At 32.4% G+C, this 133756-nt stretch overlaps 7 protein-coding genes across 9 annotated transcripts; 4 read left to right on the top strand and 3 right to left on the bottom strand.

Moving 5' to 3' along the window:
* The first annotated feature begins 9283 nt into the window (after window positions 1–9283).
* On the top strand, window positions 9284–16076 carry LOC137923348 (alpha-tocopherol transfer protein-like). The gene is made up of 6 exons (XM_068766574.1): window positions 9284–9384; window positions 11748–11907; window positions 12942–13191; window positions 14186–14296; window positions 15326–15462; window positions 15863–16076. Exons 1-6 carry the CDS (start codon window positions 9294–9296, stop codon window positions 15966–15968), a joined length of 855 nt encoding a protein of 284 aa, XP_068622675.1. The 5' UTR covers window positions 9284–9293; the 3' UTR covers window positions 15969–16076.
* Window positions 16077–21629: 5553 nt separating this feature from the next.
* LOC137923333 (mitochondrial inner membrane protein OXA1L-like) lies at window positions 21630–23332 on the bottom strand. The gene has a single exon (XM_068766557.1). It carries the CDS (start codon window positions 23234–23236, stop codon window positions 22049–22051), a length of 1188 nt encoding a protein of 395 aa, XP_068622658.1. The 5' UTR covers window positions 23237–23332; the 3' UTR covers window positions 21630–22048.
* Window positions 23333–23704: 372 nt separating this feature from the next.
* LOC137923319 (U3 small nucleolar RNA-associated protein 15 homolog) lies at window positions 23705–25972 on the top strand. The gene is made up of 4 exons (XM_068766538.1): window positions 23705–23904; window positions 23980–24078; window positions 24481–24663; window positions 24761–25972. Exons 1-4 carry the CDS (start codon window positions 23803–23805, stop codon window positions 25949–25951), a joined length of 1575 nt encoding a protein of 524 aa, XP_068622639.1. The 5' UTR covers window positions 23705–23802; the 3' UTR covers window positions 25952–25972.
* Window positions 25973–27078: 1106 nt separating this feature from the next.
* On the top strand, window positions 27079–64405 carry Crag (DENN domain-containing protein Crag). Its single transcript, XM_068766702.1, has 35 exons — window positions 27079–27216; window positions 27310–27460; window positions 28774–28938; window positions 33764–34003; window positions 34692–34779; window positions 36626–36785; window positions 37668–37859; window positions 39080–39181; window positions 39651–39823; window positions 40094–40185; window positions 40259–40380; window positions 40783–40897; window positions 41117–41202; window positions 41719–41883; window positions 42251–42467; window positions 42990–43176; window positions 44226–44412; window positions 45173–45339; window positions 45865–45983; window positions 47124–47222; window positions 48703–48810; window positions 49300–49409; window positions 50578–50692; window positions 51652–51763; window positions 52853–53074; window positions 54058–54144; window positions 55314–55391; window positions 57531–57757; window positions 58861–58982; window positions 59524–59706; window positions 60904–60994; window positions 61272–61454; window positions 61752–61926; window positions 62363–62479; window positions 63462–64405. The coding sequence occupies exons 2-35, from the start codon at window positions 27334–27336 to the stop codon at window positions 63643–63645; spliced, it is 4917 nt and encodes a 1638-aa protein (XP_068622803.1). The 5' UTR covers window positions 27079–27216; window positions 27310–27333; the 3' UTR covers window positions 63646–64405.
* A 2239-nt stretch (window positions 64406–66644) lies between these two features.
* On the bottom strand, window positions 66645–68703 carry LOC137923442 (neugrin). The gene is made up of 3 exons (XM_068766700.1): window positions 68481–68703; window positions 68182–68400; window positions 66645–67404 (listed from the first exon to the last, which is right to left on the bottom strand). Exons 1-3 carry the CDS (start codon window positions 68682–68684, stop codon window positions 66733–66735), a joined length of 1095 nt encoding a protein of 364 aa, XP_068622801.1. The 5' UTR covers window positions 68685–68703; the 3' UTR covers window positions 66645–66732.
* A 2500-nt stretch (window positions 68704–71203) lies between these two features.
* LOC137923366 (alpha-tocopherol transfer protein-like) lies at window positions 71204–98376 on the top strand. 2 transcript variants are annotated; one of them, XM_068766592.1, is made up of 7 exons: window positions 71204–71311; window positions 84344–84435; window positions 87736–87895; window positions 90577–90832; window positions 93067–93177; window positions 96678–96814; window positions 97867–98376. In XM_068766592.1, the coding sequence occupies exons 2-7, from the start codon at window positions 84348–84350 to the stop codon at window positions 97994–97996; spliced, it is 882 nt and encodes a 293-aa protein (XP_068622693.1). In that variant the 5' UTR covers window positions 71204–71311; window positions 84344–84347; the 3' UTR covers window positions 97997–98376. The 2 variants fall into 2 exon arrangements, with proteins under 2 accessions (XP_068622693.1, XP_068622694.1); XM_068766593.1 differs by having other exon boundaries at window positions 71235–71252.
* Window positions 98377–100454: 2078 nt separating this feature from the next.
* On the bottom strand, window positions 100455–116593 carry LOC137923326 (alpha-tocopherol transfer protein-like). Of its 2 annotated transcripts, none has more exons than XM_068766546.1 (7): window positions 116437–116593; window positions 110177–110255; window positions 109717–109876; window positions 106939–107185; window positions 102778–102888; window positions 101589–101722; window positions 100455–100673 (listed from the first exon to the last, which is right to left on the bottom strand). In XM_068766546.1, exons 2-7 carry the CDS (start codon window positions 110253–110255, stop codon window positions 100562–100564), a joined length of 843 nt encoding a protein of 280 aa, XP_068622647.1. In that variant the 5' UTR covers window positions 116437–116593; the 3' UTR covers window positions 100455–100561. The 2 variants fall into 2 exon arrangements, with proteins under 2 accessions (XP_068622647.1, XP_068622648.1); XM_068766547.1 differs by lacking the exon at window positions 116437–116593 and adding an exon at window positions 114687–114758.
* Between the last annotated feature and the right edge of the window lie 17163 nt (window positions 116594–133756).

Genomic DNA, 133756 nt, shown 5'->3' with positions numbered 1-133756 from the left:
AAAAAATTGAAATCGATTAAAAACTTAAAATGTGTGTCTCAGGTTCAGGTCCTACAAGTTAATAAATACACAAATTTGATGTCAGAGTGTTGTATACAATGTAACCTTTGTTACAGTTCAAATTAAATGAAGAAGAAAATAAACTAACAACAAATATAGCGAATAAATATTGGAGTGTTATCCATATTCTTCGCGTATTAAATTTAACCAAATGTAGTTGCTTTTCAATGTAATTTCCGATAGTATTCATATTACTTTACGAGTAGATTTCGGGGTCGAACTCGAGGTCACGCTTCGATTATTTGTCAAAACTTTTACATGGTGATATGATTTGCATTGTGGACGCTGTGGCCTTAAAATTCTGGAGTTAAGACCTCGGACAGAGCAGCATAGGATGTTCACCTCTAAGGCGGACAGGCGACTTTGTTAAGGTCGCCAGAAGACACAGAGGAGGTCTCTGTCCTGCCGCGGACGTCTTACCGTTGAAGTGATAATGACGATAAAGCATTTGCATAACATATAATTCCGATAGTTCAGTAATTTTTGGACTTTTTATTGATCTAATATTAATTTGTTGACTGTATGACCATTTTAACTTTCATTTCTTAGTAATTAGAACTCTGCAACGAAATCCAAAATTTAGACATAGCTGAACCGACATCAGTCTTTTGTATTAATATGTATTGGTTTTGACTTCCCTACAAAATCGAATCAGGAATGAGAGGATCCGTAGACGAACGGAAGTATCCTAGATAGCCCAGTGAATTAGCAATTGTATCGGCAGTAGGCAGGCCATGTAGAGCGCAGAACATATGGCTGCTAGGACCTTAACATTCTGGACTGGAGACCACGTCCCGTAAAGCACAGTGTAAGGTGGAAATATATGAGTGAGGCCTAACGTTCAATGTTTGAAATGATGACATATTGTAACTTTCTGATATTAAAATAAAATATAATTTCTTCTGTAATTTTATGACGGTGAATAAAATGTTAAAAATAGTGGACTGCGTTTCTAAATACTACATGAAGCCACATTAAAATTTATAGACACGCAAAAGAGGGTTTATTAAGATTCTTGAAAATTGCATTAATAAAGTCTCATCAATAAAAAAATACCAAAGACTAAAAACTGTTTCATTTGTGCAAAATTCTAGAAAATAACAACAATGTAAAAACTGATGTGCCATGTGCACTTTGACGTATAATATACGAACTGAACATTATTTGTAGCAAAAGCAATAAATGTGTTGGGAGATATTAATACTTTTCAGGTAAGGAATATAGTTATTTATATTTATTTTAAATTATTTATTCTATTTATGTATTATAAAATACATGCATTTTACTAATTTCATCAATTTATACCTTTTAACCTTTACCGTCGGTAGTGCCGTCTCTTAAATTGATAAATATATTTCGTACGGAACAAACTGGACAATTTCATCCCGAATCTAAAATAGAAATATTTGGAAATATAATTTGCTACTCATAAATATAGATCGTTAAGTATTAATAGTAATATTTTGTGGAAATTATATAGTCATTGGAAATAAAGTCTTAAGTGTGTATATTTATAGTATATAGTAGTATTGACGATATAGTCAAGGTCAAGCGGAAAGTCGCTGGGAGCGGGCAGTGCAAGATCGGTCAACGTGGCGATTTTTAGGTAAACCTATGCCTTGAAGTGGGTGTCGATGAAATGACATAACGATGATCAATAATATAGTAACTAGAGAGTGTAAAAAAAGAATAAAGTAAAGATTAGACTTTTTGTTTTTTATTTATTTATTTATTCTAGCTTCCACAGTTGACAATTCATACATAACAGAATATACACATTTGTAGATACTCTAAGCCAATTACGAAGCATACATTATTATCAAATAAAATTACCATAGCACACTTAAAGGAAACGAAAACAAAATAGAGGATAAGATTTTATAAGTGTACGGAGTTTAATTAATGACTCCATACATATACAGTTTATAGTATATTGTATACAGCATACTTTATGTATTGCATAGTATATAATATATAGTACATATCGTTTATAAGTAAAAGTTGCTACTAAAACAAATTGATGTGTGTAATTAGTGTTGATTTATTTATTTTCTATTTTATTTTTTTCGCAGAAAGTAATTTTTATACTTAGCTTACAATATATAATGTATGTTTATAACATTTTAATATATTTGTTTTATTATTAAACTATTGCCCCGGTTTATCCAGTTTAATCGATCTTAATCAGAAACTGTTGGAAACTCTTGCGACGTAAATACGTTTCGAGTTTGTGAATGTCATACATTGTCAGTCCTTAAGTGATTCAGTCGTAAAGCGCAAATGTTCAATGGTGGACGTGTTATATAATCATTTATCCGTAATTTTGCGAAAAAAGCAAATGCACGTCTTAATTTATAAAGTCTAGACCTTTTAATTAACGCGCACTTTGCTCAATAAATAAAGGTGAGTGGATTTTCAATTCATTTTAAATTATAGAATAAAATTATTGCCAAAGAATAAAAAAGTTTATGGTGGAATTAAAACCTTGGGCTTGTATGTAAATTCTTGTGTATGATAAAAACCTAATCCAAGTACAAATGCATTAAACGTTTAATGGTTTATTAAAAAGGTAGTTTTTAGAATATCTTTTTTTTTATTTAATTATTTTAAGAATTTATTTTCAGGAGCTACGGGTATTTACGAATAATCTCCTATTAATATTATTTAATTTGTTCGCAATACTTATCTAATATTGTTAATAGTAAACAAAAAGGCATTTAAATCTATCATTTTCAATTATAGATTCTGAAAAACAAAAAATTTAATATTTCGTAACTGAAAGATAAAAATATAACATACCTTTGCTTTCTCATTTCGTGTTTATACGTATAAAAATTGATAACTGAATGCAATATTAATTAAAAATGTTTTGTTTTTAATAATAAGTTACTTACTGACCTTACATTATGTCCTCGACGCGTCGACTTTTAAATCAGTTCCTTTATGGTTATTGGGCCATATTTACTGAGTGCTTCAAAAATAAGCATTTAAAATTTGAAATGATTTCAGTTGCTGTAGATTTATAGTAAATAATAAATAGTTATTTTTTGTGTAAACGGTGGTGGTCATTATTGGTAATACTTTTTAGATATCCAATATTTTTGTTAAATAATAGAAGTTTAATGTTTTGATACTTTAAACTATAAAGTGTATTACTATATATTATTATAAATATACTATATACTTGTACCAATTATCTAATATATACAGGCATAGTATATTTTATATAGTTTATACATATATGAAGAGGTTTTAATAACATTGTGATCATATTCAATGATATTTAGTTTAACGTTTGCTCAGGCCAATGTCAGATTGCTATTGTAAGAGGAAATTAGTAATTGTCAAGGCACAATACAATAGTGTTCGCCAGAGAAGATATTCAACATAATATATCAACAGTCGGACAAAATATAATGTTGAACGAATTGGAAACTAATTCGTTTTTAAATAGATCTTTCTGATGACGTAAATATTTTTGAATTTGTTACGTTTTATTGCGATTTAAAATATTTCTTGGAATTACTTCGATCTTATGCACTTTTAAGTATGTGACATTGACAAGAACGAGTTAAATAATATCATGGTTGATAAAAATTTTTAAAAGTTTTGATTTGGAGACTGTTTATTTGAAATTCGAAGCCCATATTAATTCTATAAAATAAGTGAAATATAATTATTTTAAATGGTCACATTATAGGTTACTTTTAACTGGCATGTCATATTTAGCCAAGGTAGGAATCTTTTCTAAAACATTAATAGGAACATTATTTTGTTTAACTGTCAGTTAAGATAATTACAGTTATTGAAAAAAAACAAGTACATGCTAAAACGCTATTTAATAAGAAAATTTTAAAAATAGATAAACAGTCGTCATAGGATAAACAGACCTAAATTGAAAGATTATTATATTTACATCGAACAAATCGTCAAACTTGGTTAGTCTAACTTCGAGAATGAGATCATTCGCCGGATCCAACTGGGAACGGCAGCGTTCTGTAAGGTCCGCTACATTTTCTCGTCCAAATTCCGCTATGTCTGAAGACAATGGTATTTGACCAGAAATTGTCACCCAGACAGCAATGGAGGGGACCATGCTCGAACTTTTGCTGCGAGATCGTGTCAGCAATGAGGAGAACCGCAGAAGAACCAAGAGCACCGTCGTAGCTCAAATGATTGAACATCACTCAGGCAACCGAAGGCCATAGAACAAAATGGTTCACGAGTGGTGACTACGAACCGGTAGATGCAGCGTGGGTACCCCCTCCCCGCCCTAGATCGACGGACAAAATAGCTAAGATCGCGGGAAGCGCAAGATCGATCATCAGCTGAAAAGAAGAATATATGTTATGCAAAAAACACGTCCGCACCGTGCTAACAACGCATGTGATCTGACATATTTTCCCTATGTAAACGCATTTTTACCTCGTTACGATTAACCAAGTAGACAATATCTATATTTTCTGGTATTAACTCTGTTTTGCGAATACAGTAATATTAAACTTGATTTTGATCTAATGAAACAAACATTCTAATATTTTAAAGTATGTCATTTTAAATTAAATTCTCGCTTGTTTGATTTAGTGAAAAATTCTAGATTCATTAGTACTGGGTTCTATAGGCCTATAAGAGTCGCAACGGCTTTACAGCGCCTATTGAATATAACAGTTTTTAAAACAATGGTACCCCATACATCAACTGCAGGATTCGGTAGTAATATTTAATTTTGTCTTACGCGAATAATAAAAAATATATGTATTATCTCATACAGGCTATGTAGCCTCCCTTGATTATGATTTAGAATTTATTTAATATGAATAACCATAATTAAGATTAAAAATATTTTAACATTGGACACTGGCCATTCAGACGTGAAGATATACTGTAATCTGCCAACGTGTATACGGTGTTGCTTATGAATTTAACTATTGGATTAATTAGACGTTCGATAATGTGTTTTGAGTCGGCAAGCGTAAATTGCATTTTATGCAATTCTTCGATAACTGGATAATCCCTCTATTGTTTTCATAAACTCGACAATTATAATTAGCGTTCATATCATAAAATCTTTAATAGAAGGTTATGTCCAGTTGTGGACATGCTCTGGCTGTAATTTTGATTAGATATATCACCTCATCAACAAGCTTCGAGTCGTTGATACAAAAACAAAACTGACGTAACACAATGGTTTGCGAAACATAGAAATATTTTAAATACATAGTGTTTCTTTTTTAGTGGAATTATTTTAATTTTTACATTAATGTAAAAAAATGCGACGGCAAACGTAATGGTACTTATAAACCTATAATTGATCGATCAATTTCCTCATCGTTGAAGGTCATGATCCCTTGGACATGGAATATTCTTCATCTTCAGTATGCTGCGCCACCTGTTCTTTTCCTTGGCTTCCACGATGAGCTCTGTATGTCGATTGGAGTCCAATTCCACCCTTTTCACTATCACTTGTTTGAGATTTTGGGGGGTTGAAAGCCTCGTTTTGATATTAAGATCGTGCAAAATGGATTTGTTGGTGAAATGCAGTCCACGGAATTAGCAGCATCTTCGTCCAGTAGCACATTTCATAAGCATTAATACGATTTTGAGAGACGTATAGCAAGGAAATGTCCAGTTTTATTACAATGTTTCTCGTGATGTTCGTAACCGCTTAATTAACAACATTTTATCCAAAATACGATTCACACCTGCTTTCAAGGATAAATTCATATTTTATACACGAATAACTAAAACGCAACTACAAGTTTTGCCGTATCGCTAAAACATTTTTTTAATCATTCTGCGCATTTACATTTAGTTCTTTTGGAGGCTTTTTTTTTCATGTAATTTTTTGTTTTCTAGACTAGTTGCTTTATCGTTCGATCAAAAAGTCTTCTGAAGGGCAAATACATTTATTCATGATTGACGAAGAATAAAAGCGAATTGAACTGAGTAGAAAGACTGCTGGACTTAAATATATCATTGGACGATTAGGAAAACTGTTGTACACTTATATAAAGATTACATATTTATGTATCGAAAATATATATATTCGTCTAACTATCTGTCTCCCGCCCACTTCGCATAGCTTTTTAAAATGAAAAAAAAATATTGAGGTTAATTTTTATATCTATAACAGCTAATGGTTGCAGACACGCATATTTTTAATGACAATTTCTTTAACTCCTCCCTTGTTGCAGGAATTTCGTAATATGTATATACGTCGATTTTTTAGCGCGCCTTTACATAGCAAAAGAAATATTGCTACAAAATTTCAAGTCTCAGAGCCTAATGGTTCCAGAGATATCGTGATGAGTCGGTATATAGGTAGAAATCTCTTATAAATATATACAGATAGATACGAAGGACGTAATTCCTAAAACAATATGTAATTAGAAAGCTTAGAGGGGAGCTTTCGGGTATAGTTACTATAAAAAGCTCTAAACTAACATTCCCCAGGGCTTTTACATTTAAATCTTAAAATGTCAACAAACACCATTTGTCAAAGTTAAAAAAGGAAATGTCAATGTACTACAAAAAGATTCTAAATTTGAAAATACAAAATTGCTAAATGCGCAAATCGATAACATTGGCTTGAACTTCTAGCTAATCATCTCTATCTTTCGTGTATTATCAATTATCGATACTAAAGGAAACATTATCTGCTTATTGGTACCTGTTTATTACAACCTAACCTAACCTAATACAAATAAGCTAATGCTATAGCGTGTTAATAAATAAATAAAATTTGAATTGCGTTAAAGAAAATTGAAACAAAAATAATAATAAATTCTAAAAATTAGAATATACCAGGCGATTATGAATTGTCTTTCCGTGTACCATTGTTGATTTATTAACGTAAACCGGATTTTTTTTATTTAAATGCAAAATTAATGCGTGTCTTTAATTGTTACAAAATAATCGTCGTTTCTCACACACATATTGTATTTTAATTTCTGTAAAATAAAAAATATAATTAAGCTTAAAGGTAAGTGTTCTCTGCGACTTGTATATATTATTCAGCATTGTTAATCTTAGCAAACAACCTTCCCAATATATGTAATGAAAATACATGAGAAGTGAGTTACTTATAACTTTAACTTATATAAACAACGATAGTACGTTACTAACTCGCAAAACCACTTTAACATATGATAAAACTTTAAGTTAACACTGTGCACGGTAACGGAACTTTCAAAAATCATAGACAATCTAGATAGCAATGCAAACACAGGCTTGGACGACACTAGTCCTAAAGCCTTCAAATGTTTGAAACCACTAATTGTTGATAGATGATATTTTCTTGTCAGGCGATTTTATTTTTTTCGCATAAACAATTATTTAGTTAATAATAAAATCTTAATAAAATAGCAATACGGTTTCCCACCCAAATCGAGTACTCTTACAACTCTTATTGATGTAATTACTAAGATAAACACTGAAATTGATCATAACAACATGGTGCCGTGTGCCTTCATTGGCTTGAAAAAAAAACTTTTGACATAGTAAGTCACAAAAATCTTATAGAAAAACAAGTGTCATAAGAATATCTGAAACTGCTCTTGATGTTTACATCCTATTTGCATAATTAACGTCAAGTTATAAAATTTGATGTATTTACTAGTTCAACTCAAAATTTAAAGTATGGTATTACTCAAGTTTCTATTCTTTTGTTGGACCACTACTATTCTTAATTTACATAGATAATATAAGTAAAGTTGGATTCACCGGGCACCTTACATTATATGATGATGACATAACTCTTCTATTTATTTTGATAATCCCATTCAAGACACGATAAAGAATGCACAAAAGGAACTTAACTAGTTCAATGAATGATTTAACCACAATTTACTAACTGTCAATATCTTTATTATTTTTGCCGCAAAAAACATAAATATACCTAAATTTACCCCACTTACTACGACAATACAACATTCAAATCAAAATACCTCGTATTATGGCCCACGAACAGTTAACATGAAAAGTACACATCAATCATGTCAGAACGAAACTTGTGTCAATATTAGGGGCTTTACGGAAGACATGATAACTGTATTCCACAAAATCCGGCCTATTTTATAAAATACATTAATTAAATCGGAATGGACTGGAATATCTTGTTGCAATAAAGAGATCAGCTGTTGCTATTAATCTAAACTAACCTGCAAATAACTCAAAATAAAATTATTAAAGCATTATATTATAACTGCCATTATCGCACACCAACCACACAATTTTATAATAACAACCAAATACTATACTACATATATTACACTTTATTAATTAATTTACAAAACAAGTACAAACTTCAAAAATTTATTGTAGTTTGTGCCTGTTTGACATCAGAACAAAATACCGAAAGATTACTAATTTGTTTGAAGGAGTACAGTTGTACAATGTTGACAAGAATAACTACAAAAACAAGAAATGTAAAGATATCGTTATATTTAAAAAAAGAACTTAAAAAACATGTGTGTACGCTTTTTTATTTTAATGCTTTTTTACATTTAGTTTAAAGAATATCCACTCGCTTAGTTTTAAAATAGGTAATATGATGTAATATCATGTATTAAATGTATTGACTCATTTTATGTATCTATGCATCAGTTTTATGAGAATAAATTTTTTGACGCAAAATGAGCGCAGTGCCGCTTAGGTGCTGAAACCAGCCCGTAGATAGAAGACAAGAATAAATTCTCTTTTTTGTACTCAATATATTTCAAAAAACCGTATAATACTTAGTGCTCTGAATATTGCTTTACAACCGTACTCTTTTTTTTCCCCTTTAGCAAATCTCAAATCGCTATTAGATGTACTACAATACGTTCATATTGTTAAGTGCTCACAGTTTAAGTGAGTCTTGTTGTAATGCATTGAGTTAAACTAAGTTATAAAGGTTGAATAAACTAGGCAATTCAATATGCTTGACATAATTATTCGCAAAAATATATATTGTATAATATATTATAAATACTTCCTGTTGAATTAATCTATTTCATTTTCAAGGTCGAAAAACATGGTTCATGTTATTATTCGCTTTTTTAAATGGTTTATTAAACAATTTTTTTTTAATTATTTGTAAAGTAAACTATTTGCATTTTTTTGCATTAATAAATTATGGTTAACTTATTGTCGCGCCTTTTTATGTATAAACACGAATTTATTTTTTGTATATTGGTAAATTTATTGTAATAGTTTTAATATTCATTTATTTATTTGCAGAAAAAATTATAAAAATGGCAGATATCAAACCAGAGGACACTTCGAAGGTTATCGAACATATGAGGAATTGGATAAACTCTCAGCCACATTTGCCTAAAAACATAGGTAATGTATGACAACAATAGTTAATGTTTCTTTCAAAATCATTACCACCATATTAGTCGACTGACACCCACTGCAAAGGATAAGTCTTCCCCGAAGATCGCTGCGATGAATGGCGGAAAAATGAGCAAAACTCATTTGTAAGTTCAATGAACTGCTCACAATGCTGTATTAAAACTGTTTATTTTTATATAATATCATATCACATTAGAAGCCATTATTTCATTTCCAGCGATAACCTTATAAACATGGACACAATACTATCTCAACGGTACAGATTCATAGCTTTATCTACATAATTAACATATCCTCGTCTTATATTGTACTGCTAAGTTTGGTATACAACGTAACAGGGATCGGACGCCCAATCACTGAAAATCAATAGCTTGTATTCAAAACATTGTTATCTTTATTGGAGATCGATAACGTCGTGCCGCACATATATTTCAACATTCTATATACAAAATGTCCACGATATTGGAGCCTATTATGTAGGTATTCCATGAAAAATCGAAATACTTTTTTCGCCCACTAAAATAAAATGGTAGCCATTTTGTTTTTTTTTTAAGATCGAAGAATAAAGTGCTTGTTCTCCAGAAGACATACACGTAAAAAATATCGTATTTGATAATTTACTACACAAGCTATTTACGTAAGAAAATTAATAATAAAATTAACTACTATTTATTTTGGACAACACAGATTGAAATCCCTATGTAAAAGTAATTATATTGAAACATGAATTATTTGTGATTTTCATGTAATACAAAATGTAAGTAAATATAGAGAAAAACAATACGTATATATTTTTATAATATGTTTATAAGATAATTAGATATAGCAAAATCTATGCAGTTAAAGTACATTTTGTCTCACAATAAAAAGTTAGAACAAAGAGGTGTACTCAAACAAAACATTTTATATATATAGCTATGACTGACTGCTTGGAGTATGATCAATAAAACACTTATAATGAGATAGTGAAGAATTAGACGCGATTTCAAGAATTTTCAAGGATATTTCTATACCCACGTTGCACCAAAGTCGAGCATCTCATAATTCATTAGTCACTTCATTCCTGGGGACAGCAGATGCAGTAGTACAGCGAGGGCGATCCGAGGCCTTTTTTTTTACTCGTACCCCTAACTTTTTGGGATTAGGGACTTTATTGTTCCATAATTCTTTTATTTCAGTCTTTTCTTTATTTATCACTCTATTTCACGCGTCACAATATCTTTCATTCTTTACTTTTGTCCTTCACAATATCTTTCGTTTTGCTCTTTTATATCTTCTTTCTTTCCTCGCCTTTCTTCCATCATCTTCTTACTCTAAGGTCTCTTATCCCACCTTCTATCGTCGAATAGTCTATATGTCTATGTAGTATCTTACGTACTCACACGCGTATAGTGTCTACCTTTGTGCGAACGTCTCGAAATCGGATTAGTCTTATTTTGATAACTTCGTGGACCCTTTAGTTCCGCAAACTCAGTTCCGATGAAGCTGTAAAAATCTTCGGATTGGCAGCATCAACATCAATATGCAATATTATGATATATGGTTTTATTATTTACGTTGTAATGATTTTATTGTAGATATACGTATCTCGGAGTATTCATGTAATTCTTTAACAGATATCATTCCTTATGGATTTTAAATCATAAGCTATGCTGTTTTTCTTACAATATTTTCTTGTGATGTTTATGATCAATAGAATTATATATTTCTCAGTATTTAGCCATCTTCGTTAAACCACTGTTAATTTAATTTTAAAGAATATATTTAAAAGTGATTTTTATATTCAAATTTCAATTAATATCTTATACGCAACAGTTAAAATCATAAATACCTTATAGAACTAAGTTTATATTTTTACCAATAGCGTCTCATATTAAAAAATATCAAGGTAAGAATACCTGAAACGCCTATATCCGCAATAAAACAATAATAAGCATTACAGTGGCCTTTTAGCTAGAAGTTAAATTACAGGAGTGATAGCACGTATCGCATGTAATTACATGAAAAGTGTAAATGTTTTGTAAAACAGGCTATTATAAAGCTGTATAGAACAGAACTATTATAGGTGAGCTGAATGAATTATTGTAACGTGAATGTCTGTCTCAGAATGAATTATATAAAAAACCATTATTTTAACCACTTAGTCAACAAGTCTATGACTAGCTCTCAATACAAAGCATTATAATATAACAGTCATGCGCTTCATTTATGATAGTGAACCCCTCTACACTACTCCTATTTATTCACCGTCGTTGTTAATTTTACGCATGATTAAAATCGTGAGCTCCTATTTATCTATTACTAGAAAATATATGTAAATTGTTTTTATCAAATTTATAATTTATTTATAGAGGACTGGCTTCTGCTTCGTTTCGCGCACAGCTGTTATTACGACTTGGAGAAGGCGAAGGAAGCCGCTGATTTATTCTTTGTTCTAAGATCAGAGAATATTGCTTTGCTCACAGACAGAGACCCACGATCTCCGCATATGCAAAGAATTTTGAGTATAATGTGAGTACAAATAAATAATGTGCATTCTTTTGTAACGATTCATACTTGATTGATTTTGTGTGTAAAAGCTTTAAAAAGTTGAAGATGGAGTTCATTTGTCAGCAAAAGGCTTTAAAGGTTCTGCACATATTTACAATTACTCCTGTACAAAGGGACAGGCCAATAACTTATGATATAACAAATTCTGCAGGAATAAATAGTAAACCGCAATTAATTTTAATAGGTCTCAATCAGAATTTATAAAACACTTTTACTATATTATCATTATTTCATGTATTATTTCTAAAACTTATGGTTTTTGGAACATTCGACATACAATTGACTTTTTAAATTTGAATTGACATTTTAAAACTGATGACACAAATACTCAACAAATGCTCTTATTTAGTTAGTTAATACTCTTTATTGTAACCGCTAGAAGTATAAACATAAGTGCGTAATAGTACAGAAAAAAGTACAATGGGCGGTCTTATCACACGAGGTAATTTCTTACAGAATACCATAGTATTATTACATAGTATAAAGTATTATATAACTCATAAAAATTGGAATGAAATCCGTAAAGTAATTCTCAAGTTACGACATGGCCAAGGGACATATAAACTCATTTTTAGGTATACACTTATACACTAAAATGAAATGATCACTTATGATGTAGTGCACATTGTCTAGCGTATCTGTATAATTTACAGTCGTAATTTATGTAGCTTCCCAGTAAAAACAAATGTTAATCACTCAAGTTTAAAAATAAAATTATTTTGTTTTGTTACTTACAATATTTATCACAGTTTAACTTGGGTATATAGCATACCACAACTAGCGTGTTCTGTGTTATGAATATATTAAAAAAAAAACTTGAAAAATAATAATTTTTACTCTGTTTAGAATACCTTTATAATTTTATATTTATGTTTACATTTATTGTCATTATATCACATAAGTTTCCCCCATAGATTTCTTATATGACAGGTCAAAAGCCTACATTCAGCAAGCATAAAAACGTTTGCATTATCATTTAACACATGTATTTACAGAAATATCGGGTACATCAAGTTGCCAGAAAAGAAAAATGTTTGGGTTTATCAAATAAACGACCCCGGTTTGGAAGTCTACGACTATTTATTGGACGTGAAACTTTTTTATACATCCACCGACGCATGGTTGCTTAATAACGATTATTTGGAGGAATCTGACGTCGTCATATTGGACGTTAAGGATATATCACTGAAGTTCTTGACTAAATATAATGTATCTGTCGCAAGAAAACTAGCCAAATATCAAGAGGTGAAACATTTTTTTATTCATTTTACGTTACCAAGAAAATCTAGAAATTATTTTTCAGATCTATTATAGTACTTAATTAACCCTTATATTATTATGACTGCTTAGTATGTTCTAATCGTAAGTAGCCTGGAGGAAGGAAAACAACACTATACTATTGTGAAACGTGAAAAAGAAAACCATTCCTTCATGTTAGAGATTGTTTCAAAAAATACTATACTTTAAACATATAACTAAATGTATTACTTCATCAAAATATAAACATTTTTTGGAGAAAATTGTTAAATTGTAATGAATAATAAAAAAACATCTTTTTTCCACGTTTATTAAAAAATAACAAGAACCTGGTGAGAATTAAGCATACGAAACGTGGCGTCCGATAAGAGTTAATTTTAATATTGTTGCAATAAATTCAGTTGTTGGATGTCCACGGCTTGACATAGGCTTCCCCCATATTTGTCCAATAAGTTTGGAAGCGGCCTGCTTCTAACGATCTTGTAGGTAAACGTCCTACGATGTGCTTGCCGGTTCATGGTCTCCTTCAAGACCCCAGGCCCCAGTGACCATCTGTTCTACTCTGTGTCCTACCCGTTGTTACCTTAACCTGCCAATCCAGTAGGCTATTACTTTCATCTACCTAAAGATCTTTTCATTATTGTTCGATATTGTAGAGAGAACCTGAGTACAGACTTCTCCATGGCTCATTTAGCGACTTCAAGCTTGCTAATGAAGCTCGAAGTGAGACTCTATTTTTCAGTGCCGTAAGTCGTCACAAGCAACACACATGATGGTCGAACACTTACATTTTAAGGCAATAAGAGATATTAGATAAATGTAAATTAAATGAATAGAAAGTTTAATTTTTATATTAGTGATTTTTATGAAACACAATTTAATAATTCTTAGTTAACACAAATCGTTTGTTCGTTTTTATGTTTTTGAATGTAAAAACTTGATTCATAAATTTGATTAAAATCCGATTTTTTTTTATTTTTAGGAAGCAATACCTATAAGGTTGAAACAAGTTCACATCGTGAACGCGCCGCCTTTCATCGACAAAATCTATGGCCTTATTAAGCCGTTTTTAAAAAAGGAATTAACTGAAATGGTATGTAATAATTTAAACCGCAAATATTAAGTATTTTACCGACATATTTATGAGCAAATGTGGCGTACATTCGTCGTCAAAAAAAGCTGGCGCGATAACAGCCAGTGTGGCGGAAGTTTAATTTGCGTACGATATATTTATATACATATAGATATAGAAATATAATCTTTATAATATCTAGTTAAAAATTATGTGTATATATATATATATATATATATATATGTATATATATTTTGTGATACTTTATTTATTTTATTTATAGCATACAGTTTATACCTACGTAGGCTCTTCGTCCCACTTTACTGTTCTTTTTAACTTTATTTATTTCTTTGCACAAATAATGCAAGGCTTTAATCCCTTAATGGGCGAGGGACAATTGTGCACGAATGTTAATATTACGCTTTGATTAATAATTGCAATTTATTTCTAATAATAATTGTTCCACAAATGCTTATTTGCAATGTTTTCCGAAGCGCTTCAAAAGAGCAATACTCTACTATATGTCATGTGATTAAAGTTACGCTGCTAGCCGATATAGGCTTTGTGCAGCTTGATCTAAATCGAGCACGTGGAATAGCGGTCCACGATCTAAAAAATTAGCCCTTAATGATCGTATTCCACTTACAACAATGACGTTTGCACGCAAAGAGACTATATTCGTGTAGGAGAAAAGAGAAAACTACTCGGATGATACAGACTTCTCTAAAAATATTCTGATACTACTGTCTTGCGATAGAAACGTGCTCCTGTGATAGCGACATCTAGATGGGAAACACCGCTGCAGGCAAAATAGACTTTCAGCAGAAAGTGCATTTCTAAACAGTGCGTCTATACAAGTAGCCATCCGTGTTTTTGGCAGAAATATATTTCAGAAATTAAGACCACATATAAATATTTATTTTCTCGTTATTATTTTACAATCATTAGTTTTAGCCACTATAACAGTATAATTATAATACGACTTAAATAAGAATTTTGTTCAGAGAAATTTCTAGCACTATAAATAACGCATTCTTAAACACGTTACAGATACATTTCCATTCACCAAAGTCTCAGACTTTGTACAACTACTTAAGTAAAGATGAGCTACCAGCAGACTACGGAGGCACCTTTCCAAAAATGGAAGAACTTAACAAATCAGTTGTTGAAGTTATAATGAAGCATAGGTAAAAATAAGAACCTTTATTTTTATTATGTTCTGAAACCATTCTCGACCTTGCTATAATCTATTACGTCATCACACATTTTAAAAAGTCACTTTCACTTTAATGCACTGTTTAAAAGAGCAAGCTTGTGACAAGCAGTATAATAGTTTGTAATATTTAACCAAGTTTTTCCTATTTATGTGTTTATAAGCAAATGTATTCGAAGGAAAATTACTGTTTTCTTATTTCGCACTTACTGATTCAGCTAATTTAACTCGAAGTATCACTGGGAAGCCTCTGCTCGGGCCGTTGAATAATATTATTACGGGAATAATATGAAACCTGTACGCCAAATTTATTAATTTTTGCCAAAATATACATACCAAGTTATTTACATTAATTAAAACTTTTTTTCTTTCAGAGAACGTTTAGATGAAAATCTCTGGATAGCACTGGATAAAAAATCAAAAGTTAAAGACAAAGTTCAAGTTGAAACTGGCACATTCCGATCTCTTGCCATAGACTAAGGATCTACTATTAATATTTAGATTATTTAAATTAATTTAAAGAAATGGGTATTTTGTGATCAATTTATTAAATGTTAACAGAAATTAATTTTAAATACTCATCTGTTGTTTGTATTTTTAAACTACTGATGATAAACTAACATAATCGCCAAAAGAAGGTCCAGGAGTAGACAACTTTAAGAGTATTGAGGTTCTCTATCCTAACTGAAATATTTATTTATTTAAACAATTTATATTAATTTAAGATACAACGGAGAACTTAATGCCGAAGTCATTCTCTACTAGTAAACCGTTTGGGCGGTGCAGAGATAAATTAATAAAATCCAAATTGAGTACGAAAATAATCGCATGAAAACGCCTTATATAAATATAGTAATGACTATAACAGTGATTCTCAACCCATGTGCCGCGGCACTTTTGTGTGCCGCGAGATTTTAAAAATGTGCCGCGAAAAATTTAAAATATATATAACACATATACAAAAAAAAATATTCAACGTAAATATTTATATATTGAACCAGCTAATTATATTTAATTTACAAAACGCTTTTCTTAATCCCTAATTATGATAAAGTCATGTTTATGTATTAAAAATTGTCTCAAGTCTACCACACTTGTCTTTTTCCAAATGAGCATGTTGTTTGTGTGATATTTTAAATTTACATGATTTTCCATTGTAATACTAATCTACCCTTTGTAAAATTAGAAAAGTATTTGATTCGTATCCTTATTAATTTGTTGGCATGTAGTTTCGATAAAAAAATAGGAGGTATATTGACTTTGCAATGCACGTATTCTTTGATTTACAATATCTAAGACTTTTCAGATTTTATTCCATTCGATGAATATTTCTGTAATTAAAAAAGTTTGCTGTTTATATCTAAAAAAATCCCGAGGTTTGCTGCTAAATTGTTTCACGAATACAATGGCAGCAATTATTTAAATAAAATTCGATTTTATGCATTAAAAATTGTATTTGTGTGAAAGTTATATAACTTCATAAGGGTTATATTTTTCATTTTCATAAATTACAAATGGTTACAGAATTTGTATATTTATAAATTTAAATTTATATATTCTTCGATTTTTTTGACAGTATTTTTTTTGTTTTTTTCAGACCCCTTAAAAATGGACAAATGGATAAAGAAAAAAAAGAATAATGATGATGATGATGCAAGTAACAATAATGATGACATATACGACCAAAGTAATGAGTGTTCCTCTGTTTTAAGTGAAAATAGTTCTATTTTAAAAAAGTATATAATTCCTAGAAAACATAACGACAATTTTTTAAGATTTGGATTCACCTCATCGTTAGAAAATAACATAGTAGTCCCAGAATGTATTATATGCAATTTAAAATTATCAAATAGTGCTATGGTTCCTAGCAAACTTCTTCGTCACTTGGTTACCAATCATCCCTCTTTATCAACCAAAGATAAGAACTATTTTAAAACGTATCTTTCAACAAAAGTAAAACAAGGAAAAAATTTTAAAAAACAATTTTGTGTGTCCGAAAAAGCTCAGTTTGCTTCTTATGAAATCGCGGAATTGATCGCAGTAAAATTGAAGCCCCATAATTTAGCAGAAGAAATTATATTACCTGCTTGCCGTAAAATAGTCAAAACGATGATTGGTGAATCAGCCGATGTTGAAATTTCCAAAATACCCCTTTCTAATGACACTATACATCGCAGGATAAAAGATCTATCAGAAAATATCGAGCAGAATACTACAAAAAATCTTCAAAATTCCTTTTTTGCAATACAAATAGATGAAACCACCGACATCACAGGAAATTCTCAGTTAATTGCATTTGTTAGATTTATCTATGAAGATGATATTATAAATCAATTTTTATGTTGTCGGGAGCTGTCAAATTTTACAACCGGGAAAAATATTTTTGAAGTAATTAATTCATATCTAGAAAAAACAAATGTCTCTTGGAATTTTTGTATTGGAATTTGCACAGATGGTGCACCCTCAATGACCGGGCATATTAAAGGATTTGTATCTTATGTAAAAGAATTGAATCAAAATATAATAGTTACACATTGTTTTTTGCATAGAGAAGCTCTTATAACAAAGTTCCTGTCACCAGATTTAAAGATAGTTTTGGAGCAATGTGTTAAAATGGTAAATTACATAAAATCAAGACCATTGAAAAACAGATTATTCAAGGAACTATGTAAAGCAATGGAGTCCAAGTATGAATCTTTGCTACTCCATACTGAAGTAAGATGGCTATCCAGAGGAAAAGTCTTATCTCGGGTTTTAAAATTAAAAAAGGAAATGAAAGCTTTTTTTGAACAAAATAATAATATTGAATTTGTTGAAATATTAGAAGATTTAACATGGACAACGAAACTTGCTTATTTGTCAGATATTTTTGTCATTTTTAACAGTATTAATTCAAGTATGCAAGGTTCAAATGAAAATATTTTAAATTCAACTGATAAGTTGGTGGGGTTAAAAAGACAAATTTCTTTATGGAAAAAGAAAGCCCAAGAAGGTAATTTAGAAAAGTTCGAATCAGTTCCTAAAGACGGGTATAAAATTATTAAACAAATTGTTCTTGATCATTTGACAACATTAGAGGAGAGAATTGTTTATTATTTCCCGGAATTGGATATTAATAAGTTTGATTGGGTTCGTAACCCATTTCTAATTACGGACACTGCTGTATTTGAGTTAACTTTAAATGAAGAAGAAGAGCTTATTTTGCTTTCAACTAATCGAGATTTAATTTTAAAACATTCTGAAGAATCACTTAATACATTTTGGATAAAAATCAGATGCATCTATCCACTTTTATCTAGAAAAGCTTTAAATATTCTATTACAATTTTCCACATCTTATTTGTGCGAATTCGGATTTTCAGCATTAGCCAATATTAAAACTAAAAAAAGATCAAGGTTGTTAAATGTAGAAGACGATATGAGAGTAGCATTGTCATTTTTACGACCAAATATAAATGAAATTATCGAAAAACATCAAGCTCAAATTTCTCATTAAAGTAGTTTAGTTAATTAGCTTTTAATTTTATATCGTTAAGAAAACTGGCCATTTTGTTGTATTTTTAGATTATTTACATATAATACAATTTTTATGGTTCTTTTTATTCAGTTTGTCATGCCAACAAAAAAACTTCTGTTGGTTTTTTTTCTTTATGTGCCGCCAGATTTCAGAATAGTTAAAAATGTGCCGCAGGTGAAAAAAGGTTGAGAACCACTGGACTATAACATAACAATATTATATACATAAATATATATAAACATCTACATATACTATTAAATAAATATAATAATAGTGATGATTCCTTCGGCTTATCAAACAACAGCTTTCGAATTTTCGCTTTAAGTGCGCAACGATTCCTGTCATCCTAATATCAAGGAGAAACGCGTTGCTGAGAAGAATATATTGAAAAGCGAAGGAAGAGTGCTCGAAGAGGGAAATATTTTTTCGTGTATACTACGACCTGGAATTGTGATGGCAGGTGAAATGGGAGACACAGCTATTTACACATTTGCGAGAGTAACATCGTTTCCACAGTAGCGCAGTACATAAGGGGCTCGTTTGTCAACACGGTGTCCTATTGCACTTTAGGCATTACTCGAAGTACGTCGTCAACAAGACCATTGTTCTCTCTTAGCTTTTAAGTATGTCGACGGACTTTGAAATTGTGATAGCTACACCATTTTTGATTACTAACTAAACTAAATAACTAGATTAAAATTCCGAGATATACGTAACTGCTAATTGAAACTGATCAGTTTCATTTTAGCACGTTTTGTATCCGTTCTATACATGTGCTTTAATAATAAATTTCTAAAATGATAAAATTGCATGGTCTAATTAAATATATTTAATTACTCGAGGTGCTACAAGTTGAACAGTCGATGTTAAGGTCGCCGGAAGACGCAGAATTCTGGCCGCTTCCAAAAAGTGTTATAGAAAATCTACGGGGACTTCTATCTGATATATAAAATTCTCATGTCACGGTGCGCGTGATTAAACTCCTCCGAAACGGCTCGAACGATTTTCGTGAATCTTAGCGTGCATATCGGCCAGGGTGGAAAATCGGACATCTATTTTTCATCATTTTATGTTAACGGTGGTCCACTCGTAATTTTTTTTTTATTTTTTAGACAAAATTTTTTGTTTTAATTTTTATGATACAGCATACAAAAATACATACAACCTTAAATTTTTATCCCTCTACGATCAACCCTTATTTTTATCTGTTATTTAATGTTTCCTAGAAATAACATACATGGCAAACAACGTTTGCGGGATCAGCTAGTGTTTATATGAAATGATGATTATTATTATAAACAATGAATTGTCACAAAGTCTAACGTACCCTTTAGAATCATATGTATGTTTACCTTTTAATGTTTCCTAAAAATGTATCGAAGTGGCTTCAATGAATTAACTAAAGAAATTACTTACATTTTAATTAACCAAAATAAGGAGATTCGCAGAACTAAAGTCAACAAAGTACGAACTCAAGAAGCAACGAAGAGTGGGTATGCCCTTCACTAGGTGGACCGACGACTTAGTCAACATGGCGGGAAGTCGATGTACGCAGGCACCGCATGACCGGTCTTAGGGGCGGCTTTTGCTTTGTAGTGGGCGTCTTTCTGCTGACATAATGATGGTGATTGCTTTTGAAGCCCCTAAGGGGCACAAGCCGGTGCCCAGAAATATAACTTTAAATTAAAAACGTCACGCAAGACATCATGGAGGCGACTTCTGTTGATTATGGGTAACAAATAGATTAACAAAATGGGCGTTTTTTGGAAATTCTACCAGAATACAGACAAATGTAGTTCATCATCTCACTAACACGAGTAGGCATTAGTCTGACAAGCACATTTTAATTCTTGATTTTCTTAATAAAAGTGTTTTCAATAATGAATCAACCAATCAACAATAAATTAATGCCCTTAAGAATATCCAATATCTTATATCGATAAAGAATACTTTGAATTTTGCTTTTTCTTATAATTAGGATTGCCTTTAGGCAAATATCACATTATTTTAACTTTTACTTATATGCACACTAGACATATTCTTGTGATCATAAAAGGTATATGTTTATTCATTACCATTTTAGCCGTAAGACTGTCACTGCAGGACATATGCCTCCCGCTAAGATTTTCAATAGGGCAAGTAGAAAGCAGTTTGAATCCAGTGACTTCAATGACTTTATTTCTTTTTTAATATAAAGTGGTTAATAAAAATGGAATTAAGATTTTTTGTAGAGTGTCATATTACTCTTGTTACATATAAAGTTTTATGAATAGTAAATGCGGTTTTCCAATAAATTGAAAATAATAAACAACTTGTATATAATTTAGTGAATAAATTAAAATTGTTATGGCATAGCAAACCTTCATGATATTAAATATGATATTTAAATTTCACTGTTTTATTAACAAATTTAGTTTATTTTAGTCAACACTTATAATGTATCAATTTTTAAAACAAAAATCTGATTTGATGAAATAGAAAGTAAAGAATAATATAATCAATAATTCAACTATAGGTAATAATATAATAATATTTATAGGCTTCTTCAATAGAACTAGTTTTCCAATAGCCATGCAGGCTATTGGAAAACTAGTTCGTAGCATCTTCGTTCCATCCCTAACAAAGTTCTGTCCTCTTTGTGAACAGACATTCTACATTGCGTTGCTTTTTTGTTTTATTCATCCTAAATTAAAAAAATCTCCAGATGAGATATATTCACAAGACCTAACTGCCACAGTGTGACCAGTTGGATGCATACTTTCAAATGCAATCTAATTATGAGCCTTGCCATATCCTTTGACTAATCAAATCGCTTATGAGTCAATCATTCCAACAGACAATCATGATTCAATACATTTTGAATATGAGCACTCTGTACTACTAATTTTGAAAAATAATCAATTTTTTATAAGAGTTTTATCAACATTTTATATTGTAAAGCATTGTGTACATGTACATCTAAGGGTTTAAAAGATTAAATAAAATATTCTACAATTACATTTATTACATATAAAACAAAATAATTATTACACACTAGTATCTAACTACTTAGATTTATCTTGTACATTTGATAACTTTGTAGGATCATATTTATATGTTTTCTGTACAGGACCTTTACCTGCCCTTGTAAATATCATCTCATCAACCCTTTGCCTGTCAGCTAGATCTCTTGAAATTTTCATATTCGTCCAGGAATCCTTTGCTCCTTCAATAAAACCTTTTTTCTTAATTGGCAAATTTTCTTCTGTATGTTTAATTAGTCTTGGAATTTTGAAATAATCTCTTACACTTGGAATCTTTAAAACTCCAACTTGCAGCAATGATATAAAGTTACTTGAGCACCAGTACACAAGGATAGCTCCTGGGAAGTTTATTGTAAATGGTATCATAATTAGTGGTATAGCTCGTAAAAAGTATCTCATAAGTTGCATGTTTTGTGCCTGAAGCTTTCCACCATCTACTCCAAGTTCAATAGTCGCCCACATTGTTGCACTTGTTATCAGTGGCAGCAAAAAGAACTGATCAGGAACTGTTAAATCTGTGAACCACCATAAACCGCCATGCATCATGCTTTCAACTGGGCAATTTGCCATCCCTCTTAAACCCACAAAAAATGATATAAACAATGGAGCTTGAGCCAATGGCACCATGACATTCTTTAATGGATTTAAACCTTTTTGTTTCATGAAAGACATCATTTCTTGGGCATATTGTGCAGCTTCTAATTGATTTCCTATTTGACGAGCTTGTGTCATTTTCAATTGTAATACTTGGATTTCAGGCAAGTTATTGTTCATAATTGCTGTGTTCCTCTGTGACATTATAACCAAGGGAAACATAAGAACTCTCACAACAACAGTACCAATCAAAATAGCACCCCACCATGGTATATCCAAGGAAATATGAAGATATTCAAAACAATTTTGTACGATACCTACTGGTCCCCATCCACCTAACCCTAAGCTTGCGAATGATGGTTCACCGTTTACAGCTATAGATTGAACTGCTTCACTTATATCACCTAGAGTAGAATCTGGCACGGGCGGTGGTTCAGGTATATTATCAATTAATGGTATTGTTTTTTGTACATCACTACCTATAGTTGAAGCATATCTCAGAGATCCCGTTGATGAATAACAATACAAAATTTTTGCCTTTTTAACCTCAAACTTTTGGTTACGCAAAAAATATACACAGCTTCGGTGTGCATGTCGATTAAGTAACTTAAACATTTCGTAAATTATTAATTACTCAATATCGCGATCGTTCAATTAAAGTAGACTTATAATCGAATGAAATAAAATAGCTTTATACATCGAAAAACATTGCCGAATTCATGTCAGAATAAGCTATGACATATGACATTTAGGCTAAAGTTAATATGAAGGTAAACAGATCTAAAATAAAATCATATATCCTCATGAACCGTTTAAATTTCTTAAACACTTGATAAGTATATCTAATATAATAAAAAATTTGCTAAGCACAATTTTGTCTTATATATTTATTTAACTTGTAGCAATTCAATACTTATTTGCACCGATTTTTTTTTAAATTACGTTAATTTACATTACAATGTTATCTCTAAATGTAATAATACCAATTTTGAATTAAAAAAAAATTGCTAATTAAAGATTATTGAAGTTTTTTTTAAATAACACCGCTTTTATATCAACACGTGCTTCGTACCTGTCAAACTAATGTCAAGCAAACGTTGTTTGGCTACTTTGCTTTGCTTTGAATTTAAAAATAAGGAATGTAATTTTCTATAAGTTTTAATCTTTGTAATAAAATAAAGATGTCTCATATATCATATCCATTTAAAAAAACTAACAAATCTGTGTACCAAAAACCGGCGTCTGTGCTTAGCGAGGATAATATATATTGGAAAAAGTTAGGGGTAAGATAATATAGAATTTAACAGAAGAATTTAGGGTTTATAATATTACACTAACAAAAAATATATCTGTTTTAGCAACCTGTATTGGTTAAAGAATTTGGTGCTATAGATTACTTGGACTTCAGCCCTGTTGAACCTTATTATTTTGCAGCCACATGTTCCGTGAGAATCCAGGTAAACTATTCTTTCAGCCTCTACTAGCCATAAGTGAACAGTCAGGTATTTCTCAAATTAATATTTGATTAGAAACAACAGAATTTTAACCCAATAGTGTGAGATTCTTATATCCTTTGATCAATTGTAGACAGTTAGGTGTGAAAATTTTTATTAAATGTTTAGTAGGAAAAATGCCCTTAACAAAGTAGCATAATAATTCTTGAATTACAGATATTTTTTTTTTGTTCACTACATTTATATTGAAGTTGCCAACTATAGTTTATTTTTCTAAAGAATTCCTGAATGAATATGTTATTCTGTATTTCTATAAAATTACTTGAACATATTTTTCAATTTTACTTAGTGTTAAAATTTACTTAATAACTACATTTTAATTTGTAATAATAATTTATAATACAGATTTATGATCCAATCACAAAAATTGTGACCAAAAATATCTCAAAATTTTTGGAAGCTGCTTATGGTGGAAGTTTTAGAAATGATGGAAGATTGTTAGTGGCAGGAAGTGAAGAGGCAGCAGTCAAATTATTTGATATACAATCAAAAAATGTCCTTCGTGTATTCACTGGCCATACTGGACCTGTAAGTTATTCTTAATTTTTATTTAATAAATGATTAGATAGGACTTAATGTTTTTTAAATTTTGGCTATGATTATTAATATTGTTCTTTAATTACAGGTGCATAGAACTTTTTTTACAAAAGATCAAACAAAAATTATTAGTTTTTCAGATGATAAATCAGTATGTCTTTGGGACATTGCCACCGAACAAAAGCTTCAAACCTTTTCTGAACATACAGATTATATAAGGGCTGGTGCACCAAGTCCTGTATCACCTGACCTTATTCTTTCTGGTGGTTATGATCATGTAGTAAAACTATATGATTGTAGAACTAATGAACCTGCACTTACTGTTAATCATGGTAGTCCTGTGGAATCTATTATGTTTATACCATCTGGAGGACTGTTTATTAGTGCAGGAGGAACTGAAATAAAAGTTTGGGATATTTTCAATGGTGGGAAGCTGTTGGCAAATATATCACAGCACCATAAAACTGTAACAACTCTTAGGCTGTCTAGTAACAATAGTAGACTAATGTCTGCATCCCTTGACAGACATGTCAAAATATATGATATATCAACTTTCAAGGTGGTTCACAACATTGATTTCCCAAATGCAATACTCAGTATGGCTATTTCTGAGAATGACGATGTTTTAGCTGTTGGCATGATTGACGGAGTTATATCAATAAGGAAAAGAGGTCAACCTATAAGACATAATGAAGAAAGAAAAGAGTTGTATAAATTTGCTCCAGATCACGTAGATACTTCTACTTCTGTTGATAATGTTGTGTCCAAGCAAAAAATGGAGAAAGGACCAGAATTTGAAAAACATTTACGAAAAATGGAGTTTGATAAAGCTTTATCATCTGTACTTAAATCTTATGTTGCAGCAAAGCAACCTGAAAAAACTGTTTCTCTAATACAAGAACTGCTCCGTAGAAAAGTTCTGCATGTTGCTATTGATGGGTTATCTGAAAAAGATATTGGGGGACTGCTTAGATTTTTCAAAAAGAATCTTGGTGAAACTAGATTTTCAAGGACAGTGATTGATGCAGTTAATGTTTTCATTGATGTTTTTGAAAACCAAATAAAATTATTTTCTGAACAAAATTTATGGTTGTATAATTCACTGAAGGAAGAAATTTTACAAGAAATAGATGTTTGTAAAAGAGCTAGCGAACTGGAAGGTGCAATAGGTCTTCTATTGTCTGGAGCTCAAGTTAACATGACTAAAGATATGTTAGAAATAAATGATATCCTAGCACCATCATCTAAGGCACAAAAAGAAATTGTTATCGATATCTAAATAAATTTATATATTTTAAAAGTTAAACTTGTTTTTATTAATTTTTTGTCATATGTAATATCAATGTTACATTGGTAATAATTTAAGGCGGGATATTCAAGTGTTTATTTAACTAATCATTATTTCTATGAATATATGAATTAACATAATAATAAATTAACAATTTTTGGAGTCAATTCTTGTACATAAGAAAGTGTATTTTGTCGTTTCAACAAAAACACTTCAGTTGGATTAGAAAATAGATTAATAGTTTGGTTATAGTTATTTGTATATTATCAATATTTTATCTTGTAATTTAGTTTTACAGAACTAAGTTTTCAAAAAATTTGCAAATAATAATGTGAATCTTTGTCATGTGCATGTTTATTTTGCTAGAAATCAAAGAAGTTTAAGGAGTTTTACGAGAAAAAAAATTGTCTGTTTGAAATATTTCTATCCTGGCAATTAATCGGTTACTTTTTATAATTTAGCGGATTAATGGTTAAAACCAGGAGAATAAATAAATAAAACTTTCTGAGGATTGCCACATTCAAAATATTTATTGGAGGGATTCAAGAATTTCGTCTGTATTCAGTTATTTCAGAGCAAAATATAAAATAATAATAGACAAAACTTGCATTATGTTGTAATAATTCTGTTATTTATTTGAACAAATTCTGTTTTATAGCATTTTAATGATTAAAATTTATTTAAAAATATACATATATTTTTCATTATAAATATGCATTTATGAACAACAAACAAGCTTTAACACTTATATTGTTTAAATTTTTTGGCATGCAAAGATTAAATAATATAAAAAAATCGATTTATTAACAAATCTTTATCATCATGTGTTATGTATAGATCCGACCTGGTTTTATTTTGTTGAATTTAATAATCTATTTAAAATATTCTGACTCGTAAGAATTGTGCAGCAAAATATTGTTTACAATACCAACTGAAAATTGTTTAAAATATGTGCTTAATAACTTAATAATTATATTTAATAACATACTAGTAGTTATTTGTTTACTATGTCAATAAAAATTAGACATCGCTGTCATTAAAAGCCCAGTCTATATATGTATATTATTAATTTATAATCTGTAGTTATTGTAGGTTTTCAACCTTCATCCATTAAATACAATACATGTTTCATTAATTTTCTTAGTTTTGCGCAATGGAATTAACAAAAAATGTAAATTTTGTGTAACAAATGAGGATATACATTTATTGCAGATGATTTTAATGTTCACTTATAATGAACTGTAGTCGTAAAACAGGTTAGATTTTTTATTGTGATTTAAACACTCCGTTTATGTTACTACTTTCATTCTTTAAATATTTTGAAAGCTTATAATGTTCAACTTTAACAGATATTCGGAAATTAGTGCGTTACGATGGATGAACGCCGGGTAGCTGATTATTTTGTTGTTGCTGGTTTACCAGAGAAACCAGAATTGCTTGACGATTCAGATTCTGGTCATTTGAAAGGGTATAGCAGTAAAGCGCCCATTACAGATATTGGTATGTATTGCAATTTCCAGCTTTCCTTATTACCATGTTAATATAAATTCATATTTTGTTTCTTCCCTTCTTATTTTCTACCAATAGTCCCACTCATGGAATACAAGACTTTGTTCAGAGTGAATAATTGGTAGAATATTTACCATGTTGGCCTGTGTTACTTGCTGGACTACCTATATGGTATCCATCATATGGTTGTTATATAAATATGTGAGACAATTATCGAATGATAATAATGGTTTTGGGGAGAACTTGGAAACATCTTGAACAAATGTTGATACTTTTATAATTGAAAATATTTGCAGTGTATCATCAGTATATATGAATTGTTGTTCTATTTTTTAAAATTGGCAAGCTAATGATGCCTTTACATGACCAACAATGTCTTTTTGCAACTGATATTTAGTCTTATATATACAAAAAGTGGCAATGAATTGGATAATGATAAATTTTGCATTAAATTTAAAAATAATATTGTAACTTGGATAAGTTTCAAAAAGCAGCTATGTGGAAATGTAGTATTATTTACAATTGTTGACACCCACACAGCTGAAGGACTGCTTTATTACATTTGTCCTGTAAATGTAGTATAATCATTGTATGTTATTTGTAAATTACAAGATTTGATTTCTATTTATAGTTTCAACAAATAAGTAGAAATATTTTATGTTAGACATACTATGTCATTGATAAGTGTTTTTATATTGGCTTCTAATAGTCAGATCAATAAAGTTGCCTTTTTAATAGTATTGAGAAACACCAGAAAGATTCTGTTTCAATAATATTATAAGATACCTTTGTGGTAAGCATCATGTTACATTCTCAATCTTGCACATTAACTTATGGTTCATTCAATTTAATGTATAAAGTGAAATCATAAGGAGTTTACTGCTTTATTGTAAATAGTTTTTCAATTGTTCATCAATATGAGAAAAAAAAAACTAGTACTGCAAAAACACAGACTAATTTAAAACTTGTGATTATAAATTTTGCTATTGATATGGATTATCTTTAATGTTAGTAATTTTAATGATAAGATGATTGTATCTTAAAATATTTATTTATTCATGAATATATAATAAAAAATAAATAGTTTCAAGAATTCTATCATGTTTTGCAATTACATTAATTTTAGAGTTTAATATCTTTTTACACACTCAGAAAGCAATAATAATAAGTTCTGATTTTCGGTATTATAATATTTTTATGAAATGTTTTTGAAAATTTTTCATGTTCATTTATTTTCTAAGTGAATGGCTAAGATGAAAAAAATCTCCCACACATATAAATAAAATAAATTATGTTCTTTGTAGGTGTTATATTTCCTAGTCTCGGAGAAAAAGTACCAAATGGGTATGAATTAGTTGAAGAAACCCCAACAGGACTGCCAGCAAATTTAAATCATGGGTCTATGCGATCAATTGAATGCTTTCTTTGCTTGCGGAGAGGAAGGGATCGACCCCCCTTGGTTGACCTTGGTAAGTTTAAATATAATTGAATAAAAATAAAATAAAATGTACATATACGGTATACTTGTAACAAAATTTTGATAAAGACAGTGATCTATAAATTAACCCTCAGTCCATATTAGACATGGGCTAGGTAGCAGATAACTAGAGAAATTTGAAAATCATTGCCATTTTATAAAAAAAATGAATATTATAGATCTTGCAATGTTTATATTACCACCATGATAAAAAATCATCATTTAATTTTTATTATGTTTGTGTTACTTTCTTGGGTTGTTTAACAATTGACAAAAACTTCTGTTGCAAGGGCAATAGTTGTAAATGCAAAATAGTGCTTTTTGTCAAAACTGAAATTTATCACAGCATCCAACTTTACTGGTTTGCAGCAGCTTATAATTTTTAATTTAGACCAATTTGAAACCATTATATAGCCAATAACATGTGTGTGTGTGTGTGTTACAGAAATTATTGTACTGAAACTTCATTTTTTATTCTTTTAGTGTATAAAGTACATAGAATGATTACAAATAAGTGTACAAAATTGTAATCATATTTACTATTTGCCAGCATTAGGCTTTAAAGCATTTATACACATTTCAAATTACCCTGTATAGTGATTACTCTCAAATATGTTACTTTAATTTATTTCTATTAGTTTGCAACAGGCCAATAACTTCTGGCCGTACAAAGTCTACAGGGACAGATAGTAAATGATAATTAATTGCAAAATAAGTAATCTGAATTTTGAAAACACTTTATGCACATTACTTTATTTATTAGAAATAATTGATTTTGGACAGGGTGTACTATACATTATTTGACAACAAATGAGGTAAATGTTCATCACTTTCAATCTTTTAAACATATTTTCATTCATCCTGTCTATTATAATACTGACCAAAAAGTAAGGCATTTTTTATTGTATATAAATTTTCTTTTTATTCATCCAAATCAATTTCATCTTCTTAAAATTAATCCACGTCGGATAAAACAACCAACCAACAAACGAGCTAACACTTTCCGATCCTCGAAACAGTCAGTGTAGTCCTTTTCCGGTACAGCCTTCAAGATTTTCTATTAGATTTTTATCTTCTCAATCTTGTCAGCACAGCGTCCCTGCATTGGCCTTTTGAGTTATGCTGAATAGCAAGAAGTTGCACGGTGCCAAATCAGTTGCGAAACGATATCAGTCGAGTTTTTTTTTCCAAAAAATTAAGTGATTCTGGCACCAATCGAGATTATGCGCTTTTGAGACACAAAACAACCTCCAAAATGGTTTAGGTCGAGCGAAATGATATTCCAACTTTTGTAAAACAGACGCTAGGCAAATGTTACATACAGTCCTATCAACATAGGAAAAAAAATTACCTGCCTTTCTAATACCTGGGAGTTTTATATGATAATTTCAACTTACTTTTTGATCACAGTGCAGTTATATTTATTTTTTAGGTTTGTAAATGACAAAATAATAATCATTAAATGTTTATTATAATAGAACCAGTAACATGATTTATAACATGTTTAAACATCATTATGTCTTACATAACAGTTTATCTGCTACAACATATTATAGATTGTCATTAACTTAATTTGGCGTGAGCGCTGTCGCGACGCGATTTTAATATGCATTAGGGCACTGCACAAATGGTTTAGCGTCGCAATAGAGGATATACAGCATATATAATGTGCAATCTTATTATTGAAATACACTTATTGACCTGCATTTTGTAGGTATCATATTGTCATTTAGAATCACTACATAGAATAAATAAAGTACTGTATTAACAGCTTTATTATTTTTAATTTATAATCGGATTTTAATATAGGCTTAGTTTACATTTTAATATAGCATTAACATATTTTTTTGCCAAAATTTAAATACTCATATAAAAAATAATGACAGATCATGATGATAAATAAAACAAAAAGACACTCATGCTAAAATTTCGTATTGAAAATCTATGTAATAAAGTTAATTACATATACAGTAAATTATTAAATAAAGCAAGTGGCTGTATACTAATAATTTGTCAGAAATTTGAATTTGCAATATGTCTTGAGAAGAAAAAAATATTTGGCTATTGTGCGACTTGTAAATTATTTATGTACTACAAGTTACGTAAAAGTTACGCAAAAAGACGTCTAATCTGTAGATAAGAAAGATAATATTTTACCCTAGAATCACCTGCCACACCTCTTGGGTACGCTTTTTTATCTTTCCTTATATTAATACATCGTCACACTCGGTGCATCACCGTTTTTGGCGAAATTTTTTAGACTTATTTGATTTAGAAAGCAATGGGTTAAAGATGATATGAAAGGATAAGATCATTTGAAAATTAATCAAACAAACCGTAGCTCTTTAAAAACTTGGATCTTACTATTCCGTAGATGTATGGATAGTTTCGAGGTGGGGTACTAGAAAAAAATGTTTTGCATCTTTTGTACGACAAAAAAACGTCTTAATATTTAAGTAACACGGTTCTTCTTCAAGTTCTATTTTTTTACGAAGAGTCTTTACGTATTTTACATTGCTTGCGAAGACGGTGGTAGTTCGAGACGTTTATCAGACAAAATCTGAGTTAAAAGAACTCGAAGGAGGAGCCCATGCACAGACAAATCCGCAACAATCTAAACCAGTGGTTCTCAACTTGGGGTCATGCCCGAGAAGGAGGTACTCTGACTTTTAAGGAAAGCAATTGCAAATGAAATTTGCACTCGAGCAGCGAATGGGCGATTTAAACTGGTACGACGCTATGGTCTCATTATTTCCGATGTGCGATACGATACTTTTCTCGGAACCACCTTCGTGGACTGGGCTCCGTTATCATAGCGAATAAATCTTTCAGTTCACTTCAGTAAAACCAGTACTTGACAGTATATATAGCAATCGGAAGTTTTAGAACCCTAAAAATATGGAGGAAGATGATGAATGAGATTACATTGATTTCCGATGGATTACGGCGGGAAACGATGGAATCATATTATCTACGAAAATCGATAGATTTATAGAGAGCGACAGTGATGTTGAGGGTGAAGCTGTGGAAGGTGCAAGTGATTCAACATGAGAACTTTGCAACGACTACAACGAATGAAGGTTCAATAAATAAACGCTGCGACGACTTTTTAAATCGACCGGGTACTGTATCAGCGCTGCGTGAGTGCAAATGGTTAAATTAAAAATTATATATATTACATAGGACTGTATAACAATTTGAAGGTAGGGCATAGTACCAAAAAAATTGGGAAACATTAATCTAGACAGTAAAGTATATGTTGCCATCCGCATAGCAAACAATTGCAACCGATAGCGCAAGTTTCTTAATCGGATGTTGATCCATGGACTACCACGACTCTCAGAAATTAGAATTATAATACGAGAAGGAAGATGCGATTTTGTGGGCGCTATATAAGAAAGCTGTGTTTAAATAGAACACAGACATTTTAGCATATTTAACATAAAATTACACTATCTATATTCTAAAAATTTCATGTATGTATAAACAGCGTTAAAATAGAACAATGATATCAAGGTTTTTATGTGAAAAAACGATAAACCACAAGAGGTACAAAAGTCGAACACAAGTCAACCTTGAAGCAAACTATATTATTATTTTTATTACAGTCCTTGCTCAAAGAAGCCATATCAGTGATCAAAACGCATACTTTCTAAAAATACTTAATCTTATATAGGTTGATGCATTTTGCATGAATATGACAATCATTTTATAAAGATTAATGATGGTAAAATTTAGTAATTATTAAATTGGATTAGTATTTAGGAAAGCACCGCCATACTGTTATTGACACACATAATTTATTGTTAACACATTACTGACGGCATTAGCGTTTCAACAGCATTCGCACATTTGACCGGCTGCTCGGCCATAGATTCTCCCTGGCGCCGGCTAGGTTTTGGTTTAGCTTTCGCGCCGAAGTGTTTGTGCGGTTCGTATGTTCAAATAAAATTGTCTACTTTCTGTTATTACAGGATAATTAAATTTAATAAAGTACTTTTATTTTAATGATAATTGATGGATACCTGTCGGCAAGCGTTGGTGGCATAAAGTCGAATAATCGGCTACTTGTCTGTAATGTGTTAATAATACTTTTATTTTGTTTATCTTTGTTTATTTTCGAAGTCGCCAAGATTTTACCACAGATCCCTTAGGTGCACGCTCTATGCACTATGCACTAAACTGTGAAGATAAAACAAGGGTACTTGAAACGGGAGATTGTTTTGCTTAGCATTAAGTTTTTAATTGAAACGAAATTATGGGATGCTATTTTATTATACAAGTTGATTAGTCATAGGCGTAAAAACTCTAAACGCGGGAATGTATAGCTTATTTGCCGTCAATTAATGTGTATTGCACACCCAGTAGAAAAATCAGAAATAACAACGTGAATGTAATATAGTACTAAAACGTGTTTTCAAATTCGGATTACTATGTAATAAAAATTATTTTTACTTGTGTAATATTTTTCCCTGCAGACTTACTGTACTGCCAGAAGTTACTGGCCTGTCGCATTCCAACAGATTATTAACTTTTTCATTTTATTATTCACATAGGCTCATTTATTGTTAACACTCGTGTATGTCATGGGAAGGATGCCAGAAGAGTTCAATTTGATAGAAACAAGAATCAGATTGAACTTTCTTACACTGGTATCTTTCATCTTAAAGCTACGAGGGTGTGTTCTAGAGGAAGCTAATAGATTAATGTAACATATGTCAAAGTGATGACTTTACTGGAAATAGGTGTAAAATATTTTTTTTCCAATCAGTCTGTATATCAAATAGTTTGGATTCTTCAAGTAATGCGTTTTACAGGTGTAATGTACGATGGCAGAGAGCGGTTAATGGCGGACGCGGAGATGGTTATGGTGTCCGTCGGTGGTCGCGTGGCGAACGTCAATAATTCGAGTGCGAAGACGTTTATCACGTACCGTCGAGCGCACCCGTCGGCGCCGTGCAACGCTTTGGTGGTAGTTGATGTTTGCGTGGTGGTGGCCAGCCGCGGTGAAACTCCACCGCATGCCTTCTGTATGATCGACAAGAACTTGAACAAAGGTACTTTGCTTTAATTTCATTCTATTGTACAAGTAGGATGCATAGGACAAGTATTGAAAAAAAAAATTATCCACAGATTAAATACTTTTAACTAAATATTTTCAAAAAATTCACGATTTTCATTTTTACTAAGTTTCAAGAGTATGAATCAATTCAGTCCTTTCTATTAAACGGGTTTTACCAACGTGTGACAGCCCATGGAGTTTCCATCGAAGCGACCACGACTCTTGCTATCTTAAAAAAAAATTTCGGTTTCCAAATAATGTCTTAATGTCCTGATATAGATGCTCATAGAACAACACGAAGACACTTTTCAATTAATTTCGTATAATTTTTTTTCATAATTATTTCAGTCGTAGGACGCCCACCGTTGGGCATTAGCCTCTCCCACAGATTTCCAATAGGACTGGTAGGAAGTGGCCTACATCCAGCTTCCTCCAATGACCTTTACAAGTTTGTCTTTCCACCTTCTGGGTGGACGTACACTGAAGGAAATGCGACACTCTTATTTGACAATCTCTCAAAATTGCCTGGATATTTTCCATCGTTTGTAAAAACCATAGACATTAACTGAATAATCTATTCTATATTTATATGTTAAAGTCGGTAAACATACATCACAAGGTCAGCGAACAGTTTTACATTTTTATCTATGTATAATTAACAAGTAATTTGTTTCCAATCTCAGGTTTAATAGGCAGTGACGTTTTCCTTTGCTACAAGAAGTCAATGAACCGCCCGCCTCTAATATCATACAAGCCAGAAGTACTATTTAGGTAAGATTAATAAATATGTTCTAAAGAAAATATGTAGTGGGATTAGTAGTATTATGATGACGTTTTGCGTAATTTTTAATTACTTTTATTTCTAATTTTATGAAAGCCAAAAATAATTCAAGAAAATCAGAGTGAATACTGGTGGTATTAAGAATAATAGTGCTACCGAAATCCTTGTATCGAGCCGTAGGAAAGAAAAAAAATGTGGCAAGGTTGGTGCCGAGGAAAAATGCATGAGCGCGAGGGGTGCCGGCGGACTGACGGATAGGAAGTCTAAACTCTTCCCCGTCCTCCTGCGTGCATGCCTAAGACGGCAGCGGTTCCGGAAGCACTATATATTACTACGCAACATGACATGTGGTCACATTGAGAAATGTTATAAAACATTTCATTGGATGAATGACGATCTCATCTCCATACAATCCAGCAGTGACGTTCCTGCGTTAGGGGATTGAGATTTGTGATCGAAGGTCTTGAGTTTTATTCTCGAATTACAATCCTATATAATTCACACTTTGTGCATTAATAATATAGGATTGCCACTGCCTATATACAACTTTCCAAAAGATGGGCAGCAGCGGGCGATCGCTAACTCGCCTGCAAAGCGAGACGATAATGGTATGTCCCCTCATAGATTCTTTGGGGATGGCCTTGCACTGGTCGTCTATTAGCTGAAACGATGACGAATACAAGCTAAAGCTTTATTTAGATGCATCTGTCGTTTACATGGTGCGGACGGACACGTTCTCTTGATCTTAATTAGATCTAGAGTGTTTTGTGCAGATTCTTATGTTATCAGTCGGAAAACCTGGCAACAAAGAGATTGAGGCTCCGTTTAAAATAGGAATTACATAAAAATAACTTTCATACCTTAAAACCGCTATGTGTAAACGCATCTTTAATTTTCTTTACAATTGTTGACGCCCACTACAATCATCTGTCTCTTTCACTTATAAAAGACTGATTGAAAGTCATTTTAACTGTGTCCAACGAATATCCGTTATCTACGGAGTTTTTTTTTTTTTAAATTAGAGAACGATAATGTCCACGAAATACTGCTTCGCGGGCGGCGATAACACACAATAGTACCAATGTAGATTTTGCGATTTAATTATCTAATTAACATGTTCAAAAGGTTGAAATACTCTACACGCTTAAAAACGAGAATGTGTTTCAATGTTTGTTTTAAGTGACCTCATTTATGGTACGTAAACAATATAAAATTGAGTCAATTGATAGAACTCTCTCAGAGCGGAACCGGTAATTAACGTCCATTTGCAAGTGTGCCTTGTTCCATTTTAAACAGAAATATAGTGGCACTATACAATAGTCTTAGTTCAACAGCGTAATGTTCAACTTTTAAAACCAATTCATGTTCCTATTAGAAAGAGACATAATAATTTTTTTATTACATCCTTTCTCCAGCCCGCTTTGCGAAATTATAACGTTCATTAAAACCCCTTCAACCCCCTTGCGATTGGAATTTCGTATAATTCAATCTTAGTTGACTGTTACTCGGTAAAAGGAATATTCCTACAAAATTTTCTGTCTAAACATCTAACTGATATCATGATGAGTTGACTAGTTTATAAATAAGAAAGTCTATTTATTACAAACTGATTCTTCACAATTTTTTATTATTTTGACAACCATCCATTGACATGTGTCATAAAAGAGCGCTCAAAAATTAAAAAAGAAAGCAAAGGTTACATAATATTCAGTCTCATCCCATATATATTTTAAATTTCATATTACATGTGTGAGGTTCGTGACTTTATATGTAATAGGATTTAAATACGCTATCTCTTAGGCAATAGATATTATAGTGAATAATTTATACTTACAGGTACCCAACAGTGGACAGACGTAGTTTAGCCTTTCCCACATCCGTGCCGCTGTTCTGCTTGCCGATGGGCGCAACGCTGGAGTTGTGGCCGAACGACGCGGCCGCACCCAAGCCCGTCTTCTCTACCTTCGTACTAACCGTCGCTGACGCTACTGACAAGGTTAAATATTATTTTGATTCTTAACGTAAATTAATGATTTATTTTTTTTAACCAGTTATCATATGTTAAAGTCTTCTGAAGACGCTAGACGCCGGCCGCAATGTTTGGTAGAGACCTGTGTCCAGTTGTGGAAGTCATATGGTTGAAATCGTGATGATAATTTTGATTATTTTTGTAAATGCTTTAATAAAAGGAATTTGATTAAAGCATTTTACTCACTAGGCCGAGAAAATCTGGGGACAGTGCAATGTAAACCTAATAAGAACCAAAATAATTAATTTAATTATGTATTCTCTTTCTTTGCACAAGGTTTACAGGCCTTTATCACAGAGATCAGGTTGGCTACAATTACGTTTATTAAAAGTTGCCTTGTAGTGGGCGTCTGTCGGCGAGACACGATAAATCCATATGAAATCTATATAAAGTCGTGTTAGCTTACACCATACATATAACACAAGAGTGGCTGGACCAATTGTTTATTATATTTGTGTTTCTGAATTGGTCTTAGTCTGAAAAAGGATAACCAGGCTAAAATAATTTATATAAATCAGACTAAAATATGGTATTTTATCAAAAATAAAATTAATAATATTTAAAGACGCAAACATCAGTGATAATAGTGACATGTATAATAAAATGCAACTGACAGTTTAAATACTGTTTATGTGTATGATTTATTTTAAATAATCGAAAAATTGATCGGTAATGTTTTCGGTATATGCATGAGTTATTGTTATAATAACATATTACGACGATACTAGCTTAAATATGTTTGACTGTTAGGCGGAACAAAGTTCCCTGGTACCGTTAGTATTATATAAAGCAAACAATCAAACACAAAAACTAACAATCTTAAATTATTTATTGGGAAATATTTTTTAGGTTTATGGATCTGCGGTGACCTTCTACGAGCATTATCCACATGAGCTGCTATCTCCATGGCAGCAGGAACAGCTGGGCTGGCGCGAGGGCGTGTCCCACGCGACGCACTCCACGCACGTCATCAAGTGCATCTGCCTTCTATCGCGTTGGCCATTCAGCGATACCTTCGAGCGCTGGCTTCTTTATATCCTTGTATGTACTACAACTTATATAATTATCTTCCAAATTGGCCTATGATTGAGCACTTTAGAATAATAGGATCACTGCTCCTTGGGAAAGTACAGCGAGACGGAAGGAGGGGGGAGGTATCTAATTGTTAACGGAGTGGCTTTAAAAGCAGACTAATTTATAAGCCCATAACGGTATAGGAGTGTCTTCCCTATCTCGCTGGACTGATACACAAAGCGCGGTACAGCGGTTTTGGTAACTTTAACTGTATTTCCAGATAGAGTTAATGCTATAAAGTACATAATTTATCTAATCCACCTTAAAGGAGCCATTCATCTTGTCGTGTCATTTCTATTTCAAGCTAGGGATGCGTTTACATGTTGGAAAAATGTCAGTTAATGTGTTATTTGCGCGATGCGTATGTGTTCTCTTGCTTTCTATTTTAATTCCATGTAATAATCTAGATTGTAAATGTAATGTTGGATAAAGAAATAAATTTATAACATGAAAGCAGTATAATGAGTGGCTTTATCACTGGATCCATTTTTTATTGACAACCACAAGACATGGGAAACAAAGGACAAACAAATGGCGGGTAGTCGACATGTAAATTATACGAGAAATATGATAAATTTACAACATATAATCTCAAAAACAACAAAAATTTTAAATAAATAAAAAAAACATTGAATCAATTCGAAGAAATTCGCACATGTCTCTCTAATGCTAGCGCATGTTAATAATTAGTTTCAACTACAAATTATTACTAATTATATATTATTGAGACATAATAAAGTAACAAGATTAGTAGGACCTAGATACTCTTTGTAGATAATGGATAAAGATGGTTACCAAAAAATCTTATGTTGATTTAGGTAGCTCTCTCTTTTTTGAAATATTGATTTTTTTTATTTCAAAACAAATTGCTTTGAAATATTAAATTCATTTGTCAGAATGTCACTTGAAGTTGTATTGTTTAAATATTTGACACTAACGGTGAAGAAAAATCATCCTGAAAAAACATGTTTTTGGTTAAACTTCAAAAGTTTCTCACATCTTAGCTGTTTTGGGCTCATGTGCCGGCCGGCATTACGGCCATAATAGCAAACCTGTGTTCATAAAAAAGTATTATTATTTAGTTTATACTACTCTATAATCATATTTATGAATTATAAAATCTTACATTGAATTTTCTGTAAAATAATGTCTGTTGAATAGTGTTAATGTTTAATATCTCTTTCCAGGAAATGTCATGGAGGCAAGAACCTTTGAATATTCCAATCGAACGATATATAACGCACTTGTTGGAGGAAGTGCCGTTTCCCGAACCGCGTATTTTGTTACAGGTAATATAAGGAAATTGTTAAAACCACTTGTAGCTTAGCGATAAAGTGTAGCAATTTTACAAAACCGCCATGACACTAATCTCAGGTTGCTTTATCTCCTGCATAATTTTTAGTACAATAATAGGCTTTATTAATCATTTTTGCCTTAACATTTACAAGGTTTTTTTAAATTTTTAACGGGATTTTATTAAAGAAGCTCCATAAAAAAAGAGTTGTCTTAAAGAGGATGGATAAACTTTATGTACACGAAAACTTGTGTTAAACTTTGCGAAAACGAAAACTTATCTAAACATAATCTTGTGATCAAAAAGTAGGGTCAATATGTTTTTAGAATGTATATTCATTATTTACTGTTCCAAGTCAATTTCTAGCCAAAGAAAAAAATATCTGTCTCCTTAATTCCCGGAAGTTTTAAATGTCAATCGCACCTTACTTATTTATACATTAATTTTTTATAACATTTTGTTAGCTATCGGCAACGCACCCACACGAGCGTGTGGTGGTGACAAGACGCGATGAACAGCCGCTGGTGCGAAGCGGTGCGGGATTCAGGCAGTTGCTTCTCAACCTCGGCCCTGACAACTGCTTGCTTCTGCTCGCGCTCGCCATCACCGAGCAGAAAATACTCATACACTCGCTCAGGTACCACCAGCTCCATAGATAACATGTACATGCACTAGGTATAGACATAGTTAAGGTCGCGAGAAGCAGCTGGATGCGGCGTAAGGCCGGAAGTCAGTATCGACTGAAAGAAGAAAAAGATTTTATCGGTGATATAAAATAAAAAAAACAAAATGAAATTTTTACATTACGCGTTATAGGGTCATGTGAGCGCGTTATACGGGAATGCTATTTTTTAACTCTGAACTAATCTTGTAGTGTAGATTACTGTACAATATATCTCGTTTGCAGACCGGACACTTTGACTGCCGTTTCGGAAGCTGTTTCAAGTCTCCTGTTTCCATTCAAATGGCAGTGCCCATATATACCACTCTGCCCTTTAGGTAAAGTCAGTTATTTTTAATAGACATTTTTATTGTTTATATATGAACAATAATCGTGAAATATAATTTTCAGGTTTGGCGGAGGTGTTACATGCACCACTACCGTATCTTATTGGCGTGGATTCCAGGTTTTTTGATCTCTATGAACCGCCACCTGATGTGACGTGTGTAGATTTAGATACAAATAATATTACAGTGAGTATTTTTTTGTATTAAACTTTACAATATCAACTTTGTATCAATGGTATTGGCCAAATATTTGAATGCATGCCTAACATCTTTAGGCTGTTAGCTTAGTAGAGGAAGCACTGAGCGAATAGGCAAATAAGTCAGATAACTATATCTGTTTGTGCGCTGGTAGACTGAAATACTTTTCTTATCGTATCTAGAATTTATTAGACAAATAAAATTTTGGTTTATATGCATTTGATCAATTTCAAATGTAAACAGTTTGTTGTATTGTTTTTAATATTTAATAATAATGTAAGTATAGTGCTTGAATTAATTTTTATTTAATCTAACAGTTAAAAATAATTTTATCCGAGTTATTTTTTCATTTGACTTGTGACCCTAAGATCTTTCTCATACTTATTTTAGATATGCGAGTCTCAACGCCATATATCGTTGAAACTTCTTCCGAAACGGCAAGCGAGGGCACTGCGACACACGTTGGAACAGCTTTACCTTAATATTCGACCAGGTACGTTATTTTGTAATGTGTAGCAAAACAGTTCTATCCACATTTATAATTCGATTCTTACCTGAGAAATCTGCAAATGCTACTTGGGTAACAATGCAAGCCAGTTAAAAAAATAGTAGATTATAATGGCAGAGAGTTTTAATTATTATAGACTGTAAGAATTAATTGTCTAGAGGACTATCTAATTTTTGGTTTTTTATAGGTAATTGAAATTTTGTTTTCTTTTTCAAGCGTCCCCAATTCAACGAATGAATAACAAATTTAATGGGGAACCAACTACGAGCTTAGACAGAGATTTTCAAAGGAGAAAAAAGGAGGTAATGATAAAATTGTAATACTAAAACTGTTTGTCTTGAAGTAATTATAATATTACTGAATTGTATAACATTACTGTAAAATCCGAGGAACCAAATTACTGAAAGTATATTTTTATTTTAGTTTCCCATACCAGATAAATTCTCCACAAGAGATTAAATTGTTTAATTAAAACTAGAATTGTTGCGTTTTGTAGGGTTACTTGAGAATAGCCTAATTTCTTAACTTTATTTTGTGCAAAAAAATATATTTTTAATTTTCCAAAATGTTACTATGTCCTTATTTTCCTGCTAGTTAAATACTATAATGACATCGAAACCGCTGTATGGTGCATTGTATATACAGTCTAGATGGGTGGATTGTCGGCAGTTTCATGCTTATGATATATTTTCGGCCCCCACCTCCGCGCACTTACCACTAAAGATACGGTATAGCGGTTTCTGTAGCAATATTGTAAAAGCCTTTTTATTTCTATCTACTAAAGTTTTCTCCATAAATGTGTACTGTGTTCTTTTCAGCAAGCATTGGAATTGAAAATACAAGAAGCCTTTCTACGCTTCATGGCTGTGACTCTGCAAGGTTACCGCAGCTATCTCATACCGATCACCAAGGCGCCCACGATTGGTACGACTGACCCTCATGCACTGTTTCACATGGACGCATTTCTGCGCTCTAGAGACAAGGTCAGTACTATAAAATATTTTTAACTTTACAAATATATATTTTCAAAGTATTAACACGAAGGTAGAATAATAATTTTACAAAAAAAAAAAACGGGAATAATTATGTTAAATAACTGATTGTGACTTTGTCTTAAAATATTATCTGCCTACATTAATATGTAAAGATAAAATTTTAATTTCTTACATTGGAAAGCAGAAAAAAACTTTCGTGGATCCCCGCTTATGAATTGTAAATCTCCATTTTTTTCCCGTGTGTTCCTGGGGCCACCTCGAACATTTTGGGAATTAAGGTCTTAGATAAATGTTTTTGCTTTGCAAGATTAAAGTAAACATTGTTATTTAACAGCCTTAATGTTTTTTTTCATAGACGCAGCAACGTTTTTTCGCGCTAATGATGCGCACGCAGATGTTCACGCGTTTCATCGAGGAGCGCTCGTTCGTCTGCGATGCGGATCAGGGGCTGACATTCTTCGACGAGTGCATCGAGCGCGTGGCGGCCAGCGACGAGCCGCTCCTCGGCGCCGACACCAGCAACGCCTCCGAGAGGACAGTGTTCGTGTTACCGCCGGACCCACCCGTCCCTGGTACCTATACATTACTTCTCTTTTCTGGTGTGCTTTTTCAAAAAAAAAAACACTGGCGTCATGATACCTTTAAAGTGGGTTCAAATAAGATGAAATATACCAAATCCTAAGCATCTTAAGAGTGTCATATTTCACTATAGTGCTTCGGTGCGCCATAAATGCTTTTTTTCTTGACCCCTCCCCTCGCCGCATCTTCCTAGGGCGCGGTACAGCGGTTTCGGTAGCACTACAAGTCGTACTGTACATAGTTAAGCGAGCGTTATCATTGTTAATATTTAAGTGAAATATAAAATAAATATACTAACGAACAAATAGGGCTATGTGTAGTGATATATTGTGCCAATGAGATATACCCTCGTTAAAGATAAAACATATGCGTAAATTACACATACATGTATGCAAGTGTGATGAGTCTGAATTTATAACCTCTTTTTTATGTGATCCTTGACGACAGATATCAATGAGGCTGTCGAAGGATTATTGAAAAGATGAAGATGTGATGACAATATGCGTTGTTTCCAGAACAAACATATAGTTATACAAATTTCGAGCTGGACGCGGAGCTGGTGGAAGTTAGTCGCAACTGTGGTCGCAGCGGTGGAGGGGCATTGCAGAGTCTGCCGGCCGCGGCGCTTGCATCTGCAGAGTCGCTCGCCGACGCCTCGCCTATGGCACGACGCACTAAGCAGGAGATAGCGGCCGCACAAAGGTACCTGTGTTACAAACTGTGGTACAAACAATACAAAAAAATCAGCGTTGTAGAACCTGATAGTGCTACAGAAATCGCTGTACCGCGCTTAAGGAATGCGCGCGGCGAGGCGCGGTGAGAATCAGCTGCTCCATTCCCTAGGTCTGTCTTCCTCGGTCCCCATCTCGCCGAGATTTCCTAAATTGCGGTAAAATTTTGGTAGTCACTATAAGACGTATATAGGCTGGCGTAGCCAAGGTTGCGGATCGGTTTTCGTGTCGATCTTTGGGGTAGCCCGTTGCCTTTCAGTGGACGTCTATCGGCACAAAAGAAGAATACTTATGACCTTACTTGAATAAGCACGCCATTCTGTCTAGGATTTTAAAACATAGAGACACTTCATTGGAATGAATAGAGTATATTAGTTACGAAGTATTTTTTCTTCCATCGACTTATGGTATGTTTTATTTTTTAAATTACGAACTATCAAACTACTTCCTACCAGTAACATGATCTATCTGTCGGATTATTGGCTAATACCATGATAGGCGGTAAGGTAACACATAGCTGAGTAAGGGTTCCCGTAGCAGGTAGTGCTCACACATGATTTATACTTTATTATAACTAAAATAGACAAAGGCATTCCTCGAGAGAGAAAATAGAAGGGAAATCCTATGTGCTGTCACAATTCTAGTTCAACATATGTAGGCTATATTCGATTACTGCTGGATGCTGTTAGCAGTTCTGGCTTTTACAGTGTCTTCGGGCTCGTATGTATTTTCTTGAACTAGAATCTCTTGAATCCTTTTATAGCTATCATAAGAGGGAAAGGGTGAATGAGGGAAAGAGAATCAATCATAATGTTTCTGTACTAATATTGCCTTACGTTAAATGAGATATAATGTAAAAGTTATTAAATTTCTATTATCAAACCCTGGGCAGCATAGTATATAAATAAGCGGTTTATATAACATAATTTTTTTGTTAACAATAGTTGCATCAAATAATTGTTGATTATTACTTTACATAATCATTCTTTATAGGACGGCTATATAAGAGTGAATTTTCAGACTGGCACGGAAAGCAAGCCTGTCGCCCGAAGCTTGGGCGAAGTGTCTACTAGGTGCTTGTTACTCGCTATACTTTCTGGCGCTGCCTTGTCGTCTGATGCTGTACCGGGGCAAAGAGCATGCAACACTGAGGGCTGCTTTTGAGCTATTGGAACGCGCCACGAAGCTAAGAGTGCCTTTAGATGAGGTAATAAATTTTTTACAGACCTCTTGTAACTAAATTTTAAGCCTTGCAATGTGTAATGTTCACAGGAGATCAATCGGTAATAAAATTATAAAAAAAAAATCACTTAATTACATCTTACGAACATAATCACATACACTATATGAACTGCAGTCAACCATATATGGTGACCCTTCATAGTGATTTTCTAAATAACTGTACAAATATATAAGTAATTTTATTTCCTACTCTTTTAAATCTGTTTTGGGATACTTCTAATAAGTAAAATTAATTGATTGCATAAGTTTTAGTTTGTTTTGACTGTACTTTTTTATAAAGAAAAATATTTCAAAAATAACTTGAAAAAGTCACTCTCTAAAGATTTATTTTCAGATTGGTTTAGTTACTAAGTCTATTTAAAGAAGACATGGTTTTATTCGTTTTTTTTTGTAATAATTGTAGCAATATTCCACCAAATCAATACTCATATAATAATCAAATTTGGTTTTGTTTTGCGTTATAATGTTATTGTAATATAAGATAGAATATAGTTTTAACTAGCACCATATTCTTGATAAGTTTTTTGCTTGTTATTACGTCATATATGTCAACGACACTTCACAATACTTTACTTCCAATTAAAGCCTAGAGAGATGCTATCACTAAGTAAACCTCATACTCGTCCACCCGCTATAAATTAAATACTAGAGGGCAGAGACGCTGAAATTCATTGTTTATTCATGTATTAATCAAGAATAATAATAATTTATGTAACTATGTTCAGGTGTGCTACCGAGTAATGATGCAGCTCTGTGGCATCCATTCGCTGCCAGTTCTGGCTGTGCAGCTTCTGTTCCTCATGAAACGGGCCGGGCTGCAGCCAAACGCGCTCACTTATGGTTACTATAACCGTTGCGTGCTAGAGGCTGCGTGGCCCAAGGATATGCCTAGGTAACTAATTACAGGATTAAAAAAAGAAACTAAAAAAATCAAAATGCTTTATCCCTAGAAGTCAAATATCTATTTATTCTACTACCGCCTTCGAAAGGCAGATACGCGCCGAGAAACAGCAACATACTTTACATTTGTTCTTTTCAAAAAGGCAAAGATGGAGGAAGCAGAACCGTTTAGAAGATTTATGATAATACATTTTTTTAAACTTATTTTAAGTTTCGCAATCTTGTGGAAACGTACACTCAACCCCACAAAGAATTTCTGAACTCTGATGTTACTTCTAATGATTAATCTAATAAGTAGCAGTAACGTAGTCTCCAAGTATCTAACATATATCTTAATTGTTTGTTCAAAGTTATTTGAAAAGTAATAAATAAATACTTAAAATTTTAAACTGTTAAGTACCTACAAAGTTTTCCGTTTATTATTTATTGAGTACAAATGTCGCTTAAAACATGATTCCATAAAGTTTTTTTAATAAAGATTGCACTTTTCTTATAAGTTTAATCTCCATTTTCACAGTGGATCTCAGTTGCTGTGGAACAAGCTACGTATAGCAGTAGTGGGTGCCGCGTTGTTCCGTAAAGCGGGTGCGTTGAGGGCCAGTCGTTCCGCTGGCAATATGCAACACAACGTCCCAGGTTCTATTCCAAATTTAGTTATTTTTATTTATTTCTTGCATTGACGGTTACATGTAATATTTCTTACGAATTTAATTTCAATTATTGTTCTTGTATGTGTTTATGTTCATTTCAATTATCGTTCTTGTACATCTTGTATGCGTTCTTGTATAAGTGGAGTTCATTGTTTCATAGTTAATTACTTCTCTGGATTTAAAAATGGGTCTAAAATCGGTTATAAGTTAAAATAATATCTAATAAGCTTTTAAAATATCACAGAATTCTAGAATTATCTAGATCTTTTACTAATACTACATAGAAAGAATCCTTTACTATTTGACTTGTTCTATATGACAGCTTTAGTTGTTTACATAAAGATATTTTTTTTATTCAACATTGGAATTTTTTAGACGATTCCCATTGATCAATTTTTAAAATCTTTTTTATATTAGACTTTTCTCTGCTTTGCAATGGTTGTTATGGAGAAAAAGCAGAAAGAACTTCACAACAACACATATTTTACCATACCGATTAAAGCAATTACACTTTCTGTCAGATATAGCCTAAATGAAAATAAATGATCAAACGACATAATTGACAAGGATGCTTGTCATTTTAATGATCATTTATTGTATAATGTACCTTTTCCTTCAATTAACTTTTAAAGTGCGTTTTGAATTTTATTAAAAATCCGATTTCGTTTGTGAATGCACGATGAAAATTGACTACACCAAGATCAAGTGGTGTAGTCAATTTTCGTATTAAGGTCGTCCCCTATTTTTGGAATTTATTGACGTTATTATTAAGAAAAAATTTGTAGTATTCTTAGTTCAGTGAATGGTTCGACAGAATTTTTTTTTAGGCTTCGGGAACTTTCTAAATGTTATAAAAGTGCGAGTATCGCAACGATGAGGATACGATCGAAGTGACAGTAATATCTATACTCTGCTAAATGATACTGAAGTGAGTGATTTGGAAGAAATACAGCGGTCATTTTAGCGAATTGTTTGCACAATTACTTTCCAAAGGCATTCAGAGAGCGTTAATTAAATTTTTAGTTAAGCAAAAAATAATAAAAAACTACCTATGGTATTTTAGTACTCACTATTTGGCAAAATATTAGAAATGTTTCGATCACTCAAGATTATTGTATGTTTGCAGGAAGTAGTAATACTTTGCCACGTGTCCGGGTATCGGGTGAGCTGGAGGTACCGCCGCCCTTACACGAACACGCCCGCAGTCGCTCCAGTATAGACTCAGGTAACTCTCTAAATGACATTTCTTAAACATTACACCAGAAACTCTTTTATATCCATAATAATTAGATATCTATTTTCCGATTACAAAAATTTTCTTAACATGCACATAACACAAGTTACACTTTCAAGAGTACGTGACGGCTCTTTGCGAACTGGTTGAGTCATCTACATTCCTTTATCGGACTACTAGGCGCAGGCAATAGTTTCATCCATACGTTGTGGATATGCCCAAAAGAAAAACTAAACTACGAATTAAACGGTTTGACAGCTCGTTTTTGGTGAGAGTCGCCAAGATTTAGAACGACCTGCCTGGGTCTATTTTTCCTAAAAAGTTGAACTCTGGAGCCTTAAAGAGTAGAGTGAACAGGTTTCTATTGGATGGGCGTGTACCACCTTCGTCGTCATCTACACTTTCCATCAGGTGAGATGGAAGGCAAACGCCTATTCAATTACAACTATATTAAAAAAAACTACACACAATACACACTGTGAAGTTTGTTTTATTATATACATGTGGTAAAACAAAAAAAAATGAAAAGGATAAAAGAAAGTGTAAAGACGCTACATATACATTTTTACATTAAGATATTTCTTTTTTTATTTCTGCAAGATTAAGAAACATTATAAAAAAAGTTAGCACATGTGTTTTTACACACACTGTCAAAACTTGTTAGTCTACAGTCTTAAGAGATAAATAATTCAAACTTTTTTTGTTTTAATGTCTACCACGAATTATGTGTTTTCTATTCCGTATACTGTAAGACTGGTCAAATTATCATATTGTTTTTAATGCAATGCTTATCGTACTGTTTAGAATTTAGAGTACATAATATTTTTTGTTTTATTACGTTGTAACGCCCCTATTTTCAGGTTTTGATTCACGTCAAATATGTCTCGGGAAGAGTCAAACGTTTTAATTCACTGTGTAGTTTGATTACTGTGTTTTTACTATTTTCTTCGCAATTTTACATTTTTTTCCCAATATACTCTAACATGTTTTTGTGCGGTGTGTGTAAGTCATTGCAAAAAAGAAAACGCGAATAAATATTCCGAAAACTTTATGATAGGATATAACAAATAGATTTCGCAACACGTTAAGATATTTTTAAATTCTGACGATTGTTGGTTTGAGTGTTTATGAAGAAAAAATTGTAGAATTTGAGCCATTCTTGAGTTTTGCGTGTTACACGTTTCGTCGTTTCAGCCCACCAACGCCCATTGCAAGTGAGCAGCGGAAATCCTATATAATTAATGCGCAAAATGTGAATTATATACGATTGTATTCCGGAAATCGAACCCGCGACCTACAATCGCAAGTATCAGTCCTTAATTGCTGGGCTACCACTGCTCGATACTAGTGATGATACTGATGATATGATGATGATACGTTTCATGTTTTTTTGTTGTTTTTTCTTAATTAAAATAATTGTTATAGCATTTATAAGTAAAATTTAGAACTATACGTGTTTAATATTATTCAGCTGGCGGAGTTCTGGAAGCGTTGTGGAAACGCGCCAATATCGTGCGGGCAGCGCCAAGGAGGCCCCGAGCGCACGCCCTCTCAGCTGCTGCCGGCATACTAATATCAGGTAATTCCTTTATCCGAGACCAGAGGTGGCCAGACATTTTTTTTCATAGACTGCTTTCAAAATTTATCTGTTTCTGGTAGACCCCTGCATACATTTCTACCATTTTTCTAAATCTCGGCAACAAATGCAAATTAGAACTATCGATAAAAATTTTCTTTTCGGTGCCGACCGCAAAATGAATAGTTTTCGAAAAAAAAGGGAATTGACTGGTTAATTAATTACTTATAAGTCTCGACGCGTAGTAATTATGGATTATGAAAGTTTTATAAATAATAGCATTTTAATTTAAATTTTTACCTCCTTACCTCAATAGGTGAATTTTAGGCAACATTTTAGCTCCTCGCAGACGAATGAAGATAAACATAAAAATTTTACACAATGTAATGTTTTAAAAGTGTAGTTCAAAGGAATATGATTTTTTATAAATATTTTTTTCTAAATATGTTACAGTTTCAACTAAATATGTTAAAATTGTATTTCTGTCTGTAGGCTTGCCGTCTAATCAAGACTTAACCGAAGTGTCAAGGCCAAGAAGTAATTCATTAGGTAATGAGGACACAAATGCACCAGCACCGTTGTCTATTGCAGAGAAACGACAGGTAATGTTATTTTTAAATCCACCATGTCAGGACATATGTACACCAATACCAATTACATTCTATCAACAGTAGTTATGTATCCTTATTAATTAGTATTTATATGCACTATCTGTTGGTCCTTTACGAATTTAAATCGATGTCCATATTATGGTTAGTAAACAGTGATAAAATGCTTAATAAATACCTTTCCATTTAGGATTTTAAAACCGCGTTTTGCAATGAACAAGTATTGTTTTTTCCGTTGCTTTGTGATATATTTCTTGTTCATTACTTTTAGTGAAAATTGGGGCAAATAAAACTTGCAAAACTGAAGTAGTTATATAAAATATTCCCTTTTTGTCCAAACAACATTAGAGTGCAAACTGACCTCATAAGTAGGTGTTGTTGGTATCCTACTTATAATACCTCACAACCTTTACAGCTTGAAAGGATGTCGTTATAGGGAAGCTAAATACGACTAGTTTCTATCAAATTGGGTTCCTCCGGACTTGTTCTCATTATGTACATAAGTTATCACTAAATGATCTTAAGTGGATAATAATAATAATAATAATCATCATGTTATCCAATAGACGTTACAAGGTATAGACCTTCCCCAAAGATCGCCGCGACCGATTGTCGTCGGTCCACTTAGTCCACCGGGTCTTAATTCTTCTGCGGATCTCTTCTTTTGAATTCGATTTCGCAGCGAAACTCCGAGAATAGTTTTTTCCATTGCTCTTTGAACTTCGGCTCGGATCTTCAGATTTTATAAAGCCCACCTTAGTAAAACCGTCATAAAATCGAGAACCATGATCACCTTACAAGTGTTACATTACGATTTCGTCATTGAAATATTAATAATATAACACGGATTATTAAAACATATAAAATAGGAAGGAAGGAAGTGGTGGGGGGTTTATCCAGGTCGCGTCTACTGGTTCGTGGTCGCCATCTTACGGCCTCGAGGGCTGTCGGTTACACAAGCGATGTACCAAGGCATATCCCATGTTGACATAAGTGTTTGATATTTTTTTAAATTGCTCCAAATATCCTGGATTCATCTTTGCATTCATGATGATAATGATGATGATGATGATCATGGATTATTGGAAATGTAACAATTGATTATTTTTAACTTTTCGTACTGTGTATAACGAAATAATATAACGTGTTAATGTGTTCACAGACGATTCATGTGAGTCCCGAAAGTCCGTCGGACTTGCGCATATTAACTCGTTCGGAGAGTTTCGCCGGCGACGCGCAAATACTACAAAACTTGCAAAGGCTTTCTTTCTCTAGCAGTAAGTTTCGACGTTATAAATGTAATCTATCTCACATATATGTAAATTGATATGCAAACTTTATTTTAAATTATGGTACCACTTGTTTAAAGGTACTGAAGCTTCTGTACCGCATCTTAGGTATACGCGGTGGGATAAAGGCTACTAACGGCCGTTCCGTTCTTTTAGTTCTCCGTCAATGCTTTCGACAACGAGTTTCATGTTTTTTTCCTCGACCCCACTTCGCCGCGTTTTTCTAACGTGCAGTACAGTAGTTTCGGTAGTACTACAATATACTAGTAATAAAAAACAAATATACTAGTAATGTGTAAATGCTTTTGCAAATTTCTTTAGAAATACTGGTACACTACTATCATTCCATTGACTTGTATTACAAAAAATAAATACAAAAGTTTAAAACCATTGATTAAGCGCCGTGTTACCGTTAATAAAAGATATGCGCCTATGTGATTCTTCATTTAAATTGTATTTACATTATCTTAATTATCGTGGATAGTGAATATACTTGTATTTTTATTATTATGATGAGCTAAGAAGAGTGGTGAAGCAGTCTTATGGGCGGTTTTTCCCCTTTTTTTCTGTACTAGATTACCATTATTGTCTTATTAGAATTGACTACTTTAAATTTAACGAGTATTAGAGTGAAGAGGGCGGAGGGCAATTTAGTCCTCATTTACGTAACTCTACTCGAGCATTAACTCAGCAACCTCGGCTCCGGCCGTTATATCCCATGCAATGTTACCAGGTTAGAAATTATCTAATTTAGGTTATGCCCGAAAGGACTAATTATTGGTAGGTTATTATTCATATTCAGTTGATTGTCCTACTCGTTGACTTTATTATTAAAAAAGTGTGAAAAAGGCTGTAAAATTCTATTTATTATAGCACTTTATTTCTTTCCTAGTTCGCAAAATAAACAGCTTATGAGGCTTTCACAATTTAACACTATTATTTTTTAGGTTCATCAAATCCAAAATCAAGATGCTCGAGAACATTGAGCTTTCCCGAGGAACCGGAGAAGGAAGCGCTCGCTACTGCATTTATGGAGAAAGCAAAGTCATCTCCTCTCAAGTATGTTTCAAGTTTATACTCATTTTTATTTCGGTATCCATAGTTTAGAATGTGGGACTAGAATAATCACAATTATTTTTCAAAAAATCATTCTGTCTCTATTATAATTTTTGATAAAATGCTTTCCCCTTCCTGTTTTAAGGACGGGTAATATACCTTCCTATTTTCACCCTCTCTCTCTCATCGTTCACAATTTCTCTCTTCTTCTTTCATATTTTCTATCACTCTCCCAGTATTCATTCAAATTACATTCACGCATCGTCTCCCGTGCCTCGCTATATTTCTTGTTACACGGTTTTGCCTGTTATAAATATTAATGAATCGTCAAATGTGTTGTGAAGTGAAAATCTCGTGAACGGTTCCACTAATATGGCATGGAGCGAAAAGTTACGAGAAAAATAGAAAAACATTTTTCCTCACACGGAACCTCACCTCTTTACCATAAAAACTATACAGTAAATAAAAAACTACTCTTTGCTATCGAGAATTCGACATCAATCGAAATAAAAAAATTGGCGTCTTAATATTATCTTTAGTTAATCGCATAATTATTACCTTATTACCCTAAATTTCTTTATGAGGTTGAATCAGAAGTACGGAGATCTGTAAACGAACGAAAGTAACCGACATAGTGCTGAGAATTGGGAAGTTCAAGTAGCAGGAGGACACAAAACACGCAGAACAGATGGCCCCTGGGGGCCTAAAGGTTTTATGAGATGAGACCACGGATCAGCATGCGCGGCTTAGGAAGTTCAACATTGTCAAGGTCGACAGATGATGCTGGATGCAGGTCACTTCCAGTCAATTTTATTGGAAATCTAGGCCTATGTACAGCAGAGGACTTTCTTAGGGTGAAATGATGATGAATGTATGTTCTTTTATCAACTCGTAAGGGCATATTGTCTTTGTTATTAGAGCTCGCATTTGCGGTGCGAGAAATTACCGTTTTCATTAGTTGATAGGATTTATTTGTGGATTGTTTTGTAATTATCTTCTCGCATTTAGTAACACAGATCACTGGACTACCTATGCCAATGCCGCCAGGTTTATGCAAATAACAATTGATTTTACTGATGTGATTTCTTATAGGGTATCGCCGCGAACGCCAGTGCTAGCTGATGACCCGCTGGGCGCGTTATGTCAGGAGGAAGAGACTGCAGGGCAGGCTGCTACGGAGGCCCCACCGGGAGGAGCACCAAGCTCACCGCCTTCGCCTCCTCGGCGACGCCACGAGCTCAGCGCCAGTCCCAAACTTTTCCGCCGCCGTGCCGGATCTTTCGCTGACGAAGACGAACAGGACACGCAGCCCGGGTACACGCCTTTATGTACAGATCATCCTGTATTGTTTGTATATGATACCAGTACTTTGATATATAAAAGAAGAGCTTCTTACTACATTCATATCTTCATCATTTTACGTGTATGACATTCTGGAAACGGTCCACCCCAATAGACTTCAGATAATTCAGATAGGTTTTTTGTTCACCTTTTGGGTCGACGTATTGTAGAATTGTAGTTACTAACTCGTTGTCTACACTTCATCTTTATATTGCCATTGGAAATATGTTGAATAAAGAATAATTTATAATAGGTCCAGGAATAGTTAGAATGGAAATTTATGCGCTGTAAAGTCAAAGACTATTGTTCATTTTATACTTTTTACATTTATTTGTTTCTCTAAATTATTGTTCACACGTGGTTTAGTGATTACCATTATGGTGTCAAATGTATCAAATTATCAACCAATAGACGTGTTTATTATTTTTAGTACCACCTGATTAACAAAGGTCAAATAAATGGACGTTTATTACATTGAGATTTTACTTGGGATATTATGGAGGCGGTTTTAATTAAATATTAACAAATGAATTGCAAAGGGTTAAAGAACTATTTTCGTTTCCTGCACACAAGTGGTTATAATTTTTTTGTCTCACTCACACAGGCCCATTCGCAAAATTATTTTCAAGATTGCTTTCCATAACAAGCCTACCCTTCAAAAAACATAAATATCGTTAACGTTTATTTCATCTTGTTATTCATTCATATATATATTCATATAGTATAATCTAGAGTTTAAAAATTGATTACCGATTTATTTATAAAGCAAAAAAAAAAAAAAACAAAACAAAAATACACGTTCGGACGCTCACGTGCCGTTCTAAATTTGAATTGTATAAGTAAGAGCTAGCCCAAAATCCGAACCCGAATAACCTGTGCACCCGCTAACCGAATCCCGTATCGCTAGCGCAGGCTTGCGTATGAACAAGATAACCTCGATAGTTTCCTCTCGACAGGAAACTACACAGGAGTGAGACAGCGCCCGCAGGCACCGTGTCCTCAAGCCTGGTCAGCCTTGGGAACACACTCAAGATCAGCTTTGGGTAGGTTCCCACCTAATTTATTGTCGTTTGACAGTGGAAATATTTGCACATATTAGTGTAACAAAGTAAGTTACAAGTCGAATGTATTGTACCAGCGTCTCTCTGTCACTCTGGGTGAGTAACTTGTATATTCCTTTGCTTGTGCATATTATTTTTGTTCCAATATTCCGCTATGATGTTAGATCATAGGTTCCCAACCTTTTATGGATTACCCCTTTGCAAGAAAATATCCAATTTTACGCGATAGATTGAAAAGAAACCACGCACTTGTAAAGCCATATAACTCAAGTCATTATATTTTTACGGCTGAATACTTATGACAATGTAAAAAAAAATTGCTGCTTAATTATTATAGACGGCGAGATAAATTTTTTTTTAAATATATGTATTTCATAACGGGACCCTTCAGCGAATGGCGCAGTACCGCCCCTTTTGGGAGCCTATGCGATGGACATTGCATTTTGTTTTTACAATTCTTTGTTTGTAGCATTAATTATGCTAGTTTTAAATTGCACCTTATGTAATATATTTTAGTTGTTAAAAATAATCGATGTTTGGGTTTATTAAAACAACGATTTTTATTTGTTGGGACATAAATACGTTAAGATGCTTACTTTGCGGGTTTAAAAATAATTTAAAAACGTAATAAAAATCAAAGAATTTAATTTAATACTTTGCACAAATCGATCCGTACAAAATAAAAATAAAAATATTTGTACAAGTTTTTCCATATTTTAATATCAACCTCAATAGAGTATAGTTTTAATTAAGATTGCCATTTTAAAAGCATGTTTAGTTTAAATACATTATTAGCATTTATACTTTTTATTTTGCTTATTTAACTTGAAAAACTTATGGATCTATTCTCATATCAAATGTTATATTTTATTTAAAACCAGATTTTTTTTTACTTTTAATTATAATAATTAAAAGTGAAAATAAAATTCTGTTTTTGAATATAATGTGCAAGCAAAAAATATTAATCCCACAGACTAGAGAACTAACAGAATTTTTACTATCCTAGCCCTTTCTTGCATTTATCTGTGCATTCCAAGTCTTGACTTTACCCCTACGAGTATATTAAGCAAATTAGATCCATTTGTTTTCGACTCACATTTCATTTAACTACATCACAAGCCAAAGCATTGCTAGCCTATTTGTTTCCTTAGACGTTATTCGCCTGGCAGGCTGTCGTTGCGCAAGGAAAATATGAAACTCGGAAAGGCTATGATCGAGAGTTACTTCAGGTAAGATAGTTCATTCCATTCATTCGTTGTCTCGGGATTTTGCTGGTGGAGGTAATACTTACACTATTGTCTTTGTTTAGTACATTAGGTGCTGTTAATCCAGTATAGTATGATTTAAAAGTTCTTTCGAATTTGATATGAAAATTAGAGACAAATTTTTAGAAAGTTAGGATACATTTAACTACAGTACATAGGCGCCATATTGTTCGATAGCTTTTCTTCATAATAAACAAAGCCTTTCTAGTCCCACTATACACACAACATCACTTTTTGTAACTCAACTCGGATTTTGTTACGTCCAAAGAAATAGACATGTCTTTTCAAGTTTATTACTATAAGCTAAAAGTTTTTCCTCAACCTTAATATTTACGTATTATATTCAAACAGATTTAATATAGCATTCATTTACTCGCAAATGAAAGGGACAGATGTTGGACTTTTGTGCTGTAAAGATGCGGTTTACATGGCTAATTTAAAAGTTGATCGAGTGTCAATTAGGAATTAAAATTTTATTTACAAGAAGGTGGAACTCGAGAAAAACAACTATTTTATTATTGTCAATACAATTTTAACTAAAGACAAGTTAATATAGCACTCTGTCAACCGAGTGAAAAGAACAGATGATTGCAGTAGCCATCAATTAATAATAGTGAATAAATATAAGCTTTTACATATTATTACGTTTTTTTTTAAATCTTTCGTTTTGCTATTAGTTACTAGGTGTCTTTCTTACATTAATATTAAACTTGTAAATGATAATGTATTTTTAACAGCAGTTTTTTTTTTCTTTGAATGATAAATATTTTTCTACCAGTGTAAACGTATTTTAACCTCGTTTAGGCTAACCACTACTGTGTTTAATATACTGTGTAAAATCTATGCTAGTAAAGTACAGTTAAAAACGTCTAATTCATTTATCATAGTGGTGAACCTAATCCTATGCATGTTATCATATAGTTAATCAATCAAGCTTGAATTTTTTTTTGCTAATACTGCACATTTTATTAAGTAATAATAAACCATGCTTTTATGTTCAGTTGTAACACAGTCATGACGGCAACATTGGTGGGCCATCACACATTAGATACAATGCAAAGTGAATAAACGTAACAAGTAAAATTATCTATGGCAGAGGTAAGCAACATGCGGCCCGTTAAAAATGCTTATGAAGCCTGCCAAATATTTCTAAAATTAATTTTATTCTGTCGATAATTTCTCGTAAATATATTTTAATAAAATTAATTGTAATAACATGGTAGTATATAAACTGAAACAATTATTCAAAAATGATCATAGATCAAGAATAAGTGATGCACAATTAGAAAGCTGCGTAAATGTAGCTACCTCCTCTATTCCGGCTTATATTAATTATCTTATATCGAAAAAACAATGCCGAACTTCTCATTAAAATTTCAAGTAATTCCGTTTTTCTGTTCCTATCTTTTTTTTTTCACATTTTGAAATTACAATTTATACGTGATATCTCTACTTTTGTTACCTTTAAATTCTCCTATTTATTATTAATAAAGTTTTGCAAATTATTAATATGTGTTACTTTATGTGTGGCCCGCGAATATTATATTATTAAATTTGCCCGTTGATTAAAAATGTTGCTCACCCTTGATCTACGGTACTTCAATATATAGCATATATAGTTTTATTAATTGTACATAATTTATATTTGTTTTAAATTTGGTAAGTAAAGATGAAGCGTTCGTGGATGGATGTTGGCATCTACGTTATATTTTCGAGGATGTCAGGCGGGTGCGTTTGCCAGTCCATGATCTCCAATCCAGATCGTGGTACAGGGTCAAGAACTCGTTAACGTTTAAATCCCACACCCAAAGTAAAAACAAGCTGCTAGTGAAGCGGGGAGGGCTCTTGCCATCAGGTCTTATCTCGGAAATATAGTTGTAATAGATCGCTTCACGGTACTCTGACGCTCTTTGTGTTAAACGATTTTATTTAAACAACAGTCAGCTCATTACTGCGAGATATTTATTTCACGTTTAATACGACTTACGGTGAAGCAGCCTGAAGTATTGCATTACAATTTGTGAATATCTTGCTTTAACTCTATTGTGTATAAGACAAACAAAAGTAATTGTATTTAGTAATGCAAATCTCATAATATTCCAGTCCCACAAGTATAGCCGGTAAGAAATCTAACGAGCTCCTCCAGAGCGGCCTGAGCAGTCTCAAGTCAGCCGCAACCAGTATGGCGAAGAAGTTCGATGAGATGAAGGAAGTGATCTCAGCCAATTCTACGCCGGTGAAAGGCGCGTTCGGGAATGCCACCAGCGCTCTGACCAGCTTCATCACTGAAGAGGATTCCAACGACGGTTCGTCCGAAGTGAACCCTGATGGTAAATGAATTTAATCCTTTATGTTAAGTGTACGCATATATGTAGTTTCACAACATATCTTAGACCTTCTTCTTCTTAGTTTTAAGTACAAAATTAAAAGTGTATTATTAAAGACTTCTTATTCTAACATTGAAAAGTTTTTAGTTGATCGAAAGGTATGGAACTTGGTATGTTGATTCATCATGATATTTCAATGTATTGAAAAGTAAAAAATCAAACATTGAAAAATTTCTTTGTTGAAAGGTCAACCCTTGAGTTTCTTCTTTGCAGATCACCGTTACCAACAGATGGTAGGTTACTACGTGTAATGTTAAAATAATTGTTGATTCAAAAGTGCGTGTTAATGCCCACCCGAATAATGATATTTCGAATTAGTATCATTTTATTACAGAGTAGGAGTAATAAAGAATTAAGTAATAACATTCTGTTGACAATTTAGAATTACTGTTTTGTATTTGGTAGAAAATTCCAGTTTCGTCATATTCCAATTAGCTATTGGAATATGACAAAATCCTAATAGTCTAAATATTGTACCCTCGTCGCAGTATTTCTTCCAAGTCGCGGTAGTCACTTTTCGCTTCACAATTACTTTGTAAACTGTTTTTTGGACCGTGCTTAATGACTGATGTCGATTGAAACGATCTCGCACTTCAGGCCTCCTTGGTAAGCTGCCAGCAGCTCAATGAGCCATGGAGTGCTATGCTTCGGATTTCTCAACTACATATAAAGAATGTGAAGATCCGTAAGGGGGCTTCAAGATTCTGGAGTAGAGAAAACCGAAAGCCGAAAAAGTCGTCGGAAGACCCTGGATACAGACCGTTTTCAACTAGTTCTTGTGAAATGAATTCTGTGAGAATAATAGGAAATATGAAGGTTTAAAGAGAGCGAAAATAGTAAGCTAATACCTGTCCCAAAAATAAAAGGGGGGAACCGAGGTATAAATATATAAAAAAACTAGTCTTTGGCGGAATTTTAAGTGAGAGATCTATGTCCATTAGCATCAATGCTGATGATGGTAATGATGAAAAACTGGATTTGAACAATTGTCAACAATAGGTATTTATAAGTTGAATTTCATGTTAAAATTGTTTTATAATTATTAGAATGGTCGAGTGGTGGATTCCGGCGCGCGTCCAGTGAGGCTGAGCTTGCATGCAGCATGGAGCGTGGCTCCCTCGCCACGCTGCTGTCTCAGCTGCCCGACAACTTGTACCCGCAACATGCGGTTAGTGATCTGCATTACTCCAGTGTTACCGAAACCGCTGTACCCTTTTGGTATGCTCACGGTGAAACGGGGGGAGTATCGGCCTATCTGGTCTATTCCGCTCTTTTTATGGCACGTTATAGCAGTTTCGGTAACTAAAATCTTGACTACTAATTTTCAACTATATCTATAGTTTTAATATGGAAATGCCCCCAAAAAACAAGGGCAATAAAAATAGGAAAAAATTATAACAATATACATATCTAATATTAAACATCTCAATTATACCTTCACACCTTTTACCGATTAATTTTAATTTTTTGCCTTCATTCTGTCTTCTGCTCTTTGCGCTCTTATTCAATCTCTCCGTTATTTAAAAGAAGCTTCTATCACATATTCCCATTTTTAAATAGTTTTTTTACTACCTACTATTTAACAGAATTTTGATTACTTTATTCTTTTTTTATTCAGGTCTCATAGCATCGTAGATACATCTGCATTCAAAAAAATATTGTGTGCATTTAAATATTTGGCAATAATTGTGAATCAATAAATTTGACAGGAGAGCTCTGGCAACATGGAAGCGTCGGTCCGTGTTTACCTGACGTCGTGTTCGCAATGCCACCAATGTTTGGGCGCGCTGTACGACGAAGATATTATGGCGGGCTGGGCGGCTGATGATTCAAACCTAAACACACGCTGCACGGCGTGTGGACGACACACAGTGCCGCTACTTACGGCCCAGGTACCGTCACGCACACATATTTACAAACACTTCTTTCTCACATACCTATAATACTCTAACTTTGAATGTAATTACTTCTATATACCTATCTCGAAAATAAATTACACTATTTTTAATTATTGCACCATACAAATTAGACGTATGTATTTGTGCTAAACATAATTAATATATATTAGAAAAGGACCACATGCTCTTGTGCGGAAGTGGTGGAAATATTGGTCCTTTTCTTACTTATGATGGACTTCCGCAAGGTAACGCCTGATTCCATTAAATAATATAAAATAACAATTAAAATACATCAATTAAAAATAAACTGGTGTCAATATAGAACATACATATGTTTTATCATAGTAATTTTATTTTAACAAAGCAGTAGCTATAGATATAGTCTGCGTTAACAAATGTTCAGGTGGATCATTATTGTCCGCTAACCTACTTATTACCCCACAACCGATCAAATCTTCTGATTTTTTTATTTACAATTGATACAATCAGACTCATTGTTGCGTTTCAAAGGATACCTTTAACTAGTCTCCATGACACTTGACTTTCTGGTTAGAATCGATTTCTTTTGATTTTTAACGCGTATAAACTATAGAGTAGTGTTACTCAACCTTTTTTTGACACACGTAATGTATACATAAAATGTCGACACAAAATGTGAAAATTAATTTGTCTACTTATTATATTAACATATTGAAAAAAGGTATTATAAAAATATGTAAAATAAAACTATATATTTACAAGCTAATAACAACAATATTTTACATGAATAATACAGCTGTTTTATTCCGTGTGGAAAAAAAAAATCACCTTTTTTTTAAAATTTCGAGCCACTTTACGAATTGCAAGGTACACTAAAGTTAACGCTTTGGCTAAGAATTATTGAGGGGTTAAGTACTGGTTTATAATCGATGTAGTATTTCGCAAGTTTGATTCCTAACAAGAGCACATTGTCCTTGTATTTATACTTTATCTCATTTGGTATAAAGAAATCAGCATGTAATCAAGATCAGAAATTTTAAAGATTACATTATTTCAATATGCAATGAACAAGCATGATAAATGCCTCATGTACTTTGTGGGAATTGCAGTGTCTAAATATTATATTACCAAAAACAATTTGCTACAAATAATAAAAATTGCGATGTGGCAATTTAAAGACAAATATTTATTTAATTTTATTTTATTTCATAGATCATTCGAGAAGGGCAGAGTCAACCCGAAACAATTAGCGTGCCTTACTTAAATCCGTTGGTTCTGCGAAAGGAGTTTGAATCCATATTAGGTGAGCCGACTTTATATTTCCACTTATTTTTTAATATATTTATTTTTTGACTGCCGACTACAATAGTCAATAACACAATGTTATCATAATCGATTTGCTACTTCTTCATTCATTTTTTTATTTTGCGTGTTGATAATTTTCTTTAAAAATAACTATTTCATAAAAATACGCATAGTTTTGGATAAAGTCTAAACTTAAACTTTAATGAACCAACATATTAACAATAAAAAAATTCTTAGAATTTGTGTACTGAATATTTATAATTGTTACCAAACAGGTAGGGAAGGCGATTCTTGTTTGGCCGAACCAGAGTTTGTGGAGTCCCATCCTATTGTCTACTGGAATCTGGTTTGGTTCCTGGAGCGTGCCAACATCGACAACCATCTACCAGATCTGCTGTGTTCCAACTTCTCGACCATGTACCAGAGCAGCGACACTTTACACGACACCGATAATACTGGTAATTTTTTTTAGTATAAAGTGAAATTTATGTAGTGAATGATTTTCAACGTAATGATAATTTACATTACATATCGAATCAAAAATGAGGAGATCCAAAAAAAAAATCAAGTTCACTGACGTAGCTCGAAGAATTGCTCGTCTAAAATGGCAGAGTGTGGGGTACATCGCAGGTTCCTAAGTGGCGACCACAAGTCAGTAGTCCGACCCACGCCGTTATCGTGGCGATCTTTGGGGGAGGCCTATGTCTTGCAGTGAGTGTCTGGGAAGGCTGAAAAGAAGAAATGTAATTTTTTAGGTTGCATGGTGCGGTGCTGCTGGGAGGGTGCGCGTGGCACGGGCGGGGCAGGCGAATCGGTGGAGGCGGGGGCGCCTCTGCACGTGGTGTGGAAGGCAAGACGCGCTCAGCCGCCGCGCTCGCAGCAGCTTCGAGCGCTGCTTCTTACCGAGCATGATTCAAGAGCTGCACACACGTACGTACACTTCACAAAAACTTTTTATATTTATTCATTTAATTTAGTTATAAATACAGTGATAAAAAAGTTAAAATTTAAGATATATTAACTGCACTCTAATTACTGGTTCCATTCTTTAAAGAAATCCTCTAAACCTTTCTATATATTATAGTAAGGAACTATCATGCGAGAACTTTGAAATCTTTGACCACATTGATTTTTATCAAAATAAATTTCTTACGAAATATGACGTTAGTTCTAGAACTCTAAAGAACAAAGTAAAGGACTCTTCACTTACAAAGAGTCGATGTAAATAAATTAAAATATGTAAAATTTGTAATAATATTTTGCAATAATTATAATAAATTAAAAAAATATGGGATGTCAATAGTGTATTTACAAGATACCTTTAGGAACTAGCTGTGTTTATTATTTTACAATCTCCTGATTTCAGAGTTATTCTAGCGGTTTTGGATGGACTCTTGAGTAACGATCTGTCCGACGCCCTGAGGAAGCTCGCAGCGTGGCGGGAGACCTCTAGCGGCAACAAACGTTATCCGTCCTTTTATAGGTATTGTTTTATCTCTCTCTTTACTTTAGCAGATATCTACAAGTATATATAATACAAAGTAAAAACATAAACGGTCCTCATAGGTAAGCTAACAGCTAATTAAAAAGCCATGGAGAGAACTATGCTAGGGATTTCTTTATAAGATCGAATCAGGAATGAAAGGAAGAAAGGAAAGTGATCGACATACATAGCCCGGCGGATTGGCAAGCTGAAGTGGTAGTTGAACACGTAACAAGCAGACCAAATGGCTATTAGCACCTAGAGGTGGAGATTATGAGGTGGATCTTGTACAAGGTGTAAAGACCTTGTTAGGGTCAACGGTAATCGCGAGATACAGACCGTTTCCAACCGGTCCTATTGGAAATCTTGGAGAGAGGCTTATGTCTAGCTGTGGACGCCCTAACTATGATGCAGTGACAGCCTATAATATAGTAGGTCATGTGGTACCTTTGTCTTGGTAAAATTATGACATTACAGTATCTGTTGTATGACATTACAGTATCTATTATACATGTAACATGGAGCTCCCGAAGATTTTGTATTTCAAAAGCTTTAATAGCAATTTGTAAAACTTAATGTCAAGCATCATCTTACTTGTTCCATACCTTTTATAAAAATAACACCTTTTTTTAAACACTAAAAATAAAAATGTAAAAATGTGCCATTGTAACAAATTATGATAGATTAGTTGCAGGAGGAAAGAAGACAAATGTTAATAAAAAAGTATCTCAAAAACTTATTATCTGCAACCATAACTTCCCTGTCCCACACCAAACGGAACAAAAATAAAGAATAATGGATTTGTTATAACTAGCCTGACGCATAGATTACTTAGATTTATGAGAATATTACTAATTAGAATAAAGTTTTGTTTTGTGTACTATGTCACTTTTTTATTTATATTCACGACGGTAGACTAAACAAACTGTTACCTTTTTTATAGTTTATCGAGTGAATTTGATACATGCTGTGTGATTTCCAGGGATATTGTGTTTCTGTCAATGTGTGCCCTCGGCGAGCAGAACATTGACCTGGTGGCCTTGCAGCGTGAATACACGCGTGCGCTAGAACAGCTCGGCGGTGAGGCTCGTCCACAGGACTTGCCACCTTCGCCTACCGCTTTCTGCTGCCGACATTACTTCAAGCGCTTGTCACTCGCCAGATAAACCCACCTACCTGCGCGTACTATTTCTGTCCAATTCCCTTGAAAATAATTCGTTGACAACGAGGACGGACACGAAAACCTTTTTCTCGTGTTAATTCATAGAATAAAAGTACAATTAATTCACTTACTCTTTGAAACACCGGAATGAAATATCTACTATATGAAATACCTATTGTCCGATAGATAATGCGGAGTAACAGAAGTGGGTAGCTACTAAAATCTTGTTTTTTCGAGTAAAATTTGCAGTGGCCACATTCAGTTTGCTTATTAATGTAAAATTAAAACTACGTAATAACACCTGTCTCATGGATACATACAGCCTTAGTAAAAGTAATCAGTACTCCTATTATAATGCACCCTAACATTTGTCTTAAGTATGTTTTGGGGTGGCTAATATGTCAAGGCTGTACATGACTTATTGGTAGTTTATTATAGTCATGGGGAATGTTTATTATTTTAATTATAATTATCTAACAAATACCGTAATATTCACGAACAGATAAGTTTTTAATTACGAACTATTTTCCAGATATTAAAAAGGTGTTACGTCCTAGGTCTTAAAAATGTGTGTAAAAGCACTTGATAAACGTGTGATAGCTTTTGATTATTACAGTAATGCCTAAATGATGTAAATTTCTGAAACATTAGTATTTTATAATGAATTTGACTTATACAAATTGAATGTATCAAAAATAATTTAACTGTAGGTATTAGAAATATGACTAATAAACAAATGTTTAATAATTACAACACTAAATCTACTAATTTCTTTTTTTACCAAAGAATGGATAATGGTATAATTGAAAATACCTATTTGTTTTACATTTTTTCCAGATTCCCCCATTTGTATTGAATTTCAGCGTTTGGTCATTTTTTTAGATGTTTGTGTATGTAAACCTACATCCATAATCTTAATGTATCTATGATGATCATATTCGAGCCTTAATAATAAAACAATGATTTCGTTTTAAATCGATTCAAGTGTTTAAAATTTTCTCAATAAAATGTGGTAAGAATTTACATTAAATATTTATGGACAACTTTTGAATAAAAAATTAATATTTTAAGCAATTATCAACGTCATTTAAATTAGTGGTGCTTCTTTTAATTGGCTTGACATTTGGTTTTGTTGTATATATATATTTATTGAAATCTATGACACAATTTTTATTTTCTTTTACTTAAAAATTATTGACTATTCGACATTGTTGATGTATAATATAAATTTATTTGGTTCACTGTAAATAATTATGAAATCTAATGTGACATTCATGGTATATAAATTGAAGTGTGTGTGACAAAACCTGTAGAGTTGCTTATGAGTTAAACATGTATTTATCATGTCGCAATAACGAAATTATCAAGTTGTTTTAAAAAACCGTAATTGTTTTTATTGCACACTTTTTTCATTATATAATTTTTTTGCCTATTTTTACGGGTGCTTCTTCAGAATATTTCCTATTGGGAATCATTTAATTGTAAATAAAATTGTCTTCAAATCTTTCATAAACGACACTAAAATATTGTTAAATGTCTTAATGAATTCTTAATTTTGTACATTACAGTATTGCGAAAAAAATTTACATCAAAATTACATGTATACATATATTTATGAAGGGTACGATACGTAATGCAATTGTATAGTTCGATGTAGTTTTCTCAAATATTCAAATTGTTTGTAATGTTGTCTACTATTTAAGAAAGAATTTAACAGCAAGTCGGTAAAATGGCGGCCAAATAATGACGGTATTATTTGTATGATAAAATATTTAATCGATTTTTTAACATAACGTCTTCGATGTAAGTCGCTAATTAGTGTCCATATTGTATAAGTTTTATGAAATGTGGCCTAATATAGTATTTATAAGAGCTTCGCCATATAGAATTGCTATGTTTGTCAGTATAGATGTCTCTAAAGAGATTTCTGATGATGTGCTTAAAATATTCCGTGCAACAATTTCATAGTAATTTAGAACATTTTTAGAAAACTGATTCCATACACATTAATTTTTAAAAATTATCATTGCTTAATTGCAATATTGCCGTTTTTCGATTTATTTGAAGACTGGAAATTTGTGCATTTCACTCACAAACACTACACTTGTTAAATTTCTCAATTTAATACTCAAACATAAATGTGATTATAAAAACGTAGTATGTGTTCACATGAATACATATTCAAATTAACAATCCATTTTCACAATGTCTATGCCACAATAATTAGAAAAATATTTTAACGACCATTTAAAATATTTTTAATAAGAATAGTGGTATTTCATAATACACTCTATTTGCCTCTGAATTCGCCCCAAGACGATCATGGTATTTAGGAATTCTAGCAACATTGTGTTAGTGAATTTTGGAGCATTGTATGAGTAAAAGTACAAGCATAGGGGCTTGTTAATTTTTCTTTGAAATGTGTTGTTAATATTATATATTTTTAAAATCACGAATAGTACATCATTTAATATTGTTTCATTTTAAAATATTATTAAATAACTAAAATATTAAAATTTATGAGCATGTTTCAAAAAAATTCAAGTTTTTGGAATGCTTTTTGTGATGTCTTGGTGTTTACCTGATTTACAATGTATACAAATTACAGAACGAATCTATTATAGACAAGTTTTTCGTTTTGAATAATCCTTTTTTTTATTTCACTTATAAAGGAAACAATATAAATTAAGGTGTGATGCTTGAAAAGTCCAAAAATAATTAATATGGTTTTTCTATACTATTTGGTTTAGACGTTTTTAAATATGATTCTAAATCCTTGAACATACTTCTAGTTAAAAAAAGTGATTTTACCAGCCATATATATTTTTTAATATATTGAATAGTAGATGTTGTACTGTATATTTATAAGGAGACGAATAATTACCTAAATGGAAATGATGACCTAAATGTAAAGAAAACAAGTATGATAATTAAAACTGACACAATAATTATGAAGTGTACACATTTTAGCAATATGTTATTTGATTTTATTTAAGTTATTTTATGATAATGGACTAGTTATATTAAAGTGCATATAATTTTTATATAAAAGCAATAAGGCTTAAATAGTGATGTTTTATTTATTTCATAATTATTCAGATACACCTATGACTCTGTATAAAAATTTGCCATCATGATCATAATAACAATCTTTTAATTTGTATGTGGCACCTTTTTTATAAGCTTTTTTTGGAATTCTGATTCTTTCAGGATAACCCACTATCTCCATTGATTTACTCTTTTCTTGGTATTCTTCCAACTCTTCTTCTTTTGGGGTATAATTTGTCACTTCTACTGTTTTGTGATTAACAAATTCCTCTTTCTTCACAGTGTCTATTATTATTTGATCTGATGCTTCTACATTGTTACCACTTTCCAATCTTTTTCTTATCCTTGCTGTTAGGTCCTCCAATGTCATTCTTTGTGGATCCCTAACAATCTTTTTGTTATTTGAACTATCTGTGTGATCATGTTCACTTTTTTTGAAATTATTCGTACCATTTTCGACATTATCTTTATTAGAACACCTGTGTATTATTTGCTCGAATTCTCCCATTTTGTGAGATTGTGTTAAGTCGACTTTTATTGAGGTTTTATTAAGAGGAGGTATTTTACGTTCAGAAAATTTTAAAAAGTGTTGACGTAAGTCCTCTGGTATATTTAATGTTCCATCTTTAAGTTCTCTCCAATTTCTCATAGCAGAAGCATCATGGCGTGCAATACGTTCCTCAGTAGCAGGCTTCCATGGATACTTCAGTAGTTTCTGTAATTAAAAATATTTTTATTAATAAACAACAGATTAATAAAAATGTCTAATGTGCCAGATTAATAAAGATGTCTTTTGAATAAAATAACAAATTAGATCATGAATTCATAGCTATATGTTTAAGCTTAGCCTAATACAGATCGAAAATTTACGATTGAATGAAAATTAACCTAATTTGGAAACAACCATGTAAATGACAAAAATTAACCATCTTTTCCAATATAATTCTCATTTTATTAGCAGTTATTTCATATGCACCAATCTAATATAGAAATTCCGTTAAAGCCATGGTGATTAGTAGTACAAAAATACTATGACAAAAAGAAAAAAGTAGTAGTTGATACTTATTATAAAGTATTTCTGTAGATATGCATGACTGACACTTAACTTTTAAATAATTATTAATAATTTTGAATAAGCTACTGTTTATATTGAATTAACTACTAAATACATACTGTTTTAGAGGCGTATATAGTGAAAAAATCAAATATGACTATGACAAATATTTTGTAGGATCCATAATTATGTACTTTCTTAATTTGTAAAATTATTAACTATAGCAGAGTGCATTCAATTTTAATTTGTTTATTCTCCTTTACAATATATTCACTAATATCCAGGTAAAACTGTTAACACATTTTGGAGTGTGTACTTGGAAGTAGAGAATTAATTAGGCTTAGGTACTAAAAAGGCTTAGTTATTAAAAGCTCTTATTAAGTTATTAGATTGACCAGCAGTAATACATCCTACAATTTTAGGTTTAAAGTGTTATACCTTCGCAGTTTGAACAGTAACAGGAAAACTTTCTGCTATCCTTTCTAATGTCCATTCGTCTGGATGAGTTGTAACCAGGTGACGAATTTGTTCCTTTTCACTCCACGTTAAAAGGTTCGGCGTATTTTCTTTGAAATATTTTTCTTTTACAATTTTTTTAGGTAGGTCTAATTTTCCCATTAAAGTCTCGTTTAAATGTTGAGTATAGGCTTCACCGACCTGCAAAAATTATAAAAAATTAAAAACACTACATTTCATACAAAATGAATTAAAATAACGGTAAGTATTAGTAAACGAACATTATAGAATGTACTGCTAGATTCTTCCATGAATTCTTCTGCGTCTTCATCTTCGATCTTCACACCTTGTTGCCGAAACGCTTTGACTCTTTTATTTAACCCCGGGTTTGGGCCCGTAACATCTAATTGGCGCCTGTTCCTTAAATTTCGTATTAATATTTTTTCGGTAATGTTTATTACATGTCTTAATTTAATGCCAAACATTTTGAGCAATGTATTCAAACATAACCTATTACAATTGACAGATATTATTATCCAATCTATTGTGTTGACTACTAGATTTTGGGCCAACTACTAAAAAACATTAATATATTTTATTATATATATAAGTATTAAAATTTTTTGATGAAATGTTTAGTTGATAATTATTCTATAATCCATTCCTTAAATGAATTTCAAATAATTGATAATGTGTATTAATAAATAACACTTGATTTTAATACGTATAAATACTTTTTTGTCATCAGAGAAGGAACGGAAAATTATATGTATTTGTTTAAGAACCTGGGAACCTCAGACCTTCGTCATTTAATACAAGCTGCAAAATTTATCCACATGGATGCTCACAATGTAGGAAAAAATGATGAACCATTACAAAATTTGGGTTACCGTGGATTTGGCAGGTAAACTGTACCAAAAGTGTGTATAATACCGACTAAGTTCCTTAAATATTGAAGTGAGATTATTGGTGTGACCTTTAGAATTTTGTTAAAAACACTTGATTCATTCACACACTTAACATCGTGGCGACCCTTAATGTTTATGAAATTAATGTTCTATTTACCTTATAGTATAGATGCTGATTTTTTTAATAATATACGGGTAATAATTAGATGTTTTCTCATTGGCCTGGCATTTTTGACATTTTGAGCTCCTTGCCAGACAAGCATTTAGGGTTTTTTTTAAGTAATCGAGGAATATTTTTTGGTTTCACCACTTTTTAGGTAGTGAAACGCTGAAGGCATTTCGTCTAAAAAAGTATAAAGAGATAAACAACAAACTTATTACTTTTTCACTGAATTGACAAAGCGCCAAGTTCTTAGGCACCTTCGGCTGACGCTCCATAGAATGACTTTGCGTAAGGGCCTCTGGGAAGGCATCATGTCTCGGTTTGTCACTTGAAACACGTGCATTCCCATTTCAGAGTGTCCGAGAGGGCCTAACTTTTGATCGGGTGTTTTTACTGATTTCGGTTCGGTACGTTTGGTCAAGGATTTGTATTAACGAGACAGAGGACGTGGTGAAATTTGTGGTGTTTTACCGTTACTTTTAGTAATACTAAAGAAGTTGTTTGTTTATTTACACTTGAAGACGTACTATGTACTCTCTTTCTCTTTTCAATACATTTTTTATGTTGAAATAGTCAAGCCAAACATTTATTTTATTGCATACTTGCAATTGTTTTCTGTCAAAATCTATATATTTTTGACTAAGAACAATGTCGGTTTTAAAGTTTGGCTATGTTAAATCGGTCGAAGCCAAATAATTATTAAAAAGATTACGCGATAAAAAGCTATGAATCTTTTTATTAACGCGCTTTATAGTCTTTTTTATAAAAAGGCAGCAACGCGAACACTTTGTGATATGAAAGAGTACGTAAAACAAAGGTACAGTGGAATCATTAACTTGACGCCTTAACAATTTAAATAGCAATTGTTGCTGATTACAATCGTTGATCGATTATTAACTAAAACTTAGTATAAAATTTACTACAAAATACTTTGTTTTTTTACATTTACTTTGGTTTTTTTGATTAAATTTATTCGTAAAGTTGAAATATTCAACTGGTATGCTTGGCGCTATATGACAAAAAAACTGTTGCGGTGTGGATTATTGAAATCTAGTTTAAAATTAGTAATTTTTGTTAGAAAATTGAAAATGAACGGTTACGCGGCCTACTTCATGCATTAGCTTTTTAATTTCATTTAGAATAAAGGTTTATAGATAGGAAGAGAGGACTCCTCTTTTAAGATTCTCTATTTCTAAGCCTGTAAGAAAAAATACTGGGGCTATTGTGGTCTCTGAACTGATTAAGATTTCAAGTTACAAAGTATGTTTCGTTGTCTGTAGCATGTAATAAATATTATTTGCTACTCGTGCCGTGTCAAGATATGTACGGGTAATATGTTGCGGCTCGGAAATCAAATTTGTCAATTTCACATGTATAATATTCGGTAGTGATACGTCAAACAAATGCATGTTTACAAAAAACTTTGCTGTAAGAAATTCAAAATAAAAATAGAGGGTTATTTATTTGGTTGTCTTATTATTCAGGTTGTATTATTTAACTGAATAACTAATATAATAAGTTTGGAGAAAAAGTTCGTTCGCCTTTTGATTTGAAAATTCGCATCATAGTTGAAAGTTTATTTGCATTTAAAATTGTATAGATTTTCTTAATTCGATTTACTGTGACAGAAAGTAAAATAAGTGAAAAATATGTTGAAACATTTTTTTAATTATTAATATCTTTAAAATCATTTTTTTTTGTAATTAAAAGTAGCCAGATACAAACAGTATAGCCTAATTGGTTTTATTATATGTCTGTACATATTATTTGTGAAGGGACATTTCCCGACCTATGTTTTATCTATCGGTTGGCAACAAGTTATGTATATATGTAATAACAGGTGTTAAGTCTTGTCCCAAATTTAAGTAATGGTCTGAAATCCCGTTCGACTTCGCGATTGCATTGCGTTTACCGTGGACCCAGTCGCCACCAGTTTGCTGTGGTCACTCGATCTGCGTGCGCGCTTATTTCCAATCTTAGTGGTAAATTAACGTATGATATTTCCGAAACCTGTATTTACTGTTGATATATAACTTAAATCGTGAGTTTTTCTTTTTTCTGTGTAACTATTTTTTTAATTCTTTTGAATATCGCTTGTTATTAACAACTACATATCCAAGCGTTAGTTAATATTATTTAATAAGATTTTTTAATTATAATCCTGTGTAAAGGTGATGGTTACAGATGTAAAAGTTTTAAATGGGAGAATCAAAGTGAAAGTATCATACCTTTGTCAACAAGATTAAAAATTGATAATAATGATGCTTGCAAAAATTTATGGTAGATGTAACGAGTAATAATTATTAAATTTTAAATGCTGGGCATGACATATGAACGTCGTGATTTTAAAAATAATTATATATGCAAAGCCATACGTGGTTTCTTAAAGTGAGTTAACTATAAAACAAACTTTTGGATATCTAGTATTATGTTTTATGTACTACTCCGGGTGCATTAAAATAAACAGGATGAAAGGTTATAGATAGAAAAGCCTTAACAGGACGAATACTCATTAGTTGTTAGTTAAAGTGTAGTTACATCAAAAAAAAAATCAATGGCTTCAGAAAAATAAGGAGTACATAACGTAATAATAATATAGTAAAACAAACGTTTTAAAAGTTCCAGACTCTACATATTAAAATTATTTTTATTCTGTCTCTGCAGACTGTATTGTCTGAAGTTACTGGCCTGTCGCAATAGAAAAAAAATAAAGTCACATATTTCAGGGTGATCATTTATACAGCTTGATGGAAAATAGGTGTAAAAGCCATAAAGGTTTTTTGATAGACGAGTATAACTCACCCCTTTAAGGATTGTACACATATTATAAATTAATTTATATGGTTTACGCAAACATACAATGATTGATAAAATTATTTTATAGTGTGAAATTAATATAATACTTTTTTGTATAGAGTTAAATTATAGTAGTTAATATTAAATGTTATACTAACAAATAAAATCTAATATTAATAACATCATTGTTTGTCTATACGATGTATAGATGTGGTTGCATGTAGAGCATACAAATAATTAGACTTCTTTGCACATTGCCTTTGAAAACAATGCATCGATGTTTTATGTATGAGCCGAGAGTGACCAATATAAAGTACTCGTGCGATACCTGACAGTTCGTTAGTTTCGTAATGTGAGGGAGTGCTTACAACACTGCGTGTTATGTTCGCGTGTATCTAACGAAATATCCTTTCTTACACATGAGCATTAAATATAGTTGCGTCCACAATCTTATAAAGCAACTGTTTAATTATACAATTTAATATCCATTCTGACTCTAGACACGAAGTATACTTTTACTTTAAATAACTTTACTTTCTCTTTTATAAAATTTTGAAGAAATCTTACACTGTTGTCCCTGTCAGTCGCTAAATCTCTGTCAGCATTTAAAAAGATTGTAAAAGAGCACTTCATTGGCCTCTAAAATAGGATACCGTGTAACATTTGTTATTTATTCGTATTTATGTAATACCTTTTCCACGTAAATGTACATATGTGTGTGTATAGTAATGTATGTATTTGTATTTAAGTACACCCTAAACTGCCCTCTCCTTTATGTCTCTCATCTCTATTCGAAGGTTGTCTAGTAGAGATAGCCTCGAGAGATAACACCGCCTCTTATACCACTATATCAATTGTTTCTTTTTTTAGTTATTATCTGTGGTGTACAAAGTGTTAATAAATAAATATTTTGTTTTCATAAAGTTTATTTTGATTGAACAGTTATATTAGGAAAATTCAAAATAATTTATTTTGATAATGATGAGAAATTAAAAAGTTTGGGTAAGCACAGAAAAAAGAGAGTTGTTTGCCCGCCTGTTAAAATATACGGTCTGTTACATTTTTATGGTCATTTTGATAATATCCTATAAAATATAAGAATTAAATTATAGTAGCGTTTACTAATATTTATTCATTACAATCTAAAATAAAAAAAAGGTTTTTACCCAGCTACAATATAAACTAGAGAAACAATGGATATTTTACGTTATTGCCGTGCCAAATAGTCAATTTTTATTAATAGACATGATTATGTATTCATGATTATTAAACGTGGTTTTTATACATAAATTAAAAATGATATTATCTAAAGTAATTTTAAAAGAATAGATGATTCATCGCGAAGTAAATTATAATGCTATTTATATATATTTAAATGACTAATTAAACAACAAAATTACATTGGTTTAACGCGGATAATCCTGTTTGACTCTATGAATAATGAACGTACGAACGTTACGTTGATAAAACAGAATTTACTCTTTACTACTTGTAATTAGATGGCCACTTCATTATGTAAGAAACAGTTTTTTTTTTCACAATTAAGTAACGGTTTGTAAGAAAATATTTTAGTAATGATAAATATCTTCTAGTTAAAACAGGAAGTTTTCCTGAATATAATATAACTGTTGAGGTTATGATGTAATCCTTGATAATTTAATTTAATTATAAATTAATCAAGATTTTATTATAATTATTTTTTGATGTATGTTACACGCCCGGTAGATCATAGAGAGATTTTACATTCACATATTATGTAACATGTTTTCAGAAAATAAATGATTTCATTAGATTTGAATAACATGGCGTGTACATAACAGTGCGCCAGCACAAAATTTCGTTATGACGATCGACTTAGTTTTTTTCTTTAGCCCTGTAATAATGGCTCACTAGTTAAAACACCCTAAAACCCAAATTGTGTAGTGTTTACACTACTGCTTGGTGCAGACGTAGAAACTGCGGTTTCTGTTGCATGAAAAAATATATAAGGGTTACAAAAACTATACAAGTATGTAAACTGGTTTAAATACAATTGAAATATACAATGTAACGACTCAACTGATTGTTTTTCAGAGGGAGCACTTCACGTTTCGTTTTCACTTCGTACTTACCGTTACAAAATGCGAATACACGATTATTGAGCATAACTTTTTTTTGCCATCGCTTTGTGATTGCTTCTTACGCCTACGGGTTGTGTCGAGTGGCTCCCGTGGAAGCACTTAAGCTTATTTACTGTAGGTTAGGTCTAGTAAGCCTCTTGCCTAAGCTACGTGAAGATGTAAATTCAGACAGGCAAGTTTTTAAAACAAACATTTGTTCGTTTACTACTGAAAAGGACCATAAGTTATGTCATTAATCAATCATTTAAGTAAATCTGGTTAAAATCTACAACAGATGACTATTGCGATGCGTCGGAAAACATGTTTGGCGTTTATAAGATAGCTCGCTGATAAATCTTACCTACTATTATTATATTCATACATGCGATACTAATGTAGAAAGCCTACTCACAAGATGGATAGCGTCAGGTAGTGTCTTCAGGCTTCATCAAAAGGTCTGGATACAGTCCTATCCCAACCAGCCCTTTCAGTGATCTGCGGGGGAGGTTTATGTGCAGCAGTGGACGTCCAACGGATTATGATAATGATGAAGAAGCGATATACTAGAATAAACGTTTACTCTTATTAAGTATAGCGTAATTAGAATTGTGGTTTTGAAGACGTTTTTTCTAACGTAATAACTAGACTAAGGTTATGTATTATAAATTATATTGGTTCGTTAGGATTTGTAGTTTTATCGGGCTGGGAGACCGCCAAGTTCTTGGTGTTAACCGGACGCTATCTAACCAACGCAAAATTTTCTTTTTCACTGAACTTGTCGTCCTGGTGCAAACATTTTCTTGCCGGGAATTTATAGTATGGGTATTAAACGCTATATCTGCGTAAAAATTATTTATTTTTTACATATTATGATTTACTTTGAATTATTTACATGACCATTTATGTCCGTCATGATAGGAATGCAAGAAAAGCCCAATATGACAAAAACCGGAATCGAATTTATGCACCCTATAATGGTTCTTTTCAACACGAGCTACGAAAGTTTTTAAACCGTAACTAATAAACATTATCTTCTTAGTTATAGGAAATACTGTATTTAACGTGTCAGAATATTTTATAATACAATTGATAAATTCGTAATTTTAAGCTGGTTAACAAAAACTTGTAAGAGTACTGTTGTTTATCGTTTTATTTGAATAATGTTTTGGTCTGACGTTACCGCGCACATTTAGATATTAACTGCGTCTGTCAAAAAATCTGGAAAATTCCGTTCGTTATTTCAAGTCATCATACTTAACTTTTTGTTGGTTGTTAAGACCGGAGTTATTTCTGTCAGGGATTTAGCTTTTTTTATTATTCTATGAAGTCAGTGGTGTTAGTTACCTGCATTTAAAATAAGTATATTTTTACACACGTGTTAGCTAGTTTGCCTGTTAGTTAAGAACTTTGGCTTCCAAGAAGTTAAGAAGATGTTCATTATAAAAATTCATTTTTTCAAATTATAGCTCTTATAGCTATAAAATTTGACAGAGTATTTTCTACATGGGTTTTGTTAAGTGAGCAGGGAACAGTAAGAATTTATTTATTTATTAAGTTTTATATTAGATAACATTACAAGTATAATAACTTTAAGAATTTATTTATTTATTTATTCATTAACATTTATGTTACATAACATTACAAGTATAATAACTTGGCATGTCATGTTTTTAGTGCTGTCAGTTTTAATTTTATTTCTTTTACGTTAAGGTTTTGTTACTAATGTAAGGGTCGCTTAAAGCGATACAGGCTTCCTCTGTCTTAACCGAGAGTTATCTATCTCTGACTAACCTTGACCATGAATTTCCCTCAGCTTTCATGACGTCATTACTCCAACTTTTAGCCGGTCTACCTCTTGATCTTCTCTTGTAAAAAGCAGCCCAGTTTGTAGGAATTTGTAACCACCTATCTTCGTGTGCCCTTTGTGTGCGGCTTGCCCACTTTCACTTTCATTTTAGTGTATGATTAACAATATTGACTTTCGTTATTTTACGTATCAAAGTGCTGTTTACTTTTGTTTACACTTGTCTCATAGCTTGACATCTAAAAAGCCTCTTTCGGTACTTCTTTGACTAGACCTGATTTTATTCAAGTTTGTTCTTGTAGGCGCCCACATTTGATACGCGTATGTTAAGCCATAGAGCTCATATTCAATACTTGTGTTTTTAATTGAACTGGTAAGGCTTATTTAAACACTTCCTTCATTGACTTGTTCCATATAAATTTTATTCTTTCCTTAATTTCTTTATCCATACGAAATTCCAATGATATTTTATGTTCTAAATATATACATACTTTTACCCCATATTCAACAGTTCTATGTGCAATGTTTACGTTTGTTTCGTTTCCTCTACTCGTCATTAACTTTGTCTTTTCACTATTAATTAGCGCCACTAATTCACTTTGTTTACCTAAAGTCTCTCTCACGTATTTAAATTCTTTGGGATTTTCTGAAAGCATTACTATGTCAAGCTAAAATTACATAAATACAATTAAACCGACCATTGGTTTCCTTTAATAAAATCCGACAAGCTACCTACATCCTCCACGATACGGCGAAATAAATAATGCAACGTTTCGCGCTAAGGCAATTCTTGTGTTAAGTTTCATTAAGGCAGTCTAGGCTAAGTGTGAGGCTTTATACCATTTTAGTTCAGGTGAAATTGTAAATCGGTATATAGGTATATTTTATAAATTGGTATATATATAGTATCATTCGGTAAACTGCGTTGTCCAATAACAAAAACATGTCTTCAGCCTTATTTAAAAGTTACTAATTAAAGGCGTTGAGACGTATTATATAAATAACATATACTTAAAGCAAGCAGTAACATCATTTGTTTCACTTATTATTAAGTGATCGACCCGTTTGTCATCAAATTTCCGGTGGACTTTGGCGAAGATCTCATTTTCAAACTGAAAAGGTCACTTATAAAACAAGACGTGTTCTCTGGATATAGTCCTTCCCCACAGACATCCATCAGGACTGGATGGAAGCGGCTTGCCTCCAGCGTCTTCCGACGACCACAATGAGGTCGTCTTTTCTCATTGTGGGTGCATGTTCTATTACTGTATATTTAAATTCAAAGTTAAAGCAATTTCAAAACAATTAAAATATGTAGCCACGTGTTTTTGAATAGAAATACATAAATGTATTATTAACTAAACTGAACGTGCATAGGGCTCAGTTTTCATTGTTTCAATGATCCCTGGAAGGATTATACCTCCATAAAAAGATCACCGTTACATTAACGTTAACCGGAGATTAAGTCATTATTCTTTTTTTGGTTTTCCATTAGGAAAGTTGACGAAAATATCTACGGGACGCCAGCGTTACCGTTAAAATGAATTGCCTTCGACTATTATCTTATTTATGTGAAAGAAAATCAAAAAATCGACAAAATTTTTTAACTAGTTTCGTAACTTTATCATAGAATTTTCATTACGATTTATTTAAGTATTATTTCATTTCTTTAAGGATTTTATTATAAGATATTTCTAAGAGCTATTTTTAGTATCAATGTAAAATAATGTAAGTATCAGTACTATGAATTGATAGTTTCTCAAATACTCCGTGCTGTTAAGATTTTTTTTTAAATGTTAAATTTCTTTCGGTTTTCGTATTAATTTTTTTACCGAAACTAGTTTTGTTATGTTAAAAAATACCTTCTTATTTATTCACATTTAAATTAAGTTCACGAAAGTTCCTGTTTCTGTTTAACAAACCGGTATATTGTTATTATGTTTTTAAGTCAACTTCGCATGAAATGAAAATCTGAAACTGGATTTATATAAATATAATACGGTTTTACCACTCTCGAATGGAATAACTTTAAACAGCTTTTAATTATAAGTTCCAATTAGAACAGCACACTTGACCCATTTAATTTGAAGGAAAAATAAAAACTGGCGAGAAAAGAAGAGGATGTTTCTTCAATGGTTTCTAGATTTAATTAAATTCTATTTGTATTCAAAAAGAGCTCTCGGACGGCTCACGTAGGCGCGTAAGCAACTATGTTTACGTAATGAGTTTTGACCTTTCCATATAACGAGATGTGGCATAACTTATTGTTTCGTACTACGAACAGAAAGCTTATATTGTCAACTGACCATTTATGATCTGCTGTGAGGTATTATACTTCCGAATTATGTTTGACAAGATATTATTAAGTCAATAATATAGAGATACTACCACATAGATTTTTTCGAAGAAAACTACGCAGATAATCAAAGGTATTTAGTGTATATTGTAATATATACTAAACAATATACACAAACGACACTGTGATGTATGCGAGGCTAAGTCGGACTGACAAACGAGTGTACCCGGGTACAGTGTCGCTTTCTTTTTATTTTTTATTTTTCTTGTTATAAATCTTCTATTTGTCAATCCCAGGCATGTCCGAGTTCTATTTAATTATTACATTTTACTCTATGTAATCTTTAGATTTTAAATTACTATTTCTAGTTTAACAATGTAGCCAAATAAATTAGGTGAATAAAGTACTACCTAGTTAACGAAATTAACTAATTGTTTTCTAGTTTCCTCAAAGTAGTGGCAATGGAGAGTCCAGTTATTGATTTAACTTGGTCAAATCAGGGGAGTAGGTGATCGGCCACGTGGTCTTATACCGTCTACTTTCCCTACAATCATTAGTTTGTCGAAGTTATCTGCGGGTGATGTGATCAAAATGACTAAGGACTCGTTGGTAATGTATTGTCAAGAGCAAGATATTAGCCTTGAGCTTGTCGAAGAGGGACTTATTGGTGTGTCTGGGTGTTCATGCTATGAGAAAGATTTATCAATCAAGAGTCTGTCTAACTACGTACTAGCTAATTTTTGTAATAGCAATTAAACGAAAGCATAACTATGTTTAAACCCGTAGGTACAAAATTACAAGGCTTGCTAGACGTACAAAGTAGTCCGACGGAGGAACTGCAACTGCGAATATTGTTATGAGTGTGGTTTTTTATTATAAAATACCATGATCGTCTCGTCAAGCAATAAAAACTGGTCACACTTGAATAATGGCTTGATTAAAAATCAATGGTCACATTATTATGTCAGTGATGTCACCGAAATACGACGGAAAGCAAATGTACTATGCGGTTTAAGAGGCTTGGGCAGTAAAAATTGTGAAGCACGACACTTTACAAACAATACATTGAAAATACTGTCATATAACCGTGGACATATTGCTATGTTAAGTTCTTAACAAAATATTAACTGATGGGCTAGCAACTTTCATTTTCATGTTCACCATTTGTTTCTTGTTAACGAATTTCGATGATCTGTCAGTATTTACAGTTTTACAGATTAGTAGTGACTTTAAAGTCGTGGTAACAGTTGTTCAATGATCTTTGGAGAGGGCCACACTCGGTATTTATCTAACAGATCGAATCAGGAATGAAAAGATCAGAAGGTGAAGAAAAGTAACCGACATAGCTCTGCAGATTGTTTTTCTTTTTTTAAGGCCCCTGTTTTTGAGGGTGTCTCACACACCTAGCGTATGTTGGGAAAATGACTTTTACATTTTTAAATAAATTTTTCACGTGTCGTTTATGTTCATTCATTCTAAACATACTTTTTTACATCGCCTTTCATCCTCTCCTCAATTATCACAGTCTATGTCTATCCGTAACAATATATTACAGTCTATTTTTATTTTTTTAAAGTTTATTTAATTTATTTGTATTACAGAAGTGTTTTTATCCGAGTTTATAGTTCTTTGGTTTTTCTTAAATTCTTTTTATTTACATTATTAATTATTAAATATTGCCCAGCAGATTGGCAAGTTAAATTGGCAGGCCACATAGTGCGCGGAACGAAAAGCCGCCGGGGACTAAAGGTTCTGCAGTAGAACCCACAGGCGGGCAAACACAACGTAGGCCGTTCAGCTATAAGTTGGACGGATGGTGGACCAGGACCATAATAATCCATCATATCCATCCATGATCATCCAAAGTCTTTACTCACCATTACATCAAATATTTATTTGTAAATATTTATTATGTTTATTAATACGAATGGTTATTAATTATACATTATGACCAACATTTACGTATGATTGTGGAAAAAAGATATGTTTAAGATGCTTTGTATTTTGTTAATATTTTCATTAAGAGAATTATAAGAGAGTTAATTATAAATGTTAGATAGGTCATTCGATGACATTTATAGTTTTGTCAAATATAGTGTCATAAAATTAGTATCTCTTTGGTAAATAACTGAGCACAGTTTTAAAATACGAGTTTACAAAAAACATCTTAATTATCTTGTCATAAATTTAAGATGTCCATTAAATAAAAACTTGTAAGAAATACTTTTATCCAGCGAAGGATTTTTTAAGTGATAATAAACTTTAGAAATGAATTGTTCGACTACTGTATTAAGGTTATTATAAAAATGATCGCATAAAACTTGTCTGAGTCTGTTATGGGGTCTTCTCAGAGCAAAGCGCGTTTGAATCCCTCGTAGGTTTAAATAGAGGGATGTCATTAAAGGGGAAGTTCAATCTGAGTCTTATGTTTGTTATGTGTTAGTATGTATTCTTTGGAGCTGTCCAGGTGTTCTTCGCATGACGTACACATCTGATCACTGTAAATGATTCCATTTGGATAATAATATGAATAGTGTAACATACTTACCGTAATCCATTAAACAATGCGATGATCAAATAGGATTATTGCATGTTTGTTTATGTTGTACCGTAATAACATTTGACGGGACGTCCAAATATTGTCTATAGAAACATCACATCGACTTCGTCAAATATTTACAAACAAATAAACTGATGCTCATAAACCAGTCGTGTTTTAAACAATGCTTGTAATTAATATACCGTCCAAAATAAATATATCAATTGATCCGTGAACAATAGGCTACGTCAATTATTAACACATTTCCTTTTTAGATTTTATAACGAGAGTTCTGTGGAATTCAATATTCGTTTAAGTACACAGGTTGATCGGTTATATATTTTCAATTAGTATACGGTATAGTGTATATAAAAGCAATGGTTTCATAAATAATAAATAACGTTATGATAATATAGTAAGTAAAAGGTTTTTCAAAATTCGGATTACTACAGATTAAAATTAATTATTTTTCATTATCTATTCCTGTAGAATTTGTATTGCCAGAAGTCGTTGACAAGTCGCATTTCAATGAAAATAATAAATTAATCTAAAAAACCTATCACGCATCATCACCTATGGCGGCATCTATTGCGAACTCAGCGCTTGGGGCGTTCGGACGTGTCTCCCGACTTTCCCGCCTCCCGTAATGCTGACTTGCGATTAGATTCGCTGCCTTGCATCCCGGTGCAAGGAATTTCTGCGCACAGCGTTTGGAAGTGTGGAATTGTCCTTGGATTTTCCCCGCCGCCCTCTCTGCTGTTGCTGCCCGTCAAATCTTGTGCCCCTGCGCACGAATTCGCTACGCTCGGCGTTTGGAGTGTCGGATGTGTCTTCGGACTTTCCCACGTCCCGTAGTTGCCGACGTAGTGTCCGCCTTCTTGCACCTCAGTGCAAGAAAACCCTGCGATCAGCGTTTGGAGTGTCTGCGGACTTCCCCGCCTCCCTTAGTAGCTGACGCAGACTATTGTTTCTAACTGTTAGAGAACGTTTAATGTCGTCCCTGAGAAACCGGCAGTGAACGCACGACCGCAAACAGAACGCAGCCTGTGAACGGCCGCAGGCTGTGCTGTTCCTGTCGCTTCGGTCCGGACGGCATCCTCGTCGCAAAACTCCGCAAAGCCTCCGGACCCTCAAAGCGCTTTCTCTGCTTTGCGGAGCACTCGGCTCTTCTCACCGCCCTTAACGCGAAATTCAAATAATATCCGCTCCCTCGTCTCAACGGCAGGACACACGCCTCACATCGAGCCCCGGCGGTCTCGATACACATGTCATGCACTACTCACTCACACATGACACGTCGGCCGCGTCCACTTAATCCGCATTCAAGCGAGGGCGGTCCATAGAGGCCCGTGTCTCTCCCGACTGCCGAGTAGTCCTCGCTTCGTGCTACATACACTACACCCCACTTACTACACTATACACCTACACGGTTATAGTTCTCCGCGACGTGAGGACGTCTTCGTCGTAACTGGGATATGATCCCCAGTGTGGAATTTTTAATCCGTGGACCTCTGTTTCCACCGGCTCAATTTCGATGAAGATGCACAAAGCCTAAACCGGCTAGCAGCATAACTTCTAGTACATCAAATGCAAAACTAACCTATTTCAGGGTCATAACGTTATAAATGGGCGAGTGACCCACAAGTGTAAAAGCTATAAAGCCTTTGCTTGCTTTGACGCCAAAAGAGCAATATATTAACCCTTTTAAAGTTTTTACATATATAAGCAATCACCTTGAATTATTAGCTTTATAATTATTTTTGACTGACGTCTTAAAATATGTTACGCGCAAACCTAATTTAATTAAGCATCAAGTCTACTTGGGGTTAATGTTTATAATGTTTTGTTTAATTTTTAACAAGCAGTGATGTTCCATAATTCATAGGCCACTGTTTTTAATTAGTTTCTTAAGTGTTTTTGAATAATTACATAATTTATTTGATGCCTAAAACGTCTTTGGGTGTTAGTGTCATCAGAGAAGCATAATTTATTTACGTCCATCGATCTCACATCGATAAGGACATGTTTTTTTACGCCGACAATTTGTTAGAAATTCAAAATTTAAAAAAAACTGGGGACTGTTTATAAATAAATTATAAACATGTTTATTACTAGTTGTCTTCGCCCGCACTGCCTTTACAACAGTAACATTTAAACTGAATTATATACTGATTTGTAAACGGTTTAGGTATTTCCGCTAGAAGTTTCAAGTATAAAAGTTTATTTAGATCTCTGTGAAAATAAATATCTAAACAGATGAATCTAAAATGACATCTGACACTATTTAAGTTGTGACACATATGTACATACTGCTAATATACGTATTACCTATCGTGCGTGTAGTTGCATAAAATCCAATCTAAGTAATTTTTCACATGCAAAAAAATGTGTTAATTAGGTTTTATACCATTAAAGGTCTATACTTTAAAAAAGGCATTTTCTTAATAACATCAACTATACTAGCGAGTGAAATATTGTTTTTACCTATCCTCTATTCGGCAAAAGAAATATTTTTACGAATTCTTAAGTTTCTAAGGTTTTTGGTTCCAGAAATATCGTGATGATTCAGTACCTAGGTGGAAATCTCTTCAGCAATGTTGATTCATTGCAATTTGAACGCAAATGTACCGTTAATATAAGCATATTTAAGTACTCTTCACAATCTATAAACCATTAGAATTATCGAGGTTATTATGCACATCTGTCTCTCACCAATGATCATTGTGTGCACACGATTGTTTATATAGCTACCTTGATATTTATAGTTCTAAGAACCTGATAATGCAATTATCAGAACAATGATTGAAGAATGGAGACTGGTTTATATATTTATGTCGCGACGACAACGACTGATATTTATCACAGAACGGAAAATCACCAATGTAAGATTTAAAACCTGTTAAGAAAACATTATAATTTAAATTACTATATAATGTCGAATTATGCAATAAATATGGCGTTGTGTTAGCAAATAAGCATTACTTTTTTGTACATAGAAATTGCTCAGTTTGATAAGTTTTCCTATGGAAATATTTTTTCATGATTTTTTATCCGTTGCCTTTAAAACACTTTTGCTCATTGTTTTAGTTTTTTCTTTTGATTGCTGGTGCTTTTATAACATTTTGGTAAAATAAAAGGCAACGTCCGTGTGTAAAACGGGCAGCTTTTTACACACGGACGTTGCTTGGTACGGTTGGTACCGCAGGTTTTTTTGTTGATTTCATAAATATACTGGTTTTCTATTAATGGAAAAGTGGATCAGGGATTAAACAGTCCGTACAATTAAGGAATAAGTGGTAGTGTGGCCGAAAGGTTTTTGAGAGGCCACCTCGAGCCGGTAGACGGTAGGTGGATCAACGATATAGTGAAGTCGCTGGATGCCGGCAGTGCAGCGATCTTTTGGGAAGTCCTATGTTTTCAGAGGAAGTCTATCTGCTGATATAATTGTGAATCAGTAAAACGTAGAACTTCAAGTTACAAACACGTAAAAGCTTTTCTTGTAACAAAGAAAGTGACTAATAAATAACTTTACTTTTCAGAATCATGCCTGATCAAGAAGTGGAACATAACAAAGACCTCATTGCTATAAGGGACTGGTTGAATAAACAACCACATCTTCCTCACGATGTTGGTGAGTAAAATATTTATATATACTGAAAACAATCATAGATCATTTGTTGGTGAGTAAAATATTTATATATACTGAAAACAATCATAGATCATTTGAAAGTAATATAAAATTTTGTAATAAGAGGCTTTCGCATTTCTGCACGCAGGTATGCCAATAACATTACTTTCGTTTTGAAGCTTAAAGCTCCTGTAAATTTTATTTACTTCTTTTTCTATAAATATTTTAAATTGCATAAATCTAGAGAATTTCTGTAAAGCGTTTAATGTAAAATATTTACTCAAAATTCTTTTAAAACTTTCAAAGGCGTAGTTCTTCGTTATGAAACTTGTTTTTAATACTAACGAGTTAAACGGGCCAAATGGTGAAGTAAAATATTTAGAATATTTGATTTTGTGATAAATAAAAGAAAAAAATATGTTTAAGTTCCATCAACCGCATTATATAAACAATTATGTCACAAATAGGTTTTCGTATAGCTCACTGTGTAAGATATCGTGCTGGCACAGAGGGTGTTCGTGTGTAGATAAAGGTCAGACCCTAATTTTCTAATACGTTCGTTGTGCTTATTTAAGCCTTATCTAAAAAAAGCGGACATCGTCAATATTTAACAATAGAAAATCTAGTGCAGGTGTACAAACGAATTGGAACACGAAACTATTTAACACCTAAGAACTTCTTGTTCTTAGGTGTTAAATAGTTTTAGTTCTTTTCAAAGTTACACATGCACTTAAACTATAGCAGCATAATATAAATATAGGTTTGCAAGACGGGGGCTTCATACCCTCCAGCTTGCTTTATTATCATGGCTGACAGATCAACGTTAACCAAGAGACACATTCTAATCGAAGGGTTCAGGAAAATATAACAGAAAATTCATCATTATCAGCATCAGCTTTAGGACATCCTCTGCTGGACATAGTCCTCCCCCATAGACTTACAATGAGACCAGTTGAAATCCGCTTGCATCCAGCGTCTCCCTGCGACCTTAACAAGTCTGTCTAGTACATAGTTTCTGATTCAGTGCCGAAAGGCCTGGACAGGTGGTTAATTCATGTGAATTATTAATTAATTACGATTCACAAATGTTTAATGAAAACATCGAGAGATGTAATCTGTCCTTGAATTAGACAGTCTATAGATATATTATGGAATTTTAATTTAAAATTATGTACTGTTTTACGAACGGTATGCAGTTATTATGTATGCTTATGTATACATATATATTTATAAATAATAAATAATTTGCTCATCGAGCTATAGTTTAATTTGATATAGCAAAGCCATAGGATGCCCTTGCACTAGGTTAGTCTATGGGGCGTCAACCTATGCGATCTAAGAGTTCGGCGGCCTCTCAATTCGGTTTTATTTTGTGTGATGTAACGACCACACACATAGGTTCTAGGCTCCTGGTTTTAGAGTTTTGTATTAGCGCCTTCTGCGATTTGTACCATCAAGTTTAAGGAATTTTGTAAATGCCAACAAAGCAATCGCGTAGATCCAGACAGAAAAAAGAGCATATACTAAACTAAACTATATTACTCAACTTGTTAGTTTTTAAAAAAAGAAATTTTTACTTTTTACAATCACAGTTTTCGTTAATTTTAATTTCTGTTGCCGGATGATCAATAGATTATTCATTAATAATTGCTTCATTGAATATATAATAACATATTTACTGTAATACTTTATACATTGATGTATTTATATAAATAACTGCGAGCAAAGTCTATCTGTGCTCATGTTTCTGGGCTAGGTATTAAGGTCGTAGATTACAGCGAGTGGGTATCAAAAGAAGTTATTAGATTTTCTTCGACCCGATTGCATCTGTAATACATTTATTTTTGTTCCGGATATTGCAATTTGCGCAATATTCAAGCGCCTACGTGATCCTTCTGAAGTGTATGTTCATTGCATTTCCTGTGATAAAAAAATTATATTTGTTGCGTTGATCAAGTTCTTACTGAATAGCTTTGCTGCAAGTATTTTTTGAAAAAATAAAATGATCCAGTCTATGATTTCATACTTAAATAAGTCCGTAAAGAAAAAGATTTAAACAGCGTTTGATAAACTGATGTATTTTATTCTTGCAATAATAAATGAAATTAAAAGAGTCGCGAGTCAATAAAATATTTATCAATTCTTCCTTTAATGATTACGTCAAACAAATGAGGGAATAAACATCTATGTTTTACAAAAGAATATAAGTCGGTGGAGTAGAATAAAATATTGACAAATTTTTGGTGACAATTTTTTTTCGTAAATAATTCTGTAATTTTGAAATACATTAATGATACTTTGATAAGTTAAAGTAAAAGAATTTATTATTAATATATAATAATTGAGGACGTAATTAACTTACAATGCACGTTTAAAGTTTTTAAGTAGAGATATCACAATTTCGCAGATTTTTTAAGTACAAAATATACTACAATTTATAAATCGTTTTATTCAAACAATCATACTACAATTGCAATCTAGACTCTGAGGTATTTATAAAAAGTATGCGGTAATCGATGCACATCTTGTAACCTTTCATCAAGTGAATGAGGATAAACAGATTGCTTTAAAAACATGACGCAAATACGGATACGTAACCGCTTGTTATTATTGTCTGCAATATTCAAAAAATAAAAACTTACGTAAATTTGTACTCGTAATGTCTGAGAGAATTATTTATTATCATCATGTCGGCTTATAAAACTCTACTGTAAGGCAAATATTACCCAAAGATCGCCAAGATGACCGGTCTTGCCTGCATCCAGCGATTTCCCGAAACCTTGATTATGTTGTCGTTTCTCCCAGCGGCGAACCTACTCACGCATCTTTTATCTGGCTCGTGGTCGCAGTGGGTAACCTTTCGGCCGTTGATTGCACGAGCGATGTGCTTGGCCCGCTGCCATTTCAGACAAGCTATGTTGGGGACTTTGGTTCCTCTGCGGATTTGTTTATTTTCGTTTCGCAGGCAAGCTCCGTGAATTCTTATAAGGTATATCGTAATGAACCATGTCTAAGATCCATAAGTCCTTACAGACAACACACGCTGTTTAAAGACCCGAATCTTCAGACACTGCGGTATTTAAGAACTATTTATATTTCTGCTTTAGAAAAATATCAAATAAAAAAGAGAAGCCGTCTATTTGTTGACCTCTACAAAAATTATAAATTATTATTCTTTAAAAATACTTTTTTTTTGAAAGTTGACCCTTCTTATACCACTTTTTATAACATAACATTAACAACGACAGGGATTGGTAGAAACCCCTTCTGTCTTTTCATCGAGTTTTAATTTTTTTTTGGCAGAGGACGTTCTCCTGCGACGATTTTTTACGAGTTGCGGTTACAGTTTGGAGCGTGCGAAGCGGACTATAGATTTCTTCTTCACAATACGTTCTACGGGTCCTGAACTATTTTGCAAACGTGATCCCTGGTCGCCGGAAATCAGACGCGTCTTCGAAATAACGTGAGTTCAGTCAACTAAATCAAATATCTGTCATTGTTTAATCAAGCCATAATTAAATGTGATCAAAGTGAGATTCAGATAGAAAATTAATAAAAAGTGACATTACGAAAGAATTGATACTACTGAAATCACTTTGTCAAATTTAAAATATCTATTTTCAAAAAAACATTTACATGCACTTTTGAATCGTTAATTATTTTTAACATCATAAAATAATCAATGTAGTCATTCTGTGACATTATAACAAATTTTAATAATACATGTCTTGTTTTATAAATTTTCTGTAAAAATCTAAAGCATACATATTTTCTGAAATATAAGTTACTTTTCGTGATAAAGGACTATTTACGAGAGCTATCGTGTTGAATTTGAATCTTTTGTGGAGAGTCTTTTGTTTCAGGATATGCTCTTGAACAAAAGGCCTTTCTTACAACATTTTCTTTTCTTTTATAACACAAATTTAAACAATCTTATTACAAATTTAATAATAATATGGATTATAAATCAATCATTTATGTGTACACTTATGTAAATAGAGAATAAATAATATTAAATTATATAAAAATACTTTAATAATTAAAAAAAAGTTGAAATATTAGAACTCGTTAGTTAAAAAAGTTCTGTTCTTTGCTGTCAGTTTATTTTTATTATGAAATAGTAATTCGTGCTTTATATTAAAATAAAACCAATGTTTTCAAAGCGATGTTTAAAAGAATATATTCATCGATTTTAGCATTCGTTGCTAGAGTTTTCCAATATGGTTACATTAGCGTAAGCTCTCGGGCTCATTGACCTGTCTTTCCCAACACGATAATATTTGCAACGATAGCACGTTTCATAACTTCAACTTTATTTTGCACAAATTTTAATTAAAGAAATAAAATATTATCGATTAAAGCTATTATTTTCTGATATTCGTTTTAATTTTCTTCGCCCCAATTATTTATTTTTATTGATAGTAACATCAATTGCCTTACATGGACCGTGGAAAATTTCGAGTGACCCTTGATATTTTCACATACAATTATTTGCCATCGTGATTACAGTTCATTGCTTATGCAACAGTAAAATGTACTGTTACGAAATGTCTGTTGTTTTCGAAAGTGTACATACACTTTAAAGTTGAAACGAAACAGATAAAAAATGCCATTTAATTAAATTTTATCGTTTTTTTATGAACGGTATATTAATAAAAAATTAAATATAATTTACGTTTTTAATTAATACAAATGTTATTTAATGTTTCCCTATCAAATACTGATCTAGTTTTTATAATTTAATTTATTTTGTTTTGGAAACATTAATATAATTATAGATCTCGATTAAAATTTGTTTATTAATACATCCTTTACATAAAATGATTTACATGTATATTTATATCTAGAATAGTATTTATTATGTGACAATAGAGAATTATTTATTAATTACTTATGTAATATTGGTGCCTTAAATTCATGAGCTTATAGCGAAGTCTTTTTCCATTATATTATAACTTGAACAGGCCCATCTAACGTAATGGTCTCGGAAAGACCTATTTGGGAAAAAACAGCTGATATGTATTAAACTTTCGTTGAAAATAGTGCTATAAATCATATTATATAGAGAAAGTAAGTTGAGAAACTAATAGAAAAATTTTGAAAGTTTATAGATGAAAATTACGAGCTTTTTAGGCCATGATCAGATTTTTTTAGTTTATCATCACCATTTCAGGTGTAGGATATCTAATACTGAACAAAGACTGTCCCTATAGATTTCCAATGACCAGTTAGAAGCGACCTGTGTCCGACGTCTACGGACAACTCTGTCAAGGTCGTCTGTCCACTTTGTGTGTGGACGTCTAACCCTGCGTTGGGCCTAACGCTAGAATCCCAACGACCCAGCGACAATCTGTTTTTCGTGCTATGTGGTCTGCTCACTGCCATTTTAAATTGTCAATCTGTTGGGCTATGTCCATTACTTTCGTTCGTCTACAGATCTCCATATTTCTGATTCGCTCACGTAAAGAAATCCCGTGCAAAGCCCTTTCCATGGCATTAGGTGACTACGATATTGTTAATTATGCCAAGAGCGAGAGTTTTTGTATAAATAGTTAGGTACATAGATTATTTATTATGTCATGTAACAAGTCGTTTAAAATATTTGAAGAATAAAAAATCTATGAAGCACTATGTCGGAATGAGTTAACTTGAGATATAAGATAATAATGATTCCTAGTAATTTTATTAATAACAGACTTTAGAAAAGTTCCTTAAATGTTTGTGCACGTTATAAAAACAAATTTACGCCGCGTACAAGAGTCAAGAATGTTGTATTCTATTTTAGTTATTAAAAAATCTACAGCATTAAGTCATGTTTATGACTATTTTGGTCTTTACCTTATTAATTAATCCTAGTTTTCCGAAAGATGTCCACTGCTGGAAATAGACCTCCGCCATAGATTTCTAATAAAACCTGTTGGAAGCCACTTAGTTTTATCCTTAACAAAGTCGACTATTCATGTGCGCTTGTCAGTCCGTGGTCTCTACTCAAGAACTATAAGGAATGAAAACCCTTTGCTTTTGTTTTCAACTTTGTTTGATAACAAATGTTATGTAGTCAATTTACAATGGCTTGTGTGGTTTCTTTCTCGAAGATTATTTTGTATTAGTTTGTAATGGTTTATGATTTGTTTTTTATTTCAGCGACATGCTTCCTTTACCGAACAAGACGAAAGAGAACTATAAAGTTTTCATTTATCGGTTAAACAACCCCGAGTTAGATTTATTTAACTTTATCGATGCAGTGAAGACATTCTTTATGCTCGCTGACACGAGGCTGACGGAAGAAGATGACATACCGTCTGGGGAAATACCGATTTTTGATTCAGCTAACGTCAGTCTTAAGTTCATCAGTAAAGTCAATTTGTCTACGCTCAGGAAATACATGCTTTATACACAGGTTAGTTCACTGTAATAAAAGTTTTTACTAATTTCGTACAATTTCAATTTATATATCTGCAATAAAAACTGTAGGCAAAGAAATAAAATGTACAACCTACTTTATTTTAAAAGCTAATGTAAGTGAACAGGTTTTCACCTCAATTAGCGCAAGTCAACATAAACATTAGCTAACTTGGTTAAAAGGGAACATGATGCAAGCTTTGTATCTAAATAGATACCAGACAGTGAATGATTGTAGACGAAGAAAGAGTATTTTATTTCCACTTTTCTGTCAACACTTTTTTATATTGTAGAAACGACTTCATGTGGGAGAAGTATTAGTCGCCTTTGAAAGGGGCAAGTGATATTATTTCGGATTTGCGCCGACTTCAACTCTGTTCCTCTTTTATCGGCATATAAACTCGAGACTGTTTCACACATCCGCACCCACACCAGCGACGGCGCATCCTAATCCTTTCTTCTCTAAAAGCGGGACAGAACGCCCCTCACGCCCCTTATTTCTAGGTCTATCCCTCTAACACGAGTAACCTAGTCCCTTGCGTCCGTTGCTCGCGCCCCAAGAATCAAAAGAGCGAGTACTCACAATTATAGACCTTTATGTAGGTTTCTCTTAGTTTTACAGTAACCAGGCAACGGCCACTAAATCCCTTCCACTTATGAGTATAACATGTTATATCACGCCCACGATAACGGTGGGAGAAATATACTTTTCTATAAATTTTTTGGTGCATGAACATTTGCTGACATCGTCTTCTTTTTAGCCCATAGATGACCACTGAAAGTCATAGGCCTCATTTGAAAATAACTATCAAGGTATATACTATAATCGTCACGCTTGGAAGATGAGCTGGCATTCGCAGTGGTGTGTGTAATAAATTTACAAAGTGTGACTTACACAAGATTTTATTCTAGGAATTAAACCTGCGAGCTGTATCCCAAAGTTTCAACCTTGTGCCGCTGGGCTAAATGTATATTTCGTGTATGAAGCTATTACTGTAATCTACTGTAATCTACTGTTTCAACAAACTGCAGTAAAATCTACTACTGCAGCGAGCCTCAACCAATTTCCCTTATTAACTTTTACAGTATGCTTGGCATGATACGTTCACTCCAAATTCAACGTCAAGAGGAAAAATGTAAAATAAATACAATTACGAAACTTCGCTGCCGGTTCAAAGGCCACTTTAGAGAACTCGTTTGAACGGAACTCCGAATGGAGCGATTTTATATATATTTTTTATAACCGTAATAAATGTTTTACCTAATTTTACTGCCAGCTCTACCTTTAGCAAGTTAAGCTCACGTAATACCTATGTAGTCTAAAGAGGGTGGTACTTGTTTAATGTACTTAATTGAATTAGTAGGCTAGAATGATATTAGCTCATTGGCAAAACACCGTAACTCACGGCACACGCAGTGTGTTTTGAGGGTATACTTTTGATGGCTATGCTTTTTTATCATTATTGTCCTAGTGTTTTGGGGCCTCTCAAACTTCCCCTGTCAGCACGGACTGTTTTACTGGACTGTACGCAGAGACTATTTTCATAAAATACTTTTTTTTTTACAGATTTTATTATTTAAGTTATCATCTTATTTCTTCCTCGACGACATTTATTCATTCAATTTTTATTCTTCACAAATTCGTCATTCCTTTCCGTTTTTCATAATCTTTTAATTTTTTTCCTCACTTTCGTCGTCTTCCCACAGCATACTACAGTTTTATATTTTTTGTTTTGCTTTATTTTTATTTCTTCATTTGCTCTCTCCTTACATTTACATACTTAAGTCATTGAATTTTTACTTTACTATTTTCACACTACATTAATCACAGATTTGAGTATTTATCTTGACTAGTCTAATACACTTTTGTTATTTTTTGCCTACTTTTTCCACGACCCTTCTTTATTCATAAGTGATGCGAAGTTTTTTTCGCCCTTGCAAAAACGGCACGAAAGGGCTATGTTTGGGATTCTTCTGTGAGATCTTATCATGAATGAGACGAAAGTAACCGGTATATCCCAGAGGATTGGTAAGTTCAAGTGGTACTGGATAAGTCTCATAGCGCGCAGAACTGATGGACGCTGGAGCTACAAGGTTCTCGAGGGGATACCACAGAGTGCAAGCGCAACTAAGAACGTTCACCCATAAGGTTGATAGAAGACTTTGTTAAGGTCGTTGAAAGACGCTATGCTTCCAAAGGGTCGAATTTGAAATGCTTTTAATTGTTTATAGGAGGCGATTCCGATCAGGCTCAAGCAGGTGCACGTGATCAACGCTCCGTCCTATATTAGTAAGATATACGCTCTGTGCAAACCGTTCATAAAGTCAGAAGTCGCGAAATTGGTAAGCATGAGTCCATATAGTTAACTAAGCATAGTTTTGCAACACAATCTTATGCAATGATACTATATTACTATGTAATAAATTTAACATGTTTATTAAAATATAAAGGCATAATAGTCATGTACTTAGGTTAGCATTAGAAATAAAGTCACGCTTTGATATGTTTTTCTTTGGATTTCTTGACATTAGTATCTCTTTTGAGGGTAACTACGGTTCCAAAACTTTCTCATGTAATATCTCTGATTCATCACTTCGTTGCCCCCACCGAATAAAATGACAATCGCCGTTATCATTCTTATGGGATTTATTATTAAATATTTGCAAAATACGTTTTCCTATAGACCTTCTCAGTTTTTTATTCCATATGTTTCTGTCCAAAAATAGCGGAGATAGGCAAAGTGATCTTCTTTTCTATTAACGAACAAGTTAAAGTACAAAGACGAATAAAAAGATTATACGATATCAGTAAAATCTTTACTCCTGTTCGGCATGCTAAGAATAGATACAATATGTTCTTATAAATATTTTTACTGATTTATGTAGCCGTTAGCTTTCGTCATATTATTTTGATTCAAATAACTGATGTCGGTTTCAGTAATGGACTGTAATATTTTGTTATATCAATATAAATAAAATTAAAATTAAACAGAATAACATGGAAAACATATTTTACAAAATATAACTTAATAATAAAATAAAATTAAAAATGAATAAAATAACAATATGATTTAATCTTAGTGACAGATACTTGAAATTTACCAAAATGAAATGATGAAAATCTTTTTAAAAAAAGTTTTGTATGTTTTTCAAATTTAATTTTTAGTAATATAGAAAACTTGAGTTATTTGCTATTAGCAAAGCGTTCTTTCAAACATAAATATTCAAAGATTGTTCGGTATGAAATTTGTTTTCAAACTATAGAAAGATTTATTGTAAGTGTATCAATTTTTGAGATATAACTAATATTTAGTTTTTTGTCTTACCTGAAAAGTTGTAATTTCGGACTTCGTATATCGTAACAAATGAAGTCTATTAAACAAAAAATTGTGAAACATTTCTTTTATGGCGTGAAATTTTTTTGTTATAATAAAACTTGTGAATTAATTATTCTACTGATTTGTTAACGATATTTTAAAACAACAATAACGAAAAGAAAAACCTGTTTTTAGTTTGTTGTGGCCATTCTAAGACTAGGGAACGTTCGGGAACCCAGGGATTCTTAGCTTTAATTTATAGGATGTAGTTAAAGGCGAACGCAATCTAATTCCAGTTTCGATCAAATTGGCATCTTCTGGCATTTATTTAATTAACACTTTTTTGTACACCATACATAATAAATAGAGGAAAAAAATAAATAAATCATACGGTACAAGTGGCTGTCTTATCGCTCGAGGCGGTCTCTACCAAACAACCTCTGGATGAAGATGAGAGACATGAAGAAGAGGGCAGTTTAGGGCCTGCGTACATACATATGCATATACATGAATACTTACTTAAACACACACACGCATATACATATATATATATATATATATATATATATATATATATATATGAATGTATGTTATATAATTTAATTAAGAGATGATACACAATATCCTATTTTAGAGGCGAAGGAAGTGCTCTTTCACCATTTTTTTAAATGCTGACAGCAACTGAGCGCGTTTCAATAAAATAATGACTGAATAAAAGAAATGTGAATGGTTTGTTATATCGAAGTGAAAGCTTGATAGTATTACAATAGTAATTAACATGAAAAATTAAAATTTATCGGACTACTAGACGCAGGCAAAGGTTTCATCCACGCGTTGTTGATATACCCAAAAGTCGAACTACACGATTTCACAGCTCGTTTTTGGTGAGAGTCGCCCAGATTTGGAACGACCTGCCTGGGTCTATTTTTCCTGATTCTCTGAGCCTTTAAGAGTAGAGTGAACAGGTTTCTTTAGTATGGGCTTGTACCACCTTCGTTTTCATCTACACTTCCCATCAGGTGAGATGGAAGACAAATGCCTATTCCATTACAAATTCAAAACTTTATGTAAGCTATTTTCGTTATATGCCCTTGAATGATACGACAAAGTCTTCAAGACACTGTAAGTAGAGGTTTGTTCTTTAATCTGTTATCATGGTTAACACAATATAATACTTTGATCTTCTTGCTACCGAAACCGTGGTACCGTACTTTAGATATAGGCACGGTGAGACGGGGAGAATATACGCTGCTCCGTTCAGATAGACAGCCATCAACACGCGCAGAGGTGCTTGTGTTCTTTTTTCCTCGCGTCCCACCTCACGCGCTTTCTTAAGAAGCGGTACTGCAGTTTCCTTAGCTCTATAGTTGAATCAATGATCATGGAGGTGATTGTATTATAGTTAAAAAAATATTATGAACTGAATAATGAGGTGTGTTTGGTTGCAAGGTTCAAGTTGTTGCAGAGTCTATAAATTACACAAATAACTGAAATGTTTATTTCCAATACATTCAATATAATATTTCATAATTAAAGCATTGTAATAAAAAATATATTTCTAGAACTATATTGCATTAAAAGATCAATGTTCTTTACAGTCAAATTCACTAGTAATAAGGTACTAATACATTACATCGTATTAGCAAATTTGCAAATGTAAATATTCTTTTGGCATAAAATATAACATTCTCGTAATCAACAAGTCTTCGCTCTAAGAAAAGAAAAATTATATTTCTCAATCGAAACAATATTCAATTAGCAAACATAATTTCTGTTTATCGTCCTATAAATAACCAATCCGGAGACGTTAAAACAACACAAAATTTCTAAGGTAACGCACGTGTACTATTAAATACCAATTTGTACTATTCGAAGGTTAGTTTTACCCGAAACTTACGTAAGTCTGTTTACAATGTCATTTATATATCTGACTGGGGACTTAATGACCATACATAGAATATAACCTAAAAATACTCCTAATGTAATTTTAAGTTTGCTACCATATATTGTATTTTAAAACTTTCGAAGCTTTTTATTAGTAATCTGTTATATTGGTTTTTCGTAATGTTATTTTAGTTTTAGTCTGTAAGCTTTCTTAATAAATAACTAAATAAAATTCTCTTTTACTATTGTACAAAAGTCAAGTATCAATTTCGTATATCTGTTATGATACTTGATTAAAAACTAATACATATCTTTCTGAAGGATTGCGGTACAGACTATGTATTATTTAATATCTGTAAGTAAATATATATGAATATAATAAAAGAAGTTAATAATTTATAGTTGATCGTTATATAACTACTGTAGATTATACAACCGTAAAATATTAAAGTAAGAGACAAAAGGTACAATGACTGATAATAAAAATTCAATAGAGTTCGCAGCAAATTTGTAATTACCACGGAGCGGTATCCCGCAAGAAGCAATTACAAGCATTTGTGCATCGCGTCTGGGTTTTCGGCAAAAAAAAAAATTCATTGCAGATTTGTTCAAAATCATTAAATATTGTTTTAAAATTATTAGGTAAAGTTCCACGAGCCGAACTCTACAACACTATACAAGGACGTGCCACAGGAGCTTTTGCCTGACGAGTATGGCGGCAAAGCCGGCACCGTGGACCAGATCAAACGATATTGGATAAAACGTATCGAGGCAAAAAGGTAAACAAGTAACGGATTAAAATTCGTAATTAAAAAAAACCGTGTGCCGTTCAAAGCTATACTGCTTACTATTATTTCTCAAAGAAACATAAGATATGAAATTCTGATCATACGTAACCGGAGATTTAGATGTTGGTGGGGGAAAGACAAGGCATACCTTGTCTTTCTCCCATTCTTATAATAAAGCCATGGCAACGGATTTGGGTGAAAAGCCGCATGTATGTCCTGACCTCGCGGTGGCAAGAAAGCTAATTCTGATCCCGTGGTTATGATAACGGGAGGAGCCTACTGCTCTACCCTAAGAAGTTGAAGCAATAGGCCACCGCTTTTGAAACTACGGTAGTACCTACTATGTGGTTTTTGCCTGTAAGAGTCCAGTATAATCTTTCCGCTGCTCCTGCAATTGAAGGATTTACACGCGACTAAAAAAAGGTCAATTGGCTTATTAGATATTTCTTACGATTTCAAAGTTTGCGTCTCGTAAGTATATTTAATAGAAATATCTCGAAGGTTGTATGCGCTTAGATAATTACTAATAAAATGGGTTCGATTTGTGATTTGTTATAATGTAAGCTGTTGGCTGTAAGGGTTTTAATGTTCTGGAGTTTAGGACCTTGTTAGAGTCGACGGAGGACGATTAGTTTAAGATAATTTTAAATGGTCTTATTGAAAATCTATGGTAGAGGCCTATGTCCAGATGTGAGCTGCTGTAATGATGATTATGATCTAAGAATAATGTAGATCATAGAGCGTTAAAAAGGGCTAATTACTTAGAGTATGTACTATAATAGGCGTTAGGATTTATTATAATGTAATATAAAATAACATTATTTATTATATTTGCTAACCCACTAAAATTGTATGTCGTTTTTCTTCATAGTTTCTTCACTAGGATCAAAAATAATGACAGCTTTTTTATATTATTTTAATTAAATTTGATGCTGATATAGTAGTTACCTTAAATGTTATTTACCTTATAAAAACTCAAATATTTTTGTCTCTTCTATTTAATGGCCATTGCTAAATTTCTACAAAGCTTATTATTGTTTCAGGGACTGGTTCCTAGCGAATGATAAGAACTGGGCTGTAGAAGAAGCCCTTAGGCCTTCGAATTGTCAAGACGATCGGACAAACCAAGTTCGGGATCTTCCAGGATCCTTCCGGTCTTTGGCTCTAGACTGAGAACACAAAATTTTTCCTATTTTTATTAAAAAAAATATTTTTTTCTTTTAATGTAGTACTTAAGATATTAAAGCGTGTACTCAGATACACATATATGTGTCAATTCGATTAATTATTGGGAAAAAAATAGTAATATCAATTTGTTTTACGATAATTGTGATTTTCTTGAGAAAAAAATATTTTATAATGATCGATATTATTTACTCTAACATAAATTGTACTACAGCGTGAAATTTTGAAATAAATCCTTTTTTAATATTGTTTTTAGCAACGACAGAATAATATAAACGTTTCAAATATTAATAGTAATATATTCGAGTCTATAACGAGGATAATAATATTATTGAAAAAAAAACTGTTACCATAGTTTTTAGGATACGTTGGATATAAATGTATACGTTTCTAGGTTTTTTTATATACCAATGATACTGAGAGTTGCTGTGTAATGATTTTTTAAAACTTTTGTAAAAAGTTATAAATTAAATTCTAAGAGTTCTGTCAACAAGAAAATTTTGTTGGAATATTTTATATCGCTTGAACAGTAATTCCAAATATCGTTATGCTTGTTTATTTGTATTACATGAATTAACAGTAATGTAATATACACAATATAAATGTGTTATTTATATACATACACACATATATATAACATTTCGTTATTGTATGCAATAAAATATAAAGATCACTTACGATTATTAATTTAGTTTTCACCAATTTTGTTAAAGCTTGTTCTTTGATATATCTACTTGTATTTAGAATATAACATATGATATTTTTTTAACCTGTTTCAATTTCCATTAGGCATAGAATATTGTAGTCACGTATATTTGCGGCTTAGTTATGTATTGTAAACATTTGTGTTCGACTTGGAGTGTCTCGTTTCTCTTGAAGTTATTGGGCCAAGGAAAAGTTCACTCTCATTTTGAAACACATACACAGATGAAGATGTAAAGTGTTAACGTAACTTTTTAATCCAATCAAATTCGTAATACGTTGCTATGTATAGAAGGTATAGATTTCCGTTCATAACTTCATATTATTGTTATACAACAATGATATAAAGTTATGAATTGAAATATGAAGTTATGAATAAAATTTATATGCAAAAAGGGGAATATCGGTAGTATTAATATCCACTGTCAAGGCTCGCGGCGCTTATGTTCTTTATTTCTCGGCCCCCCACCCTGCTTACCTAAGGCGCAGTACAGCAGTAGCAGTATAACTTTATCGTGATATCAGTACTATTGCAGGCGGAGACAGATGTGACGAAAGAACTCACGCAACGGATCTAAACATTCGTTACCCGGTGCCATCGTTAAATTCTTCGAGTAATGTGACCTGTTAAGACCTCTGACGATGTTTTATTAATGAATGCCTTAACTATACGAGCTGTAAATGGAGTTGGATTGGTCACATGTTATGAAGGCTTCGGACCATATACTTAAGCAAGTCATAGATTGGAACCCTCAATGTAGACGTGGTTCTAAATTAAAACCAGCGACACACAGTGTTTACTGCAGCATGATTCCTTAAAACGAAGCAATAAGAAATTCATTGAGTTCTCCCTCTGACCACAGGGAACGCAAGATCATAAGACAGTTTGTGTAACAATCGAGATAATGCCACTATTTTAACGTCCATTTAATATTGTGTACTTTTTAATAATGTAAATAAGAACAAAATGTATTGTTGAGTTACACGTAGATAATATTCTTTTCGACCACCATATAAAATTTAGTCATCATCAAATTTTGAATAATCCTGTACTGCTCCAACGCTCTCGAGTGTTGCAACATCACAATTTCGTGACCTTATGCGACGCAAATATGTTCTTTCCAAACTCGTTTAGTTACCTTGAATGTGACCCACAATTTCACTGGCGGGCTAGAATGGAGACGCGAAGAAGTTTACCGTTAGTTAAAACTGTACGATGTCGGTGTTGATTAGCACAATAACCTAGTTATATTTGGATTTGTTGAACACGATCTATGACGTCATCAAGAAAAATTTATGTCTGTAAGAGATGTTTAAAAATGTGTTTAAAATGGACTGATAAAAAAGCGTTAGTATTTTGGTTTTAAATAAAGCAAAATAGAATTTAATAGTAATATTTATTGCGCATTACATACACCTGAAATCGAGCTGCGTGATCGAAATGCGTTTATACATCTAACATTGTGTATATATATATCGTAACATCAATAATGTCAGATGTAATTTTGGATTCATGTATGTAGATACAAAACAAAATTTATGCTGAAAAATTTCAAGCGGAAATTGTCTATAAATTAGTATATTTAGTCAATTTGTATGGTATTGTTGTAATTAAAAGTTAGTTCCGCTTTACGAAAAAAAACGTAGCACCAAACAAACTAAAATTTATTATAGCTACATACTATCATAGATTAACTTAAATTATGACAGTGCTACCGAAACTTTTATACCCTATAATGCCGAGACGGAGAGAGAATCAGCCACTCCGTTCCGTCAGCCCGCCGTTAAGGCATGCGGCGGCGACGCAAGGTATAGCGGTGTCGGTAGCACTATATATAATACATACTTCTTTTAGTCTATACATAATGTTTTAAACGATCCGCTCATGGAGTTATCATAATTGCTAGACTTTGGTTTCTTTTTTAAATCTGCCTTCCACATGTCGTCGTTAAGAAGTAACGGTCTGTAACAAATACAAAAAACTATAGTTAAAATCGGTAAATCATGCAACATTTTAAAAAAATAATCTTAGAAATTTGTACTGAAAAATCTTGCTCTAGTGGGATTTATTGATTAGAAATTTGAAAAAATGATTTGAGAATAGATAGACATCATCGTCAATTTAGCTATAGGATATCTACTACTGGAATATAGACTTCCTCAATAGATTTTCAAAAGGCGACTGATTTCTGACGATAATTTAGGTCGTCTGTCCACTTTGTGGGTTGACGTTTTACGCTGCAGACAGTTAATATAAGTAATTGTTTAAATTGACACGCTCGATAGTGCATGCAAAATGAGCATTGTGTACAGTAATTATTGAAATGGCGGTCGACCAAAGACATGAAGGTCGTGGAAACTGCTGAACGCGGGCAGCGCAAGACCGGTTATCGTGGCTATTTATGAGGCAGGCCTATGCATTGCAGTGCATTTATTCGCTGATACGATGACGATGACTTTCGAAATTAATGCAAAATCGTACGAGTATTATGACAACTTACATATTTATGGTGAGAACACATTATAGATTTAATCTATGCAAATTTAAACTTTAGAAATGTTATACGGTCACAAAATATTAATATTTACACAGATTATACAATTATGAATAACACAAAATTAAAATAAATGACTAATAATAAAAATATTATTAGTCATTTATTTTAATTAATTTATTCAAGAATTAAAAACCTTTCTTCTATCAATAGATGTTGCTTATTGTTACAACATGATTCATTGTACAAATTTTTGGTTAATTTGATGTACAAGGGAATGAAAAAAGTGTGAAATTACTGGTTTTATGGAAAAATTTAAATTAAATAGAATTCGGTAACCTCCTTGCTCGTTACGCTACTCGTTGCTACTATAATAAACATACCTTTGTTTAACAATTTTTCCAACCCAGTCTGTATGTTGTTCTTTCGTGCTAGGTGCATCTCCGCCATATTCCATTGGTAAATACTTTTTATCTATATATTTGTGTAAACTTTCGTGATCAGGAAGGAATTTAATCTGTAAATAGTAGTTTATTTATTTTACATACAATGTTAGGCGATGCTGAAGTCATGCGTTTCCACCTTGATCTTTAGTGGGTGCTTGTTAAAACCTAATAAAATTTTAATAACAGAAAACACATTAAAAAGTAAGAAAGAAGTTTTAATTCATTTATCTACATAATATTCTTTATGGTAATAAAATATATAACATATAATAACTTTGTTGCAAAGAAGAGCAGAATGTGATAGAAAATAATCCGTCCTACTTTTCCTAGAAAGTAACGATGAATTAATTCATCATCATCACCATCTCAGCCGATAGATGCCCATTGCAAAGCTTAAGCCTCCTAGAAAGATCGACAGCGTGAGCGGCATTGCGCTTCCCACATACAACGACTTCTTTTCGACTATGACTATGTCGTCAGTTCAACTAGTGAACAATCGACATTGCGACTACCGGCACGTAGCCAAAAAGTGAAAAACTTACGGCTCCAAATAAAATAATTCACTTGATTTTCATTAAATTCTTATTAATCTTACTTAAAGGATCAAATTGATAGATTACAATGTTTTTCTAAGCAACAATCTTGCTGAGAATCATTAGAATTTAGCAGATAACACATTAGACATTTGAGTAAAATAATAAATGAGACCATTTACAAAAATAATTTTTATAATTTTGGATACTACTTTACTATTTATAATATGAGAAGTAATGCGTAAATTAGTACTATAGATTTTAATGCTACAATTCTATGAAATGGTTTTATTTATCACCCACTTAAATTTTATTTTTCCTCCCTTTTAATCTCTTTAGAATTTTTAATAACTATGTCGAGGTTCACTTTTAGATTGGATGTAAATTAAATTTTGGAATACACCCACTTCTGTAACACAGTTTATGAAAATAAACACACACATATTATGTCCCTATTTCAACGCCGGGAATGGAATGTCCCTGGATTTTCTATATACCAAAGCTCTTGGTAGCAAAGCACTAATACCAAATCGGTCATTACCGTCAGAAGTGATGAAAAATATATGGAGACGAATATATGAAGAGATACTTACGATATCGCAAATATTAGAAGGTAGCGCTGGTTTGACAAGCGCAAAGAATTTGTCGTAGAAAGAAGGTGCGTTTATTCCATATATTTGCTTCACTCGCACTGGCATCGCTTCCTGGAATAACCATTGAAACGTAAAAACGATGTGTTTATTTTTAATACAAAAATATTGTTACACAGAAAGTTACTCCATTAATCATAATCATCATATTAGCTAATAGACGTCAACTGAAAAGTAAAGGCCTGCCCCAAAGATAGCTATGATGACCAGCTTTATTAATTATTTAAAAAAAACAGATTACTTGCTAGGCGTAGGTAGCTGACTGTACTTGACTTTTACTCGTGACAGATTTATTAATACAAATAACATCGTTTATATATAAAAATAATCACTACAAAGATTCAAATAACAGTTTTATGTACACGGTAGTCAGCTGGACCTGAAAAGTCACAATTACATATACAATTTTAATAAGACTGCCTGCCCATTGCTACATCAATTTACTAAGATCTGCTCCTGCTAATATTTCGCTAATTTGATATACGAAAAAATAATACTTATATATTCGTCCATAATTTAATGTTTAATAAATGAAAATTGTATTTTATTATAATTGAAACATTCTTTGTCGAAAAATTTCAATTGACTATAAATTTCAAAGTTTCGTAGTAATAAAAACCTCAATTTTTTTAAACGTAATAGTAATTACTTAAAGTTTTTACAGCAAAAATATACCATATACTAGAAATGACTTAATATAGAGGAATTTAATCACTTTCTGCTATAGATTACGTTCACGTTATTACGTTTTTATAACAAATAATATTATGAACAATGTACTTAAACATAAAATTCTAGATTTATAGTATTATTTAATAATTCTAACGCTTAAGTATTTTTAAAGTAATTATATTACGAAAATATCGAATAATAACATATATTTGTATCACGTATATCTTGATTTTCAGCTAAAGCGTCTACCAAGTCTTGTAACAAAGTTTACTGCTGGAATTTAGACTTCCTCAAAAGACAGATCAAAATTTTGATTCCCATGTAAGACAATAAGTTGTCTTACATGGGAATCAAATTTTTGATTTGGGAATCTCGGATTCAGAAAACCAAAGAACGGTGACCTGAAATAATTTCGCATTGCATATTGCATATTAGTGAAGATAAAGTACACTGCTCAGCCGTATCATAAGAAGAATTTTTTTCAAGACGACCGTAATAGACAAATTATTGTCAATTTAAAGGGAATGTTGTGGTTTCTGATGCTTGCGTTTATAATATTTTACACTCCATAAGTGTTAGTTCTGATTTAGTATGTTATTTTAAGTAAAAACTAACGTCAGCCAATAACTAGATGGTAGTCATTAAATGACAGATATTTGCCAGATTTACAAAGCTATGCCTTGAGTAACATCCAGATCAGATCCAGATCATCAGTAACATCCAGATCATCATCGTCGTTTTAGTCCATAGACACCTACTGCTAGGTATAGGCCTACTCCAAAGATATCTATGGGAGGATACAACATAATCGCCACGCTTGGCAGGCGGGCTTGCGATCGCAGTGTGATATTATGGTGAGCAGAAGACGCTGCTACTCATTTTCTGGAAACTTGTTTGTGAGCTGTGGCACAAAGTGTGAATTATGTAAGAATTTGTCCAGAACATCAAACCCACGATTTGCAATCGCAAGTTTCAATCCTCTACCGCATGGCTACTACTGCTCATCCATATAATATCATGTATCAATTGAATTTCGTAGGGATGCAGTTTTAGGTTTTTGTGCGAAATTCAACCACAAAATTATCTATGTACAAATAATGCACTTGCTTTGAAATATAAATTTTATACACACTTATCACATTGCCCCGTATCGAGTTGGTGTGGTTCTCGTACTAGATCATTCATTAACGTGAAAATATTTAAGTGCCAGTTAGAGTGTAGCAAATATTTTATAGATTATTTGTATAAATATTATTACGGAATCCACTGTATGAACAATGGAGTACTGCTAATTAGACCGCAGGTCAGCCATAGCGGAAGGCAATTAAAATAATCAGAAATAATTCGCGTCAAAACTAAAACACAATGATACATTAATTATATTCAGTCATACAGAAGAACGCAATCATAGTTGATTACTATACCGCATTAACTATAAATAAACTGGTGCGGTTAGTTTTCAATTGTGATAACTAGATCACACTGATTTAATAAATCTGTAAATAAAATTAATTATTGAGCAAAATAAAATAAAATTTATAAAAAGAATAATCCTTTACGGATGTATACTTCGTTACCGTCACCATGACAGTCGATAGATGCCTATTACCAGGCATTTTGGTCTTTCCATAGATCGCCACAATGATCGGTCTAGCACTGGCCACATACACTGACTTCCGGACGACCTTGACTATAACGTCTATCGGCTCATGGAGGCCAGTTAAGAACCTTTCCGCCCTAATCATCGTCGGTTGCACGAACGATGTGCCCCGCTCACTATCATTTCATATGAGCATTTCGTTGAGCTACCTCAATAGTAAATAATTCAAAATTGTTTAGCTAAAGTTTTTGAAATACAAAATGTCGTATCACTGCTATTGTGGTTATTATCTTAATAAATTATGTAAACTATCTATCAAACCGATTCTTTAAAGTATGGTACTTCAGTTGCGTATTACAATCACAGTTCGGTAGACTACAAGGAAGAAAAAATATACAGGTAATTAATTATTAAAAGGTTCAAAAGGGTGAATGTATAGTTCATTAATAATCAATTAACGAATAGGTGTTATGAATAGAGTGTACTCCATATACAAATCAATGGTTTCAGAAATAACGTAATAATAATTTAGTAAGAAAAACCGTTTTTAAAATTCGAATTATTATAATACATATTGAAGTTAATCAATCTGTCCTTACAGACTTATACTACCAGAAGTCGATTGACATGTCGCATTCCAATAGAAAAATAAATAAATGTAACATATTACAGGGTGATCACTTTATATAGCGTGATTAGAAATAAGTGTAAAAGCTTTAATGATTTTTGCAAACAAACCAGCTATCATATTATATTTTTTTACCGAGAAATCTATTAAACTAATAATCAAGTAAAATAAGTCATAGTTGCTAACTCGATTAAATTGGACTGTTCTTTATTTCAGTATACAATATACTTATAATATCGTGTAAGTATACCAAACAAATCGACATTTATTTTGTTAATTACGTCTAGTATGTATAATAGAATACTGTAACTTATTCTCGCTGCATTTTAGTTATTTTGTCGTTATTAGAATAGAATATTGAAACATAGTCGTCGATGTTTCTAATAACGCAATAAAGCCTTTACCTGGCTCTTTCTGTAATAATCAATAAATCATTTCTATTATCTACCATCTTGCCCAATGGTTATAATGTAAACGTTAAGCAATAGAATTATGAAACTGTCGCTGCGTTATTGGATTAACATCGATTCTCTTTTGAAAATTAAGAGTTTTATACTTTAGCTGCATTGATATTTGTTCCTTTAGATTATCTTCAGATTCCACATGATTTGTTCTAAATTAAATAAAAATGAAGCCTTTATGCTTAGCAGAAATGAGGAGATCTGTAGAAGAAACAAAGTCCGGTGACTTTCTTGACGTAGCTCTAAGAAGTGCTCGTTAAGACATAGTTAAGATTGCGAAAAGTCGCTGGATACAGGCAGTGTATAGTCGGTCACGGTTGCGATCTTTGGATAGGCCACAGTGGGAGTCTATCAGCTAACATGACGTTAATGATGATGAAGGTATTCCTTTCCAGTCACAGAAGTCGACTCAAAGTAAAGAACAGGTCGTGGGCGATGAGGGTGGAAGTCTTCATCGTCCATTGAAGCCAACCTAGGGTGGACACAGGTGTAGTGAGGGTACCGAGGGATGACAGACTACTCTCTGGTTTGCCAGAGATTCCGGGACCTCTCTAATGGATTAAGAACGATCATCTTGAGTGATTGTAAAAAAACCCTAGAAATTTTGCAGGAAGACAGATATACCCCCCAAATCCAAAAAAAAGTATGAATTGGGAACCAATGCACACAATATAACATTACTGAATGTGGTTTGGAAATTGAGCATAGCATTATATTGTAAAGTGATAACTAAGAACACTTACCAGTAAATATAGAAAAAACTCTCTGACGTAGAAAATATTGATTTTTGGAATCATTCGTAAGGAATAATTCTTCATGTCTAATATTATTATGTGTCCTTCGGCAAAGAAATCTTGATCCTTGATCCATATGTCTGCTTGTATACCAAAACTTTTTAGTATGTCGTAGAATTGAAATTTCTCAAGCGTGGGATCATGAAATTGATGGATCAGGATTTCCTGGTCGGCAGCTTCGTGTGTGGTCACATTACTGAAATTAAAATACATCAATTAATTTAGTTAATTGTGAGTACGATAAATGGGCTCTTAGCCATTGAAGTATCTTCATTATTTATACTTAATTTCTTGTAAAAAATATTAGTACGTTTTATATGTAGAATATAGATATTACATCTTTTTTATAGACTATGTTAATTTATTTACACAATATAAATGAGATCATCGCCTTTGTTGTTCCTGCCTATAGGCGACCACTGCATGGCATAGTTCTCACCCAAAGTTATCAATGAGGGGATTTAACATAATCGCCACACTTAACAGGCGGGCTGGCAATCGCAGTGTGGTATTATGGTACGCAGGAGACGCTGTTGCCCATTCTCTGGAAACTTGTTTGTGAGCAGTGACAACCTTATATAATTAATACACAAAGTGTAAATTATATTTAAGATTGTATCCCGGGAATTCAACCCGTGACCTACGATCGCAAGTGTCAGTACTTAACCGCAAGGCTATCACTACACGCAAAAACGAAATAATTCTTAGATTCATTTCATAGATAAATTAAATAAGCCTTAGGTAGTATTTTCACATCTCTTAAAAAATCAACGTAGTCTATAAAATAAGGCAATATCTCTTTGGTAAAACTACATATATTTAAATATTTAATCTCGACGTTTATATTTTTCTTAAGAACCTGTTGATAACTTAATTGTATATTTATAATACAGGCACCAAAACTGTATGGTTTTCGTATTAAATTTGTAAAACGTTTTTAATGACTTTTTCATATTTATGTTACCTTATATTATTTAAACTGACTGTAAATTTTCCGAAAATATATCGACATATTTTTTCAGTGTTTGAAAAGTTTTTGTGTCAGACCATAATCATAATTAGTCTAAGAAATACAGATAACCAAACTATAATTTACGTAGTTACATTTTACTTCATATATGATAATTTACTTTTAATTTGCATATTTATTTAAGTTTGTCCAAAACTCTCAAAATACACAAACATAAAAAATTTAAAGGTATATCTTTGCGGTTTCTCTCGTTTCAAAGCTTTTGTATCGATTAATTTATAGAATCTTAAAATCTGGACAGAAATACAGATTAGACATAACGGAGGATAAAAACGTTCTTGTACATATTTTTATAAAAAACGTATTCGTCATCGTAATCATAATTTCAGCCGTAGGAACTCCATTACAGGTTATAAGCCTCCATTGATTTTCAATAGGACTGGCAAGTGGCACGCATTCAGGATCTTACGATGACGTGGTGTCCACTTCCGAACATTGAGACCCCTGCGGTTATTCTACGCGCTATGTAGTCTTCCTAAAGCCACTTATATTTGCTAATTCGCTTGACTATATCGGATAGTTTTCTTTGTCTACGAATGTCATTTCTGGTGCTATCTCGTAGAGAAATCCAGAGGAACACCCTCTTTGTGATAATATAACGAACTATTATCATTGTACGTGTCTAACGACTTTGGTTAACTACATATTGTTTATTGTAAAAATTTGGTTGTTTTTGGATTAAAAAGTCTATGTAAGAGTTTTCCATAACGAAGAGATTTTGGAATATACTGTTATTTATATAGACGTCCCGTGAAAGTCGGGTCTCGGTTTATTATGTTAGTATATGAAATGATATCATGATCCATCTAAGAACTTAGCTATGTTTAGTGACTGCATATTTAACAAAAAATAATATATTATTTTCTATGTAATTTTTTCCTAAAATTTTTTTAAGATTTCTTTGTTCAAGTAAAAAATCTTTCGTATAAACGGGTAATTTATGATTCGGGTCATTTGTGAATTCTTGTAATTATAAATCGTATAATTTACTATAATCATGTTATTATAATCTTTTGCAATTATAAATGTACATCGTAAGAGAAAAAGTTAATCTCTCTCTGTATAACGCATAAAATGATGATATTTTAGTGTCGTAGCCTGTTGCTAATGTTTAAGTATATTTCCGAAACGTTTTCATAAATTGAGGGTTGTATATTACACGGTTTTATATATAAAAAAACTTATAGCACCGCATAGTTATATGACATACTTTGTGTAATTATCATATGATAAATTTAAAAATAAACTTTTTTAAAACAATAAGAAAATTCGTATTATGGTGTGAATGATTATTTAAATGATAATAAAGATTCATCTCAGAAAGACTATTTGATCTTCTGTGTTAATGATCTTATAAAAGTGATCATAATAAAAATTGCCTGAGTTGTGGGCGTTTTTCGGATCAGGGTGCGTAACACTAGTGCTTTTTTGGAATTATTTTTATGGCGATTGAATAAATTATTAAAAATTAACTAAATCAATATCGCTGCTAACAAACAGTAAATTAAAATGCGAGGGGTCCGATAGATAGCCTAGTAGTTAAAGACTGTGACATAAGCTCGTAGGTCGCAAGTTCTTCTCCGGCAAGTGAAAATTCAAACAAAAAGTCGATACACAAGCAAGGTAATTGTAAACAGCTTTGCTCTTTGACAGGAAATATGATTCGGCAGTAAAATAATTATAATGTTAATACGCACGTGACGGAAAATGCGGTCTGCACGCTATCGGATTCAGGGTCTCTTGATGTGTAAATCTCAGACAAGACACTGCGAGTGCAACAAAACCTGTCTATGCACTGTTTAGTCTGTTCTAAACTTCCGTAACAGCTGTGAAGGAACTTCTTTAATACGAAATCATCTGAAACATACAATTCATTTAAATAATTGCATTCTCAATTACTACTTTGTCATGATTTATATATAATTATGAATAACTTAATTATCTATAATTAACGCGAAGTGGTTGCAATAATTTACTTAGATAAATATTATGAACAAGTTGTACAACAATGTTTATGTAAATCATACTTTAATGATTTATTATCCTCTCCTTTAATTTCATTTAAAAACAAATTCTTCAAATTTCGAACCACTTTTTAAAATTCTATGGAATTATTTCGAATACGAAGTAGATTCTTATTACATGAATGCCTCTTACCAAAGTCTTTTGGTAGATGTTGTTCTTTTCCTAGCCATTCTTTAAGAGAAATCAGTTCTTGCTGGAGTTCCTGTGGCATCTGTAAAAAAAAAAACGAAAAATTGCTATTAGACGCAAGACAATCGAGTTTTAAAAACTGTTCAATTAGGCAATTAAATTATTTATAACTCCCTCGCGTAACCATAGCTTTGATTGTCTTTAAATTTAGTACAATTAAATAAAAACAATTTGAATGCCGCAGTGAACATTTATCATAATTAAAAATATTATGATCTTTCGTCTTTCAATGTTCCTTCAACAGGTTTTAAAGCATGTATTGTGAAAAATTTAATTATAAACTGTTTTGCTCAGTTTTTGTTGGCTATTAATTATTTTTGTAATTATGAACATTTTAAAATAAGCAAGCCATCGGCGAAACGTATACATTTTTAAAGTTTCATAAAACAAATTTAAATGTTTGCCTATTGTAGGCGTGCACAATTCTGGCCATTTAAGAATTTATTTATTTATTCTTAAATAATTTATTTGAGTTTTTTTATATAATTTATTTTAGATCCTTGAGACCATTTTCAGTCTTCTAAAATTTTCAATTTGGAACATGATTCTCATATGGAGACGAATAATAAATAATTAATCTATTTACGTGTTTTTCTGTGAAAACTTTCGATCATTATGTTTTTAGTTCTAGGACGTCCACTGCTGCACATAGCTTCGCCCATAGATGTCCAATAGGACCTGTTCTAAACGGCCTTTGCAACGTCTTTCGACTGACAAACTACCGATACTGATGTATAATCGACCTTGTTTAATCCTTATAGTTCTTCTCATTAAGATTGCAGTGTGCCATTTCATTGGAAGTCAAGTTTCACAGTGACCAGTTAAAAGGCTATTTTTGAACGAATAGTTTTGTCCAACGATTTGACTAATTACTATGCGTGCCTAGGCCTATAGATAACCAATGATTGACTTTATTTTTTAACGCAAACGAACGATAGTTCTATATAGTAACGGTTAGCTAAACGTAAACTGTGACAATTATCATTAAAATTTATGAGAAAGACAGAGCTATTTTTATTACCTAATGACGGAGATTTATCTACTTTGATGAACACAAAGGAAAGTTCCAGAAATTTTCAATAAGAAGTTAATATGTAATGCAACCAGTTACTTGTTTAATCAAATTTAGTAGTCTGTATTCTATAAGGAATTTCTTTCTAGAATCGATGCCGGTATATCGTCTCGGGAGACGTTGGTTAAAGGAAGCGGTTACTATGATGGCAACTCTACTAAGGAAATTTCTCCAATAAAGACGTACTGATCCTTTGATGCGCTGCACACTCACCACGGGGCTTATCCGGTTGATTATACCGGTCGGTACATTCTTGAAATATTCAATATATCATCTCCGAAATAGCTTCCAATGCAGTAAGTGAATATTCTCTATACCGTCTTTATTACTTCGCAAAGGTTTATTTACATACTCCAGCGGATTAAAAATTAATTATTAATACCATTATATAATATTAGTCACATTCAAACGCACAACCTGCTTAAATAAGCACAGGATATTCATGAAAGTGAAGCATGCAAAATTAAACTCTAGTGCAATAATAACCATAGTAAAACAAAAAAAATAAAATTGAAATAGATATTATCAAATCAAGGTTTATAACAAGACATTAGAAAATTTGTGTAAAGAAATATCTTATTAATAAAACTATATTATAATATACTTTTTTATTACTCCTTATTGTTTTTTATATAAATTAGTACATTATTTTATTGATTATGGTAGTTGTTTATCCTATAAGTTTTAAAACATGCAGTTTTTTTTACAACTGACATACTCGTATTAACACTTTCTGTTATAAAAGATTATGAAGGACATACCTACGTTTCAAGTTGAATACGAATATCGTTGTGCAAATTTTGTATATCGAATACATTGCATACTCACTAATATTATTTTTGTCCATTTTAACTCTATGTAGTATTTAATTAAGTAATTTTAGAGAAGCAGAGATGAGCAAAATATAACTTATAATTATTATAATAAAATTTGCGAATTTACTAAATGTTAAAAATGTTTTTTTTTATGTTAAGTAAAGCATCGGCATTGCATCGACCTGTCTCAGCCCAGCCCATTACTTTATTTATTTTTTTTATTTTTAAGATTGCTTATAAAAACAAGTTTTCTTCTTCGTATACTGCAAAGGTAGCTCAGCGATAGGGAACTTACAGTTGTGACCGTAGGTCACGTGTTCCCGGAATACAATGTTAAATAATTGACACTTTGTGCATTAATTATACAGGATTGCGACTGTTCACAAACAAGATTTCCATAGGATGAACAGGAGTATTTTCTACACTTAACCGTAAAACAAGAAAGGTAGAAACTATGTTATACATTACTGTTGAAATATTTTTCGGATAGTAATATTTTTATTTAGCATCGCTCAGAACTTAAAGGAATATTTTTAGTCTTGAAATTTTAAATTATGCTGCATTATAAAATTCTTACAAGACTATGTAATTCTAAAATTAGTAACCAAAAAACAACGTAAAAGTCGTAAATCTTTCGCGTATACCAGCCTGCAGAGGAGAAGCTAACCTTGAATGAATCTCGATCAAAGGAATTAATTGGAATTGTATATTTTTCGGTACAGATTTCTAGAAGTATATCACTTTAGCTTTCAAGTAATTATAAATACCTAATGTTATTCTAGAACGAGAAATATTCATCGAAACCCACTTCCTTCTAAACTGTTTAAGTCTTTTATAATTTTACGGTGTATTGAGTTCGATTGTTTTCATATCCGTATTATATCGCGTAATTACAGGAATAAGACATCCGTATACAATACTTAATTAAACAATTAAATTTAAATTGTTAGTTTTCTATTTAATGGTATTTACATTATAACTTTTGAATAATAATAATCTTTTATAACGACCGTCTCTCAAGGAATACTAGAGTTCCTAATGCTTGTTGCCATCTGAAATTATGTTAAAGATATGCTCTTACTGTAAGCCGTTTAACAACAAACTTTTTGATGACTACTACTGGTTACTAGGCAAGGCAGGCCAGAGCTATCAAACATGGAGCGAAAGTACCTTAAATATTCTGGATAGATAATTCGTTAAGGCACTTTATTTTTAAAAATAATTCAGATTTTGTAGAAACTGTTTAGTTATTCAATAATTCTATAATATTGTGTCTCTATTAAACAAAACCTTATACTCCTGTCAACGAAGATCAAAATGACAAATAAAAAATAAAATTGGTGATTTATGAATTAAAAACTGTAAACAATATACTTTGGTAAACTTTGCGACATTTAGAAGAAACCGTGCGTAGAGTTGGCCTTCATAAATATATTCTAAATACGCAACAGTCTGATTCCGGGTACATATTATTATGTGTTGAATTTTAAGAATTAGTAGATCATCATCGTAAACTAAACCAATGAAGATAATATATAATTAATTTAATTCAGTATCTGTAAGAATGGAATAATGCGTTTTAAGTTCTTTAAATATTTCAATTTACCAATGAGATTTAATTACGCTATTCTGGTAACAAAACAGGATTTAAAAAACCTGAATATGGTTATATTTTTTAGTATCTTGACAAAACTCTTTAGATATACTAACAAGGTTTGATATGATTTACAGATGCCAACGTTGTGTTACAGCGGTATGTTAAATTTTCAGAAATAGGGATATGTGTACAATATTAAACACATTATTTCGCCATGTTACATACATACCGTATAATTATAATGAATTAATAGGTATTAAAAATAGGTGTAATATTAATTAGCCGGCTCAATCAAGCAAAAACTCCGACCCTGGAGAATGTGACGAGTTATGGTTATTTCATGCACCAAGTGTAAGACATATCTCAACTTAAAGGTAATGAATGACCTTATATCGTAAACTCTAGGAGCTCTTCAATTTTTTCTTTAGTAGTTAGTTACTAAACGTGATTATGTTTATATGTCAAAGAAGTATGAATTGGTTTTTACTACCGTTTAACTACCCTTTGCACTTAATATTTGTCTATATATTTTGATTTATTTTAAGTAATGTTGCTGGACAATAAATAATAAATAAATAAATTGAGTATAGTGTTAGGCCTAAACACGTTATAGTGAATAACTATCCGCTATTCTCTGGAAAACCTTTCATTGTAATCTAATATAAAGGGCGTAAGCTCGCGGTATTGTATTTAAGCCTAAAAGTCGATACAGACACAGGCTTCATCTGAGTTCAAGGGATTTACACAACAATGGAATCAGAAACCGCGGCACTTTCAGATGTCCTATGATTGTAAGAGAATGGATAAATTTAATTCGATTTCACAAGAATCTGAAGTATTTATGCGAAATACTCAAAGACCTCGGTGAAGTGAAGTGAAATGGTGAAGTGAACGGCCTTTTTGGCAGTTGTATTATTCACTATGGAGTTATAAAATAGTATTGTATTAAACAAATTTCATTTAACATACCGTAATTAATTAATAACCGAAGCACAAGTAGATAAATCTCAACACCACGATAACGACAACGTGATGTGCTATCTCGTAAAGAACTGGTTAACGCTCGTAGGTCGGGGCGCATTTGTAAACTCGCCGTCAAGATCAGTAGAGGTGGTTAAAAGAAAAAGAAATTTGTTCGCATGTATTTAAAAGCATTCATAGATTACTTTGCGTAAAGTAATACTTATTTAATGTCATTAACACATACAAGTACTGAAGTGGATCTCAAACTAGAATAAAAATTTCGCAATTTCTTCCAAAGTGTTTATTTTTATTTAAATCCATATAACAAAAAATATACGCGGTAATTTAGAAATATATAGCTACATTAGAGTTGTTACACCCACTTCCAATCACCTTGCATAAAGTGGTCACTTTGAAATATAGGCCAATATCTTCTGGCAGTCAGGACAGTCTGCAGGAACTGGTAGTAAAGAATAATTAATATTAATATGTTATCCAAATTTAAAATACGATTTTCTTACTATATCATCATTATGTTATTTATTATTGTTCAAACTACTGATCTAGTAAGAGCGGACTATACATTAATTGATGAAATAACCAATCAGATTATAAATAATTTTTATTTATACAATGAACTTATATAGTTTTTTTTATTTGTTAATAATTTCCATGTATCATACTACATATTACAACTTAATAATAATAATCTGTCCATTTTATAATTTACACCTTGTAATACCTAAGCGGGCCGATGCGTCGTTTCAATGTATTAAAATCGGCGACAGATATCACGATTAAAAGTGGAAATACAGGTTGTTCGTAAGGTGAGTTTGTTAATGAGTTCGGTATGACAATAGGTTTAATATTAGCCCGTGCATAATAAGGCAATAAATAAATTGAAATGAATTTCCTACTTAATAAATAACGCATAAAATTATTAAAATTTTAAATAAATTTATCAATAATTAACCGTTCGATGTAAAACTTGTGTAAATAAATATTAGAAAAAACGTAAAGTAAATAATTACGAGATGATTTATAATTAATGAATTATGTATTATTTTCATTTAAATGAGAAAGATCAAAAATCGACAAGCGCAGCGTAGAAGGTCCAGAAAGTGAAAAGGGGACCTTATTAAGGTTTTTTGAAGACGACGCATGCAGGCCGCTTTCAATGGGTTCTATTGGAAATCCCCGGAGAAGGTTAAATACAGAAGTGGACGTCCTTTGGAAGAAACGGTGATGATGAAGATAAAAATAATTTGAAATATAAGGATCATATAATATGTGATTTTAACACAAATGTATAATATATGAATAACAAAATTTTATCAATCACTCACACATATAATCTTAATATTTTATTTCATGATATTTTTATATATCATCTTAATTTATTGACAATATTATTGTTCTACCTGTAAAAGGAGACTTTTATTCTTACAGCGATTACATGGCAAAGGCCTTTTTGTATTATTTTAGGTCTAAAATCATTTGTTAGAATTTATTATGTAAATAGGGTATTAAGAAATACATTTTAGGTACTCAACTAAGTTCTCGCTGTTATTCTTCCGAAGGCTCCAGCAGTAGGCGTTGGTCGATTGTACCATATACACAACGTAAAGAACAAAGTTTAGATATATTGGAAGTAAACCTCTTCAACACGCTATACTTTTAGTTGCCTGAATATGTCTGTTTTGTACTAAATAAAAAAGTTTATTGTACTAAATGAATTGCAAGAAATGTTACTTACCCTATATTGTCCAAAAAACACGACTTAAAATAATATGTTCTAAGTGATACCACATCTTGGTAAATGGTTTTGTGTTTTTTAAAGATGGTGTTTCAGATGTTGACAGAACTTTGCTATGCACCTAATAGTTAACTAAAGTTATCAAACACTATTACATCTGAACTGAATCCTAAACACGTTAAATATAATATACATTTTGAACATTTGAGAATAAAATTAGCCAAGGCCTTTGTTACCAATTGCGACGTCATGACCAAAAACCTTTCACAATTCGAACCACCAACGAAACTGATTGATTTGTAAACTTTAACGTAAAAATTAGAAAGTTAACTATGCAGCGTTTTTAACACTGAAAATGGGATAATATCTAGGCTTCTAAAATTCTAAATTTAAAATCATTTTAGAATTGTATTTTGTATTGTATATACACTTTATTGTTAACTAGCTGTCCCTCTCGTGGATCGAATTTCGTAAAATTCATTATTGGTAAAATTTACTTTGCGAGAAAAATACTTATGTTAAATTCTCTAAGCCTATTATTGAGCCAATTCTCAATATGTTAACAAAGTTAATAGGTAAAATCAATTGTTTTAGAACTAATAAATAAATGACATATGACTGCCCTATGCAGAATAACATTGAAACTAATTATTCTGTCCTTGCAGATTTTATACTACCAAAAGTCATTGACCATATTCCAATTATTAAAAAATAAATAAATGTAACATGTTTCAGAGCGATCACTTTATCTAGGTTGATTAAAAATAGGTGTAAAATCTTAAGAAATTTTACCTTACAAATGACAGTTACATACATTCAGCCCTTTAAAGCTTTTACACTCAAACTAATGTGTGTAGATTTAACTAAATATTCTTCTTTTTATTTTCAGCTAATAGACGCTTATTGCAAGGTATAGTCCTCCCCCTACGCCCCCCACACCCCCACCACAATGACCGGTTCTACACTGTTCGCATCCAGTAATATTAAAACATATAACAGTAACAGTTTATTTTAATTCATAGTCACATATTTCTTCTTTAAGCATTACATAATACTTCTGTTTTAGTATAAGTCGAAATTTTTTAAAATAAAAATTTAAAAAAAATCATAAGGTTCCTTTAATTTTTTGTCCCCAAACAGTATACAATGACCCTTATGTTTTATTGCCTGGCGATTGAAACAGGCGTCTTTCAAACAACTGCTCTTAATAGCTATTGCAACTATATTAGTAGTATATTTCATAATTACACTTGTTATAGTATTTATTTTTATTATTTATGATACACATTCATTCATCTAACAATAAACAATTCACTCAATAGATCAATGCGAATGATCCAATCTTGAATGAATAAATGTATTGTACTTCATAGTTCATATTATGTCTCATTGCTTCACATTCTTTTACATTGAATTGACTGTAGTTTTACTAAGAAGGTTCTAGGAACGAAAGAATGACTTTATTAATAAAAAAATATGTTTCATATTTTTACATTTTAATATTTCCTAGGTACTAAGTTGTTCAATAGTGTTTAATTGCTTTAGCAAGTTGCACGCTACGATGGCTTGCTAGTAGAAGCGGGTTAACGCTATATCGGGTGTGCAGTTAACCTGCATGTCATTTTGAACGTAAGCTTCCGAGATATCAGACATGTAGTTGATATGTTCATGTTTCCAGTCGTTCCTTTAATGCAACTAACCTGTTAATTAATCTGAAATTAATCAAAATTCATTAATATATATATGATTTACATATTACGCATTATTGTAATAAAGTTTTTCTAAAGCCCAAAAGAATTCAGTAATTTGTAAAATTTATATACACTCATTTGGAAAAAAAACTGGTATGATTTTATACCTGCTCGATTAAAATACAATATCAAAAAGTTTTTTTTTATAATGTGAACATTTTTCTGTACAGTTATAAAAGTGCCGCGGTTTTAAATTACGTTCAAAATTCAAATTTTAGGCCATGTTATATTTAAATATAAAGGGTTTTTTTTCTACATTTTCCGAAAGAATTTCGAATAATTAATATATTTAAGGCAAATTTCATTTAATTATTACATTTTCACGTCATTTTAAAGCATTTTATCATTTGTAAAATAATGTGAAAAATGTCTCCTTCGGGAGAGTTAAAGCCAGTATAGACAGCACTAAAGACCGCACCCGTAAAGAAAAGACCTAGTTATATAAGAAAATCATTTACCATACATACAATCATTTACCATACATCGAACAGTGGTAGCGCAGTGGTACAGGACTGATACTTGTAATTATGAGGTCGCGGGTTCAATTTCAAGGATACAATCTTATCAGTAATCCTGTATAATTAAAAAAGAATGTATGAATTGTATGAGATTGTGTAAGGTAATCCTGTTGTAAACTTTTTTGATGGGCCAACTTTACTTTTTTGTCAGCCACTTGCAGCGTAATGAATGAATTAATGAGCTTATTAATTGTCCCTCTTGTGTGAAAACTATTAATTTGTAGTTCGAACTCAGCCGCAACACAAATTTACATAATTAGATATAACTGTCTATTTATTGTAATTTTTTTTGTTGAGAATCGATTGGAAAAAAGATTGGAAATATGGCAGAAATATATCTGCTTCAACTAAATTAAGAAATTGGTCTATGAGAAAAAAGTCAGAGAAATTCAGATTTAACGGCTCGTTTGCTACACACACTTTACCACATAATGTTCTCTCTGCCCGTTGTTTGCGTTGTAAATAATTCGAGGCAACAGACGGAAATAAATAAAATAAATTCATACCAACACTACTAAACTAAACCAGGACTGATAAAACAATGTAAAACATTACGGAAACATAAATGATAAGTATCCATCGATCTCGGTCGCTAGGTTGAAATTATCTTTACAGCAATTTACAATGCAGTAAATAAGAAAATTAAATCGTAATAGTCATAATAAATTCTTGCTTTCAGTTGACATTTTCATTTATAAATAATAAAAGTTTGAGATGCAATATTTAAACTTTTAATATTTTTCTATAACGTTTTGCTTTAAAGTAACGGGTGCGGTATTAGCATGGTAGTTAACAACAGTGGGTATAGTGGATAAACTGCTTTATCGAGTCTTAGTAAAGCGCGGCGAGTTGTGGGACGTAGGAAAAAGGGCACGAGCGTTTTCATTGCGAACGTTGACAGCGGACTGACGGAAGAGTGTTCGATATTCCCGTTCTGCCGTCGCGGGCAAAGCTAAAGCGCGGTAGCATTATAACAATTACGTGTTATGGATTTCACACCACGCCAACTTTTTATCGATAGCACATTTAATTTAATAGGTTCATTTTTATTTCCTTGCTTTATTATAGAATTTATACATATTAAATTGTGTTTATTAGCTAAATTAAATTAATTTTTTTTAACACTATGACGCAGTACTGTCACATGTTTTCCAATGTATCACAATTCGTTTCTACATATAACAAAAACAATGTCTTACCTGTGGTTATTCGTCGAGGAAAAGCGACGCAAGTGAGGCAAGGTATAAAAGGAATACAAAGAATAAAATTGTGACGAAGAAAATAATAAATAGATGTCTATAAGATGGAAGGAAGAAGAGTATGTAAACAAGAAAATTTAGTGAATAAATTATAATTGTAACTATTATCCCTCTGTACTTGGGAGATGAGAAGTACGGGAAGCCCCCAATAGCGGGGGCGTTGAAAAAGAATACAGTTTGTCGAATTTATCTCTCCATTAGTCACAACGAACAGAGAAAATATTGCGAAATCGCGTGGCGGATTTCAGTTTACAGTTCCTATTTACGAAGCTTTTCATAGAGAAACGCATTAATTATACGCCTGCGTACCCTGTAATTAAACCAGCATAGGTTTTTCAACCCACGTTAGTGCTTGGGTGTTAAACTGGTACGTATACAGTGATGGCGTATGCGCGACGGAAGGTATAGTGCGAATAAACAAGTAAATCTTTTAAATTTTTATATAAGGTGATTAGTTTTGGGGATAGAAGCTGTAATTAAGTCCGCTATTAAACAATTTGTTAAAAGGGGATTAAATGGGTGAATGTACGTAATTAATTATAAAGGACAATTGGTTATAGGTGTCAAACTTGGGGGGTGAATGTATAGCTCATTTGTTGTCAATAAATATGTACCATAGTACATCCTATTCAAAATAAAATAGTTTAAAAAAATTATATATCGATAATTATGTAAGGAAAAACGTTTTAAAAATTTTAATTGCTTCAATATATATTAATGATTTACTGTCACGGCAGGTTTCGGATGGAGGGGAGGAATCTTCCGGACGTTCAAGATGCCCCACCTCTGGGGGGAAGACAAGGGTATGTGGGATTCCTACCCACTAAAACCTCCCCGGTGATCGCCGTCTGCGCTATACGGGAAACCGCCGTATCTCCCGCTCAGGGATCCCCTCGCGGCCGTCCCTCGTTCTGTGCTATTTTAGATAGACCGTCCGAATGGTTCACGCTACTTCCGAAAACCTCGTGGTGCTATCACGATGGTGCGAGACCACGTCGAACCATCGTCTGCCTCAGAGTCGCCGAAGCTCGTGGGAGTTTAGGGCCCCCACCGTAAACTCCCGCGACTCCGAAGGCCCCGTTTATGGTAGGGGAACACCATTCACCGGAGAGCCGTCGCGAGGTGTATCCCTGCGCTGACAGCATCGTCTCCGAGCGGTATCTGTCCTCTGCCGATCTCCTTCAGCCACTGCCTTCTGGACCTAAACGGTCTCACAGAAAGAGGCCACGGCCCTCCACGCTGATGACCTGTTCAGCATCGCTGCCACGACTGTGGGCAAGGAGATTAGGAGCCTCCTGGTCCGTGCCGCCTGAAACTCTGAATCTGCCACTTGGACAACAGAAAAAGTCAGGTGCAAAAAAAAAAACAGATTTGCGTGTCTACATAACATGAGGTATTTCTCTAAACAGAGTGTTTTTCTCAGTTGTATTTGTATTTCTGTAGGTCTTATATGTCTTGAAACGCGTAAACGGTATGAGTAACATTTTTCTCCAAAAACAAATTTCTAAAGCCTCAATTATTTGATTCACAACCAAAATTACTATAGGAAAAGTAAAAGGACGAATATTATTAGAAAAATAAAAAATATGGCTCTTATATTTTAATTATAACTCAAATTTAATTAAAAATGAAAAGCGATTTTTCTATAAACGTGTTTTGTTTGTTTCTTGTTATATTAAGCAAAGTTAATGATACATAGCATACTTAATTATATTTTGCGTTGCAGAAATTAATTATAAACAATAAAATGTATTCTACATTGCGATGTTTCGCGTGACATGACAATAACCAATATTTAATAATTTGATTTCTCATCATTATTTCAGTTAATTATTCGTCATTGTATTTTTATTTTTACAAGTTGACCTATCAATATGATTAACACAAATATAGTGCTTTCCACAATTTTTTTAAATTAGGTATAATATCGTATTAGACTCTTAAAGCTAACAGAAAATATTATGAATATTAACAAAGGCTACAATAAATAAACAAAAGGAAAGTATGGAAGCATTTAAGTTTTTAATATTTACTAAGCGATTACATCGAATGTACAGTGTGGTGGGTAGATGTAAAACCTTCAAAGAGGTAAATGTACAGATCTTCGTTTGGGCCCATAGACGCCCACTGCAAGCCCTCCACCAAAAATACCTATGGAAGGTTGGTGACCGCAGCGAGGTATTATGGCACGCACGGGAAGCTGTAGCTAATTTTCCGGAAACTTGTTTGTGAGCTGTGGCAATTTTATATAATTAATGCACAAAGTGTAAATTATATGAATAATAAGATTGAATCCCAGGAATCCGCGACTTCGATCATCTACTGCTGGGATATATCTGCTCATTTATAGTCCATTTGCTATTTATTAATATATGGTTCACCCTATCTATTAAATTAAACATTGATTTCAGAAATAATGTATAACTTAATCATAATATATTAAGACAAATTGTTTTCAGAATTCGTATTACTATATATTAAACTTAATTATTGTTTACTATCTGTCCTTAGGCTTTGTATTGCTAGAAGTTATTGGCCAGTCGTATTTAAAAAAAAATAATGTAACACACTTCAGAGTTATGACTTCACATAGAACGATTGGAAATAGGTGTAAAAGCTTTAAAGATTTTTGTTAGTTAATAACATACGCATATACCCCTTTATGTAATACACCTCTGTCCAATCGATTTGTATAATGAATTGCAATGTTATTTTTCCTATTTTGTGAGTATGGAACTGGCCTGTAAGAGATACTCAAGTTATTAATGTATATAGCCTTCAAATATTATAGACTTGTGTGTAAACAATTGTTAGCTAGCGTTTAATACAATAATTATAATTTTTTCTGTAAATCTATTTTTTTGTAATAAACTTTAAATTAGACGCGTATCGTTAAAATTAATATTAATTTTGGCTTGCGGAACAAGCCGAATACTTTGAAGGACTTTCATTTAGTATTATCCTGTGTAAGCGAAAGCTTTATGTAAATTTAATATCTTTTGCACGTCATCTAATTAGAAGCGCCAACGTTTTCATTAAACACGTTCTTAATCATATGCTTTGTGTTAAATTACTGCGCTAATAACACTTATGCCTTGTCTCGAATCGCCTAATACAAAAGAGGCAATGCACACATGTATGTTAAATTTCCACATCTAAAAACAACCAAATAAAATATATAAAACCTCTTTCACAATTTGGAGGTTAAAAAGAGTAACAGTAAGACTGTCAAGTAAAGTTAAAAAAATGTTTACCAGAAATAAAAATTAACTTGTATCTTGTATATGTTGTATGTATATATATTAAGTTCTAATAGATACCTCGGCCTTTGTTAGTTTTTAATATAAAATTAAAAGTATGTTATTAAATAAATATTAACATATCATTTAAGACTTTTTAGGTTGAACAAAATGCGTGGAAATTATTTCAATCGTTTATATGGTTAAAATAATAATGTAAATATCAAAAATTATTAAATTTCATTTTAAAATAGCAACCGGTGAGTTTTAAGCCTGCTCTTCTCAGCAGATCAGCATTGCGAGTTGGTGGTAGCTTTCTATTTATATTGTTAAATTAATCAACGATTCAAAAATGTTTGTACATGTTGACTTGAATAAAAATATTTTGAAATTGAATTCAATTCAATTTGAGTTAATAAAAGAATGTCTAACACGACTACGTTTTGTAATACTATTGTACTTTTAAGAGAATCTTAACGATATTTAGCTGAATTTATTCTAGGATCTTGAGATTACTAATGGTACAACCAAGCGATGGGGTTACTACGAACTAAATGTCAATAGTTTATGCTACAAAGTAACTGGTTATTAAGTTTTTACCCGTTATGGATATTTTGTACAAAATTGAATTTTATTTACTGCGGATTGCTGCTAAAATATTATTAAAAAGCGTATTTAGTGGTACTGTTAAAAAAGCAACAATAACAAAGCCAGCTTAGTAGCTCTAGACTCTAGTTTACATTAATGAGTAGCAAGTTTGATTGATCACTACATATATGCCCAGTTTGTGTAATTTACACTACTCTTTTACTTCTGAACGGAAAAGAAAACAAATTGAGAAAACCAGCATATATATAAAAATATTAAGAAGGCTAATAACAACTTTCGCAAAAATGTCATGCTTCACAAAGCGAGAAGTATACAAACAAAATAAACGAAAGAGCCAAAAAACCGCCGAATTTCGACTTATAAATGTAACAGGAATGAAAAGATAAAATATGAAAAATCATTCATTTTCATTCATCTTCTTATGACAGAGAAAAAGACATTTACAATGGCAGTCAGTTTCAATCGAATGCGTAATCATAATTGTTTATCGTTGACCGATTCGTCGCTCCGCTGTCATGCGATACGGACTAGGTCAGTAGTCCTCAACCTTTTTTCATAGTCATGGTGCCGCAGTAAGAAATGAATAGAAAAGTTTATTTTATGTATCTCCCTGTTTCATATATTCTGATTAGATTCATAACTATTAAGTTTCATAATATTTTAACATTTTATTTATTTCCTATCGATAAAAATCTGTTTCAGTACAGTCTTAGGCAATATTTAGTTCAATTTATTTATAATTAAATATCAAAATACTAACAACTGGACTATTAATTATAATATAAAACGTTTGTTTCAGGTTAGTTCATTGCCTTAGTAAAGAAATAAAAAATGTTTAAAATTGAAGGTTATAGTTTAATATTTAAAATAATATCGAGTGTAGTTCGCTGGTCGCAGGTCGCTGGTTCGATTCCAGAGATACAATTTTCTACATTTATTCACAGTTGATGCATTAATTATATAGGATTGCCACTGCTCACAAAAAAGTTATAGAGGACAGGAAGTAGCGTTTTCTTCGAAATTTAAAAACGCACTGCTATCGCCAATCCGCCTGCTAAGCGTGGCGATTATGGTTTCATAAAATGATATATTGCAATGCATATAATAGTACCCAATATGCAAAAGTTATCACAATGCAGAATAAGATATGATAAATATTGATTTCACACCACAATGACATATACAAAACAATTATCAAAAGATTAGACTTACTACACTAAAACAGAATATAATAAACACTTGTAATTAACAAAACGAAATTTCAATTTTCAAAGTTCACTTTTTATGTTTCAGTAGTGTGACATGAATCAAGAATCAGTGACAAAAATCACCCGGAGGCAAAAAATTGATTCTCAGCTATAACCCTACAGATCGTCACCGGCTGATTAGCGGAAAGAGCACTGTGTGTGTGTTCCTATCAATATAATCTGTGTAAAAAATTATTAGTTAATTAAAAAAAAAATGTGTACATTATGTAGTATATTAATTTCTTTGTAATTTTATAAAGAAACCCATTACGTTTTTTTATTAACCTCGATAAAAATATTCATTAACGTATAAAATGTAATTATTGGCATTGATTAAAAATACATTTTACGATCGGTTGGATTCTTTTTGATCTATTTAATTGATACGGGTTCAAAGCAGTGTCAATTACTTTGATCGGTATGTCTGTTTCGTGATTATGTTTGAAGTATAAATAAAAATATTGCTTTAAATATTCCAAGACCGAGTCGCTGAAAAGTAATAAATTCAACGATATTGCGTTTTGGCTGTTTACAAGAATTTAATTCTGTTTTAATTATTTAAATCATGTTTTGGTTTTGGCATCTTGATACCTTTATAATTTTATATTTGAAAACGTTTTTTAAAACTGTAGTGTACAGATTATATTACTAACTTGAATGTTAAAATATATATTTCATCATCAGGAGGTCCACTGTTGGATATAGACCTCCACCTAAGATCTAAAAGGATTGTTGGAAGCGGAGTTTTCCAAGGAGCTTTAGAAAGTCGTCTGGCCGATTTGTAGTCTCTAATCTAATACTAGTAAGACATCGTCAGCCATCTCCTCAGCGGTTATGTGACCTGTCCACTGCAACTTACCAATACGCAGTTTATTTTAATACATTTAACGTCTATAATTCGTAGACAGTGTCTTTATTAAAAATGTAACATTATACATCATTTTGATAAATTTCCGTACTCATCTTTCGTCCTTCTCCGTGTATTTCATTCGTTCTTCTAATTTTCTTTACAATATCTTTCATCCCTTTTCATACTTTCCTTCCACACATCGCTTCACTTTCTTCGTTTTCCCTCCAGAGTTCCACAGTTCATATATATGGTTTTAAAACTTAACTTTAACAATTTATTTATATTTAATTCTGATTTTATTACTATTTATACCGCATTCAATTTATATTTCTTGTCTCACTTTTGTTTATTATTTTTATTAAACTTGTTCTTTTTTTAATTTATTTATTACTTTTTATTGTTTTTACCATTACATTTGTCAGAACTGCAAAGAGGTCTGGCGACACTCATCTTTACTTCCTAGTGAAGTGATGTTCTCCTCCTCTATTCTCTTTGTTAACCGAGACTATATATTCTGCTTTTACCGCGCCAAATACCGGATGGTCGGTGATCAAGTGCACCACGGTCTGTTCCACATCCAGATCACAGACGCACGAAAGACTCTTATTGAGTTTTAACATATGCATGTAATCGGAGAATCCCCGTGGCTTGTGAACATTTGGACCAGAACCGAGTCTAGCTCAACTTGACGAAGCACGCGATAGATCGAGACGGCGTCTGGGAAAATTTCCTCGTTACAGATGTCATCGTGCCTTTCATATATCTCTTATTCCATTCGCCCAGCGTATCCGGTCTAAGCTGTCGCTTGATAAATGATATAGAGCATTTCTCGTATTCCGGACTCCTGTTACTCTTTAGGGCGGCGGTCTTGCAATACGTTGGGTTATGTAACTTTTTTCATCTAAGAATACATGTGATTTTGCAGAAAAATCACGAGGGCCTTGCCCTTCTATGGCTTGTTGAGCGGATGTAAGTTTGCCAATTAGGCCTGAAATGAGAGATCACATTTCTAAGACAACACTTGTAACACATATTGGTTGTGTGCGTTCGTTTTTAGGCACTGAGGGATGGTCTTTGGATTTTCGATATGGCGATGTGACATTCATCCATAAATATATTTACATATACATATAAAGTGTATATACATTTAAACATATATTTATGTAATATAACGGTAATATGAATGAATGGATACGACAGTTTACTCAGCTACCGAATCATTATCTCTTGTATCAAAGTGACTACCCCTATTATGACGCTGTTTGGAATATTATATTATCTGTATATACCTACGGGTATAGACAAATGTCAACCTATACGAATAAAAGCTTTCCAATTATTTAAACTAAGTCAAATTCTCGTGGGTACCCTGCCAAACTCTTTGTTTTATACAGAATATACAGTATTATACAGAAGAGTATAAAAAAGTTAGAAAAAATCTCACCACTGGAGACTTGGTGTGTGAGGGGTCGGTGGAGGGAGGGTTGTGTAAAGAGACAAGTAGTCAGAGCTAATTAACTTTAAAAACAAAGAGCCTTTAACGCTCTTGTGACTTCATTAAACATTTTACTCATTTCAAAAGACTAATTGTTAATTTGATATTCCATGCTATAAAGGGAAGTTTAATTAAATTTTATAACCAATCTTCCAAGATTCTATTACATTTGATAATATTATTGTTTATGATATTAATTAGCAGATATTGCGCCTGTTCAAATATTTAATAATACACAATGACTTTTAATATATTATTATAAGAATATATTAATATTCCATATTCCTTTTTTGCGTCAAATAATTTGTAGGAAATACGTTTAAATTAATTAAAATCTTAGTTGCCTAATTAGCGTTACTTAACCCACATTATCAAACCTTTTGAAGTCAAACGGCTTTTGTGTTTTATACAATTACAGTCGCCGTTAACTAAAACCTTTTTACCTTCTGTTAGAGGGATTTCAAATACAGTTTATTTTACGCGTAATTTAAAATATTAAAGATAGATAGTTATATATGTACTGAACATATAGACTGGTTTACCATATCGATAGCAGTAAAGTCAAATCTAGAAAAACCTAATATTACTTAAAAGCATGTTTATTAAAAAAAAGGTATTCTTACGAGAGTAACAAACCTAATCATGAAATTTTCTTTAAAATTTTAAAAACACTAATCTTTTATAATTCACACTTTGTGCATTAATTATATAGGATTTCTGCTGCTTAAAAAACAAGTCTCCAGAGGATGGGCAGCAGCGTTCTCTGCGTACCATAATACCACATTACGATCGCCAACCAGACTGCCAAGCGTGACGATTTTGGAATATCACCCTATAGATATCTTTGGGGGACGCTTATGACAGTTAGTAAGCGTTTATGGGCTGAAAGGATGACAAAAAATTATAACTTTTATTTATATATGCGCTTTAGTTAAAGTTAGGCAGTTTGCAGGCTACATAGAATGGATGGCCGCTCGGACCTTAAGGTTCCGGAATAGAGACCATAAATCCGCAAGGGCACCGCAAGATGTCCAGCTACAAGACAGACTACTTCCGTGAACAGACGACGGAAAACGCCGGATGCAGACCGCTTCTAATCGTTTCAATTGGAAATCTATCGGGGAGTTGAATGTCCAGCAGCGGTCGCCATATAGCTAATATAATGATGATAATTTGGTTTTTGAACGTAAAATATTTTAAAATAAAATTCATTACGTTAATATTTTCTTTACTTTATGGAAAAAAAAGATTAGTTAAATTGTAGTTAACAACAACATGTATCAAATTTTTTGCTATCGATAACAGTGCTGACTTCGATCTTTCAGTAATCAGAGATCAGTTTGTGCTTGTTACATTGAACGGATAGTGTCCGAAGTGAACCTATCAATAACACAGTGCGGGTAAAACGACCTGACGTACAGCTGCGATATGCCAAGCTCCGCTCATTCAATTCTGGAATGCGAATTGAAATTTTGCACCGAAATCATTTTCAGTTCGAAAACTCTGTGCTGGAATAATGACGATGATCTAGTAAAAAACTTTTTAAATAAAATTCAACGATTTACCTACCAGCATGAAGGCAGAATAAAATGACTAAATTCATGTAAATTGCTAATAAGGTTTGCGTTCAGAATTAAAAATAAGAAAGGACAAGAGAATATTCTTTACACAATCTATTAATTTTTAAACTGTTTTGTTTCGTCAGTTTCTTGTAGCATCTTGGGAGTTTAGTGTGTTTAGCGAAACTCGTGACTGAGAGTAGTCTTAATGATGTCTTTACATCAAAGTTTCACATAGGAATTTTTATGTCAGTAAAATTTTTAACATTCTTCCACTAACAACATGAAACTTTCACAATGAGATCAGTCGTCGAATCCTACAGCAGGACAGTGATCGGAAACTACGAAACATCTTTGCCAATCCCTTATTGTATTAAGGCGAATGTGTACCAAGCTAGCCTAACACCGTAACATTCCAACGTAGTCTCTCATTTTATGGAGTTTTTTCTAGCTTCTTCTCCGCAACCATAACAACTTGCAAAGCGGAGTATAATCAAAAATACAACATTAAAAAAATATATGATGAGTTGAAGATCGAATAATGAATTTTATCTTATCTTATTTTTATGGGCAACACTGAAAAGCTCACAGTTGCTCATCGAGTCCTGGCAAGACCTGCTCCGGGGATTTCGCTAAGAGAGGAATTAGGAATGAGGAAATAGGTGGACGAACGAAAGTGACCGATATGACCCAGTGGACTGACAAATCACTTCATGACAGTCAAGAGGGTAAATACCATTTAATTAATATTACGTAATGTTTCTAAGGATATCTGAAGAAATAAGCAGCATGCAAACAGTATTTACTTTTTTAATAGTCTAGATTATTCACTTTGGATGACTCGTTTATGTATAAAAGATTACCTTTTACATTTAACAAAATAAATTCCAATAAATTTTATCTGTATCGTTATGAATGGTGACCGGAAGGTTTTGGAAGTGAGACCATGGTCCGGCAAGCGTAGCGTACGACGTCTGACCGACGAAGACAACCTTCTTGAGGTCGTCGGAAGCTGCTGGATGCTGACGGCTTTCTACTGGTTCTATTGAAAACATATCCGAGATCCCTATGTTTAGCAGCATATACTTAGGGGTTGTTGTGTTAGGTTTAATAAACCATTCTTATTTCCGGGTCGGTTCATGTTTATGTTTTTATATTGAAGTGTGTTTATCTGCAGAAGCTATATTTTTAACTTTATATATATATATATATATAAAAATATATTTATTTAAAAATAGTATTTTCCGTTCACTTCCAGAAATTCATAATCTTTCAAAGTTATATTTTTTTTATCACACGAGAATATTATTTAATAAAATAATTGTTTCATGAACATGTCCATCGATTTACAAATAATATATTAAAGAGTGTAGTCACGTATTCTTCCCGTCAAATATATTTGAAACCTACTTTGTATTATTACTTTTTTGGTTGAAAAAACAATTTGTCTTTGTCTTAGAAAATATATCATCGGTGTACGGAAAGTTTAGGAATACAAATTAGTTCGGGAATGTAATTTTGTCGCGCGTTGTGATGTTTTAAACGCTTCTCTAAGTTGGAGCGTAAGGAATTTTTCATTTTAGAAATGAGTTAGTTCCTTCATGTTTGGACGAAGTAATTTTTCTAGTATTTGAAGAACGGATGATGTTGTATGTGATGTTTCGTGAACGCAACGTGGTCCACAATATCAGATGATGTGTTTTATGCTTAGTAATCTGCTTTATAATTGTTTTTGCTGGTTACCTTTTCAAGCGAAAGTTACATCACTATAAGATGTTGTTATGTATTAAATTGATAAAGTAATTTTTACAGTAAATATTATACTTATTATACGAGTACTTAGAGTAAATTTTCTTTATTTTAATAATAAACAGTAATTAAAAACATTACGTATTATTAAGTCACTATGCTCAACCGACTGCAGTGGGGGCCGAAAGGTTGAATGGCTGTTACTAGAAGCGGCGTGGGTAGGTCCCCAGTAAGTGAACCAACGACATATGTAGGCAGCGTCAGGCCGTTAATCCTTTAGGAATCCTATATCTCCCAGGGGCCGTCGATCGGCTAATATAATGGCGACGATGGTTAAAGCTATTGATCATTAATAATTTCATTATTTTGAAGAAAAAAAAAAGTTGGGTTTATAGGTGGATGCCAACTGGTTCGAAGCATTACTATTTTCATTTCAAATTGTAAATTAATTTCTTATAACTACTGTACTTCGCAAGGCTTTTGAAAAACAATCTATTACTTTTAATCCTGCGTTTCTTGTGAAAATATTTGTTGATTTTATATTCGAAATTACTTATCGACTTTTTAATTATTTTTTTTGTATTATAATGCAATTTGTCCTCGCTGAACTGTCTGATAATAAGTATAAAAATACATAGAATAATTCTAGCAATGATAAATATGAGTAGTGCATGTGCAATGCTTCTAGCGTTGCTATAGATTTCACTTAAATGTTAAAGCATTTTAATAACGTTATATAACGCACGCGGGAACTTGCATGGGACGATCTATTCACGGTCCTGCTTTTATTAGTAGCAGAGCTTTACCGCAATTATAGCGTATCCACTAGAAGTGCAAAAATAAAAATCCCTCACAAAGTAATGTTTTTCAAATTTGCGCTACCCTGCTTTTAATAATAGCCTATACGAAATCTCAGTAAAACCTACGAGGCTGGCTGCCGGTCCACATTGCATGACTGTACAAACATAATAAAGCTTAACGGCGACGCATAAAGGTTTATGCAGAAACCGTTGCCTCAAATACACTCACGAAAAACGTTTGATAGCCTTTTTCGTAGTATTTGTATGGAGAGTAAGTTAATTGCAAAAAAACTAAAAAGACTGACATAAATGTTAATGTCTTTTCAAGTATCGTTTTAATTAAAAAGCATCTGTTTATTTATGTATGTCTGTTGATTTAAAAACTTTGTGCTAGCTATTTAGACTAGCATATGATGATTATTAACAAGTACTTATATTGGACTACATAACAATGTTAATGTTGTTATAAGTTTGGTATTGGTTGGTACATGGTCATGTATTACATTGTCAATACGTTTAATCGACCCTTATTTGCAATCAACTCACAGTGAACGAGCCATAAGAGAGTTATGCTCGGAATTTTGTTCTGCGATCGAATCAAGTACGGGGAGATTCGTAGAAAAAAGGGTGTAACAGACTACCCAGCAGATAGTTTCGTTGAAGTCCGGATTAGTAATGGGCAAGCGACGTAGCGTGCAGAAAAGAGGGTCGCTGTTGCCTTAAGGTCCTGGATCGGAGACGGAGAAGCAAGCGCAGTGTAGCAGTCAACCTACAAGGTTGATATATTACCTTGTTGCAGTTGTCAAAAGATGCTGATTCGGCCATTTCCTCAGTTTTATTGGAAATCCGCGTAAATGTATTAGAACAAAATATTCTTTAAATACATATACATATAGATTAGAAGAAACTAACTAAAAATAATTAATAATAGCGTGTCTGGGATTACTGTTACAATATTTAGCCTCACTCGGTTTGCAGGAGCTGTGACGCATTTATCCCGTATTAATACTTAATAAGAATTTGGTAACACATCTTTGTGGCGACATTATGGTAACCAACGATGTTAGAGCGGAATTAGTAAATACTGTACTACACAGTAGCTTTTCGCAAATTCTTTTAGTAGTTGACGCGTTAAAACAATATGTTTATTATTCACTAGCATCTCGACAGACTTGGTACTTCCAGAAGTAGAAAGTCTGTCGTGAATTAAAGAAACATATTTCAGAGAGATACATTTATTAATTAAAGGGGAAATTATCGAATTGATTTCGAGTTCGATAAATACGAAAACAACAATTCTGGGGTGTAGTGTAAGTTGTTGAGACACATTTTTATCATCTAATTTATATTTCACCCACCTGTATTAAATAAATTAAAGGTTAGCTATATAAAAAAGACATTTCTTTGAAGAAAAATGAGTCTCGAAGCAAAAAAAAGATACGAAACTTTCGTCTGCGAAAAATTAATTCGGAACAAACTCTTTAGTGTCTACGGTTTGCTTTAGGTGCATAAACAGAACCATTTTAGAAAAACTTATTACAGGGTAACGAAAAGTATACAGTATTTTTGTAAAAGATAAAATATCTTTGTATTGTATTAACTAGAATTCTAAAAGGTAACAGCTGGTTAGTACGATAAAAGTGTTGTGAACTTTGACCTTATATGAAGAAATCAAGTAATCAATTTCAACACGAATTCGACAACTCACCGAAGACAACAATGCCTTTTATGACTAGTGGCTTGAATTGAAAAATATAATGTCTTATTTTCTGAATTCGCGTACATTTTTGGTTTAATGCCAAAAATATTGCAATAAGGTTGAGCATTTTTGACACATTCTCAAGCCTAAGCTTACATTTTTAGAATATTTACAATTTGTATTCTTCTCACGGTTGAATTAATCTAAATCTATCACCAAGACAAAAGTGTAATAAACTTAGCTATGATATGCGATCCGTGTTCGTTAGAATATTGTAATTTTGGTGGTACGCTGGGTGAAACGGACTGCCAATCGACTGCAGGCTGCAGGGCTAGCCTTCGTTACACCCTAACGACATGTGTTAATTTATTTTAAAATCACGCGTCTTACAAATTAATTTATTTTACACTTCTTGTACTAGGCACAGGGAGGAACTTAATGCCGAAGGTATTATCTTCGACTTGGCTTTCCAAAAGGTCAAGTCGACGAAAATGGAGACGTAAGACCTAACATAAAACGTATTTATAATGTGTAATTTCTATAAT

Source organism: Battus philenor, unplaced genomic scaffold (assembly GCF_028537555.1).
Source record: "Battus philenor isolate CCGP_79_NKW_IND1 unplaced genomic scaffold, ilBatPhil1.0.hap1 SCAF_21, whole genome shotgun sequence".
Classification (NCBI taxonomy): domain Eukaryota; kingdom Metazoa; phylum Arthropoda; class Insecta; order Lepidoptera; family Papilionidae; genus Battus; species Battus philenor.
The sequence above is the reverse complement of the archived record's forward strand: the minus strand, read 5'-3'. Positions and strand labels throughout refer to the sequence as shown.

What these genes read in the sequence shown, in the direction of transcription:
- LOC137923348 (XM_068766574.1), top strand. Translation starts at nt 9,294, where the DNA reads ATGGCAGATATCAAACCAGAGGACACTTCGAAGGTTATCGAACATATG. An exon ending in CAAAGAATTTTGAGTATAAT is followed by an intron (nt 11,908 to 12,941) that starts GTGAGTACAAAT and finishes ATGTATTTACAG; the next exon opens with AAATATCGGGTACATCAAGT. An exon ending in AACTAGCCAAATATCAAGAG is followed by an intron (nt 13,192 to 14,185) that starts GTGAAACATTTT and finishes TTTTATTTTTAG; the next exon opens with GAAGCAATACCTATAAGGTT.
- LOC137923333 (XM_068766557.1), bottom strand. Translation starts at nt 23,236, where the DNA reads ATGTTTAAGTTACTTAATCGACATGCACACCGAAGCTGTGTATATTTT.
- LOC137923319 (XM_068766538.1), top strand. Translation starts at nt 23,803, where the DNA reads ATGTCTCATATATCATATCCATTTAAAAAAACTAACAAATCTGTGTAC. An exon ending in CATGTTCCGTGAGAATCCAG is followed by an intron (nt 24,079 to 24,480) that starts GTAAACTATTCT and finishes TTTATAATACAG; the next exon opens with ATTTATGATCCAATCACAAA. An exon ending in TCACTGGCCATACTGGACCT is followed by an intron (nt 24,664 to 24,760) that starts GTAAGTTATTCT and finishes CTTTAATTACAG; the next exon opens with GTGCATAGAACTTTTTTTAC.
- Crag (XM_068766702.1), top strand. Translation starts at nt 27,334, where the DNA reads ATGGATGAACGCCGGGTAGCTGATTATTTTGTTGTTGCTGGTTTACCA. An exon ending in CGACAAGAACTTGAACAAAG is followed by an intron (nt 34,004 to 34,691) that starts GTACTTTGCTTT and finishes TTCCAATCTCAG; the next exon opens with GTTTAATAGGCAGTGACGTT. An exon ending in ACACTCAAGATCAGCTTTGG is followed by an intron (nt 54,145 to 55,313) that starts GTAGGTTCCCAC and finishes TTGTTTCCTTAG; the next exon opens with ACGTTATTCGCCTGGCAGGC.
- LOC137923442 (XM_068766700.1), bottom strand. Translation starts at nt 68,684, where the DNA reads ATGTTTGGCATTAAATTAAGACATGTAATAAACATTACCGAAAAAATA. An exon ending in CTAGCAGTACATTCTATAAT is followed by an intron (nt 68,401 to 68,480) that starts GTTCGTTTACTA and finishes TAATTTTTGCAG; the next exon opens with GTCGGTGAAGCCTATACTCA. An exon ending in TTACTGTTCAAACTGCGAAG is followed by an intron (nt 67,405 to 68,181) that starts GTATAACACTTT and finishes TTTTAATTACAG; the next exon opens with AAACTACTGAAGTATCCATG.
- LOC137923366 (XM_068766592.1), top strand. Translation starts at nt 84,348, where the DNA reads ATGCCTGATCAAGAAGTGGAACATAACAAAGACCTCATTGCTATAAGG. An exon ending in AGTCAGAAGTCGCGAAATTG is followed by an intron (nt 93,178 to 96,677) that starts GTAAGCATGAGT and finishes TAAAATTATTAG; the next exon opens with GTAAAGTTCCACGAGCCGAA. An exon ending in AAACGTATCGAGGCAAAAAG is followed by an intron (nt 96,815 to 97,866) that starts GTAAACAAGTAA and finishes TTATTGTTTCAG; the next exon opens with GGACTGGTTCCTAGCGAATG.
- LOC137923326 (XM_068766546.1), bottom strand. Translation starts at nt 110,255, where the DNA reads ATGCCACAGGAACTCCAGCAAGAACTGATTTCTCTTAAAGAATGGCTA. An exon ending in AGTTTTTTCTATATTTACTG is followed by an intron (nt 102,889 to 106,938) that starts GTAAGTGTTCTT and finishes TGGTTATTCCAG; the next exon opens with GAAGCGATGCCAGTGCGAGT. An exon ending in CTTCTAATATTTGCGATATC is followed by an intron (nt 101,723 to 102,777) that starts GTAAGTATCTCT and finishes TACTATTTACAG; the next exon opens with ATTAAATTCCTTCCTGATCA.